Source organism: Enoplosus armatus, chromosome 9 (genome assembly GCF_043641665.1).
Source record: "Enoplosus armatus isolate fEnoArm2 chromosome 9, fEnoArm2.hap1, whole genome shotgun sequence".
NCBI lineage: Eukaryota > Metazoa > Chordata > Actinopteri > Centrarchiformes > Enoplosidae > Enoplosus > Enoplosus armatus.
Window position 1 is genome coordinate 2,594,875 of NC_092188.1, and position 136,508 is coordinate 2,731,382.

Below are 136,508 nucleotides of genomic sequence, written 5' to 3' on the forward strand. Positions count from 1 at the left end.
CAAAATCCCCCCACTTTTCAAAAATGTCCTCATTGTCAAAAAATATCCATTCTCTTTATATGACTGAAGTTGGTCCAGACACTTTCTGAAATACGCTCAGACTTTTCTTATATATATATATATATATATATATATATATATATATAAATAATATAAAATCTTAGTTGGACTTATTGTAAGTATCTCTGGATTCCAAACCAGGTAAAACATGTATTGTGAACATAAACTGCGATGAATTGAACTTGCTGTTGCAAAGCGTTGGTGCTGGTCTCCACTAAACCACTGAATGAACGCACTGGTGTGTGTGCTCTCCAAATAAATCTCAGGGAACATAGTGAAGGTTTTTTAAAAACATGTCTCCATGTGCATTAAAGGCCTTTTGGTACACTGGTGTTTTTAAACATCACTGCTCCGTTGGGTTTTTGTCACAGCTGCATTGGTTTTCAGCTCCAACACATCCACCAAATGGGAGCAAACATACCTCAAAGACCGTTGCAGAACTATTCCAACGTATTCAAGCATTCAGCTGTTGCAAACGGGTGCAGAAACATTTTCACAGTGAATGCATCCCAGCCTCAAATGCAAAGTCACCCATCCAAAGAGACCTTCCCTCTGGATTTAAGTATGTGTGCCTGTCAGAGCTCCATTCATGAGCAGCAGGAACAGACGAGTACACCTAAAAAAAAAAACAGAGACCGAGGTGAGAGCAGACATCCAAAACCGAGGCTATCTGTGGGGATGGACAGAATTTAAACTAAATTCACTTCATAAAAGACAAGTTGGGCTCAAAACTTTTGGTGTTCCTGAAAGTTGTTCTTATGAGGACAGATTATTTGTCATCCAGCAGAAAAATCCGTTGCACTTAAAATGACCTAACGTATGTTTATGTTTCCTGACGATCGACCTTGTGTGGACGAGTGTGAGAAATGATTGTCCTCTTTTAGCTCCTTCGTCTGTGGTACCCATAAGCCAATCACGTCCTCTTCCTCAAAGACAAGAAGAATGAGGCAGCGAGTAGGAGAAAACACCAACACATACAACGGCAGACATTGTGAAAGTTTAAACAAAGACACGTCACAGACGGCTTTTCCTGCTTTCATCAACCTCAGAAGCATCAGAAGCATCCTTCCTGTTTGTTCCCCGTAGATTTGTCCACAGTGCAACTCCCACATGGACAAAGGCAAGAATGACCACGGTGCGTCCTTGAAGAAGGAGGTCGGACTGGTGTCAGTTAATTAACACAGTTAACACAGTTAATTATATAACTGCACATGCAGAAGTTATTGGTCTCACCTGAGGAGGTCAGCTGGTCCATCCATCTGATCTGTGGTTCAAAGCACTGCATTTTCACAGCTACTGGCCAGGTTGCATATTCATGGTCTCCAGATGATGATTCATAATGTTTCTGTTTTGTGTTCGCTGGTTTGTTGACTTTTTTTTTAGCTGTGATGCTACATAGATTTTTCACAAGAAATATCCAAATCTAATTGGCTGACAGGAAAGTAACTGCTCCCAAGAGGATGAACCTCTCTGTGGCCTGTCCTGTAGCACCACCCTCTGGACGACCACTGACCCAAACATTTTAGAATAAAATCTGGGGTGTTTCTTTCACTTTCGCAGCAGATTCTTACCTTAACAACAACTGCAGCAAAGAGTTTTAAAGTATCCACTCTAGTTGTTGAAAAGGTATATGCAATCAGGGCTTTTCCTCGCAACGCTGAGATTGTTTTCTCCGACCATAAGCAGATTTTCAGGATGCTTTGAGTTCTGCATTTTGTCTCCCAGCAGGCGATGCTGGATTGGGGCTCAACCTCACGCTCGATTTTAATTAATCCTCATCCATTTGCCTGTGGTTCTCTGATTAGAGCAGCCTTGCGCTTCCTCTTTTCCCTGAAGCAGAACATGGAGCATCTGCCAGGCAGGAAGCTTCTCTTAACGGACAAGAGGAGGAAGGCTGCTGTTGATGATGCAGAAAGGTGCAAAAGGTTATAAAGTTTTAGTGTCAGCACACAGAAATGTTAAATTAACTCTTGTTGGAATATATTTGCTACCTTCTTTATACAAGCAACTGTCTATAAAGATTTAACAATACAAACAGCATTCCACAATTTAATGAATCTGATGCATGCTTAGACATGCGGCCTGCATTTTGAAAGTTTCTCAGATGCAGTAAGACCTGGAGAAAACAGGGTGCAGACAGCTCATCAATAGCTGTACATGGAAAGGACGGTGTAGCCCGAAGGTAAACTGGCAATCTACATATGAAGCTCATCAGTCAGTGTTTTCGGAGGAGAGTGGTACTCTCAGCAAATTCCGGAGGGGTTTAATTAGATCTGATCCCCGGGAGGGGTCGGCATAGCCTTAAATAAAGAATGGGACAGTGGAGCCAATTAGGGAGGAGGACTCATGAAGCCTGACCTTTGGCCCCCAGGAGGAGCTCCTGTTGAGACAGATCACTTGAAAGACAAGTGATTGGACAATAGTGAGCTAATTACTCTATATATTCACATCGCAGCCATATGATTTAGAAAACATTATTATAAACAACGGTTGTAAAATCGTATATAGTTCCTCAGCATTAAAATGTACCTATGATCCTAATTTGTCTCTATCCTTGATCCTTTAAATTACTGTAATTTGTAGAGAGCAGTTTCTGCGTGATTAGACAGAAATGTGACCAGATTCTCAACAGCATGCGGCCGCTTTGCTAGACAAAAATACACAGCTGACATCCATCGTGTCCATATGCATGTGAGGAGAATAATTTGCGGGTCGGTTACCTCCGAGTGCCCTCTTCGGTTCTGCTTGTGAGTTTTTCTGAGTATGTTTGGAAAACAGAAGACCTTCAATTTCATTTCAACTTGATTTGATGGCACAAACTACAGAATGATGAGTAAAGAATATTTTGAATTGAGTTTTTTTAGCCTCCTTTAGCTAATTGTTTTGGGGTTTCAGATCACTGCTCTCATCAACTTGTTTCCAGCAGCAGCAGCAGGCGGCTATTTGCAGCATAAAGAAACCAAACAGCAGACAAAAGTAGCAGCCAGCTGGTGAAGAAAGTCACTACAAAGCCAGACATGTCTTCATGAATTAGTGGACACAAAACCTTGATTGCTAAATAGACAACTGATGGTGAGAATCTGTCAATGCTGAGGAGGCTCTAAAATCAACAGTGCAACCACATAACGAGGAGGTTGGGCCGGTGGAGGGAGCTGGTGATAATGTCCGCACCCTACACCTGCAAAAATATGATTGGACGTTACAAACCGCACAGCGCTCTGCCCGAACTAACGCTATGCTTTATTTGAGTAACATCTTTAAGAACCCAATCAGGAATGTTATTGACTATGTAAATCATAGCTATATTCACAGAAAGCAATGAATGCAAACCATTTTAGAGAGATAGCAGATAGCTTGTGTGTTGGGGAGCCCCTTTTTTTACATCTACGTTTAAGGATTGTGGCTTTAAATTGGACCACAGTAATGTTTCTGGGTTTTCTTCTGAAATGTCGTCATGTCAGGATAGAAAAACAGGATAGAAAAACTTAAAAAGTTAATTCAGAACACCATGGGACACTAAAACTCTCCACTGAAACTATAACATCCAACTTCTTTAAGGTGGGTCGACACACTGTGTGGGAAAACTCTGCCACGATGCTGACTGGCTCATATGATATTTAATTTAATGTCTGAATCAGCAAAGCAACATTGGTTTCTGTCCAGCATGCACCTCAGCACAGTGAGCCAACAGGAAGTGCTTCAGGGGGGGAGGAGGTGGGGGGAAGGAGGGCTTCTCAAGTGCTCATCCTTTTGTAATGGCTGCCAGTGACATCTGGTCATCCTGCTGCCATCCACAGGCCGGGCCTGTTCTTATAGCCATGAATATTATGCGGGGATTATTTCTTCATCCGGCCCATCCTTTACTGTTTTTTGTAATGAGAGAGAGAAAACAAACATCGTCCAGCCCCTTCCCTCAGTCCAAGATGGTAATAAGAAAGAAACGTAAGTGCAGTGATTTCATAATGGCGGCACTTTTGTTACAAGCAGGAAATTTAACTGAGGAAAACACTGAATAATACTTGTTCCTTAACACTGCCTTATATGATAATCAAAACCTACAACAACTAATAAATTGTGAGCAGGAATGTATTGCGCTTAAAGAGGTCGCAGTCATTTTTTTAATCCCCCTTTTATTGTTTTTCTATTAAGCATTTTCCGACGCGGCTCTTCTCCGAAGCCTTGAAGCTTCTGACAATTAAACCTCCATAAACCCGCTGATGTAAATCTCTGTCTTTATGAATGGAAGCTGTGATGGACCATCAACTGGTTTCAAAGGTTGCGCTAATGCTACTCCACCGACCAAAGCGTACAAGCACAAATAGACCTTTTAGATTTTAAATCCATGTTGAGGTCTCAGCTGTTGCCTCCTCTAATGAGAGTCCAGCTAATGCGGAGCGCTCAAGTATTCTGTAGGGTTAAAATATTGGCACCGCTATAAAGAGAGTCTCACTTAAGCTACAAGCCTTGAGCTCGTTTAATTTTCAAGCGTCAGCAATTTCTCCGTAACACTCATCTAAAAATACGAATTAAAGGACAGAAGTGTAAGGCACCGCCGCACTTTAAAATCTCATGTCGAGTATTAATCCCTGGAGAGCGATCTTGGAGACGGATCAGCACGTGACAGATCAGCCATCGGAAAAATTATGAATGTGTGCCGACAGCTTGTGTTTGTGAATTGAGCTTTCGTTTCGGCGTGCGTGATATGGGGGTTAGAATAAACACTAATCCCTCAAACATCACAGCACATGTGTGCATCAATGGAAGGCGCAGAAGCACAGCAGCCACGTAAAGAGATTAGATGCCAGGAATCATGAATGACTTTGTTTCGCTGCCGGTTTCCGACGTGATTCGTTGATGATTTTCTGATCGGCACGTGACAAAGATACAAAACGGGAAGGTCCAGAGTGAGATGGTCCAGGGTCCACACACACACACACACACACACACACACACACACACTGTGCAGATGTCAGAGTTGGATTCAGCGCTCTTGTCACGTTTCATTTCTGAGCACACATGATTATGTTTTTGTTTACTACAGTTTACTGTTGTGGAATAACACATCTGCGATGACTGGTCACACCTACCTGACAGGTGACATTTCCCAGGTTTTACCTGCTGGGTGCCTGTAATTTGGGTGCTAACATCACAGGGTTCCCTTTCACAACAAACATATATTATAGAAATATAAACCTATACTGTGAGTTGGTCAGTAAATACTCCATCCTAGTGCGGGGAATGCTGTCCAGGAAGTGCAGGTATTGAGCGGAAGTAAAGCCATTTATGCTTCATTATCCTCGGAGGCAGAACATGTCAGTCTGCAGGACAACGGTGGGGCATTCCAAAGAGGGAATTTAATATGTTATTTATTTACATATTTATTAGCATACTCACTTATAAACAGATGGACTCTGCTTATTAAGAGTCAATTACATAAAGAAAAATGCAGCATATCCAAATATTGACATATGGTCTGAAAAGAGTAAAAGCGGTAATGGGAAAGTGTAGAATTCATTAAAAACAATATGAAACCGACTCTGAAAAGATGATCTTGTAAGTGAATGTTATTTGTGGATGTTATTATTATTATTATTATTATTATTATTAGATGAAAGAGCTCTGGACGTACTCAGATGTCAGATACAAACTGATTTCCACTTACCCTCCTGCCTTAAAAGAAAAGTCTGATGTCAGTGAGGAGTTCAAATGAGCCACAACACGGAGCCACGTTAAACTGGTTATAAACCAGTGGTGGATTGTAGAATTTAAAATAAAAAACAAAGTCCAGAAGCATCACTCGAAAAAGAATTGGAACCTTTAAGGATCCACCAGCAAGATTTATCTTAAAACACCACCCACACTGACAGACTGGGGGTAAAGAAATATTAAAGACAGACTTTTTAAAAATTCCGATGGGAATAAAAATAACTCCCACCCATTTATCTGGAAACTTTCAACTAAATGTCAATATTCCGTGTGCACGAAACGCTTTTTTATGCTCGATGACCATGAAAAAGGTCAGACAGCTTACAGTGATGTGGCGCTTGTGCAGATTATTTTACGCGTGTGAAAGTTGTAAATAACGCCACAACCAGCAGGTCGATAGTCACCACCCTTTTAAAGAGAAACCACTCGGAGAGTGTTTTTCCTTTTGGCACGAAGCAAACCCAGAAAGGAAGGAGACGCTGATTAATGGCGGAGATCAATGGAAACATATTGTGTGTACAGCTCTGATACATTGACCCCCTGAGGCACGAATGCTAAAGAAGACTACAGTATTCTAATCAATGTGCACACACTGAACACCACCCACATGTTGTTCATTATATCCCTGTTCCTTCTGTTTTGTTTTTTGTTGTGTGGAGATTTTCTAGCCGCACTGCACCAAGGTCCTATGGTAATACTGGTCAGCTGGTTTGCCTGCTCCTGGCCATGGAGAAATAGACAATCCTAGCAGGGTACACTGTGTAGTATCACGCTAAATGTAGGTATGTTAGAATGCTTAGGTTAGCATGCAACGCTGGAGGAAAGCTAATGGAATATCCATTCGTCCATTCATCCCATTTCCATACCAAATCTTATGGCAATACGGCCAATAATTGTTGAAATATCTTGCATCCTTCCTGCTGCCTGCTTTCAGAAATATAACTCCAGCCTCCTCCTCCCGTAGTAGCATTTAGTGGTATGTGAATTTTGAATGTTATTAACGTGTGTTCATGTTCAATAAATATTGTGCATCTGAGGCTCTGCCAGGTTCCAGAGCATCATAAGAGCCACACACCGCCAAATGAATGCATATTGCTGCAATAGTAAAAGGCTAAAACCTTGACTTGAGTGTCCTTTCTGAATCCATTAAAAAGAAAAAGCAGACAGACACTGCTGTCCCTCCTTCCGTCACTACTCCCTATAAAATAGACATTCAGGAGTTTACTCTGGTGAGCAGTACATTTTTGACCTTTCAATCGTCATCATTTTGCATCTTGACTGACAGTTAAGATGCATAACGGAAATTGTAATGGTCCAATTTAAATGAATCTGTGAAATGTGATGCATTAAATTGTGGGATTGTTCACAGAAAGTAGTGTACGTGCTACTTTCGTCGTTCTGTTTTGTGTGTGAATGTTAAAGGGAGTGACTGCGGACACAGCCATGACTTATTTTCACCTTTCAACGAGTTAGCAAACCAAAGCAACATGAACATTCATTTGAATTTGAGTCCAGTATTCAAGTCTCCACCGACTCCTGTGAAAAACACCTGGCTCTGTCCGGATGTTCCTCTTCAGTCGCTAACTTTGTTTACTGTCATTTGGCGCTGGGGTTGATGAGAGCAGTGAAACTAAAGCATAGAGTAACCATGTGCCAGACAATGAGCTAAAAGGGGCTAAAAGGCTCCATGATTTTGGCACTATGACTGACCCCTTTTATTAGAATAAATTCATTAGAATAAATTCACCTAACCTCCTCACGATAATCCAAATAAAACCAAACCCCCGTGGAGATACCTGTGATTCAGAGGTTGTGTGTGTTGTGTGTACTAGTATGTTTGTTGCATGCCCTTGTTGTTGTTGTTGCTGTCTGCATTGTGTTTGTTTGTTCTATTCTTTGTTTCACAGTGACTTTATAACCAGGAGGACTCCTGGATCTCCTCGAGGCTGATTCAGCTGCCTCTAATGAACCTTCTGAACACAGTCTGGTTAGTTCATCCTCATTCTCCATTCTGGCGATGTTCTCTTAACCCAGATTATATAAACGCACATGTTTTTATTGTGAACAACAGTGATGCCTCTTCATTTTCAGCTTTCTATTGGTTGCACCTTGATTCACCTGGCGGCAGCCCTGACCTCAGTCTGTCTGAATGTTATTTCAGAGCCACAAAAATCAGGTCGCAGTTTTCCAAATATAGCATTATGGAACGAGTCTCTTTAAGCGTTGTTTTCACGAACAGGAACAAAGTACTACAGCATTAAAAAGTAACTTGTTTTCTGCCAGAATAGATATTAAATGATCTTTTTCGGTACACAGTCTCAGCTTGGAATCAAAAGGTTTAAATTTGATCTAATCTGTTTGGATGAATACAAGAATTTAAAAAGGCTTTCTGATGTCTGGTGCTCTCGTAGTCACGGGACAGAACAAACTGTTCTGTTCAGAAATAATCAGATTTGTGTATTGAAGACATAGTTCAAGTGCTTAGATGCTGCTGTTGAAGAGTATCTGAGGTCAAAAGCATGTTTTTTTGTTAATCAATCCGGCCATCTCCACCCCATCTGGAGCTGCTGAGTCTGCTGGTGGAGTCTCCGTCACTGGAGCATCATCCGACCTCCTCCAATACACACAATGAGCACTTTCTAGTCACTGCTCAGAGCTGACTTTTTGTTTGGCTGCTTATTTTCTGTTCTGAAATGCAACCAACATCGGATCCCATCTGAACTCTGAGTGACCAAAGGAACAATAACATTGAAGAAATGTAGAATAAAGTTAAAAGTAGAAAAGGAGGGGAGCGGCTTGTGATCCTCAGAGGATGAATCAATCTAAGGGTGCTAATGATGCATCCATTCGTCATCATTGTCTCCTCATCCTCATCAGAAGAACCCTGACTCCCTGATCGTGATGACATTAGAGGCCTCATTTCCACAGAAATAGTGGGGGCGCTCGGTCGCCTCATGGCCACGGCTCATACCACATAACAAGTTTCAATTCCAGCCAGGGGACTTTTGCTGCATGTCTTAGCCCTCTCTTTCCCTGTGTTTCCTGTCTCTCTTTACACTGTGACTCTCAAATAAAGGCAAAAAGTCAATAATGATAATAAATAATCTGTAACTTTGCGTACAGTTTTTTGTACCAACCAGAGGGACATAAATGAGTGGTATCGATATTCTCATCTAAATCTCAGCAAGAGAGCAAATGAACATTTTCCCCAAAATGTTGAACAATTTCTTTTAAATTGACTTCAGTTTGTCTGATTTCAGTGTTGAATAAAAAATTGTGAGAATTGGCAGAAATACACGCATACACGTTAGCCTGCTTTTATTTAGGACTTTATTTAACATGAAGAGAGAAGCTTTGATGAGCGATCAATACATCTAAAGCAGCCGTTTAGGCTTCCTTCCCTCCAGGAGTGGGCAGAATTGATTCATTAGATCCATAAACACAAAAGACAAGAATGATAAACTGCCTGCAAGAATTTTCAAATACCAAAGAGACATAATGTATTATGTATCTCACCTGCAGACTCTTTTTTTTTATCTATATTATCTGTTAATGTGCATTAAAACATTCACACACATTCAGAAAGAGGAGAAAAGTGTCCCTCCAACAACAACAACAACAACTTTTTTTGACCTCAGCGAATGCACTCCCTGTTTTTCCCTCGACAAACAATCTGAGCTTGGAATGAAAAAAGACAACACAGTCTAATCTGTTGGAATCAAAACAAGCCTTTAAAACCTCTTTGGTGTCTGCTGCACTAATCTCTGAACTGGTCAGTGAAAAGTGCACACAGTTCAGATCGGGATTTAAACCCTCTCGGGCTCTCTCAGTAGATTGGCGGGGGGGGGCGGAGAATCTCAGTGATGTTTTCGAGTGCTTAAACACAATTCATTTCAACAGGGAACAGCATTAGAGTTACGTAATCTGTCCCCGAGGGAGTCATATGGATCAGGGATGCATATAGAAAATGGGATGTCATTCGGTTTTCTCTGCAGTGCCCCAGTGCTGTGATGTAAGATTACTTCTTGCCGTTACAGAGCCAACTCGCTTCTGTAACGGCAAGAAGCGGACATCCCGTGATGGCCTGAGTCAGCGCATTGATCACATGACGGGAGCATTTTGGGAGCTCAGCGGTTTTGCACTTTCGTGTTGGCTTTGGACAGCATGTGTAAAAATGGGAAACAGATGTGGCCTCTTAGAGGGAGGGGGAGGAAGGAAAACAGGAATTTACCGTCAAACTGGGCCTCAGACTACTTTCCAGTACACACAATGAACAGGAAGTCAATCGCAACATTAAGATAATGGCTGCCGCTCACATCAGAGCATTTGGATTATAGAAATACATTCTCAGCCTGTGTAGAGATATTAATAGATTTTCTAACACTGCAGATAAAAATAGTGCCATGGACTGCTTGGTAACCACCTTAGTAAGGAATATTGGATTATAAATCTATCACTGTAGCCATTCCCCCTTTCATCAAGCCCACACACACACACATGCATTTACACACAGGTCATGACCTGCTGCCTGTTCGGTGGTGCTGAGAGGGGGGTTGGGTGCTGGATGATGGATCAATAGAGGCACTATCGTCCGTGAGTCTAATTATCTAAAGTGGCTGTGGAGGAACCTGGAGGAAGAGTCTTAAAGGAGCTTAAAATGCACTCGGCTGCCTGGTGAAATCCAGCGAGCAGACTCTCCAGAAAGACAAAAAAAAAAAAAAAAGAAGCATCCATCGATCAGATAGATAGTGAGCTGTCAGTGATGAGAGGCCGGGCCTGCACCCGCTCGCCTGTGCTGCACTTAACACACCACAGATCGTAACACGGCGGAGATCTTAGCACAGCACTGGAGATTGCTCGTGACCTTGAGGGGCGCTGAAGCTGCTAACTGAAGAGACAGATGAGCTGCGTTTCTATGAAATTCTCATCAGTTCATGTTGTTAGGAGCTCTGACTGTATCATTAAACCCTCACCTACAACAAAGTGTTGTATTACACACATTTGGGGGAAATAGATTGAAACATTAGACTAAAAGGTAAAAAAAAAAAAAAAAAAGGTTAAAATCATGCCCCCTAGAGGCGACAACGTTCATTACACCCATGTAGTGGGGGATTATGCCCTTACTCCCCACATTATGAAAGTGTTGGAACAAACATCATGTTGACTTTGTTATTTTTGAGTCTTATACGGTAAAACTTTGTTGTGAGAGTGGCACTAGAGGAAAACTTATTGGCTAATTCATAGATTAGAAGGGTTTATCCTTTTGGGAGCATTCAAGCGAGGCTCTGTAACTTTTGAAAGTTTGCTGTTACAAATCAAAAGTTATAAGCTGCTCAATTTAATACACTGAGGGGTTTCACCACTGCAGCCTTACTTGGTCTGGTGTGACCTGTAGGTTATGGTGGCTAATGTTAGCAAACTTTAGCTGCATATCACGGAGTAATTCATCTTGTACTGCTGTTACACTGTGTTGTACCATTTACCATTGCTATTCAGTAAAAGTGACTTTCTCTTTAATGTGCTCAGTGTATTTTATGGCAATCTGCTTTTATAAGGTGCAGTGCTTTGTCCCTCCCTCACTACCACCACTGAGAGGCCCTTGAGCAAGGCCCTTAACCCCCAACTGCTCCAGTGGACCCAGCTCAGTGGCCAGCAGATCAGACTGGTTTACTGGACAGCTTCCAGATGTGAATGTGATCAGGGTGTTCCTGAAAAAGAGATCATTGCTCCCAGTGAAACTCCCCCCTAAAGGTGAAAACACATATATTTAACATGCTGTATATGAACTAGCTCGTGTAGCTTGTGAGGGTGGGCAACTCACGAAGCTCATGGAGTTTCTAAAATGAAAAGGTTCAGCCTCTGAAGTGGCTCAGTGGATATTCTCCGTCAATCCGTCCATTAGATGCTGATATTTCTTGTGTAAAAGGGGATGTTTCAGCCAGATGTTGGTGTTACAGGAGTGAGTGATGGGGGACAAAATCCACTGTCCTTCTTCCTTCTGTGTAAAAATGCATTCTAACGTTCAGCTGAAGCTAACATGAGGCTTCAGCAGCCTGTGTTGAACAAATCAAGTCTGTACTTTACTAATTTATAGTCTTTTTGGAGCTTTTTGCTTTCCCGACAGTGTGTCCCCTGCGGAGGTGCAGAAGAGTGACAGTAACACAAATAGGACTTTTTGTTATTCGATTATAAGCGGTGTTGTAGTAGCTCTGGTAAGAAGTATAAACGCTGCTAAAACTAGCTATAGTACCACTGAATCCTATTGTTCATTCAGACCTCATTACATGTATGAGTAACCTGCTGCAACACGGATCACTGGACATATGAGGTACACGGGACGTTCTTATATTTAGACAAGTGACCACATGTGCTAGACTGCTGTATGACTATAGGAGTCACACGACATGTTCACATATACACACAGACATGACACATTAGACTGTTGACTGACCGCAGGAGGAAGTACGTATCCGCCAAAAAACAGACGACATAACAGAGAAAATAAATAAGGTAAAGATCTATTTTGGCTCTGGCGTGGGAAATTTATTTGAACGAGTTGATGCTCGTGATCAAGTCTGATATGTCGCGTTCATGTACTTTTAATGTTAAAAGCTCTTTTCTGCTCTTCTTCTGAAATATGCAACATGTTTGACTGTCGACCTTCAATTACTAATGATGTGTTAATAATTGTTAATAACGTTTAGGGCCAAATCCTCAGTTGGTATAAACGTGTCCTTTTTGATGTTCATCAGCCTTTCCACTCCAACTGTCACAGTCCGCGATGTGTTAAAATGTCCATTACAGTGTTCATTTACTGTGGTTTCAGGTACACTTCACCATCATCATCCTCGTGATTCTTCTCCACTTGGTTCTCAGTTCATGCTGCAATAAAGTTGGTGTTTTACATAAGCCTAAAAATATGTGTGGAAACATTTTTGTCACATCCTTAATGATAACGTCGTTCTCTTATGACTTGGGACAGTTGCCATATTAGTATATTCATGCACCTAGAAATGACGTCAGTACGTCTACAACCCGATCATGTTTTCTATCAACATAATGATGAAAAGTTGTGAATTAACGTGTCGCAAAATGTAAAATGTTCACTGACATTTTTCACTTGTTTTCCTGTTTATCACACAAAAGTGTGATAAAAGTTTTTTGTGTTGGAACTCACAGGTTAAGTTATGGAAAGATTGTGGTCTTGCTTTAATATCGGAATGGGGTGTGTTTACTTTTACCAAAATCTTTCCATAAACATAACCAAAGTGCTTTTGTTGCCAATACCTAACCAATAAACTGGACTCACTCAGGATGCGATCTCCGGTCTCTGCACATGACTTGCATCTACATTAAATACAGACATATTCTTCAAAATGAGACTTGAGTTTAAACGTTTAAAGTCATAGACTTTTCCTCTTTCGTATCATGTTTTTCTTGTATATTATAACCAAGAACTAAGCACATGTTCATATTTTACAATGGTCTGATAAATAATACAACTCAAAGACGCCATTCTTATTAAAAATCCCAGAGCCTTCTTCATTTTTAAAGGCGTGTCCCAGAATGCAGCACAGCGCTGAGTTCACTGCCAGCCTCTGTGAAGTTTTCAGAGGTGCCTGTGTAATCTGACACCTGACATCATCTGGTTTAGGGATCTTTGCTATTTGAGTGAAACCAGATGTAAGTTCCCAGCCTGGAAAAAAAGAAACTCCTCCCCTGAACCTGGAGCTCCCATTGTACTTCCTCAAAATTCAGCCGATATAAACTCACACACTGACCTACTTTGACAGTAGAGGAAGACGGTGTCAGACTCAGAGGACTTCACCCAACTCTGCCACTTTTGGTCTTAAGGTAAAGTTTATTGTTTACTGATTTCCTGGTTCAGAGTTTTACTTTCAGTTTTCCTTCTCTTGAACAGCAGTGGTTTTACAGTTAGTAAGAATCTATTTAAAAGGGATTTAAACGGACTAAAGTAATGTTTTGTACTAAAGGTAAATGAAACCGAATTCGCTTCATTACAGGCATTGATTTCCCAGGAAAGACTGAGTTTGACTCTTAAGATTTCTTCCCTGAATTTAGGCCCAGATGAATTCATACAAATTTTTGCCAGCTAAGAAAGTAATTAGTCTTAATAGGATTAGGATTAGAGAATGATTTTGACCCACTTGCACCCTAATGGAAAGAGTTTTGGTAGTCAGAGCTGCAGCTTTAACTGGGAGCTGTTTTGCCCAATGAGTTAATGCATACTCATTGAAAATCACAACAGGAGACAAATGAAAACATATAATTCACAATATTGATGCTTTATTTAAAACACAAAGTCATTTCTAAAACAAAGAAACCACAAGGAGAATTCCTATGACTCATACAGCGGCACAGCACCGCGCACATATTTTTTGTATTAACTGTAAATTGTTTGCATAGATCATGAAACCCTGCTATTCAAATCATGGCTTTTCCATCAAGTCATACCAGATGTAACTAATGTGTGTAGGAAGCAGACAATGTAAAGCAGAACAGTTCACACAGATTCAAAGTTGAAACAAACAGTTTCTGCTTTAAGTTCAGTTAAACTTAAAACAGGTCGATGGAAACAGTGGACACAACTGCAGTTTAGACGCAGGACGTAATAAAAACAAGAGAGAAACAGGATGAAGTTGATGAATGACAGATGGCAGGAAAGCAGAGAGAGAGAGAAGCAAAGATGGAAGAAAAGTTCAGACTGCGGTGAATGTTTAAAGCCTGGACTTGAAGAAGCATTGAGAAAGTGTCTGAACCCCTGATGAGAAACAAAAAGTTTGATTCTTTAACTGGAGTCTAGTGCTCATATCTTTGGAATGAAGCTGCTGACAGACGATATCCATTACAAACAAGAGTTCAGTATTTTTCCCCAGACTTAAATTCCTCTGGAAACTGCTCTCAGAACAGCAGTTGTCTGTTTCTTGCAGGTTTTCCCTCCAAAGTCAGCTGTTGGACGGTTTCCTTGGAAATATAAACTAGCATACTCCCTGTCCTCGATTGAAACCATCATGAGACAGTAAACCAGTCTACAGAAACTCATTCAGAGGGATGTTTCATTGTCTAGCCTGATTTAGTGCATATAAAACGTGAGGTTTTCTGTGTTGTTCTTCTTCCAGGATGTTGCACTGTGTCTGCGTGTTGCTGCTGGCGGCCTCAGCTCTGGGCCACCTGGATGAAGCCCTTCTGGACGGGCAGTGGGAACAGTGGAAGGTCACACACACGAAAGAGTACAACGGCCTGGTCAGTGTCTGCTAGTGTGTACCGTGTATGAGAGTTTATAGCGCTTGATTAGCATAAAGTCCTCTACAATGTTAAATACGATTACGGCAAGGTGAAAGGACAAAAGTGGTTATAAAGATAAGTTGAACTACAATGAGTTTGGTTGAGTAAACACACTGATTTTTTGACACACTGAATATGAAAAATGTATTTTAGTATCCTAGGAAAGGCTATTTGCTGCACATCACAACTATACTATCTACTACTTTCTAAAACCAGTCTCTTAAAGCTTGCTTTGAGATGTTTGTCTCAACTGGAGAAAACAAGATTGCACAACTTCATGCTTGACAGTGAAAAGGAAAGGTCAGGAAAAAAAGAACATACTGGTGTATGTACTAAAGGCACGTATGTATGAGCTGCATGCCAAATGAATCTGTGCACTTTTGTGGTGAAGCCTCATATTTTATTAACAGTCCACATCTGAACCCTAGATGGTATTTGTACAAACCAAAGTGTCCTTTAAAGAAAGTTTATAAATCCTGACACACAATTCTGACTCTGTATACAAATTATTCAGAACTGCAGAGTTGTAAATTGAAAAAAAGCTTCTTTTTTTTTTTTTCAATCAAGTCAGGACTAAGAAGTGACAGATTTAGAGTGAAGGATCAGCGTGGCAGTAATAGGAAAGGATGTCCAGTTTTCATCATAGCTGGAGTCTCAGTGGCTTTTAGAGAAAACTTGAGCTGACTGAAAAAATTTCCTTTTTCAAAGCCGACTTTCAAATTCTTCATCAGAACATTTACCTTATCTGTGTCTGTATGAATATATAGATGTGCATTTATCTAGCTCTTCTTCTTCTTCTTCTTTAGTATTTTTGTCTTTGTGCTTCAGTAAATGGCTCAACATGTGGACATCTTTGCATTTGACTCATTGTCTGTCTACAGCTGACTCAGTTTAACAGCCAGTCAGTTCAGTGTTAGTCTCCTCTCTCTCAGCTGGCCGGTTTCTGCTGTCGCCAGTCTGGTGGATATTTATTTGGGAGGATGCAGGTCTGTTGAGAGAACATTAAACAGAGCCTCATTGAGTTTTAAGTAACTTGACGCCAATATCAAAGCTCCATTTGGCTGGCTTTATCGTTCTGTCGTTTGTTTGGGGTCTTATGTAGTCATTGTTTAAATCATTTCATCATCATTCAAAGATGAAAGTGGAGGTTTTTGTTTTTAGAATATTACAATTACCGATGGGATTCATTGATTGTTGTTACTTCAGAAAATCAGTTTGTACCCAAGAAGAACTGCAATGGGGGTTTATCCATTTCATTATTCAGCCTGCTGAAGTTGCACTGCCCCAAAGTATTTTAAAAGATTTGATGCTGCCAGTCCACCAAAATGTTTAGATTGTTGACATGGATATACTTTTATTTATAATATTAGATCATCAGCATATAGACAGATTTTGTCATCATTAGCACCAACTGGTACATCTGAAATGTTTGTGTTTGTTTGCAATACGCAGAGGCAAGGGGTTAAAATCTAACAACTCTTCTAGTGCGAGTAACATCTGCTGGAGAACGGTAGAGGGACAGTTTTCCACAAAGTGCCCAAACAAATAGTTGAATTACAGTTGATGAATCCTGTCTCCAATAAATTCAATTTGATAGAATTTCTGCCAGTAATATTTTCCCTGGTGATGTTTTTTGTGTAGGAAGCGTTTCAGTGAGGTGATGGGAGGCAATCAAAGTGCAGGACTTTGACGCCAGAGACCAGAGTTTGCATCCAGAGTCCAGTGTGTGATTTAGGGGTTTAGACAACAAAAGCACTTTGGGGAAGGTTGGGGAAAGATCGTGGTTTCAGGTAGATGTTAATAAAGTAAACATGTCATGTCACTTCAGATTTGTCCAGTATTTATCCAAGACCATTGTCTTTCTTGAATCTTAACCAAGTACTGTGGGCAAGTTTAGTGATGTAGTTGCTGTGATGAGTGAGTTATGTATTGTGAGAGTGGATGTTGTAGGAAAACAATGAGCTTCTTGCAAATATGTTCAGTATCCATATTTTGCAATGTAATCCAGGCGGCATTACTTTTCTTTCAAAAGGTATTTGCTGTTGCAAATTAGTAGAATATAAACGTAATATCTAGCAGGGTTGAGTAGAAAGGTACTGTGACAGCCAACAGCAGCATGGTCAGTTATGATAATAGCATGTTTATTTGTTTCTTTTAAGGCATATGTGCTGGTCATGTGTGAGAAGAGCAGTGAGCAAAGTCATTGTGAAAGAGCTGGTTCTAAATCTGTCATGTTCCAATAGGAGGTTGGTTCCCTTATTGTTATGTTCTGCTGTAGTTGAGGTCTGTCACAGTGTTTAAATCCCCAACAACACAATCAGAAAAGGAAAATGAATGAAGAGTCGAAACAAAATACATTTAAAAAGAAGAGAGTAGTCATAACTTGGCACAGATACAGTGTCGATCTTCAGATGTCCTGTACATCTCAAACCATTTAGAGTAAGAGTATTCTTTCTGTTTGAGTGACGAGTGGTTGGTGATGAAGAAAAGATGCCCTCACAGGCCACATCACAACTTCTGACAACACAAGAGAATCATGCTCTCTGCTGACAGTGTTATCTAACATCATTAACTGTAAATCTTTAACACATCTGTTAAAAGATATCGCCATCTTTTCTTTTACCAGACATACAATATGTTCTGTACTGCAAACACTGCGGGGAACAATGTCGACTGGGGAAGCAAGGCATGTGAGGCCCGCACTGGTTGCTCTACTTCCTTGTTTTGGCCCGGAGAAACAAGACAGATGGAGTTAGAGAACAGAGAATCAAAAGTAAAGCAGGACATGCACAATGAGAATTTACAGTGACTTCATCTTTCTCATCCTTTGCCAGTAATTCAGAAAAGTTAATTTCCAAAAGGCTGAACACCCACTTTTGCCAAACTGACTTTGATTTACTTTGATTCAGGAGGTCTTGTTAGGGCTTAACCAGGTGAAATCACAGGGACAAAACCTCTCATCCTGTTTTTAATTGAGGTTAACTCAAGCCTTTAGTTTTGATATTGTACTGCAGCAGTCAGCAGGTGTCAAAAATGTCCAACAGTGGAAACTCCTCTCGTCTTTATAGTTTACCCTCCGTTTTTTTCAGTTTCCCTGTCGCGAAAATACCCAGTCTTCTTTTTTTTTTTTTTTTTTTGTTCAAGTCGGTGTTAAACCAGAGCCAACCACGAATTTACTTCCTGAGCGCTCGGTGAGCATCTGTTATCCCTCCAGCTAGAGGTCACCACTCCACAGCTGTGAGTGTGTGTGCATGTGTGTGTGTGTGTGCGTGTGTGTGTGTGTGTGTGTGTGTGTGTGTGTGTGCATGTACAGTTTGTGAGCGCGTGTGTTTTATGTTGCTTTTATCTGTATGTATGTATTTATTTGAGTGTTTGTGTTCATATGATCATTAGCGATGTATTATTTACATTGATGTGTAGTCAGCAGGAAAGACCCTCTCTCCTTCTCTTTGTCTCTCTGTCTCTCTGTCTCTCTCTCCTTCTCTTTGTCTCTTTGTCTCTTTGTCTCTCTGTCTCTCTCTCATGGTGACTTTAATCAGTATTCCTCCAACAGTTCCTCTAATTCAACCCTCCTTGAACTGACATCACTGTAATAGAATCAAAGTCTCCTCGCATCATTTGCATTTCCCATTACTGGAATGGATATCAAGATAGAAATAATGATTATAGTTATGCTAATGGTTGTTAAGACCACGAATACTAAGTGGAGCCTGAATGCTTTTTAGGTAACCAACAAGCACTTGGTTGTATCTAATTCCCATGTTGTAACGGGCGTGCATATCAATGAAAGTCAGTCTCTCTTATCTCATAATAGACACATAGCGGTGATGGGATGTAAATCTCCTAAAAGTTAAGGATGAAGCAATATTTTAACACGACACACAACAAATGCGTTGGATAGTTGCTGTATGAGCTGTACGAGGGAACATTGTTGTGTGAACGTGCACTGTTTAATTGGCCTAATTAATGAAACGGGGCTGTAACACAGACAAGCTTCCTTTCCAATTAAAATGGAAAATTGGCCTATTTGCCCAGATTCATTTCTTTGAGCTGTCAGGTGTTAACACAGGAAGGAAGGAAGGAAGGGAAGCAAAACTTAAGATTGAAATATGGGCGATAGAAGAATCTGCGTATGTGATGACCTCCTTATGAAGCCCATCAGTGTCAGGTCAAAAGAACCGTTACTGGGACCCTGTTGAGGGACTGGATCTCAGTATCCCACAAACCACCCAGCTGTTTAATGATCCTGTAAACTTGAAAGTCAGAAATTACTGTGATAACACTTCATATTTGCGTTGAGGAAGCCAGACACAGACTGCACATAGGCTGCATTGGAAAGCTAAAAGGCTAATGATGATGACAAAGCTTCTACAAAAAAAAAGGTTGATTCTGTCTTGTGTCCAGTTTTGACTCAGGCGCTTGTTTGTCACAGGATGAAGAGGGGATTCGCAGGGCGGTCTGGGAGAAGAACATGCGTATGATTGAAGCCCACAACCAGGAGGCAGCACTGGGCATGCACTCCTACGAGCTGGGGATGAACCACCTGGGCGACATGGTGAGTCTGATCATATCTCACTCTATGTAATGCCAGACTACATACGAGCCAAATAATATCCCAGTCCAGCGGGTACGGGCTGAACCCGTTTTATCTAATGCAAGACAACCAGCTGTGTCTGTAGGACTCGTTATGATGATGTTCGATGTGTAGTCTGACAGTTTTGAGTGTAGTGATCCTCTTTAAAGAGATAAATGATCCCGAAACATCAGCATGGACTGACGGCAAAATGCACAGATCTGTTTTTGAGATTGTCCAGTTTGTTTCCACCACAGTTCAGCTGCAGTATGTTATAACACAGTTTCGACTTAATCACCAAATACCTATCAAGTTAGTAATTTATCATTTTTTTATCCATGATATCGCTGGCTGAGCGCAGCTGCTGTTGTGCCAACACCAGACAGTTGTCTCAGGTTAATGAAGTAAAGATTTACCAGCTGTCACGCCACTACTGTTCCTTTCACACGCCTCAGGATCGGATCTTGTATCACACATTCACGTTTCCCAGATTAAAAAAGAACATTAGGGCTGCAACTAACTAATTCTCGTCACGATTAATTAATATGCTGATTATATTCTCGATTAATCATCAGAAAATAGTGAGAAATGATTTCCTTCAACCTAAGGTTGTCTTCAAATGTCTTCTTTTGTCTGACCGGTCCTGTATCATGTATGACAAAGAAAAGCTTCCAATCTTCCCTTTTGAAAAGCTGGAACCAGCATATCTTTTACATTTTGGCTTAAAGAATGACTAAAATGATTACTTGATTATGAAAATAGTTGCAAATTAATTTTCTGTCAATTAACTAATTGATTAATCGACTAATCGTTACAGTCTGGGCAGCCTCGCTGTGCATCCAGAGCACAAGCTGAGATACAGCTGCCATTAGCAGCTGCCATTAGCAGCTGTAGCAAGTGATAATTGATCTTTCAGCTCAGAACACTCATTAGTGAAAGTTCTGTTTCACTGTGTTTCACTCTCACATTATGTCCAAGAAACAAAAGTATAAAGTAAAACAGAAAACCAGCTTCTAGTGTCAGAGATTCATATTTTAATCAGCAGTTTTGGCTTTTAGCTGCTGTCATCTCTGTGTTTTGCTCCTCTCATGAATGCTGCAGCCCACCGAGGTGAAACTAAATGGGTTTGGTGTCCTTAAATCACCTGCAGTCAGTGGCTTGTATGTCAGTGCGGGTCATGACTGGTGGTTGTTTTTGCATCAAGATGCCGGCTGTAACAAGCTGTACATCAAAAATGGGTGGAAAGCAAAATGCATAAAATACAGCATGCCAGTGCTCGGGCTCATTTATTAGTGACAGGAACATGTATAACACATTTGGATTCTGGATAAATGGCCAATTTCATGTTTATGTAGGAACAGGTGGCCGTGAAATGAAGGATGTTTTTCAATTTTCATCTTGACTGGAAGCACTTGTGTGAAATCATAGAAATTAACAGATGGTCTGTATTTCTTCCGTTAATGATCTTCCTGCTTGCAGACCGAGCTGTAATGAAAGCACTGGGGAATTCTGAGAATAATGAATGGCAGGATTCTTTTAAAATAATTGCTATAAATAATAGTCATATAACCAGCAGATTCATTGTGACAGCCAGCAAACAGCACAGGAGTCGCTCTTTTGCTCGTCTGCTTCTTCTTTAATGTCTTTGTTTTGTAAATCGTGTAGTTTTATTTGCACTTGTGTGCCCCTTCTGGTGTCTCTTTTTGACATTTGTACAGTACAGAAAAATGACGTTTTACTTTGGAGTAAACTGTGTTAAACCCATCTCTTCATGAAACGCTTCTCATCCTCCGTCACCCTGCTGAATCAAATCCTCCTTCTCCCACATCTCCTTTTACTTGTTCTTGTCTTAAGTCTAAAAATAAATTCTCTCTACCTCTCTTCTCTTGTCCCGAAACATTTCTATCTCACAAGATTATTCCTGGAACCGAGGAAAGTTTCATACCATCTTTTGTCAGGGTGATACAACCTGTAACCCAAAGCTTCTGCACTCTTTGGTTCTTGTAATGTTTTTGATGAAGAAAGTCAACCTGCTGCCGCTCCCTGTTTTTAAGTATCTGGATGAAAGCATCAGAAACATCCCTAAAACCTGAAACATGATATAAAACGTCAACTGTGTCTCTGTTCACGCAGACGACAGAGGAAGTGGCCGAGAAGATGACCGGCCTGCTGATCCCGATGACCCACGAGCGCAGCTTCACCATGGCTCTGGACGACAACGTGTCCAAGCTTCCCAAATCTGTTGACTACCGCAAGAAGGGCTTGGTGACTCCGGTGAAGAACCAGGTCTGAGATCATCCAGCACACGTCTCACCCCTGTTATATTTAGTCAAAACTGCGCAAATTGTAAATGATAATTCATCTTATTGCATATTAAGTTCATGAGAGATTTGAGATTTGGTCGTTTTCTGGCAGCTTTTGGGTGAAACAATGTAGTTTTGACATGACCAAAATACACCACTCAAAATCCCTTCCGATAAAGCATAAATTGCACCTTTATGTGGCTATAAGGCCTTTTAGTAGCAGGCATTTTTGACTTATCATAGTAGGGAAAGTGTTGGAGGGTGGGATGAGTCTGTTGCTGCTGGTGGATGACAACTGTCACAGTAATGAGCCTGAATGAGGCTGAAGAAGATGGCTCAAAAACTTGCTTCTCACAAGTCAGATATTTTTCTAACAGAGCCTAAAGTTTCCAGGCCAGCTGTCAATTGTAAAAAAAAAAAAAAAAAAAAATGTCTTTGGACATGTTTTTGTTTGAGCTAAACTAGATGAAGAGATGATGTGGTGTTTGATTATTAATGCGATTTATTTTAGAGATAAAGCATTAGTGTTTTATACAGTAAAGTAGAGTAACTGGTTTCACAAGAGCAAAGACTGGATGAAGACGCACATTTGGAGAATGCATATCTGGTTACTGGCAGTAAAGCAGCTTCCATTAGCTTTTGAATGGCACTGTCTCAATAAATAGGAGAAATGGGTCAGCATGGACCTGCTGGTAGACGCTATTTAACCTTCAACACACAGTTAAGAAACTGCAAAGTGTCACTAGAGTTCCTGGAAATATGACAATGAACGGATCAAATCATCAGATCACAAGTCAGGACAGGTCTTGTGCAACAGAAACTGTCAACATGATCAAGATCACATGATGAAAGCATTACACAGCAGAAGCACGGCAACTAGACCAGGCCTGGAGCATGAGAGGTAATAAAGACAAATACAATAATACGAGATAGAAATCTACAGATAGTCGTTCTGTTGGGTTTCGGCATGAAACAGGGTTTGTTTGAGGGTTTCAGGCAAAATGTTGAGAAGGAAACACAAAACCTTTGTTGCAGGAAGAAGTAAAAGTAATGACATCAGCTGAACAAAAAGGAAAAGAAAGTGTTTAAAAGCGAAACACATGTCAGGTGAACTGTGGAAATATTAAACAAATACAGTATGTGTTTCAAGCAGGTTTTTAGTACTCGAACATGACAGAAATCTACAATTATCAGCAGGTCAATTTGGGAAAACATGAAAATACTGGAAATCTCAATTGGATTAGTTCAGGAACACGCCCTGGAGATACGAGGTTTTCACTGTACAGCGAAATGTGCTAATTTAAATCAAAATTTTCAAAAACATCATACAAGTCTGGCCTTGAATGAAAAGGATGAAGGCTTTCAGAGAAATACCTGAAAACAACCTCCACCCCCCCCCCCCCCGTTACGACTTTCATGCTCCAGAAAAGCAAAGGAAACAAACCCAGTTAGAGTACGATCACGTAAGCTGCCGGAGGAAACCGCCTGTTCTCTGAAACCGCTAATGGACTTTGGAAACAAAGGAATGGGTTTGATTATTAGATGTAATTAGTCATTATGAGTGGATCGGACAGCCGGCCGTTATTTATGTAAACAAGGCTTGAGCAGAACAGGAAGTACATAGATTGAAATATGGTGTACATCTGTGCTTTGTGCTAACAGGCAGATTAGCAGCACGGTGATGTAATGTTATCTAATGACCCTCTGAGCTGAAGCACTGGAGGCTCAGCAGGGTCAATACTCAGTTTTCAGTGTTACTCTCTAGTCTTTTCTAAATAGTAGCTAGTTAATTTATTTCAGTTTAGTGTTTCTGGCATTTCTTTATGTTTTTCTACTGATGCAAATACAAACATTCTTCTGCATATTTATTTACTCCAAAATTAGACATAATATCAGTCTGGAAAGTCTTTATTGTTCACAGCTTTTTAGATGGTTTTAGCTGGTCAGGACAAATTTAAGCACGAGGTTTTTTTTATTGAATTAATTTATGCTTTAAAATGCTTTGTTGTAGTATTTCAGTGTAAATAGATGAATAAAATAAAATATAAAAATATTAAATAGATATTAATAACAACAACAATATATAACAATAATAATAATAATAATAGTAAAAATAATTTCCCCAAAAAATGGATGACTTTGACGTGTAGTTTTAGTTTTTGGATAACAAAAACAGATAAAGTTATATTTTTGTGACAGGTATCTTATATGATGCATGCACTAAAATATACATTTTGGCAGATTTATTTACTCCCTAACTGCAAACCTTTGACAAATATTCATTTCAGATGTTGTTGTAGACAGGACATTTTAAAACATGATTTTGATTTTGATTTCTAATAGAATTATTCCTATGTTTAATAATAATAACACTTGTAAATGCAGTTTCAGTTTGTGTGGAGGACGTTGTCGCCCTCTGGTGGATGGATTGATGATGACTTATTGAGCTGCTTCCTGTTGTTCATGCATCACGCAGCAGACTGACGACACTCTCTGCATACTAACATCTCTGTTCCTCCCCGGCTCCTTTTATGACGACTGAATAGTGTTTTGATGTTGTGTTTGTTTGAGGCAGATTTCAGTCTTTCCAGAGCTCTTTTTTTATGAAACTCAAATAGCTGCTCTTAACTAGGGCTTGACTGAAATATTGGTTTGGGCCAGGTTATATTGGCCTTTACCATTAAATACACTACATGGCTCAGTGTATATGGACACCTGAACAGTATTCGTGGTCGAACACTATGACTTAAAGCTGCTCATACTATCAGCTCTAAGTGTCGGTGTGTGTCTGTAGGTTTCATCCTGTACAGATGCAGACGTTTGAAGTTAACTTAAAACACAGTTTCAGTGTCTCTGACATATTATTGTTAATGAGGATGAATACATGTACACACTCCTCCTCCTCCTCCTCCTCCAAACCTGCACCACTCAAATAGCCTTTTCAAAACAGTGTCATTGTTTGATCCCACTGACAGAAATGTCTTTTGAATCAAAGTTGTCAAATCCTGCCCCCAAGTGGACAGAAAGGAGAGGACACACATTCTGTTTTTCACGTCTCATTGATCAGTTTGATTCAGGCTGATGAGGCATTAATGAGGTGTTAGGATGCTCTGTTCATCCTTTGGTCTGTTAAAACACAAGAACGTCACAGTTTCCTAAAGCGCAAATTCTGTGATTTATATAAATGCTTGCCTGGATGATAATACACTTATAATGAACATATTTATTCTTTATATTTATTATACAATCTCAACAATCTTCTAGTCAAAACTCTGAACCCCTCACTCTCATCATCCTCCTGACAGGGCTCCTGTGGCTCCTGTTGGGCCTTCAGCTCGGCCGGGGCCCTTGAGGGCCAGTTGGCCAAGACGACGGGTCAGCTGCTGGACCTCAGTCCCCAGAACCTGGTGGACTGCGTCACAGAGAACGACGGCTGCGGAGGAGGATACATGACCAAGGCCTTCAAGTACGTGCAAGAAAATGGAGGCATCGACTCTGAAGCGGCGTACCCGTACGTCGGAGAGGTAAGACAGCCTCGAAGCCGCTCGTATGAAGTGAACTAAGGGATATCTTTTTAGTCCTGGACTTTCCCTTCAGCGCTCTGTCATCTGAATAAACGATCACGTGTTCTGAGACTGAGGTTCACCACATTTGTGAACGTTTCAGTCTTCTTTCCTGTCACGTGTTAACGTGTTGCTGGTGTGACGTCCTGTTCTGTGGCCACAAATCACAACTAGAGCTCAAGTCTCAATGCCCTGCCAGGGGCAAGTCTGACACTGTGGGTCCCCCTTCAGACTGCCCCCCAATAGCCCCCATCTACTCTAATGGCAGAAAATATTTACATATTGATTGTGCAACATGAAAAAAGTTCATATTAATGGCTTTTGGGAGGGATAATCATGCATGTTTTGTTTAAAAAAATGTTTAAAAAGGACCACAGGCAGGTTTGTCTTTGGACTGCGCTAGGCTAGCTATTTCCCCCCGTTTCCAGTCTTTATGCTAAGCTAAGCATCTGCCAGCTCCAGCATCATATTGAACGTACAAGCACGAGAGTGGTATTGATCTTCTCATTTAATTCTCAGTAAGAAAGCTAATTAGTGTCTTTCCCAAAATGTTGAACTGTTCCTTTAACATGCTGCTTTTAAATGATACTGAATACCCAGAAATCGGCTGCAGACACAGACTGAAACCGAAGTGGTCAGCGGTTCCTCACTTGACTGTCACACCTTTCAACACACAAAGAAAAAAAAAAATCCCACCATTCAATGTTGCCGTGAAGCAGCAGCGAATATGTAGCTGAATGGTGGTGACTTAGCAGAAATGATGAAGTAGAAACTCTTCCATTGTCTTACAAAACAAACATAGTTTCCTCCTTAGTCATCTGTTGGTGTGAGAAGGAAGTACAACTGCTTGTTAATGTTTAATGGCTGCACTCTCCCAGTTGTTTGGATACTAGGAAAGTACTGACAATCACAATTTGCTGGAGACCAATGTGACACGACCAAATGTCTGTATAAAGATGTCACATGTCATTAGGGGATATCTGGGTGTTGAAGTTTATTAAATTAAATTAAATTTCCAGCGCTGCAATTTGAGCTTTTCAATAGAGAATACAGCAGCAAATATTTTCAGCATTGTTCTCCTCCTTTGTCTTGTGTGCAGGATCAGTCGTGCCGCTACAACTCATCAGGCATGGCAGCCCAGTGCAAAGGCTACAAGGAGATCCCGGAGGGCAACGAGCACGCGCTGGCTGTCGCGCTGTATAAAGTGGGTCCAATATCTGTGGGCATCGACGCCATGCAGTCCAGCTTCCAGTTCTACAGGAAAGGTCAGTGAACTGCTCAGACATCTGTTTTCTGTTGATTTTTTTTTTAAAAAAAGGGGAAAGCAACATAGAAATTGAATGAGCTTCACATGTGTGCATGTTGGTGATGCTCCTCCAGCTCAGAGTCTCTGCTCCTCACTCACGCCTCCTCTCCGTCATGTGCCCAGGTGTTTACTCCGACCCCAACTGTGACAAAGAGAACATCAATCACGCCGTGCTGGCCGTGGGCTACGGAGTGACCGCCAAGGGCAAGAAGTACTGGATCGTCAAGAACAGGTGGGTCGCATCGCCTGCCTGAGCGGCATCAGGTGGCTCATGAGGCCGCCAAAATGAAACCACAGGTTCTGTGTTAGCGTAGCGCTGATTTGATGCCGTCTGTCGGCCATGTTGGTGACAAACTGATGAGCTTAAATGCTGTTTGACTCCTGGCGATGCTCAACGACTCTCGTGTCTCTTTGTCTCTGTCGTCCATCTCCTGTCTTTCCCTGACAGCTGGGGCGAGAGCTGGGGCAAAGAGGGCTACATCCTGATGGCACGTAACCGTGGCAACCTCTGCGGCATCGCCAACCTCGCCAGCTACCCCACTATGTGAAGAGACGAGTGCGGAGCTTAGAGGAAGACGAAGGGATGACAAAGGGTCTTAGACTACTACATACACAAATACACTTGGAAATGCACGCAGAGTTCATTCCAACATGTCAGCAACCACTGCAAAAAATAACAGGTTTGACTTTATTCATGCAGACTTTTCAAGCAGCAATCATATTTCTGAATTACCACACAATAAAAACGAATCCATTGTCTTTTGGAATCAACCTCTTCCGGTGATGAAGAGGGCGAAATGTTGTCCAAAACGTCTGATGAGGACGTTTGGTTTATCTTGAGTTATTTGAAGCACTTTAAACCCCTTCAGTCTTTTCAGTTTTATCTCCAAACCAGCAGACTTCCACTGTGGTCTCTCCTCCGTCAGAAAACACACTCACAGTTTTAGTACCTCCAGGGCATGGTGTCGGTAACCCTAACCCCGATCACAGGTTGGTTTGGTGCCACAGTGCCAAGTTAAATCCACGAACCCACCAGGAACAACCAACGTTTCACAATGTTTGACTGGTCTGTGACAGTTTCAGCCCCTAACTTTAATGACAGTTTGTGTGAAAACTAACAGAGTTTAAAATCAGCGAGACAGGAAACATTGCTGGGCAATGGGAGCTCCTCCTTTCCTGTCGATCAGTCAGTTCCTTTAAAATCATAAACAAGTTCTTCTCTTGATCGCGTCGACTTTTGTTGTTGTTGTTCTGTTCAGCACATTTATGATGATCAAACTGTAAACTGGTGTTTTCTATGAAATTGAATAAAGGTTTCATTTTGAAGTTGAATGTGTTATTTGGATTCTTCATACTAATCTAACGCGACATTCATTGGATGTGTACTGTGCAAACACTTTATACCAGCCAGCAAACAAATGGTGCATTTCTAAATGAGCTGCATTCAGTTCAGTGAATACGTGACGGCTAAACTGAATATACTGAAAACAACATATCATCTCTGTACACAGCTGTAATGAGTGCAGAGGTCCATTCGGTTTATTCATTCTAAGAAACTCGTCACAGGATCCAGTTGGTCACAGTAGTCTGATTTTGTCAAACATAAATAAATAATACAGTTAAATAATATAACTTGGCCTTTCTGACCATGACAGACTAGTGTGTCGCAAATGAAGCAGGCTGCTGTTTGTCGAGCATGTAGTATGAACATAATGTTGCACACGCTTTGCATGTCAGGGCTCATAACCACGTAACACAGAGCAATCAAACACTGTGAGTTTATATTCGCTGCAATTTATTCATGAATTTGACATTTTATATGATTCTCATTGATTTAAGTTCATTGAGTAGCAGAGATGGTTCATCCATCCGTCCGTCCAACACTCAAAAACATCTGGCCGACTGCCATGAAACGTGGGGACCTCCCGACCTTTCATCCAGACTCCTGGTCTTCTTTTATACAGGTCTAAACTACCTCTTGACCTACACTCTGGTCCAGAGCCACATATCCCTACAACTGCTGACTGGATCTCCAAGACATCTGCAGTGCACAGTCCGGCTCCACCATCATACCAAACACTTCACGTCTACATTAGAAATAATCTCATAATCTCACTTTATTTGTCTGTTACATCTTTACACTGTGAGGTGTAATTCACACCACGGCCTCTAGAGGCTGCTAGTGCGACTGTAGACTTTTTAAACATCTATACATTTGATTGTTTTAAAGATTTTAGACGCTAATTAACCCAAACATACTCGCAGATTCTCTGGTTCAGTTTTGAGGCATTCAGGCTTTAAAAATAAGACCAATAAATAACTCTTGCTCACTTATTTCTTCCGACACTCTGAAGACACTCCCTCTCTGCTGCTGCTGCTGCTGCTGCAGGTGATTAAAGAGCTCAGATGCAGCTTTCTGTTGCTGAAGAGGAAGAAGGGCGACAGGCAGACCATGTGACAGCTGCCTCATAAATATCAACCAGGAAGAGGGTGTTTCAGCACAGAGGCAGCGATGAGTCCGACTGGTCCAGGCAAGTCAAACACTTTCACCGGTACATGTACAACTTTTATAAAAAAAAAAAAACTTTTCCTATTTATATTCATGTCTGTTAATGTTGTGTTCACTTTTGAAAGAGGAGTCCGTCAGTTCAAAGCTTGAAGGCGTATTTGCTTTTAGTTTCGTTTTGATGTTTTACAGGGAGACTCTTTTGTCCCAGGCTGCAGGTGTTGATATCCAAGTGACTGAAAACAAAAGTGTAATGTGGCTCTAATATTGTTAGACTGAAGGATAGTGTGATGCTTAATGACTGAAGACTACAAAATAATCATGTAATAACTAATTATAATAGAAATATATTTAGTATTTTATGTGATCCTTCTCTGGGGTATTTAAAAACACTACTGTATACCCTTCAAAACATCTTGATGGCCCTGATTTATTTCTTTAGTATATGGATAAAGTCCAGTGTTACTGAACTAAGCTATAAGCTAACTATACTATTAGTCACTGAGAAATCTCCAGAGTTTCAGGTTCTGGTGAAAAGGCACTAATAAATATTTAAGGTGGAGGTTTGGGTTCATCTTGGAGTTAAAAATGTCGACAATTATATAGAGATTCAGTCAGGTACGAACTGACACTTGTAGCCTAGTTTCTGTCACCTGAGAGTGGTGTCATGTTGGACTCAGCAGATAAAAGCTGATTTTATTCTCTTATTTCTGAAGTTTGATCAGTTGCTCGTCGTCCTCCAGTAGATCAGGTGAAACTGGCAGATCTGCATACTGTAACCAACCTGAGCTGCTGTTCATACTTTACTTCCTTTAATAAATGCTGGTTCTCTCTGGCAGCGAACACTAATCGTTTGATTAAGCAACAACTGAACAAATTTCTTGCTTGTTCATTGGTTTCAGTTCTGGTCTTGTGATAGTTACCCCGCTTGGGGATTTATGTACAGTTCAGTAGCTTTAAATTTGTGGAAGTGATACTTACACTGTTGACTGCTGGACAGACTATAATGTGGGCGATCAGAATTAATTCATACTCATTATAATATATATATATGATTATATATTATATATGTAATCTAAATTACCACCAGCACTAACCACCTGCAGCCTTCAGTATCGAATAAAGTTTTAGGTCAGGAGGGAATGAAACCAACTTTTTGGCTTTTGGCCCTTTTTGGGGGTGAAAAATGTATTGATCAATAAAACAATATCTTTGCATTGAATGTATAAATAAACAGTCAACTTCTCGCAGTGCGATTCATCTCGAATTCTCTCTCGCTGCTGAAAAATGAACATTTGGTCATGATATATGAATGTACTTTTCAGATTCAGTTTCTGTAACCTGCTCGTGGTCTCACCTGGCCTAAATTAGTCAGCACCCTAAAATACTTTTGGGTCAGAGGAGGATTAGTTAGAATCAGTACAGATTTACACTTTTATCTTTTAGAAACAACCTTGTACCTGAAAAAAAGAGGAGCCGCAAGATGCTATTCTTTTTTTTTATCATTATTGTATTTATGAGTTTTCTGCCCTATTGGTTGTTTTGCTGGTTGATGTGTTCTCTACAACCTGTGTCGACAGGAAGTTACTGAAGCCATAACAACTTTAACCTTGTGGTTAAAGAAGTTCAACCATGTTGAGGTGTTGCTGCTGATTTCTTACCCAACTGGCGGGCAGTGGCAACACATACCGGCAACCCACTCGAGAAAACGACTTCCTCCTCATAGCAACAGCAGCACTCGATGCTTATTCGGTTGTGTCCTCCTGCAGTTAACTGTCATAGCGTTGTATTACTGTGGTAATATGTCAACGTTTGTTTTCTACAAGCATTTCTCGAGGCAGAGCTGCTATGGACGCAAAAATGAATCCAAGTAGTTAAGTTTTTTTTTTTAGCTTATTCAGAAAGTCGACAGGTGAAATAGTGAAGTTGTGACACGGCAACTTTGAAAATGAATTCTGCTGCTGCCACTTCAAACACGCTGGCTGTAAGCTAGTTCGCTTTTCAACAACTACTCACTAAATAACAGTGACAGGTCTACAGCAACAGAAGGTTTATGCGCTCAAGATAGAACACAAAAAGTACAGGTTTTAATCAAATAAAAATGAATACAATTTTAAAAAATCAATGGCTTACTTAACATTGCTGTTGTTGAGATGTGTATCTTGTTCATTCTTTAATGCAACCTCTGAAACACACTCTGATTCTCTCGGTGTGCTTTTTATGACGTGACCATTCGTATGTTTCTGACTGGAGGCTTGATCTCTGCCAGAGGGTTTGTTTTCTCGGCCAGCAGCCGTCTAATCAAAGGTCAGACGACACCCTGACTTCTCTTGTGGTCCATGTCTCTGGGTGTGTTTACAGGCCTGATGTTGGGGAGCCTGCTGCTCGTCTCCCTGTGTGTCGGGGGGGCAGCCATGTTTGACAGCAGGCTGGACGTCCACTGGGAGCTGTGGAAGAAGACGCACGAGAAGAAGTACCAAAATGAGGTGTGTGATAAAATAAGGGTGGATGTAAATATGTAGGAGTTTTTTTTTTTCTGTTTCTGGGGCAAAATCAATATTTAAGATGAATAATTAACATAAAGCATTTGGCCTTATGCACTCTTTCTGTACGTCTTGAGGTGGAGGATTCGCGCCGCAGGGAACTGTGGGAGCAGAACCTGATGCTCATTACTATGCACAACCTGGAGGCCTCGATGGGGCTCCACACCTACGAACTGAGCATGAACCACATGGGAGACATGGTGAGACACTTGTTCACTCTACCGTTTTATACTGAAGGGGAAAAAAAGAGTTTTATTGATTTATGATCATCACTTTTATTCATTAATGACCTCTGAACTCTGAAGCTCAACATCTTATCGTTATAATGAAGTATAGTTAGACATATTGTTATATACAGTATGCTGGAATACAGAAAACTGGACCCCCCAAGAGGCCCCAAAGGCTCTGTCAGTAGGTTCGTGGTAATTAAACTAGATGCAGATTTGTTGGGAGATATGAAACATTAAGGTTCAGTATTAACTTAAAATATGTGGACTTAAAGCACAAGGCTGGTGATAAATACTCACTAGAGCACCAAGTGTGTTTTAATCCACATCTTGGAATAGTCCCTAAAAATGTACTCTTTCCTTCTGTTGAAGAAATGTTGCTGAAAACTACAGCGTCCAGCTGCTTCATGGAATTACTGAGTCTTTTTTAAACTATACTTGTGTGACCTGTTTTATAAGTCTTCAACTTATCAGTGTTTGCTTGTCAGCTAAAATTCTTTAGCTACTGTTTAGTTAAGAGTTCATACAGCGATGCTAGCTGATTAGCAGAAGAAAGTTAGCTGCAGCCTGGAAGCCAACTGAAAAGGCTCAGTGTGTTCAGCCACTTCAGTTAAGATAGCTAGCCACACAGTCCAGTCACACACACACACACACACACACAGAACCTGAACCAATCACTGCTCATACACGTCCATCTCATTGTCATATGAGAATTAGGAAAAAAACGAAATGTTTTAAAGAAATGGAAAATGTCTCGTGTTTCTGGCCTCAGTGGAGCTGCTAAATGCTCCACTATGTTCTCCAGCTCTGGTCTCTAATTATGTTTGTTCGCCATTTAGTGCTAAGCAGCTAGAGCTAGTACAGTGGGTTTCCAGAGCTGAGAGTGAACCACAACAGTAAAGCTGAAACTCGTTATGAAGCTCCATAAACGCCGAGCGAAGCTGCAGACTTGGGTGATGCTTTTCTCCACCACTATGAGTGCCCCCTTTCACACATTGTTGTCACATTGTTTTCAGATAATCCGGATGTAAATGACAGCAAGTTTGTTATAACATCACGCAGACTGTAAATGAAAAGTTTTGCTGCTGAGAACTGGACTTTACCTTTGTACCTGTTGGCGTTCCTCTGGTCTGAGTTTCTTGGCTCAGGCCTCTGAGACTTCACTGAAGTAATGAGTTGATTTCGGCTCTTAGCTCCACCGCTGATCCACGGCTCCTCTGGGATGCCTTCACCACTCAGTGAACAGATGAAGGATTCAGAGTACAGACTGGAATATAGGAAGGTGTTTATAGGTGTTTGGTTTGCGTCCTTTAACCTTTCTCGCCTCATTCTGTGTCCAAATATTCAAACTGAGTTGTGTGATCAGGGGCATTAAACTGTGCGCTCAGTTATTATAGTTATTACATATGATCATTTCATCAGTTGTTATCTGCTTCCTGATAGACACCAGAGGAGATCCTGCAGTCTTTCGCCTCACTCAGTCCTCCCACTGACATCCAGAGGGCACCATCTCCCTTCGCTGGGACATCAGGCGCTGACGTACCAGACACGGTGGACTGGAGAGAGAAGGGCTGCGTCACCAGCGTCAAGATGCAGGTAAAGAAATATGAGTCTTTGTTTCCATCAAAGACAGCTGGATTAATCCGTGCTGGTGGTGTCTCATAGCGACGCATGTGATCGACACCGTCATCTTACCACCGGTCTCATTTACCACATCCTCCTGTTCCTCATTCGCCCTCAATCGGTTCTCCATCACGCAGGAAGTCGTTACCACAACAGCCACATTTGCACGTTTTTTTTTGCCGCGTCCACGTTGTTTTTGGTGTTGAAGATGTGCGAGATGACTGCCTGACACACGGCAGCACCATCCAGCACCATCCGTATCATTTTGTACTTCATAATGACTGTTTGTCGCACCTTGCAAGGCTGGAATTAGAAAGTTAAGTTGATACGAAGACTTTATCTTCTTAATAGACAAATAGACATTTAGAGCTCAACACACAACTCAGTGAACATACTGTAACACACACACACATAAAAACCTTGTACATGTGTGTCCACAGACAGTATGTTTATATGTACATTTTACTTTCTTTGCAACGAAATATTTATCTCGTCATCTTGCAGAGTTTTGAGGGGAAAAAAGGAGATATTCAACTTATTACAAACTTGTGTTGTACAGATGAGTTGCATTCAACCAGAGACACAAGTATTGATTTTGGAGTTCCTTCTGTTTTGTGCAACATGTTAAACATAATTGACCAACAAGAAAATGTCCCAGTCAGTATGGATCTTTAACCTCTTAAACTCTGCTGGACCCTCCGCTGGCTTCGTCTTTACAAACTCATGTTGTGCTGCCAAGTGTGGAAATGTGGAAACTTGTTTCATTTAACTTATAAGTGTATTTTTTTCATTGTGTGCCACTCGTTTAAACCCAGGGTTCTTGTGGCTCCTGCTGGGCCTTCAGTGCTGCAGGGGCCTTGGAGGGCCAGTTAGCCAAGAAAACAGGGAAGCTGGTGGACCTCAGCCCCCAAAACCTGGTGGACTGTTCATCCAAATATGGCAACCGCGGCTGCAATGGTGGCTTCATGCACCAAGCCTTCCAGTACGTCATCGACAACCAGGGCATCGACTCTGATGCTTCATACCCCTACACAGGACGGGTGAGTAACTGGTTTAATCCTGCTGGTCAAAGATGCGTCAAAGGGATTTGGAAAATCCATTAAACTCGGACTCCAGAGAGTTTGTATAGGACATGTGGGAAACTATGTGGGAAATGAATTTGATCACTTTGAGCTGGTAGGCATTAAAACAGTCATTAAGACAATAACAAAAGGTCATCCATAATATACACATGTATTGTTTTACATGACGGTTCCAAAAAGAGTCTCTCAGCCTCACTCCAAGCAAGACATTATGACACAAAGTCATAACAACATCTAATCATCATCGGACAAAACAAGAATTTGAGAATATTACCTTTGATTCTGGGAACTGATGGACGTTTGACACTATTTGCTGATATTTATAGAACAAACAATTAATCGACTAATCGAGAACATTATCGGTACATTAATCGATAATGAAAACAAACGTCAGTTGCGGGCTTGCGTGAGATGAGGTAATTGTGCTTCAAAGTGTTGTTTGGTTACCTGGTGGAAAAAAGTAAAGGTGACAATTACAAAAACAAGGAAGTGATTTTACTGACTGGAAACATATAGGACATGCAGCCAAACTCAGGTTTACAGTTAAGAAATCCTTGTGTGAGACAACGATGTGGGTGTACAAGAAGTTAGGTCCGACCCTTCAGGCTGTAGACAGCAACCCTCTTCTCACTTCTCTGTGGCTGTTAATGTCTCTTTGGAGCAACAATAAATGAATCTGAGCGGACAACGTGTTTGTCCTGCGGGCTTCATCTGGTTCACTGTTGTTCGTGTTTGTGTGGAGGAGGAGGGCAGTTCAGAGCGGATCCAACAGGCTGCTCCAGCCTCGCGGAGGAGTCGTGGCTCTAATTCACCCGAAAAATAAAGAAAAACTCTTATCTGTGATGTGAAATATGCTCTTAATAAGCACAGTGACTGCTGTCTGTGTCTGAAATTCACTTCCTGGCTCACCTGCCAAGAGCTGGAAAATGTAAAAGACAAAGAAGAATTGGCCAAAAGAATAAGTTAACATTTTTCATACATGGACGTCACCCTGGTTGGTTAGTTCAGCTGTGCCTCGGGCCAACTTCCTGTCATATCAGAACATACAAGAAACATACAAGAAACATTTAAGGAATTACTTTTTTGCATTCCTATGAGGTGCTTTCTTTAATGTCACACAGATCCTGTGTAAATCATTGGTTTTAACCCCAGTCTGTCCTCTTACTTCAGGCACAACAGTGCCACTACAACCCCATGTACCGCGCTGCCAACTGCTCCAACTACAGCTTCCTGCCCGAGGGGAACGAAGGGGGTCTTAAGCAGGCGCTCGCCGCCATCGGACCCATTTCAGTGGCGATTGATGCCACGCGGCCCAGATTTAGTTTCTACAGGAGTGGTACGTTACACATGAGCTGCACAGACTCACATCTTTACTTACATGACTGGAAATAGATGCAGAAAGATTCAGAGATTTTAACCAAAGAGGGCAGAAAAACACTGCATGTCAGCCTGGAATAAGTTACTCCTCAAAGTTTCTCTTGAACAAGACACTGAATCCCTCAATCTGCTATAAAATAATGATTTATATACACACTAATCACGATAATAACACAATTTAATATATAACTTTTCTCAAAACACATGAATCAAAATTAGCATATAAGAAAACAAATTTGTATAAGATTGGTAAAAATATACAATACATTCCTGCTTAAATGGAAAAAGCATGAATATAATGATTTATTATTTTCTTATTTATATCAGGAGTGTACGATGACCCGTCCTGCACCCTGAAGGTGAATCATGGCGTGTTAGCCGTGGGCTACGGCACACTGAACGGACAAGACTACTGGCTGGTAAAGAACAGGTGAGACTTTTCCCCATTCAGTCCATTGATACATGATACATGCTTCCACATACTGAGCTCATGTGCAGCTCCTGTGTGTTCCCGTCTGGCCCCCTGTGCTGTGCATACTGGCTGCACTGGAGGTCACAGGGAAGTGAAACAGGGAAGTCAGAGCTATGCAGGAAAGTACACTTTGTCAACAAGCAAAGACCGACTGTTATGTCGTGCTCAGGACTTGGGTGTTCTGCTGACATGAGTGTAGAGGTTTAATAGACTTAACATAACTCTCCAGGCTGGTCTGAGTCACGAAATCATTTCTGGGTAATAGAGAAGAAGAAGTTTCGTTTCTCATCACTGATTGCATGAAAAACATCACAACTTTCCACTCTTCTACTGCCGACCTCATCGGGCCTGTTTCAGCCTGTTACAGTCATCTTTCTTTGTGTCTCACCACACAGTGTCTTTCTTAATAATGTAAGTATGTTTAGTGTTTGATACAAACACAGAGATTGGTGCTTTAATTTAGAGGTTAAGTGATGACAACATAAAACACCCGAAACATCCTCATGTTCCCAGTATATCATTGACTCTGTAGCTCCATATTTCATACAATATAAATCATTTTTAAAAGGAGTACATTGATTTTAACAGATTTTCACAGAGGTTATATCTTATTTCCTGCCAGGTGACTCTATTCAGCAGTATTTCCTTTTTAGATCATTACTAAATAACTTTCTATAATTATGGTATTTCTAAACCTGGGCCCTATCTCTACAAATGTTTGTGTCTAAATGAGCAAAAGTTACCAGAGGTTTTGGAATTGATCCAGTAGTGCAGTGGCTGCAAAGTAATCCTTGCGGGCAATTGCGCCTGTGAAAAGTACACCCAGTAAAAGTGCTTGTTTTTGCCAGTGACGGTCTCAGGTTGTCGTCTAAGCGTGTGACACATTATGGAGAGGATCCCCACAGAGCTAGACCTCATTGTTAAAGAGTAAGATCCTTTTTGTTTAACCAGGAACAGAAATCTGAGAGAGATGAGTTGTTGCAGGAAGACAACAGTGTTTCTGCTTTCTTAACTGAAAATAGTGTATGTCAAAGTGTTAGCATGAGGCGCTAGTGATTGATTGACCTCAGGGCTCGTGGATGACTCCTCTGTTCACATTCTCTAACACAAATGTTTACTGATGAATCAATATCCCTAAAACCGTGGTTGTATCCCTTGAATCATATTCTCCTGTTTTTCTGCTCTGTTCGTCCAGCTGGGGAAGTAAGTTTGGAGACAAGGGCTACATCCGGATGGCACGCAACAAGAACAACCAGTGCGGCATCGCTCTGTACGGCTGCTACCCCATCATGTAGCTGCAGAGGGAACTGGATTTAATCTGGTGCAAAAAGAAGTTCCTTCTCTCTTTTATGTATACAGTATTTTTACATGTTTCTATCTGCTTTGTTTTTTAAATTCCTTTTAATGCACCTTTTACTATGAAAGCCATAAATGGCAAGTCTCTAAATACTACAATTTAATATCATCGACCGTGTCTTGTAAGATTCTGTGCTTGTTTATTTCTGACTGTGTGTGTGTGTGTGTGTGTGTGTGTGTGTGAATATGTAATAAAGAGACAGATGTACTCCTGACCGGCTCACTCACGGTCAGACATGCCAGGTCTGGATCGATGCATCAGTTTATCGATCGGTCCAATGTCGGCCTGTTAGTAAATATCAGATCTGTGTTCTGTGCCGTACACGAGGTGCAGGTGAAGATCTGATTTGTTAAATCTGCCATGAAAACTGTCTGAAAGGATTCAATTGACTCTTTGGGAAATTGGCTTGTTGGTCAATTCGGCTTTTACATGTTACGACAGAAGTAACGACAAAATCAATACCTGTGTCTCTGGTAAATCTCTGACCTGTGCACATGCTGATCCTGAACCAGCTGCCTGCAGTCAAGTAACATTGTCTTGAGAAGGAAGAAAAGCCTTTTGGTTTGTTTTGTCTTGTCGAACATTGGTACAGTGGAGTCCTTTAAAGGAACACTTAGACATAACACTCACATCTGTTAAACATGGAGCTACAGCCAGCAGCTAGTTAGCTAAGATTAGCATTAAGACTGGAAGCAGGGGGCTCTGTCTGAAACAACAACCTCTAAAGCTCACTAATTAACATGTCGTGTTTTTAATCCGTACAAAAAACTGAATTATGTACAGACAGATTGTGTAAGCCTGCCAGACTAGTGAGTTTTAGAGGTGCTGGTTGGCAGATTTATTTTACAAATAAAAGCCAGCTTAGCTTTTTCCCCATCTACAGTCTTCATGATAAGCTAAGATAACTGGCTGCTGGCTGTAACTTCATATTTAGCATACAGACTTTCTTGGCAATAAAACAAATAAGCGTATTTCCCAAAATGTCTGTAAAAACTATGTCTGTAAACGCTGCCAATAAATGAATGTCAGTAACATGGGTATATATTTAAAGGGTTCTTCCACCTGGAAAGAGCAAAACATTGGAGTCTTAAGAATTTGTATAAAACTTATTTGACACGTTTAACTTGGGTTTAGGTTAGACTCATATGTCTAGGGTTTGATATTTTCATAAAGCATTGTATATTGTAAGGGAGCAGATACTAAATATGTAGTGTTTGTCATGCAAAAAAGTAGCTAGGGTCAACTTTACAAGGAATAATAAATAAGTCGATACCCTTTGAATTTTTGCTTGATGAATATAATCCAGTTTAAGACTGCAATGTACTGGATAACAGCATTTTCAAAAAAATAGTGGTGTCAGTTTTAGCCTTTAAAACCCCAGAGAGCTTCCCCGCTAACACTTCCAACAAGGTCAGAATAAAGTCAACAGAGGACGGTGTTGGGTTACAAATGAGTCATTTTTATTTTTTTAGTGCAACATCACAACAAACAATTTTCACATGAGGTATTCAAAGGGATTTTCTTTAGTTGTTGATACAAAATGTCCCACCATGATTGACGTTTAAAGTGTTGTGTATCTTTTTTTAAAGCCTTTGGTTGGTTAGCCACATTCATTAGTAAGTCTAACACATGGACAAGAATGGCACGATAAAGCATGGTGGGTCGAGTCCAAGCTGAGGAAACTCAGACTCAGTCAAATATAATATTTCCCTCAGCTCTTCCCCGTTTAAAGCTTTTTGTATGGATTTCATTAATTCCTACTTACAACAGTGGGATCGAACAGTATTTCAACTACACTAAACATTTTGGAAAAAACGGGTGGGAGGGGTGGCTTACAAATGTGGAAAAATAGCTTCTGTCTCCTCCGACCATTTTTATTTTTGGATGAGCGCTTGATTCTTGGGCTTTTCTGTTACAGCAAGTCACATGATTCTAGATTTCGGAAAACAAGGAATAGGCAACGTTGATTACAGCAAGATCCTCCTTGCTTGGATTGTCACCTCCTTCTTTTTTGGTCTTGAGAATGATTTTATTTATATACAGAACATGGATCGATGGGACACTCTAGCATACTGGACTTAAGCTTTGGCTGGACGGGGGCCTCGTTCGGCTCCTGTTGCGGATTGATTCCAGCACATTTGGTTTGGAGTAAAAGGCATGAAGAAGAGACGGATGGACAGACAAGATAGATAGATAGATAGATAGATAGATGGATAGATAGATAGATAGATAGACAGACACCCTGACAGGATGGATTCTTTGGTTAAGGAATATCTTTGCCACACAACATCTCACACAGTTGAGGTAGATGGGTAAAGTCTTCATGTAGACACAGGGGAGAGGGCAAGGAGAGACAGGGGGACACTGGGGTTTACAGAGTCAAAAGACTTCCATCTGAAGACACTGCCTCATGTCAGTTTCTCAGTTCCAGATCAACATAATACTGTTCTATGCAACATAAATAATCAGCACGCGGAACCCCACTGGTGCTTTTTTGAATCCTCTGAGTGCTACGGTAGCTCTGATAGGGAACTGCTAAAACTACCCATCATACATAATGATTCAGCAGTTACCCATCAATCTTTGGTTGTTTTTTGGTTTAAACATTATCAAAAAAATGCAATTTTTTGTTGTCTTTTTTTTTTTTTCTTTTTTATTCTGAAAGTACATATTAGCTTTCAGTTCTGCTATTTCATTATTTCCGCTTCCCTCAGAATTACTCTGCAACGGCTTTCGCTGCCAGACTCCTGTCAGGGTCAAGTTTCTTGAAAAGCCACTAGGGGGTGCCGTAGGCTCAGATGGCAATGTGGATCACCTACAGCAGCCAACTGGAATTACTCCTCCCTCCCTCCCTCCCGCCTCCCCTCTGTACAGAAAGGGAAGAGCTCTTCCCTGCTTGACAGGAGCAGAAGGTGGCTCAATACAAAAAGCTCTGTCTCCATTTTAGGCTCCCAGTCGGGGAGACAAAGAGAAACGTGAAAGGTGTCACCTCAGCTTTGATACAATGACAGTAGCGCGCAGAGGTCGGCAGAAGAGCCTCCAAGCTCTTTTATTTTTAATTTTTTTCCCCCCTGTACAGACTCAACTGCTCACCCCCACCACCGCCCCCCTTCGCTCTCAGCATGCTTACAATTGTTGCTCATGAAAGTTTAATTCAGCTCCATGCCCCACTACTCCAACACCTCCTATTCCTCAAACAACCCCCCCTTCCCACCTTTCCTACACACACACACACTACTACCACCATCCTCATTCTGGATGATTCAGCCTTCTCTCTGATCTCCCCCCGCCCCCATTGAATGCCCCCTAAAGCCCACAGGTCTGGCCAAGAGCGGACCCCAGACCAGATACCCAGAGAGGAGACGGGATGAAAAAAGCCTCCCCTTTGAAGTCCGCAAAAAAGTCGATGGCCTCTTTCATGACCGCCCGTCTTTCAAGTGCACGCTGTGAAGGGGGCCCCGGCAATCCGCCCCTTCCAACGTTAAAGACAGAGAAAGAGAGAGAAAAAGAGCCAGAGAGAGAGAGAGAGGGTGGAAAACGGACAAGCTAGCCTCGCCGCTCTTTGGCAGCATTTACACAGATAATCAAATCTTGATTTAGGCGTCCACAATTCAAAACGCTGGCAAATCAAATCACTTGTGCCTGTAGAAATTGCTGGGGAACCACGAAGAATCCTAGACTACCTGGAACAAACTCCAAAAACCCCTGATGATCAAGAATGAACCCTAACGCTCTTAGAGGGCCAGTGACAAATCCTACCAGCCCCAGAAGCCTCACAGCAAAACCAAAGATCCCTACAAGATGAGGAACAAACTCTTAGACCCTTAGATGTCAAGGGACAAACCTACAAATCTAAAAGGCCTTGCAGCCACGTCAGAGATCCCCAGAAGACGAGGAACAAACCGGAAGAACCCCAGAGAGCCAAGGACAAACCCCAAGACCCTAAAAGGCCAGGAACAATCCCCAAGACCTTCAGAACCCCGGGCACATAAACCAAAGATCCCCAGAAGATGAGGAACACACCTTAACAACCCCAGAAGACCAGGAACGAACACAAAGACCTTCAGAACTCAGGGAACAAAAACCCAAGATCCCCAGAAGATAAGGAGCACACCTTAAAACCCCAAAGGTCCAGGAGCGAACCCTAAGAACCCACTTGGAACTGAGACAACTGGCAGAAGTGTTTGGCATGTGGAGGACGGTGAGAGGACATAAACAGGAGTGTCTGCACTGCACTGGGGAGGGGGGCAGGTGAGGGAGATGGGGGGGGGGGGGGGGGATCACAACCATGCATTTCCCCAGGCAGACACACAGTACGCATGTTTGCATGTGACCCTGAAGGACTCACACTCAATGGGGCCTTCAGACGACGCTTTAAGTGGGTCCCAAGACACTTTACACACTCTGCCAGATGGCATTGGCCTGAACAACAACTTCACAAGCAACCTGTGAACCTATGGGATGCCACATCATAATCGTCATTATTATTATCATTATTGTTATTATTCATAATATTATTAATTATAAATATTATCACAACATTCAAACAAGCTTTGGCCTTGGCGTTAAGAGCTGACCGCAGAGACATTTGCAAGAGTAAAGAAATCCCCATTATTCTACAAAAAAAACAAAAACAAAGGCCAGGCCTTAAAGATAGAGAGAGATACGTAACATCACTGGTGGGTCGGGTTGGGATCGGGTACTGGGTTTAGGGATTCAGGCCGTACATTCAGGGAGGCAATGTTAATCTTTGGTATTACGATGGGATTCTACAGCTAAAAGTGCCCATCAGAAAAAGTCTTCAGTTTCACACAGACATACAGAGCATTGTTAAATAAATACTTACAGTATATAGATAGCATAAATAAATAACCAAATAAATAGAGAGGAAAGAAAAAGGGAAAACAATAAATACACAAACGCAGTAATAAATACATTGATCAGATCAGCAATTGCATTTGAAACGTTCTTGGTTTGATTTAACTATTGGCTATAAGGAGGCATGTTAAAGCCTTTCCTTTGTGGACCAAAAAAATGACCTTGTACGTCAGCAGGGCTGAAACAAACTGCCCCGCACTTCCAACGTGTTTCTATAAATAGAGCGATGTGCTTGAAATCTGTACAAAAAGGGCTGAAAGAATCACATTCCTCCATTTTCTAGACATCTGTAAAAAAAAGATTTCGTAATGGAGCAGAGGTGTGTACAGTTGTTTGGAAATGAGTGGAAAAAAAATACTACAATGTCACTATACATTGTGTCAGGTGTATCTCTTCCCCATGGAGCCTTTGTTCAAAGGTTGTTTTTCATTTTTTTTCTTTTTTTTTTTTGGCTTGATTTTGAGTCAAAAATGGCTGTGGAGCTTTCATTTGGAAGCTCAGCGAGAGTCTTAAAGCTAGACAGTTGCACCAACAAGTCTGTTTCTGCGTCCTACTTGTGTTTATTGATTCTGTCCTGGCGTACGGCGAGATGCACTGCGGTTCCCCCTTGAAAACTCTGATTCATTCAAGGCGGGACCATCTTCACAAAATACAGGAAAGCCTCCCGTTGATGGTAAATGATTGACAGCTGGAAGTCACGGACGCTACAGAACCCTCCTGATAATTCCAGGCTCCGAACTTGGAACAACGCCATACAGTCCTGGGAACCATCACCATGGAAACACATGCTAAGAAAGGGAAAAAAGGTTCTTCAGAAAAAAATGGGACGTTAAAAAAAATGCCTTTTCTTCCTCTTTCACCTTGATTCTTGAGGAAAAACAGGACCATAAGAACATTGGGGGAGGTTTAACGTCTTTGGATGATGGTGAACACTTTTGATTAAGAAGTTACACAATGGAGCTCTCCAGATGTGAGCAAACGGCACCTCTTGATTTTTCACGTTTGGAGAGATGACTATAGATTTGAAGGTACACCAAAATATGCTTTCTCCTGATTTGTAATACCCTCATTATCTCTAATCTAAATAATCAAAATAATGCAATGAGATGGTGTCTATGTAAGGGTGTGACTCTTCTTTGAGTCAAATCATCTTTACACCCTTGACTATACAAGCAGGACCTCACATCCTGTGATCATATCACTCTGGGTATCGCCCCCTTCTATTTCAAGGGGGCGATCGACTTTGGTTTGGGAAAATGCTTCATCTTCATAAAATCATCTATAATAGCTGGCTCCGTCGCTCCTTCTGATAACGAGGAGGACATTTATTACGGCTGATCTCTGCCTAGACCAGTCTATGTGCCCCCTTGCTCCCTCAGTGCCCTCCCCACCGCACCTCCTCGGCGGGCCGTCATCATGCCGTGCTGCAGGACACTGCGGAGGAGGAAACGCTGGAGCCCGAGGAACCCGTGGAGGAGGGACGGCCCTCGTCTGCCCACTTGTTGACGTTGCGTCGGCGGGCGTTCATGAAGAAGTTACTGACAGTGGAGAGCTCCAGGCCCAGCTGCTGGGAGATGGTGATCTGCAGCTCTTTGGTTGGGCGGTGGTTCTCCCTGAAGATGGCCAGGAGCGTGCGCCGCTGCAGGTCCGTGAACACCAGCCTGGTGCGCTTCGGGCCCTGGTTGCGCTCCAGCTTGCTCTGCTCCTGTTCCTTCCGCTTGCAGGCTGCAGGCAGACGGATAAAAGACACATTAAAAAAGGAAAGGGGAAACAGGTTGGCTAACAGACCGGCTGGCTAACTAGGACAAATGGATTAAGCTGAGGGAAAGTGGATTTGTTGAAAGAAAACAGATTAGCTAAGCAACTTTGATTAGTTAAAAGAGATGAATCAGCAACTTGTTTCATTGTGCAGTAAAGGAATCCAGATGTTCAACCCATCACTTCTTATTGCCAGTGAGCTGCTGTAGGCTGCCGGGTTTTCATTATGCTCATTCCCTTTCAGGAAAACAGTGTATATATTGACATGTAACTGTCCTCAAGACAAAGTGCAAAATCTGGTGTCATCCACTGACAACGGCTATGATATTCAAACATAAACAGATGCACAGTAAATTTCTCATTTTGCAAAAGGACTGATCAGCCCAACAGTAATAATAATCATTTTCTGCCTAAATCTTTCACCTTCTTTTGCTGCAATGTAATTTCTGCAACTTATTTGTCATAAGAGGTGAAAGTCAGTACTTATGGATACTGGCTTTTACTCGTACATTTTAAACTGCAATCTACATTCAGAGAAGAGAAAATAACACTAAGGCCAAATAAACTCCAGAAACATTCACCGACAGACACATTAACTACTCAAAACCATGAATTAGATCTTTTAACATGCATTAACAAAAAAAAAAGATTGGCAACATTTTAGTCAAACTCTGACTTTAGTCAGACAGATTTCAGTATCTGTTTTCCACAGAGGATAAAACAGTCAGTATTTCTTGCCAAATTAGCTCAGTGTCAAAGTTGGGCATATTCAAACTTTTTAAGCGGTGATAGAGGTGATGAAGTCTTCTGGTATTTTGTTTTTAATGTCAGTCTTGCTTACACCAACCACAAAATGAAAAACTCAGGGTCTGGGTCAAACACCACGGTAGCAGCGGCAGCCCGCCCAATTATATAATCAATATTCACTCGCGAATAGTCTGAAATTAAAAAATTAAAATAAAAATAAAAAATACCCTGCAAAAAAAGGACCAGTTTGGTTCAAAGAGGAAGAAGGATGATGTGTGTGGGTTGAGCTTAGATCCATTTTGAGAATCAGACGAGCATTTTGAATTCAGGCTGCATGTTCCTCTGCATATCCATCGCTGAACCTTTCACCTCTAACACGCTGTAATTCTGTATTTACAGGAAACACAACACCAACCTCTGCCTTTGTGTATTGAGCCAACTTCCCAGACCACCCCCCCCCCACCACCACCTCTCTGTCCATCTCCTTCCACTTCCTCTCTTCCCTTTCCCTTAGTGGACACTTCAACATCATTAGTTTCTCATAAAAGTCATTTACATGTGGCGGCAGTGAGTGAGTAATAATCACTTTAGGGGGAACTAATTTATTTTCTATTAAAGGCGGGTTACGTCAGGGGTGAGTGAAACAAGCAGAGTCGGCATTGCCCAGGGTGTTTAGAAGCCTTAAGTGGACTAAAACATATTTGGGGGAGTCGTGCAATTACCTAAATGCACACTTTTAAGAGGTTTCAATCAGCACTGTGCGGTTGAGCGACTGTTTTGCTGATGGTATCAAATGCGTTTCTAAGTGTAAGCATTGGTGTATGTGCACACAACACAACAGAGCATGCACACCAACACACACACACACACACACACACACACACACACACACTAGGGGAGGGCCAGTGGATTGGTGCCGATGCTGGACTTTTATTGAATACTGGCCTGGGGGTCTGGAATCTGTAAAAAAAATAAATAAAGTGTATATTCTTTTTTCGCTAATTAACATGATCGTGCTATAACGTTTTTAATATTTAAACTATTCATTTATTTAGTGTAGCGTTAAATTGGGACTTATAATGTCCTGATGACACATGACATGCTGTTTCAGAAGCTTTCACACCCTCAGAGGAATAAAAATGTGGGTGTAACACTGAATCCCTGGACATTTTGAGCAAAGTCATTTTTGTGTAGAAATGGAGTCTCAAAATGTCTTATTTTCTCACAATTTGTGAAGAAAAGTAGTAACGCAGTAACATTTTTCCCAACCTGTTTACTACTCAAATGAAGGTTTTTGAAGAACTTTACAGAAATTAATGTCAGTATTTTGAAATAAGGCAGGAAATACAACTACAACCAAGGAAAATAACACTTTCCAGTGGAAAGTAGTTGAAATTATTAGAGATTTCTTCACTTGCTTTAAGAAAACAAGGTTTATGGAACTCTGTTATTGACAAAAATGACTTGATTAGATGGAGATATCAGCTCACAATAACCTTGAAATCCCATATTTCAAACCCTAACTCACACGGTGACACAATCACACTCACACATGCTACATACATTATATAAACCATAGATGCTGCCTTTGGCTCTCAAAACAGGCACTGATGCTTTCAATTGATTGGCTTACATCTTCCCATTGAGAAACATCTCACACAGCGATGGCTGCTGCTGATGTTTACTGTATGACCGGCTCTTCACTCCTAAAACTCACAGCGGCAAATTTCTCTCATTAGCAGAGTGCTTGAGAAATAAGTGTGACCCTACTGCCATCTTTTCCACACGAGTGCCATCACAACAACAGCATCAGAGCAAGGTCGGGGGCCGTGTGTGTGTGTGTGTGTGTGTGTGTGTGTGTGTCTGACTTTGATTGCTCTGACATCCAGCTGAGTTTCTGAAACTTAAGTACTCAACTGGACATGAATAAATCTCGCCGTGATTTCCCCGCGTACATTCTCCTCTAAAATCATTATCAGAAGGAAATGTTTTGACTCGGGGATGCACCCTTGTCAACTTGAGATTACAGGTGCCTGTTAGCTTTTAGGCATCCACAGCTCGTTTGCATTTCTGAGAGTTATTGAACCACGTCTCATTAAAATCTGAACAGGCCAAGATGTCAGCGGCATGTCAATATCACTACAAGTGAAATTATTTTTTTCCCCCCCAAATGCTACATTTTTCATGGGCGTTACACCATCCATCCCCACCATCAATATTTCTGGGCTGGGGGTTGGGAGGTGGGCTGCAGCTATAGAGGGTATATACAGTGGTGCACTCTCAGCTCATGTAGTAATGAAAGGAATGACATGATAGTGCTGGCTAGCTTGCTTGTAGCGTGGATTTATGGCTTGTTGGAGGAGTCAGGGTGTCCTGCCGCTCTCCTCCTCCTCCTCGCCTCCATCCCATCCTCGGCTCTCTCCCTTACTGACGATCATAACGCCGACCATTAAGTAAATGCTTCCTTATGCTGTAATCATGTGTAAAAGGCTCACAATTACCATGCTATAAATTCCCGGCGCTGGGGCTACTCCTGGAGACATAAATATTCCCCTATAGGCTTCTTATGATCGTGGGAACAGCCCCTAATCATGATGTATGCCCCTGTCTCGTGTTGCTGAAACGTGATCGAAAGCCCTTTCCCTACCCCCCGGCGTCTCAACCTACACCCCCCCTCCCAGCCAGAACACACCCCCACCCGTCCCACCCCCCCAGCCCCCCAGCCCACCCCCTGCTGATTTCTTGGGCCAGGGGCTGATAGAAATTATTGATTAAATCTGTGCAGCTCAGACTCCTCGACCCACAGAGGCTGGTTAACCCCTTCAGCGCCGGAGTGGGGGGAGCTGCAAGAGCCAGATAAAACAACAAAACAAAAAACAACAACCCTGTTTGCTAGGTGTTGCGCAGCTCAGGCCACGTTTACAATTCCTGATATGCAAATGGAGTCGGCTGTGACCTTTGAGCCTCGCTGGTAGAATGTGAACTGTACGCAGCGAGAGGTGGACGAGGCTTTGTGGCTTTCATTACTGTGGGGGTGGTGCAGGCACTGGAGCCGACACGTAAACCGCATTGACCTTTCTTATTCATTTAGACCTTTAGTCAAGGGCTTCGGCCATCATCTTTAAAGTTATAGTCTCTGATCCCCCCCCCCCTCCTCGACTTTAAGTGTCGGAGCACGGCTGTGTGGTCTTTATCCTGCCTTCTTCTCCGACTAAATCCTGATTGCCTCCTCCACAGCCTGAGGTTGGGCTAGAGATGCATCTCATATACAGTGCAGTAATCCATAGAGTATACACACACACACACACACACACACACACACAAAAAAAAAAAAGACAACACAAGATACTGCGGATAAATCCGAGGGATCACCTCCTCCGTGTTTCGCAAAATGTCTCTGCAGAAAGACAATTATTTGAAAAGACAAAATGGCAGCAACTACGTTCCATAATTACTGTGCATCCAGACTCGCAGAGAGCTCTGCAGCCCTCCACGTATATAACAGACATAGGTATGGAAATAACACAGTGCTGCTGGCTGACACTGAAGGGCCTTCTATGTATTTAAGCGAGTGTTGCATTAAGGAGGATCATCTTCAAACTTGAGGCGTGAAGCAGAGAGCACTTGAGCTATCTTCAGACTGGGGAGCACAGGGCACCGCGCATTCTAATTCCAGTCTCGATTCGCCGATGCGGCCGAGGTGTGTGTGGGCAAGGCGTGCTGCTCTTTCCCATGGAAATCAATAGAGGCTTGTAATTAAACAAAAGGGGGTTGGCCAGGGGGGGAAAAAAAAAAACAACAACCCCCTTCGGAAAGTAGGTTATGTAGAAAAGTGCCGAGCTGTCCAAATTGTGGCTTTGCCAAGAACTAAATATGCAATTTCAGAGTGTGTGGGAGCAGAGAGAGAGAGAGAGGAGCATTGTCAGACATTAGCACACTTCTCTGTGTGGGGACTTAAATTTTTTATGAGTCTGATTGATCGGCTGCTCGGACATGGAGCTCTGACTCGTTAAAATAATGTTTGTGTTTGTAAAGATGAAGAAACGAGGATGCTGGAAATAAAGAAAGAATGATTGATCATTAAGGAATCTGCTCAAAACGAACAAAGGGCCGTTTTATCACGAGGGAGATTGTGACGGGAAGACGCGTTTTGCATACAAAGCATTCACACGTCGCACGATTGGATTCATCAAACAACATTTCTGTCAAATTACACAACAAACTCAGAGATAACTCATCTTTAGATAAGGGGTTTGGGTGTGATTGCTGTAACGTTTTGCTGAATGGAGGATGTACACATGTGCTCTCAGAGCCGAACAATCAAAGATCAATAATTGTGAAGGGATTGCAAGAGTGCACAATCATTACCTATGAACCCTATTGTGTTGTTGGGCTTAATCAGTCGAGCTGCTGACAGAGAGCGTAAAGCAGTGATCAACTGTGCAGGCTCACACACACATACTGCTCACAGACCCCCGCAGTGAGCAGACCACTTGCAGACACACACACACACACTCGTCTGTGCTCGTATCATATTACTGTGTTCACTTGGATCTCTTTCTGTGCTCCGTGTATCAGATGGGCCCTCGGTCCCTGTGGAGGGGCAACACTGTAACACGGCACTGTACAGCGTGCTGTCGTGTCTTCAATCCACATCCCCAAAGAATATTAAATGTCAAGCAGCAGATTACAATGTGCCTTTCAAAAAAAAAATAAAAAATCTTTACCCTGTGAAATCCGTATAAATACTACTGGGCCTGCAACAACTGATTTTTTGATCGATTCATTTCTTGAATTCATTTCTATTTTTCCAAATAATAGTATAAGTTTATAAAATGTCACAAAAATAGCGAAAAATTCAAAAATCACAAGTTCTCTGAGCCCAAAGTGACGTCTTCAAATTGCTTGTTTTGTCTGACCAGCAGTTCAAAACCCCCAAAAATGTATTGAATTCAAAATGATGGCAGCAAATTCTCACATTTTAAGAAGCTGGAACCAGCTAATGTTTAGCATTTTTGGACAAGTGGATTTAATCAATTGATTATCAAAATAGATAATAATTAATTTTCTGTAAACTAATTGATTCTGCACACCTCCAGTTAAGCAACAGCCTCCTGTTTTCCAGATAGGAAGAATCTCTCAAACCTGCAAGGTGCTGCCTCAGAGCAGAACAACATTTGTATTTAGCCTCGCAGTAATTGCCTCAGTGACGACGTTGATAAAAGACGTCTGGCAAAAGCTCAAGTCTAATTTGCATCAGCTACCTTGCCAACTCAACTTCAACCGCGCGCTGAGCAGATATAAATCACTGCTCGAATTAATCAATCGCTCCAGAATGGCATATCTGCACAAATTATTTTGTGGGCTTAAAAGCGATTAAATTGCCAACTGCTGCTCACGCTGATCTTCATGGTTCATTTAAGAAGAGGGCAAATGTCTGTGGCTTTTTTATTGTAGCTACTGTACAAATCAATAGGAGCTGTTTCGGAGCAAAGTAAACAAAGGAACGGCACATATGGCCCTTTCGTGCTCAAACTGTCCTCAATGTGCTGCTAAGTTCTTATCATCCGGGCTGTTGAGACAATAGCCAAAGCAGTGGTACATTCAGAGTGGTGTGAAGAAGGGAAACATCAGTATGATGCTTTTGCTTTTCCTCATGTCTCAACCTGAGCTGCATACTGATTGCTGGAGAGGAGATTTTTTTTTTTTGGAAGACATGGAGAAGGAAGGTGTTTGGGGAAAACAAGGAGGGAGTGTGTCTGTTTGTTGTTGTGGTTTCTGTATGAGCGTGCGTGTGTGTGTGTGTGTGTGTGTGTGTGTGAGGCAGATAGAGAGCAAAGCCAGATCTTACCCTCCAGCCGGAGCGAGGCCATTCTTTGAAACTCGGGCTCCTGGAGCCAGCGGGACATCCTCTTAAAGGTCTCGCGGCCGGACTTGAGCTTGCCCCAGGGCTTGGGGTTCCTCAGGAGGTCAGACAGCGTGCCCTGTGACCTACACAGAACCCTCTCGGCGAAGATGGCCTGGGGGATGCTGTACCTCTTCAGCTCGGTGATGATCCTCTGGGCCACATCCCTGGTGTTGATCTCCTCCCCGGCGCCGCCCCCGCCGCCCGGCAGCATGCCCTCGCCGGGCGAGGACGAGGCGGATGATGAGGAATGCAGGTGCTCGCCCATCTTGGAGGCCTGCTGGCTCGGGTGATGGTGGGGCTGGTAGTGCTGGCTGTAGATGTGAGGGTGGTGGCTGGGGGCGTGCTGGTGAGCCTCCATTTTGTTCAGCTGATGCCCCACTGACACATCGCCTCCTCCCAGGCCTGGTGGCGACATCTCACGGCCAAAATCCGATGTCCGGCAGAAGAGGCTCCCCCCGTGGACATCGTAGCCACCGTGGAGCATCTGGCCACCGTTGCCATTGGGGCTGTTGCCCAAGCTGCCGTAGCCGTGCATGGAGGAGCCCAGGCCTGAACCCGTGGAGGGGGGCGACAGGCTTTGGGACATGGCCAGGTCCTTGCCGTAGGGGTTGTAGAAGTTGGTGCTGAGGTGTGCTCTGTCCTCGCGCATGAGGGTGAAGCTGCCGATGACATTGCTGACTGGGAGGCAGGGGTGGTGATGGTGGTGATGATGGTGGAACTTGTCGTCAAAGGGCTGCAGGGGGGTCAGGGTGGTGTAGGTGCTGCCGGAGCTGGACGGGGAGTCGCCGCTGTAGCCCAGCGCAGACATGGAGTGGTCGAAGCCCGGCGGACGGGGCTCGGGCTCCAGAGACATGGAGGGTCCCCCGAGGGAAGGCCTGGGGAAAGCAGCTGAAAGGTCCCGCGAGTGCAGCATGGCCCTGCCGTCCTGGCTGTGAGCCAGATCAGAGTGGCTGTGGAGGGACATCTCCCCTAGACTCCCATCCATCTTCAGTTTCAACAAATAAATGTGTGTTGTTGCTCTTCTCTTGTTATTGTTGTTCAACAGCCGGGCAAACAGTCTGGAAGGTCTCTTGTTACACCAGACTATGGATTTATTGATTTGTGAATTAATTGATTTCCGGGCTTATGGGGTGTCTAATTAATTATCTGATAACGTTAAGTACTGTCTTCAAACTCCCTCAAACTCCCAGAAATGGAGTTCGCAACGGCATCAGGAGCTTTAACTGTGGTTTTATTCTCACTTGTGCATCAGCACTCTGCTCTCTTGTCTCTTTGGTGCTCAGCTGTGTTCCTCGGCGGAAGCCTCGCTTTTGTGCCTGCGTGAGACAAGACAGGCGCTGTTACTCCGCTGCATTTAAACTTTCATCGGTGCAGAGAAGCAAAACAGCCAAATAACGTTTGTCTCGTCGGTCCTAAACACAGATTTACACCCTCACATCGCAAACAACAACAATAATAGAAGCGTTTGAGTAATTGGACCTCACTCACCCCGCGGAACACACCGACATCACTGTTTTAATCACTTCAACCGAAGCTCATTTTGGAATATGACATTTTTCCTTCTCATGCAGAAGTTATGAATGCAGAAGTAGCGCGCATGCGACGCGCTGAACATTACCGGTGCGTTTGCATATTTACATCACATGTAACGAACGTGAACGATGCGTTAACGACCAAACGTGACGGCGATTCACAGACAAAAACGTCGACGTGTGTCGGTTTATTAGAGCTCCTACCTTTATTCTCCACTTCTCAGAGCGCGTCCGCGGCTGTTGTCCGTCCTGTGCATGTCTCCGATTGTGTCGCCGAGCAGCCCTGCAGATTCACACAATTGGTCCGCTGCGCCCCGGGGTGCTACATTCACCACAACCAGAGTGCACAAACCATCTGCGGTTACAAACCAATCTCTCTCGCTCTCTTCGTTCCCGTTTCTGACTCTTTGTTTTCCACTCCAAAAAATCTCCGGGTCTAGCCTGGTTTTTTTTTGCTCTACACTAGCAGCTCTCCGCTTTTTCTTTCATTATCTCGTGAGATTTTCCTCCTCCCTCTGCCTGCCACTTCATCGATCTCACCACCAACTCTTTCTCCTTCTCCTCCTCCTCCTCCTCCCCTTTGCTCACATTGACTCTCTGCTTTCAGTGCGTCACGGCCTTAAAAATCTGACAGATGTGCGATGAAATTCCTACTCCAATTAACCCTTTCTCTCCGGGGGGAGGAGGGAGGGGTGACGAGGCGGGGGAGGTGTGGAGGTGGAGATGCTCCCTTTCTCATAACCCCACAGGTTAAGCCTTCTTCAGCTGATTGCATGCACAACTTATGAATTATGTGCGCGCATCCTGGTCATTCTGCTGCGCCTGGCTGTTTATTGTATCTGATCAATGGATTTTCACAAGCTGCAGCTAATGTCGTCTAGTTCTCTTTTATGTAACAAGTGTTGCTGTTGCTGCTGTTGTCACTGTGAGAAATGATCTGTAAGATGGAGATGGAGCGGAGCATAGCTGCATAATACACGCACATTTCTTCTTTTATTATGATCTTTATTATTAGAGTTTGTAAAATAAATATATCATTTGATAATAACCTTTACTTTTATTTCTATTTTCTAACATCAGTACAGGACTCGATTAGAGGGGCCCTGAGATGGTTTTAAAAAACGAATTAAGAGTAAATATGCAATTATGTAAATGTCCTCACTAACGTATTGACTCCAGGAAAAGAATCTATCCATTTCCACCCCGCTGTGCGCCATCTTCACACCAGGCCGCATCCTGGATTTAGCCTTTTTAGTTCCAAACCTTCCGGAAGGATTTTGTATTTCTTTCATTCTTATGACTCCTCTTGTTCCACCTTTCAGGAATAAACGCTGTCAAGTGACGCCTGTGTTTAGCTCAGCTCTTAATCAGCACTCAACACTTCAGTCTGAAAAGTCCCTCTACAACATCAATTCGACCCTTTTTTCCAGAAGCCCCTCGACCTTCTGCTGCAGCACCGAGCGGTCACACTGCAGGCCCGGCCTGCTGGGAGCGCGTGCGTGTGTGTGCGCGCGCGCGCACGTGCAAGAGTGACCACTGAATGTCATTTTGTGTAACATGTATGTTTAACTGTGTCTACTTTGTGAGTGTGTGAGTGTGTGTGAGTGTGTGTGTGTGTGTGTGTGTGACTTAATAATAATTTGGTGTATGACCGAGCGCGTGTGCGCGTGCGTGCAGGCCTGTTCTTGTGCGCACTTTTGTTTGAGTGCGTGCAAGCTTGTATATGCGCGCGTCCACGTGAGATTGGTGACCATTTATGTGCACTGGCGCCTGAACGTGCATATAACGAGCACGCATATTAAACATAGCCGGCGTGGGCAGGCCTGTGCGTGCGTGTTTGCGCGCGCTTGCAGGCCTCCGAGAGAAGCACGCGGACAGACAGAAGCAGGGAGGCAGAGCGCATACTAATCATATCTGTCTGTCAGTTTAATTTTCAGAGATGAGCAGTTCTGGCGTTTGGAAACAGCGGAGCGGTGCGCGGTGTGGGACCGCCGGCTTCCCGGAGCAGATGCTGCCCTATCGATCCGCCCCGCGCGCAGCCAGCACGGAGGGATGCGTGTATGGATGGCGAGTAGCTGGAGGTAAAATGGTCAACGGCTACACAGCGAAAATAAAAAGGTCTTTTTTGGAGGTCGGGGTGAAAGTTCACCTTCTGTGGCTGGAAAATCCGAGAAGGAAGACTGACACCCGAGCTGCAAGGCCCCCCAACTTTTTACTCTGAAACTGACACCCGGTCAGCACTGAGCTTTACATTCAGTCACATAGAGCCACTTATAATCTAAAGAAGCCTCTATTCCTGCGTGATGAGGAGCGATGATGAGAAGTATATTTACATTCCATCCGTTTAAATAAGCTCCGACTCTCAGACCACCAGACCTAAAGCCATTTCCGCTTCAAGCATTGAGCTGATGCTCTCATCCAGAGTCACCGTGAGAGCAGCAGCAGGCTCAGCAACATTACGGCCAAAACATTTACATTTCAGCCATTTAGCTGATGCTCTCAGAGGGACTTACAGCGAGAGCAGCTTCAAACCTCCATTACCAACACAGGCCATAAACATACCGAGGAATACTCACGTTTTAGCCATTTAGCAGCAGCTCTCATCCAAAGTGACTTTCAGCATGGTGGCTGCAGAATAAGCTTTTAATCTAAAGCCAATATTGAGCGTGTTTAGATTTTAACCATTTAGCTGATGCTTTCATCCTGAGGGACGTGTACGGCCGCATCAAATCCTGCATCACCAATATTACAAGCAGCCAATAGCGAGGAGGTCAAGGGTCAGGGGACATTGCGGTGACCTTAAAATGACCATTCATGCGCTGGAAAATAAATAGATTGAGTCAAAGTAGAGGCGGAAGAGGGTTTATCTCCTGGTGTTGCAGTGAAAAATAAGGAGAGAGACAAATGGCTCCTCCTCTCCAGCCTGCAAAGGAAGAGTAACTCGTCAAGATTCAGAAATTCATATTTTATTAGAAGAAAATAAAAAAAAGAAGAAGCAGAAGCGTGGTGTTTTCTGCAGCCACGGACGTGCTGTGCATGCTGGTCCCAAGGCCCGCCAACATCCCCGAGCTGCAGCAGCAGCAACAGGGTGGAGGAGGAAAATACAGCACAACATTATTCATCCTGTACTTTACACCACTTTACGCCCCCCAAATCTGCTGTTTAATCACCGAGTACAAGTGATCACTTATTGGTAAATGATAATAGATGGAGCGCACGCACGCGTCTGCAGTTTTGAATGAGGTATTGACTCCCTGTTTGCAGCAGCGAAACAAAAAGACTCGAAACGTCGGGGTTTTATATGCAGCGTCCATCAGAGAGGAAGGGTCTAATCTGAAGGATTGTGTGTGTGTGTGTGTGTGTTTCCACCTAAAGAGGAAGTCCAGCTGAAAGGACCGACATCAACAGTTATTACAATCTGAATCGTCATGTTGTGATGACAGACTGATGATGAGGATGATGCTTTGATTCTGACTCTAAATGGGTCGTTTTGTTTTCATCTAATCTGGATATCCCATGTGTTATTTAATCACACACACACACACACACACACACACACACACTGTAATGAGTGTGTGTGTGTGTGTGTGTGTGTGTGTGTGTGTGTGTGTGTGTGTAGGCGCCACACACACACTTAGAAAACACAAAACACAAGTTACTTTCCCACGTTATTTATTGTCATACACAATAATACATTCAGTGTATTTCATCTTGTCGAGCTTCACAAACACACAGTGAAAACAAACTGAAGCTGTCAGTCTGTTCTTTCTCACCTTCACTTAGTTTAACTTCTTACTGATGTGCTGAACAGCACCTGTTGTTGCGTTACAGAGTCCTGTAACTCTGCAGCGTGCGGGATCTGACGCACGATCCGCCTTTACAGCCACTCTGAATGTCACCGGAACTAAATCCATTGGACTCAAACTTCCTCGATTAGAAATACGAGGTCAGTTTTCTTCGTGATGCAAAACATTACAGGTGACAGTGAAACACAACCAGACATGTCTCCTTAACGTCCCGCACATCTGTCTTGTCCAGCTGTTCATTGTGACTTCTCTGAAGTGAATCGTTCTTTTATTTTATTTTATTTTGAATCTAAGTTGACTCCATAGCTCGCGCTGGTGTTCAGTGTGTCATATCTTATTTTTTGTTTTTTTAAAATAAAGGTTTTACAGCAGAAAATGAAAACTTTAAAGTGAAGATTTAAAGATGAAATTAAAGCGTATTTGTGCAGCTGCAGGTGTGAAGTTCAACTCTGAAGCTTTCAACATGTTCTTTAACTCTTACACTGTTATTTCACGTACAATACCTGTAACCTGTAACAACAAGAATTATATCATCATTATGTCATTTGTATTTTCAGCTTTCTTTGGGACACCGTGTTGAAAGTGGCTCAGCATTTAAATCCATATTTTATCGCTCTAAGATTGTATATTTATTATTAAAAACAGGCAGCAGTGTTTGTAAATAATATTTCTTTGAACACGTTCAGTCTGCTGTATGTATGTTTTACTGCAGTGACGATACAAATAAAAACACCTGAACAAAATGAAACTAAAATATATTTTTCGATTTAAACAAAATACTATTAATTAATGCTTTTATTATGAATCGAATTGATATTTAAACATTAATGTAATTTTAAATGAATACTTTTTTACAATAGAATATAATTACACTGTGTGACTCTGACACTGTTCTGTTTTTCTCTTCCTTTTTCTTGTTGTCAACTCCCTTTTAATTTCGCTCCCACCCCTACCCAATCGATCAAATCAATTATTACCACGAGACCTGGCGTTACACAGATCACAATGTGAATAATCAATACCTGAATTAATTTGACCGGATTAGATCTGAAAGAAAAAAAAATGAACCAAATATACTAATGTTAATAATAATGGTAGAAATGAGCATTGATGAAAAAACCACCATATTGACTCCAACACGTGAAATATCAGAGTGACGCACATTAACCTGCAGGACTGACTGTGTGCAACATACATATTGATCATTAGGAGGTTAAAAGGGGTCGTTCATCAGCCTGGGCTGATCTGTTATGCAACATAAAAATTATAATGATTAACATGATTCAAAGGGACCTTTCCTGGGCTCCTTTTCATGCACCTTGACTTTTTAAAGGGTTTGATATAAACACATATAACCTGCAGGCAAATGTGTCCACGCAGGCCTGCAGTTCATCTGCATTAACAGCGTGTGGCCTGCTGCACAAACACACACATTTCCACCTGAATATATCTCCCACTGAACACATCGCCGACGAATAACAGCTTCTTCTTCTTCTTCTTCTTCTTCTGGGTATCTTTTTTTTTTTTTTTTTTTTTTTACTTTACACGTTAAATTATAGCAAATTAAATCATTTTACATCAAGATATCTGAATAATTCCACAAATGGCTGACACTCGATTATTATTCTCACATATTCATAAGATGTATTATTAGATAACAATTCAAAACAGATGCTCTGCTTAAAAAAAATAACAATAATAAATAGATGAAATAAAAGAACATACACTCAGAATCCATCTGCCTCCGTCAGGTCGAAGATGTAAAACACTGTAGCTGCTGCTGGAAACTCTGAGCTAGTGAATGAATGATAATCACATTATTTTCCTCTATTATTTGCAGGTTTAGTTGCAGTAATGATCGTGTACGCCATGATGTGGAACTTGACTTCGCAGCGTGAATAATGTTATTATCGATCATATCTGGATTAATGCAAATTCACTCGTTTAATTCACTGGATTCGCCTCCTGTGCAGATGAGCCAATAATGCGTTACAGCAGCAAGTACTGGAGGGGAAAAACTACTGAACACTAGTTTCACCTGCAAGAATCAAACATTGCATGAGGGGAAATGTTTTTAAATATTTAGATGATGACTGTTTTTTTTTTGGCTACATTACTTTGGTTTGATAGTTTTCTTTGGAATAAATTAAATTTGTCTAAAATATTGCTGCAGGGATATTCTGCTTTTATGAAAATACAAGCTTTTACTTTATTAAATTCTTCATTTAGAAATACTGTGTGTGTGTGTGTGTGTGTGTGTGTGTGTGTGTGTGTGTGTGTGTGTGTGTGTGTGTGTGTGTGTGTGTGAGCGCGCTTCCGGCATGAGCACGCGCCATCCAGTATCGATCCTTGCATTTGAAGAGCCTCCTATTTGCCCTACAACTATTTTTCATATAAAATGTAAATGTCTCCCTCTGTAATTGGCCCCGCATTCTTTATGCAAATGAAATTATGTGGTGGCCCGAGCAGCGCGAGAAGGAAAAAGTGTTTAATTTATGCAAAATGGAGCTCAAGGGGGTGCAAAGTTCGATAAGTTACAACTTGTCTGAGTTTATTTCCTTTCTTTCCTCCCGTCTCTCTCTCTCGCTCTCTCTTTTAGCTCTAAGCCAGCGCTCATTAAAAGTTTATAAAAGTTAAACAATTAGTGGTCTCCATCGTTAGTCATACAGCAGGAGAAGCAAAGTCCTGCACTTACGTGTTCTGCTACAGGTGGATAAGTTCTTAAAGAGGATTTAATTGTGAAAATCCAGATGTCACTTCCTCAGTGAAGCATTTGCTGCAAGTTCAGTCTGTTGAAGCAGCAGGAATTCTGCTTTTATTTTCCTCGGCTCATATTGGGGATGTTTTGTTAATTTATTAATTATTATATATCTTATTTTGCATTTGATTTTATCTATAAAATTGGTTTTTAACACTCCAATAATTTATTAACTCCAATGATTGAAAGTATGATGATTCTTTATAAATTATCTATCATATTCTTCCGGGGATTGGGTGTTAAATGCTGCCACATGATGAGCATGAATATAATTTACATAATTGTTTGTCTCTGTTTTATTTCTAATACAGAAAATTGGTCTGTGTAAACTCACATTTCCTGGTCATTCATTTCAAATAAAAAGAAATGTAAGTTAGTAAGCAAATAAATAGGAAAGTGAGACGCTAGAACATCTTTTGTCTCTATAAATCAGGGACTTACAATCTCAAAAGTGTGACAAGTTGTTTTGCTCCTGTTTTTTAATTTAAGACTGTAAAACACGAGCAGAGTGAGACATCTCTCTTGAGCTGATTCTAAAGACAGTTCACGTTAAAAACACACATCATACTTGCAAGAAAAGCAGAAATGTGAACGAGACAAGGCCTGCACAGCACACATGCACGCAGAGGCCTGCAGCGTTATCACTCACACTCCTTCATAACCACATTAAACACAGCAGCAGTTACCACAACTGCAACCAAATTACACAGCAAACTGTACTTTCTCACATAAGACATCACACATATGTCAGCTTCTGGTCTGATTCTGCAGCCTAGTGAAATCCTCCTCCTCCTCGTCCATGCAAAAACACTGACAGACATGCAGACGCACCCACTCAAAACGCTTCGACACATACAAATAAACAAGTCTGCATCTTCCTGCATCCTCTGCTACATCCCCCCCCCTCCCCCCCTCCCTCCCTCCATCTTGCCCTCCACACCTTCCGGTCCCTCTCGGAATAAAAAACGCCTTTCTCGGAAAACCTTGGCGTGCATCTTAAGAAATCCCTCACCGCACGCTGCTTAACATGGTCACTTGCTGATAAAAATACAGTTTAAAAAGCCTCCATATTGATCACACACACACACACACACACACTGAGCTATTTTCTGCTACGATAATGCATGCTTTTGCGTTGGCCTGTTAGCCTCACGGCGTGTGAGTGTGTTTAAGTGAGGGTGCAGGTGTGTGTGTGTGTGTGTGTGTGTGTGTGTGGGTGTAAATGTGTGTGTCTCACAGCCGAAAAGTGTGTGTCAGTCTCTCCAGCCAGTCAGCCAGTGTAACTCGGTGGGGGATCAAAGACAGCAGGGTTTCTCTCTTTTTCCTTCCTTGGTTTTCCAGTCAGGTCGGCCCCCCCTTTGCATCCACCCCCCCACCCTCCACCCCCCCCCACCCCCATCCTCCTCCTCCTCTTCCTCATCCTCCTCCTCCTCTTCTCTTGCACCTCGCTTCCCTCTCTCCTCCTCTTCCCAATTATTCCCTGATTTTCCTTCCCCGCTCGGCTGTTAAATCCACTCTGCATCCTTTTCTTATTCTTGGCCGCGGCTGCTGCTTCCTCTCCATCCGTCCGAGTGTGTGTGCAGCCTCGTCCGCCTCTCTTTCACTCCCTCTCCCTCTCTCTCTCTCTCTCCCTTCTCTCTTTAATCAGCATGTTAATAAGAAAGGTAACTAATCAATACATTCAATGGCCTGGCTTGGCGATTGATACCATCTCCATCCACCTCCCCCTCGCTCTCCGCTGCCTAAACACACACAGTCAGAGTGACACACACACAAACACACAGCCGTGAGGACTGTCTTGGGTGCGGGGCCCCTCAGTGGTAATTTAGTCGAGTCACTTTATTTAGAAAGCACATTATAAAACAGCAGAAGTTCACCAGTGTGACGTAAAAACACTTTTCAAGGCAGGGTTAAAAATCTGCTGTGTGAGAACAAGCTGTAGTAAACACAGTGTGGCGTACAATAGTGACGCAGGTCCAAATGCTGAGGAATAAAAATGGCCTTTGAGGTAGGACTTAAAGGTTTCAGCTGTGGGGGAAATCCTAATACTGAGAGGGAGGCTGTTCCGCAGTCTTGGAGGCAGCAAAGGCTCGATTCCCTTCGTGTTTCCCTTTGCAGCGAGACTGTCCTCGACAGAAAAACAACAGCATTGATCATTTGTTCAAATGCCTGAAAGGACCTTGTTTTCCATACAAGGACATCTTGTGGCCATGCAAATTATGGCAGAAGGAAAGGTGGAAGTCGAGTATGGTGCCGCAAAACCTTGCAGGACTGGGTGGATCAAAAAAAGGCTTTCACATTGGAGACAGCTGTTTAGAGTTTCTCTTAACCTTGATCGTGGTCTTTCCATAACCGTAACCAACGTCGTGTTTGTGCCAGCAGATCAGACAGATCAGTCTAAATTATTTCCAGTATTTTGCCAGTATGTGGGACAAACTACTGACTCTGACTTTTTGGTTTCTTGAACGTGGATCATCCAACAGCTGTAGGTCAGGAAACCAGACCGAAAGAAGATTTGACTGTTGAAAAGATCAGGTATCTCTGACGGTCTAAAAAAACCAACAGCAGGATTTTAAAATCAATTCTGTGCCGCAGTGGAAGCACACGAAGAGAGGGCAGTGCAGCGGTAATGTGGTCTTTCCTTTTGGTGATAGAAGTCAAGTAGTAGCATTTTGAACAAGTCCCAGCTGGGACAAGTAAGACTGACTATACCAACATATAAGGAACACAGTAAACTACATTATACTGCAATACCACATGCAGTAGTCTTGGACATGAGAACCAAAGGCGTGGATAACTTTCTCCAGATCGTGGGGCGAGAGGAAAGACTTGATTTTGGAAATTGTCCACGGCTGAAAGAAACTGGATTGAACTGTCAAACTGATTTGCTTCTCAGAGATGAGATCAGAATCAAAAATGACACCAAGAGTTTTGGCAGAAGATTTAACATACTCAGCCAACTTGTCAACGTTTTTAGTTACTGCGATTGTCGAGTCTTGGGGGGGCCAAAGATAACGATCTTTTTGTAATAAATTTCCATTTCCAAAATGTTTGGGACACAATTGGGTTTGTACTTGTGCTCTTTTCCCCTTTTCTCCTCTTCCACTCTTTCTCCAGCTGTCCAGGCCCTAAATCCTCCCATTTGAACATTTTGGTTGCCAGTTGCTGTTAAAGGTATGTGGATATTTGGCCAGGGAGGTCCATGTAGCCCTTTAGGGCAAGAGATAGTTTGGAGTCACAAGGGAAGGGAATATTTAAGAGCTGAATACTCGCACAGCTCAGGGCTGCAAACAGAGAAACATCTCGCCTTGTACCAAAGCAAACATCCACTTCTATCTCCCTGTCTCTCTCTCTCCCCAATATTATTAATAGATAGGAGGGAGGAAAATACACAAGCACACACAGAGACACATAAGTCCTTCCTCCTCGGGATATGGAACTCCAACAGACATGAAAACGCTCAGGCTCCTTCTGAGGAGGACATGAGAGGCATGGCACAGGATGAAGGGAAATCCTTCATACAGGAAGAACACAGGCAACAGCCAGAATGCAAGGTGGCCTTTCAGGGCCGACTGGATGGGTTTCTCCCCGTGACCCTCAACCCGACACACACACACAAAACCTCCCACCCCCTTCTGTGCTGCTTTTTTGCCTTCTGGTAACTTCTCTCTCAGTGCAGAGCTTACAGTATGATGTAGATCCTTTTACATTTGTCTCCCAGTTTATATCCACCCTCCCTCCCTTCTTCTTCTTTTCCTCCTCCTCCTCCTCCTCCTCCTCCTCCTGCTTCTTCTTCTTCTTCTCTTTTGCCCTCCGTATCATTTTTCACTCGCACAGTGGAACAATCGATATGTAGAAAAGCGCTACGGTATCATGTATCATTGTGGAATATGTGATATAGATTATGGCCAGTTCATGTTTACAGTATTTTTCTTTTGTGTTGTTCAGATCACGGCTGGTGTGTGAGAAGTCTGCATTCACTGAGCACTTATTCTGCTCTTAGATTGAAGGGTTTCACCGGCTGATCGTTTAAAACAGAAGATTGCATAAGCAAATATATATTGTTTTTACGAGGAGAGGTCTTGTCATGAGTCATACTTTAATAAATGTTCTGCTTGCATGCCTGTTATCAGTTTGTAAGCCATGGTTTCATTTTTATAAATGTGTGGATATCTCATTAATGGGAATAAAGCACTTTATTTCATACACTGCATTTAATTTTACAATGAGAATGCATAAATGAACTACTTGAACTTCCACTATGACGATAAATTTCTCGACCTCTTTTGCAATTTAGTGAATTGTACATTTGAGTAAATTGCTTTGGTCCTGTGATGAGAACATCGGTGTGTTTTTACTGTCATTGTGAAAAGACGATATCCTTCATCTTCAAATTTAGGCAATATGTTCTGGCCAATGACTATTTGAATAGCCCTTTGTTTGTCAAATCAATATTTTCATATATGGTCAACGACCCCTTTGCAATCACACGGGTGTCATAAATATCTTTCAAGTAATCTATTTTTTGTGGAAAACTCCACCACATGAAACCTGAAACCTCAAATGATCTCACTAAAACTGATCTAGCAGCTGCTCTTCAATTTTATTTTGCCGTAATGTATGTCATAAACATACATACAGCCACTGCGCCATCCGCAGACGCTGCATCGATCACAGCCGAGTAGAACAAAGATGGTGGACGACACTCTACGCTCTGATATTGTCTTTCTATATTCCTGCTTTGCCGGTCTCTCCCTGCGAGCTGAGGTCCAGTTTCATTGCATTATCTGCATGTCCGGAGCGTCCCAGAGGGGCTGCAGAATGACCAGTGGCCCCGCTGACCCTCAGAGCTGCTGTCACCCTTCATCACCCCACTCTCCATCTTGGATGGTGTGGTCACCTAGCAACCGGGGCCAGGGTTCGCCGCTCATGGACCAGAGGCTATTGGGAAATCAATCGATACGCCTCGGCCCAACCTAGCGAGCTGCCTGCCTGGCTGGCTGGCTGACTCCCCCCCTCCTCCTCCTCCCCGTCCCTACCCTCCTTACACTCCTCCTCCCCCTCTCCCTTGTTATGGCCAAATGAAGACGATGCAGTTCTCACTTTTCCACACCTCACTGTATGTGGATATCCTGTTACAGGATAAGAAATGCCTCTGCTTGCCAGGGGCTTGCAGCTCTCCAGGCTGATGTATCTGTCCTGTCAACTTGCCTCTATTTCCACCAATGTTTGGATTGAGAGGCGGAGAGACTGCAATTAATCAAATTTCAGAAGAGGATTTCTTTCCTATCACGGTATCGGCCATGAAGAAGTGCTGACCAAAGATTACACCGGTGCACGATTGCAGCCCACCCCATCCCTCCACCACATTTATGAATTTCTTTCAGCACATTGGAGCACTCCGGTGTTTCTGAGAGCAATAACTCCACCACTCCAATCCTCCCTTGACTCATCCTTTGGATCATTTCCACATGGGTCTATGTGAATCTAATTAGGAACCTATCAGACATGAACGCAAAGATCACTTTCATTAGCAGAACAATGATAAATGTTAAAGGGATTACAGAATCCCCAAAAATAAAGAGAGAGATTTTTTAAGCTCATAGAAACATCTAGAAGGTCAGGTCTGTTTAGCAGGACCTCTATCTATTATGGAGGTTCCCCTCCACAACCTTTACAATCAGGCTGGGGTCAGCAACCCTTGATCCCCTCCGACCACATTGGGAGGATGGGCAAAATTCGATCACCTTAAACAGTTTAAGACAGAAGGCTCGGGGAGAAGGGGAGGATGATGAAAGGATGGGGGAGGATAGAGGGTGGAGGAGGAAGAAAGAAGGGGAGGAGGAAAGGGAGGAGGGGTGAGGTTAGCACTGACAACAAACCAGTGCTAATCTGTTCCCCGATCAGTGCCATCAAACAGAACAGCTCAGCTAAAAGAGAATGTGGTGGTCCATCTGGGCTGCTGAGTGACCCCCTGTGCTCTCCGGCACTTTAGAGGAGAAATTCTATTCAAAAACACCTTTTAACCTTTCAGGGATTCCATTTCAGTCGTACAGTCCAACGGATATTTAAACTATAGTCATCTAATTAACTCATTTTCAGTATGTCGGCCCATCAGATGTAGTGCGGCAGCAATTACTCGATTACACAGTTCGTCACATTTCTGTGGGATTGACAGAAAATCAACAATTTACCAAACAAAAATAACAGTAATTGTTAATCAAATATCGTTGGGGTCGGACAAAACAAGCAATATGAAGACGTCACATTGAGCTCGGGGAATTTACGATGGCTACTTTTCACTATTTTCTGACATTTTATAAACTAAACGATTCATAAAAGTGACACTGAAAATAATCATCAGTTACAGCCCAAACTAAATGTACAGCGAGGGAGAGACTGCGTTTATCTGCAGTGAATCAACAAGATCAGAGAACTTGTGAGGTGCAAACAGTGCACTGCATTGCATTAAACAGCAGATGCGCAGCACCATACTCTCCAGATTAGGCTGACAGACTTTTGTTGTTGTCATCCCTGCAACTAAGAAGATGGTGCTACCTCTGTTGTGGGGTTTGCCAGATCCCCAGATGGTCATCCAGCACGTGGCTGGAGGTGGGCTGTGAAATGACCCCCCAGCTGGACACTGTGGCCAGGTCACTGATCTCTGAGCCTCCCCTGACGCCCCTCCTCCTCCCCCTTTTTTTAGGGCCAGCTGCCATCGCAGCAGTCCTATCCTAATGGTGTTGGATCACCCCCCCTCTACGACCCCCACATCAGCGGCTAGCCAGGCTACGGGGAGTGTCCAGCTGCCCTCTACCCCTCCCCTCCGTGAATCCACTGGCCTTTCACTGGACACAGGAGAGCCTGGGGGGCTGGGGGGCAGAGTGTAAAAGGATGGGCTTGTCTGATTCACCCCCCCCCACCCCAGTAAAAGATAGGAAGAGGGGCAGATGAGAGCAATAGCCACAAGGATGAGCCATGGCCACAGAGGCATGACATTGACACGGACGAAAGAAAAGAACCTTTTAACCATAAAAGTGGAATAGTCGCCTCTGGAAATCAGAGGCGACAGTAAATGTGTTTGTGAGTGCCGGGGTGTCTCACTCATTGTCCCCATTACATGTCCCATAGAGTGCAGGAGAGAAGAGGGGGGACAGGCGGAGAGTAGATGGGCAGAGGGAGGGGGTGATGCTTAAAAGCATTCTCAGTGACATACAGACATGCATCCACAGGAAAATACTGTTGTGTGCAGCCAGTCTGCTGCTGCTTCCAGAGAGCCTGGTACACTTGGATGACTTGGCATGGACCCACCCGGCGCAGGGGGAGGTATGCCTCTGCTGGGCTGGAGCCTGGCTGCCTACTGAGAGAGGGGGCTTCTGGGTTCGCTTGCCTGGAGTAATGTCGATAAATCAATAGGACACACGTCACTGCAGGCCCAGAGAAGCCACATGAAACTGTCATTGATCGGCATAAGGTGGAGAGTGTGTAGGGGGAAGGGGGGTGAGGGAAGGGGAGGTAGGGGGTGGATGGAGGTGTTTGGATGGGAGGGGTGAGGCTGTGGGGGAGGGAGAATCCAAACGCAAGGAACCCAAGGGTCATCTACCCCCCCCCCCCCTCCTCCCTCTTCCTCCTGCTCCTCTTTCTTCCTCCTTCTCCCCCTAACAATGAAGGCCGGTGCATGGATGAGGTGTCAAAGGTCAGTGCAGTGGCCAGTAGCCCCTGAACAACACTGCAGAGCCACGTGCCCATCAATAGCTCGCTGTCACAGCTCACAAAACACAGAGTGCCTCTGGTGCTAAAGGACAACCGCTGCGTTGTCCACAGTGGTGCAGCTTGCCACTCGCCGACAAGCTGCGTTCATGCTCACAGAGGCAAATGCGTTGTGGTTTGTGATTCGTCATTGCTGCATCAATGTGAATAGACCAGAATACACCAGCACAGAGAGGGAACCCTCAAAGAAATGCATGTAAGCTGGCGGCGCTCGTGGTGTACAACACTCTCTGCGACCGCCATTTCCTCCTCTGCAGCAATGTCGGCAACCACAGCAGCCTGATACAGGGCCACTAACCGTAGCGAGAAGCCACAGCTGATTGCCTCCCCTCCCACTCTCTCTCTCTCACTCTCTCCCTCTCAATCCTGCGTTTTCAGCAGTAGTTTCGATTGGCGATCAATACGGCACATGATCAACACAGGCCCCAGATCATGATATCCATCCCCTTCACTTAGGGCCGACCCAGCTCAGCGCCGTGGCTCTGGAGCCAACGAGCCCACGGTTCAAAGGGGGTTGGAAGTTCAATGCCCACCACGGTCAGACAGACGGAGATTCAGTGATTGTCTGGGTGTCAAGTTCTCCTGACGTTCTGTCTGGCTCGGCCTGCTGGGTTTTGATCTGAAGAAACCTCGGCCGACAGCGCCGCTCCCTCCCTCCTGCCTGCCTTCGTTCCTCATTCCTTTTCTGTGTCTACCCTGCTGTATTTTTCTGCTCTTGTGCCTACAGTTGCTCATGGTGAGCTAATGGCCAGCACATTGATCATGCTTGCTCGACCTCCAAATTGGGGTCAACCACAAAAGAGGCCCCTTCTCCACTGTCCTGAAACAACTGCCGATTTCAAACTGTCATCTGTGCATGTTTTTCTGAAAATAACCCAGAACCCAGACACCCGGATTTGCACCCGACTTGCCGCAACCTAGTTTGCCTTCCAGCGTCCTTCAACCCACATCAGGGAGAGGAGGAGGTCACTGAAATCCCCCTAGAACCCCCGCCCTCGCTCCCATTTTTCACCTCTCTTTTCCAGCAAGCTATTAACCTTTATGTAATTTCTTTAATTGTGGAAGTTGACTCTGGGCTGGAGCCCCACGTCACCTTTGCATTCATTTCCCTGACACTTTCATTATCACAATAGGTATATGAAATAGACAGGTGCAAAATGCATGGCAGCCCTCTGTCCTTGCTCGGCCGGTTGCCATGGAAACGGCTGATAGAGTAGGTTATCGATCGCTGTGTCCAGTCCCCCTCCGTTCCCCCACCCCCTGAACTGACTTTTTTTCTGCAGTGATGGGCGTGGATCAATAGCCTGTATATTGTATGCTTTTCTCACCATTCGTCCTCCATAATAGCAAAAAGGAGAGAGAGAGAGAGAAAAGAACTGTAAAAATGTAAGCGATAGTATTTAACGTGAAAGAAGATTTGAAAGAAATGAGAGGATAAAATAAAAGAAATAAAACGCCTGGAGTCTGATGACATGTAAATACAGTAAAGGTGTTTTTATATTTTGAGCACTGGGATTCCCTTCTATTTTATAGATGAGGGTGGAAAGAAAGAAAGAAAAAGAAAATTAAAGAAAGAAAGAAAGAAAGAAAAGGAAAAGGGGGGGTGCAGGGGCCCTCAGCATTCCTTCTGTCCATCTGTCCAAAATCAGCCCTTTTCTTCTCTCTGGCACACTGTTTATAAATACATGTCACGGCACATTTACTCACATATGTACGTTTTTTATATCAATTTATCCAAAACTTCTCTTTTTAATTCAAATACATTTTACAATCAACCATCAGAGAGGGTCAATTCATGTCTTTAAAAACGGGACGTGAATAGAGGAGCCGCTGCAGACCTGGGGGAGCTCGTTTAAATCTCGCCTGAGGGATCCCTCCAGCGAGGGGTCATGGTTGAAGTCATGGAGCAGCGGATTTAAAGGTGGGCACTCCTCAAGGTGTCTCTGTCGCCCCGAGGCACGGTCATCACAATTCCAAGAGAGGTGGAAATAAAAGTGCACTGAGGACACAAAGGCTTTTGGACACTTCTGGAGAAATTAGCCTGCCAGCTCACTGATGGTCAACAACCTTGGCTCAACTACAAACAGCCCCCACCCCCCTGGTCTACCCTTCTAAACGACTTGATCCCATACATCACAATTCATCTCAACATTTCTCTGTACAGTATTGATATTACACTGACAAATGAATGTGAAATAGACAGTTTAGCTGTAATGATTCCAGGGGAGCGATCTAGAGAGCAAAAGAGAAAAGGATGTTGCATACTTTTTTACTCCAACCTGCCAAGCTCTCCATACATGCATCATCTCAGCGTTCACATTCTCAGATTGTACGGCCATATTTACAGAAAACTAACACAACTCGTGTGGACTTGAGAGGTCCGGTCTATACGGAGAGTCACATTGTCCATTCTTCTCCTTCAGCACCAGGCTGATATTATATACAGTCTCTCCCCCTACACACATATGTCAATATGTTTGGTCTTCACTGGGAGGAATGTGCCCTGAGGCTCCCATATAAAATTAGCAGACCATTCCCATGTTGGCTCCCTTTCATGCCCCCACTTGCAAAGCGGCCGACGCCACTGTATCAATAATTCAGCCACAATTTAGTTGTAGTTGGGCCACATGTTACGGGTCAGTTGTAACGGGCGCTATTGCCACAGGACGCCTGATCCGTCTGATGGGCTTGTTGGAGGTTTGTGGTCAAATGGCCTGATGTCCTGCCATTGTGGTTTGGCTAATGTAGGCCTACATGTAAGCCTATTGAGCTCTGTCAAGATCTTGTCAAAACATATATGATGTTTACAGGTTTTGGTCTGTATTTAAAGTAGAACTGCGCATCATTCTCGGAGAAATGGCTATAACTCAAAAGCGACTTAGTGAGCGCTAAGTAAGCAAATATTCAAATATTTTGAACCGACCTATATCAGTGTCTATACAAGCATACAGTTTTGGTTTTATTTACTGAAGTTTTGAGATATCCCCTTTGAAGATTTTCAGCAACACACACACCAGTGCATGTAAAATAAATGTTGTTTGTGGTGCTTAAAGAAAGTGCTACTGAAGAAATATTCCCTATTAAAACTGTTGACAGCATGTTCTGTGGATCCAGAGTAACAGGGACACAGACTCTGGATAAGGATGATGCTGAGTAATTTTTTAAAATGTAATTTCAGTGCTGGACCACCGCAAATTAAATTGGATCCACCTACATTGCAGGCAGAAAACTAGATACCACTATATAAGCAGTACAAGAAACATTTGGTGGAGGAAGTGATGTGTTGTCTGTCCCAGTTCATTCAGAATGATTAGAGGAAGTAGAAGGTATCATCAGCAGTGATAGCCTCCGCCGTTTACAGAAATATAACCCCTGTGGAAAAATACATTTCCTAGAAAACCTATAGCACCAAATGCCAAATAATAGGATTTTTGAGTTGCCACATCTTTCCTTACAATAACAATACATAGCAGGTAGTGTAGTAACTATGACGCAAGCCTAGAAATAAAAGGAGCAAAAGCTAGCTGTGGGTTCAAGAGGTTAAACTTTATCAAACCAAAATGATGTCACTGGCCAAATAAATATGTCTTTTTCCCTGCAGTGCAGAGCTAGCTATAGATGAGGCCATCAAGTTGACAACAAATTGACACAACACAGCTCATCCTAAACAACCACGTGTGCGTTTTGAGGATTCATCCATAGAATCCACAGCGGCCTTAAACAAGTCTTCGGGGATCTTCTCCCCCGCATGCATCCCACCAACACTGCTGGATGTCTGCCCTCGTGTCTTAAGCCAGCCTTGGGGTGGTGGAGCTGCTAATCTCGTGCTATAGCTAAAATGGAAATCCGCATGTGTATGTGCATGCTGGATGGGAGGAAGGGGCTGGGAGAGGAGAGAAGTGGCTGCCCTTGCACCTTGGTGAGATGAAAAGCCCGCAAAGCCTGGAGAGGAGGAAAACACTGGCAGGGCAGAAGTCAAACTCCCAAGGCTGTCAGAGAGAGAGGAAAACCTACCAAACTTCTTCTCCCCTCCGGCAGATTGTGTATGTGGTCAAACCAAAGACCTGGTCTGGAAACTCTGTGTTACTGTATATGAAATGTACATTCAATGCTGTTGCAAACTTCTAGGCAAGTGAAAGGCTGCCAGACTGCAGTGACCTGGTTTTAGAATTTCACTGTATGTTGATTCTGACAGATGCTCTTTTTCAGAGTTTCAGTCCTGTTTTATTTACTTGGCTAAGGTATTGCATCATGTAGTGCTTTTTTATTTCATTTTGGTGGGTGATGCATCTGTTGTGTCTACATGTTTGTAGCTTGTGTGCACACAAAAACAAATCTGCAGTAATTATTAGGGCTCACACAATATGAAAAGATTTTGCCCATGATAAATATAGTTGTTCCATACATGTGATTCTGTCATTTGTGATATATTGCAAGACAACCATCACACAATAATCATAATTATTACCGCCTGATAATAAGCTTTCATTTTCACCATTAATATAGACTAAGTGTGTACTAAGAGGCAGTGACTTGATTGTTATTAAGACGCATAAATTAAGGGCCCTTAAAATGTATTTTCTATATCTGTTTCTTACTATAAAAGATGGGCTTCATCATGACCTTCTAAAGTAAGAACCATATTGGTTATTTGACACAAGATCCCTGTTTTATTTTTTCTGTGCTTGTCACTGGTTTGAAGTGAAAGGAGCTCTGATTTGGTGTTTACACGCTCCATGATATCTATCAGGTTCCTTATGCTGCGGAGGAGACCACACAGTATGTCAAATCTGTCAAATCAGTGCTGATGAAACACATTTCTGAGTGTCAAACTATTATTAATTTATACCTGACAAAGTTGTTCTCGAACTTATTTAATGTTACAGCGACGTAAAATCCTCCTCCACTCAAAAATGTGTTTTGCTAATTGTTTCTTCACTTTGATGTTGCAGAGTTACGCATGTGCAGAGTTTGAGACTAGAAGGCTGACTTTACGTTCATCTGCTGAACGGGGAAGTTTCTCTAAATCTGTACCAGCAGGACTTTGTGGTATCACAACACATGTGATGTAAAAACCTGACAAAACCTGGATTTTTCAATGAGGAAGATCTAATTATAAGAAATTTTAACTAAAAGAAATCATGTCAGACACATATTAGTATTTGGAGCAGAGAATTTTAGATGTCTTAAATCATGTCTGGAGAGTATCTGTAAGATTTGAAGCCAGGTTTTCAGGAGCTTCAGTCTAAAACAAGCAAGTTTCTAAAGGTTGAACTCCAAAAAGTTTAAGGTTCAATTGTCTGGAGTAAAAGAGGGAAAGACCACCGCCTTTGTATCACAAGAGAACCTTTAGCAACACCCATGCCAGAGTATCAATACCATATCACAGGAGAGAGAGGCATTATTGATTACTTACAAGACACAGAAGTGAAAACTGAACAGTTGCCTATCTCGATGCTCTTTCCTGATATTCCTTTCAATTTCATTCTAATTCTTCCGAGCTCTTACAGCTGAAATCTGAAGAATCAGGACGACATAAATTTGACTTCTGTTTGAAGTATCGCTTGTTGTTAAGACAGTGGTCGGGGGCGCGTTATTCTATTTAAAATGCTTATTTATTGATTTGAAGTTCCCACCAATCTAATAAATTGCATCTCAATCCAGTATCGGACTAACCTTCCTAATCTTTACAGCTCCTCAGATGCAGTGGAAACAAGAGTGCACAGAGGGACTTTTACAGTCCCTGAGATTAGTTCCAAAAGGGCCATTATGTTATCACTCCAGCTCAAAAAGAAACTACTAAAATAAAGGGAAACTGATAAGATAACTTCATTGTTAATAGAGCCCTCAGTGTACTATAACAGAGAACTGGAGCACAAGAAAAATATCCCCACATTTTAGCGCTTATTCTCTGCCCCTCTCACAAATTATTTCATGAATACTTAACCACTAATTCACTTGCTTTAGTGTTAAAAACCTAAAATTTAAAATTCATGCCTCCAGCTCTGGCAATGTTGACCATAATAATTTCTTTGTCCGTTTTCTGTGTTTTCCAGAAACTACAGTAAATTCACCCATTTGCAACGATCAATACAGAGTCAGAGAAAAAAAAAAATCCACTGCAGATGCCTGAACAGCTGATGCTGGAAGGTTAAGTGTTCCTGAGTACACATAGAGGTATGTGTGCTAAAAAAAAAACCTCCGAAAAGAAGTGATCTATGTCCTTAAGCACCTCAGTGTGCTTTGCTGGCACTCTTGATGAGTTGTTGCTGTGATTGGGTGGAAAAACAAGTCTAAGTGATGTGGCCCTCCAGTCACCTGACCATCAGCACGGCACGTCTGCCTTTGCCAGCCCCCAGCCTGCCCCGGTCTGCGTGGCACGGCGACGTATTGCACAGGTATACGGCAGTCAGTAGTTATTCATCATCCATAATGTTAACGATTACAGCATGTCGATAACAAACCCAGGAGTTAAATGAGTTTGTGCACTCAGCTACGCCTGCGCCTCGGTGGTTCAAGGTCACTCCCTCCCGTCCCTGACAGGAGGGATGATTCCCGGGCCAGGCTGCAAGCACACACATCTTGACTCAAGGTCAAGTGTGCCACTATTTAGAACAAATAGATACATAAAACACTCAATCTTGTGGGTGGGTTAAGTATGGGCCAGGACCTTGGGCTGGGATAAAGTTGGCCGGCAGCTCGTATATATTTCGTCCTGTACTTGTATTTCAGCTTGACACTTTGTCACCCCACACCTCATCCCCCCTCTGCACGCTTTCCCCGTTTTGAAGTCCCTCTTATGTGACTGAACGCAAAAAGTTAGCATTGATTTTTGTCATGTAAGAGCTCACCAGAGTGCAATGTGGACGGACCGCGAGCGTCTCTGGATGACAAACTGTTTATCATTCAGCCCGGTGGCCAGCTGAATTTGGACTCTGCAGCCTCCTTTAAGCTGCTCTGTCAAACATACCATGACCAAAGCTGCTATTCACCTATGGATGGCTGAAAAAACAAAAACACAGAGGCCCTTTGTGTTTGAGCAAGAGCAGGACAAGGCTAGGGCGCGTGGCGAGAGGATACACTTGATTTGGAGTCAGTTAGCAGCTCATGCCTATCGTAATGGACAATGGGGCAAGGGCAAGTGTCTCCCTCCCCTTAGCTTTTCTCTCTCCCTCTCCCTGTCTCTTGGCGTGCTTCCCCCAGGAGACACGAGCCGGGGGCTGGGCGCTCTGATGGCCAAGCGTGACATTTAAACCCCTGCCCTCCGGTAGCTTTAGGGGGACTTTGTGGAGGAGATGGGGGGGGGCGCAGAGAGGTCCATCTGAGCACAGAGAAAGAAAAAAGGGGGTACGGACAGAGGCTCACCCTATAAACCCCCTATCCCTCGATGCACACGCACCCCACCCTCCCCTGCTTCCCCCTGCAGAAGCCCTCAGTGTGTCAGTGCGGTGGGGGCCCCATTGTGCGTGGGCCTGCCGCTGAAGAAAAGGGCCCTTTGGTGGTAAACAATTCAGCTGTCCACTCTGATCACAATGGGGGCACATCCCATTGCTTTGAGCATCTGTTTCGAGTAGGTATTGGTCCCCTCGCCGCTCGGCAGCGCTGACCATACATACCCGGTGAGCGACTAAATCCCTGAATCTGCTGGCCCACTACCACCTGCTCTCGGCCTCCCTCCCTTTTATCATTCCTTATTCGGATCAATACTGTTGACTCCGCTGCAGTGTCTCTCAAAAGACAAGTTGAATAGCCTCGTGTTGGCTGTTTAGTAGGATCTCATGCTTTTTAAATTGTGTACAGTATGGAGGCCGACTGTACGAGCTGATTAAGGCGTGCGTGAGAGAGAAGATGCTTTTCTGTCATGACACAAGGCAGCAGGAGTTCTCTACGAGGGCCTCATTCTTCCAGCTCATTCCATGGCTACTTATCGCCACCTTGTGGTTGTTCAGGATATTTCACTACTGCTTCTAAATTCACCCACTGCTGTTACACTACGGTTCTTACTCTCAGTGTACAAATACTCCACGACAAGTAAAAGTCCTGCGGTCAAAATGTACTTAACTACAGAAGTATTTGGAGGCCTACAACTGTCAGTTCTTTTGATTCTAGCCTTTTATCAAATTCAATTTGAAACCATTCATTCATATTTTGCATTGCACTGTAACTGCACTGTATTTTTATTCTTCCGTCTCATTTGTTTTATCAAATTTTTTGCTCATTTTTATCTATTATATTTGACTCCTTTTTACAACATAGTGTATCATACATGTCTTTTGATTTCAGCGTGTGTTTCTTTTATAGCTTGTTTTAATGCCTTTTTATGTCTTATGTACAGCACTTTGAATTTAAAGGTGGTATACAAAAAAACTTTATCCTTTGCAGATAAAGCCTTACTTTATCTGCAAAATGTGCATCAGTACTCATCAGGCAGAATGGACGGTTTCAGAATGTTATATTATTAAATGTTATATTATTGGACAAATATTAGTGATGGTTGAGATGGATACACATTTTACCTATTTGGGTAGTTTCATGTGTTTTAATGTCTATTTTATAGTTTTATAGTGTATTCAACAATATGAGAACGTTCAATCATTTCAGGTGTGTATTAAAAGATCTGGATTCACTAAATGCTTGTTTTAATCTCATTGTATTTGTTTCCACAAAATATTTGAATGACATATTTTCTGGATTTCCTCCAACACCTCCGCCCGCTATCTGATTCCAAAGGGTTAACAGTAAGCGGGGTACTCTGCTGGGGAAGCGCTAATCAGCTCGGAAACATTTGCTGCCCTTCTGGCAAGGTCAAAGGGGTCACGGTCCCTGGGCTGGATGTCCACTCCATCCCTCGCTCCTCCCCCTCCTGCTGTAAAGCCCAGCCCCCCCTTGGGGTCTTTTGGCCCTGCAGGCACAATCACCGCACCGCGACTATAGGCTCACAGAAGCTGGCTTTAATCTATATGGAGCCCTGGGATGGACTGCGGCTGTCTGTCCATCAGTCTGTCAGTGTGTCTTACCTTGACCGTACCCAGGCGGCCCTGGACCTAAGCTATCGACTCAGACAGGCCGAACCCAGATTTCTGATTGGTCTACAGAGGCGTCCGGCGGGCCCCTCCTGCTGTTTGGCCAGCTGATTGATCTGTTAACACTGGCCGCTGGACGTGTGTCCCTGAATTTAATTTCAGAATTCATTTCTGGGAGACGTGTGTGTACAGAAATGATGTAGAGTCCCAGGATCTGAGTGAAGGATTGAGGGTGGACGCGAAATAAAATTGCAATTTAGATTCCTTCCCCCCCCTCCATTATTAGATATTTGGAACGTGCTTTGACAAGAACACTGGTCTACCCTTAAAACATGTTCTTGTGTTGTTTTTTCATTTTCAACTAAGATGTGATTGAAATCGGTCCATATTCAAGTCTGATCTCAAAGGGTGACACTCCTCTGGGTGCGAGACGAGACAACTTCTCAATATGTTTATTTTCAAGTGTACATTTCTACTTATCGTCCATGCCACTGGACACATTTTGCCTTTTGGGCGCTATTCCACGGTTCATTTTTGTGAGTGCTGTTATAATGTCTATAGCAGAGATCCTGGTTATCTACAATACATGAATAGACCTGCAGAGCTGCATTTCATCACTTATCAATACTCACAGAACCCCCTGCTGTCAAAATAATAAAAAGTGTTGAAAAATGCCACCGGAGTCGGGCTGTGAGGTTGGGCAACCCTGATTCATTTCACAGCTCATAAAGCGCGTCAATGTGCTGGTGTGTGGGTATTGTCCACCATGGATTTCCCAGTCCATTCTGCTTTACGCTTCTCTGTTATCAGAAATACCCATAAAAAACACAGAGACAATGAAATAAATGCGGTGGCCAAGACAATGCCCGAGTTAGGAAGTGAGGGCTGATTTGATGGAGTCTCTCTTTCTCTCCCCCCTCTGGCCTGCTGCAGACACAGCGAGGTGGGGGCTGCTTGGATATGCATCACAAAGGCTTCCTGCAGTATTGATCCGCAGTGGGTTAAGGCAGTCTATCAGCAAATGTCCCTCTCTCTGGGAAAAACAATAGGAGATTAAAAACACACAGCTTGCCAGGCGGGAGGCTGCTGATGGGCCCTTATCTGGGCCCAAAGGTCACTGTGTACAGATATAATCCACTTTCACTTAACAGCTTCATTAAAAGCACCTCACATGCAAATGGTGGCATTTCTGGGTCTATTCAAAGATGGAGGTTTGTTTTTCCAAGAGACAGGCGAAGTTGAATTTTCTATCCCAGCAGCAGAGCAGGAGGTTTTTACTGGCAGGAAGCTGAAACTGTTAAATCTTTCGACTGTAGAAGACGACTGTATCTCCTTTTTACAAACCAAGAAGCAAGCACAGGTGCCTGACAGCGTCTAAATGCTGATGGAAGCAGCTGCTGAGCATTATGACTGTGTGGCTTATCAATTATCACTTTATTTGAGAGCACAGGGCCATATTAAACAAAAAGACAGCACACAAATATATATATACATGTAACATACATATCACAATAAAATGATAATGAAGGGAAAGATAAAAAAAAGAAAGGAGATAGTCTTTACCTTCTCACTCTGCCTGACATGCCTTGTGTTGCTCCTCAGAGTACTTTGATAATACACACTATAAATCACGACTTGACTTGAGTCATAAACTGCGACACCAGACGACACTGGATGCATTTATGTATTTTATTCAAGTATGAAACCCTCAGAATGGTAACAGTAAAACAAACACAACCATTCAAAGTCGACTTAAATGTGTTCCTGAATACATTTGTTCATCAGTATTCTAACTGAAAATATATAAATTGTCCACATTTTACATTTGAACATTAAAATAAATAGTGGAGCTCCCTTTAAAAAAAACAGCTACGTAGCTTGTGTTCAAAATTGAAACTTAAAAAAACGTCACTGTAAATCAATCCAGCAGAGCTGCTGTGTTGGCAGCGGGGTGTGAGCTCAGAAGCGCTCTTTGGGCTCGCTGAATTTGCGTTTCTTGTTAGGCGCCGAGGTGGACGGAGTTTCCTGGCTGTGGGGGATGTCATACTGACAAACCTGAGAGCAGCAGAAGAAACACGCAGTTGACAAAGAAGTCAACCACAGAATCGTATGTGTCTACTGACAGACAACATCCCACTCTGAGCAGTGTTGACTCATCTGTGAAAGAAACAGGGTTCCTACGCATTTTCCATTTCAAAATGTATCCTGAACCTTCTGTAGAACTGCTTTTTATGTAAAAGTACAGCTAAAAAAGTCTTTTTCCCAACATATACAAATGCTGCATGTTGAATGAAGTGATCCGGGGCCGCAGGCACATATTGTAGCTCTTACATAACTTTATTATTTTCTAGCTGCATTTACAGCTTTATATTTATATTTATAGAGTTTATAAACATTGTAAGGACGAGTTTCTCACCACTTTGTCCTTTACAGTCGTCGGCTTCTTGTTGTTCACAGTCAGGTTTGTCTCCTGTCCACACACACACACACACACACACACACACACACACACACGCACACGCACACACACACACACCAAAGCAGTCGAAAGAGAGAATATCTGCTGTGTTAATGAGCTTCTCTTTTTTTGTTATTTGATGATTTATTATCATTTTATCCACATTTTTCATATTCAATAAATCATTTATTTCTTAAACTTTGACAAATGGACAGTTTTCTACAACAAACGGCACATTCCTACAATAAGTGGAGCAGTGTTTTTGAAGTAGCATACTCACTTTTTGCATCTGCTCTAACTTCGACCACAGTGGCTACGTTTACATACAAAATACTCAAATCGCCCAGTTGCATAGGTCAATGCGTATAAACACCCTAAACGGTTTATAATAACCTGAGTGAGCTCATACTTAATTATGGAGAGCCTACTTAAGATGTCTGGCTTACCCCATCTATAAAATAATCACTGCCTCAAAGAAACAACCTCTTACTTTTAGGTCAAAACACAGCAAACTCAAAAGAGCATTATGGGTCCTAATTGGCTAACCTATGCTCAGTCATTGAGAGATCAAACCTGCTGATTGGTTACTTAACAAAGAGACTTAACCCCAGAGAACAAACATGCTTTTCAGATTGAAGGGGTCTCAGGTCACCTAGCTGTAACAGTGTAAAGAGAGAATAGGTGGCTTTTGAGCTCTGAGTGGCTGACTGACCGTAGTGGACTTGATGATCCGTCCACTCCTGGTCCTCCTCAGGCCCACCTCCATGTCGGAGGTCTTCTTCACCAGAGTGTCCATCTGAGAGGGGACAGATGCTCCGTAACGCCACAGACCATTAAGTGCACTCTAAGTGGCCCTTTGCTTCATGTTTACACAGAGCCTGCAGTCATTCTGACTGCTAAGAAACCCTTAATATCTTTTTTTAAATGATCAATCAAAATAACTGTTGAAAGACATTTACATCAATCGTTGAACCAGCTATGAAAATATTTTCTTCGCATTTCAAGTGTCTCTGCACCAACCAAAAAAAGAAACTCTGAATGCAATTAATTTGTTGTTGAATACTTTCTTCAAAATGCTCTTGAACAGAAGGGATGGATCCCCAGTTTGCCCAGACGCACAGTGACAGACAACAACTGGCCTTCCACTTCTTAACAAAAGCATTATTCCCCTTTTCACATCTTCCACTTTTTTTTTTTGCACGAGGCACATTGCTCCTTCTTTTACGTTTTGATTCCTCGCGATCAATTTCCACTTGACAGGGAAGAACGATGAATCAAGTGCGCATTTTAATGTATACATTTTGCCTTCTGAAAGTATTTAGTGTAACATGCTCTCAATGCGTTGAGGTCAGTGCAGTTCATGTCACACCTACCTCTGCGGCTTCCTCACAACTCTTGATCTTCTCATGACAGCTCATCTGGATCTCTTGAGTTCATGAAAACAAAAACAGCGATGTTTACATAGTCTTGTCCAATAATCTGAATTATTCTTTCTGGATAATGAGGACAGCAAACAGTAAACTTGAAGGTTTACGTATGAGAGTTTTAACCATCAAAACATCACGAAAATCACAACTCAGGGTAAAATGATGTCAAATCAACAACAAAGACCTGGGTTTTATTTTTAAAGATATTCAACCCCAAGTGAGGCCTTCAGTTACCACGCTTTATGACACTGTCATACTTTTTAAGGATCTGCTGATGATACCCTATTACATCCCTTTTATACAGTTCACCACATCTACCAGCCTACAAGAAGAAGAAGAAGAAAAAGAACTACTTTATTAATCTGCTTGGGGAAATTCAATTTTTTCACTCACACAGTGATTTATAGAATGAAAAACTTTCAAATGTTTTCATCTCCTGAACACCTGCAGTTATTTCCTGCATGCATTCTGGAGACATTATAGAACACAAACCAGACTGACCAAACTGAGCCCTGGAAAAGTTATTATGTACACAGTCGAAATGAAATGGGAGGAGGATTTACCAGTTTTGTCCAAGTCTGTGTTCTTGTTGTCAGACTTCTCCCCGTCTTCAATCACATGACTCTAAAGATTAAAACATGTTATCTGACCACCATGATCACACAATTTCAACACACTGACCACAACAGCCAACTGCTTTTGATAACACACACACTGACTCACACGTCTGACCTGTAGCCTCACTTGCATTTGCAACATTTAGCCATTTCCCAATTCATGTGTCAATACCGAAGCTCTTCTACACATTGCACACAGTCTTTGACACCTTTTACATAAAAATGTGACACGGATCTTAAAGGTGTTACATTATAGAGTACATTTCCTAAAAGCAAAAATAACCTGGTGGAAAAATGGTGATGAATTTGATGTAAAAAAATAAAACTAAACACACAATAATATCATCTTATTTGAGAGTTAAGAAGCATTACATCTTAAATTCCCAAACTTATTTGGGTCACCATTTATTGGTGTTTTTAAGCTCTTTCATGATTATTTGATTACAGTCATCACTTTGTCCCGCTGAGTGTAAACAAGCTTCATGTCTGAGTCTGTGTGCTGACCTGCGACAGGACACCCTCCTCCTCCACCTTCAGAACCCACTTCTCCGTCACATGAACACTCTCCTCCACCTGCAGACATTTAGAAACATGCATAGCTGTCAATCAAAAATCAACTCCTGAAAGTGCTGACTGCAGTGAACCTTTCTGAGTAGGAGACAAGGGCCAAAGAGGAATAAGGAGTTAAGAAGTTCCAACATATTCATTAGAGCACATATGAAAGGTTTTACAATGCCTCACTGCCTACTTCAAGTGATGTTTAACATTTTAATTCTGTCCCTCTGTCTCAAGCTTCCTGTCATTCACCTGCTCCAGTCTCTGTCTCTCTGTGGCCATGTCCAACTTCAGAGAGTGGAAGGGAGTGACCACCTCGCCCATGGTGAGTTTGACCGGCTCCTTCTCAAACTCCATAGTGTCGCCGTCAGCCTCCTTGAAGCCCGGCGGCTGGTAGTCCTGAGGTGTGACTGGAAAACAGACAAACAGATAAACAAACAGTGAGACACATACAAACAAAACCTAAACAAGAAAGAGACAGCATGGCTGCTCATGTATCAGTTCTACAGGCTGATAAATCCAAACCCTGTTTACACACACTTTCTCATTCTAGCTCATTTCTTCACACTCTGATCAGTGCTGTGCCTGATGTTACAAACAAAGAATTTAAAAGAGGCAAGTATGTATTGTGGTGTGGCCTGCTGAGCGTAAGCTTTAATGTTTCCTGTACTGAACATGCAGAATTACTTGACTCTACAGCCTGACATTTTAAATCAAAGACCGATAACTATGCAGCCACATGGAGGTCAGCCTTGTGAATCTCATCAAAATATTTTGTGGATCTTTGTGATAAACAAACAACAGGAGAAGTCTCAAAATTATCAAAATAAAAATGGGCAGTGTATGTAAAATCTGAAAATGTGAAGAAAATTTGCAAATAGGTTATAAACTGCAGCTTTGACAAGTTTTGGAGAAAATCTAAATCACCTACATGTAGCACCACACTGTGAGTCATTGGAATAATGTGTAAAAAACATGCATAAAGCTTTAACATATTTTGCTTAATTTAATTTATGCTGGAATTGTGTGGGTATCTTAATTATGGTGGGCTTGTCTGTGTTACCATTGTCATAGTAAGCCAGCTTCATGTTGAGGCAGACGTTGTCTGGCAGAGGACCCAGGTTCTGCATCAGAGTGTAGAGCTTCCTCACCAGCAAGATGCTGGCCTTCTTGGTGTTGCCGCATGACATCGACAACTTGTTGTTGTTGTTGTTGTTGTTGTTGTTGTTGCTGATGGAGAAAGGAGGCAGGATGAGAAGTAAACACAAACCATCAGGCCAGTACTGCTTAAATGTGACTCTTTCAGTCACAGGTAACAATTATGGTAACTGGTCAAATATATTAAGGAGTTTGGTGTATTCTGAGGTGAACCAGCCTCTGTGGATGTTGGATTACAGAGTGCCGCCACATTTTACAGGTGCTCAGGTGGCAGGGGCCTGTTTATGACCGGAGAGAATGAAACTACCTGACTTTTAACACTCCGCCTGTTAAATGCTGCTGAAGCACAGTGTTGCTGCAACTACAAGTCGCTGAATTAAATATTTTACCTTTAAGTTTATTTTAACCTATAGCTTTAGTAGATGCTTCCAAGTTTCCAAACATACTATATCAAACATGGCATGCTGGCACCTGTTGAAATGTGTATTAAATGATGCAAAGAATTTTTTATTTTAAATGGGTTAATTAATTCACTATTAGACAGAATTTAGAGATGATTCCTACTTGCATTTTCCTTTTGTTTGTTTCCTGCATTGATATGAGCTTTATTCAGTGTCTCATAAGTGTCAGGTTAAAAAAATCCCACCTTTCAAAGTCCATCTGTGCTCCTTTTACAGTGTACTGGATCCTAAACTGGTAAAACTCAGTCACTTTCTGAAAGACAAGACAAGACAGGTGCTGTTAATGAGATACCTGTATCATACAAATAGCTAGTTATCTGTTATCAACATTAACAAGGGCAAGAGCACAACCTGCACATTACCTGGGGGTTCTCTGGGTCAGTGTAGATCTAAACAAGGGAAAAATGGACAAAACATCAGCACCATGATGTTTCTGGATTTTTCTTTCTTTCAGACCTTAAAGAAAAGACTAAATGCTACACATCAGCTCAAAAAGAACTCTCAAAAAGTGAGTATAGTCTAAGTTCTTAGTATTTGCCTGCTTATCTCTTTGCTGCTGTGACTTTCCCAAGCAGGCTACTCACCCCGATGTGTTTATCGCAATTAAATATTCAGAAAGACCACACATAAGAAGATTAACAAAATACTTACAGACATAATAACTGTCCGCAGCTGGTGGGGGAAAAATAACAATAACTTTGACCACATTTGTTATGAAAAGACAACAGAAAAAAATGTGAATGAGGACATACTCTGCTGGCTATGTTAATCTAATCCATCATTTCATTAAATCTATTTCATAATGACATAACAAATGTTCTGACAAACAGAAAACATTGAATATGACTTACATACTTCTTCTGGATGGCCTCAAAGCATCCCTGCATCCTGGAAGAAGTTACAAAACACGCATCTAATTATCAGGGTCACATATCCTCCAACATGTTCCCACATACAATACATTGTTTAACAAGATCAGAGTGAGCCCTAAGTCATCGTCGTAACGTTAACTGTTACTGTTCACCCTCCTTAAAGATGGTCACATTTAATTCTGTCAATATCCCCCAGCCTATTCCATGTTATGACTCATCCAAACATCAACAGGAATTATGTCCATGTACAAAAAATGGCGAAAAAACATCAAAATGCTGGTTTCCAGCAAGTGTCAAGTTTTTGTTATTTACCATTGGACAATCTGACTAGCACCTGGACAGCTGCGCTCCTCTCTAAGGATCATCACTTTCTGATCTGAGGGAAGAAAAAAGGGATGGTAAAAATAAATATTTCCAAACAGTAAATTGACCTTGATAGCTACTGTGAGGTGCAGACAAATAAGTTTCCATGTGTAATCTAACCTTCTACATATTTGCTCCCATAGGCTTTCTCGGGAAAAAGGCCCCGGAGGTATGTGATGCCAGACACTGCGATGGCCAGAAGCTTCTTTATAACAACCAAGGACTGCTGCTCTGAGAGAACCTGATTAGGCAACAGCTGAGTGTCCTGCATGAGCAAATATTAATCACATACTGAGTACTGCTTACTCATCACACATAACACAAACACTACAAATCAGCCAACAGCTGCATTTGAATGAGTGGGCCTACAACATATTTCATAACATAGTCATTTCAGTGAAAACCTGCCAATTTGTACAAATTGTGATGTAATATTGTCTCTCTGAAGTCTAACGTAAATAAAACATGTGAGAAATTAATTATATGGTCCTGGTGGTGGATAGACCTTTTACAAAAGAGGTATGCAGTAGCATAAAATTGAATGGCAAGTAGCGACCTCAAAATTGTAGTTACATGAGTAAATGTGGTTACAATAACAAATACTTGACACAGAATAGTTAAAATAACACTGTATAATTTTGACCCTAGCTAACCAGCTAACTGTGTTTGCAGCATCACAAAACAGTGGATCTACATTAGCTAACGCTAGTCAGTCTAGAGTAATTTTACCTGTGAAGCTCTCAGTTGTTGTACACATGCCATTGCATTAGTGAGAGACCACAAACTAAAAGCTGTAAAGAACAGAGAGAAAGTATGTGAGTAGGGCCAACATGTCCTACAAGATTGCTTTAGCTAGTTTAGTACCATGTTTAACGTTAGCTAGCTAATTATCCTGTTACATTTTGATAGCCGCCTGCTAAAACAGTTCCTGCCACACTAAGATTGCTGTCTCTTTGTATTGTTAGTAATCTAGCCTGTTGACAACGAGTTTGTACTTACATGGCAACAATAAAAGATTATTTTACCAAAACAACACTACAGCACAATCAGACGTTCCCGCTAATTGTTTGACTGACGCTCAGGAGTAGCCAATCACAGAGCAGGGAGCTTGTCCTGGTGTACTGCAAAGGAAAAATATAATAATAATGACAAAGATGGCAGCCGATCCTCTCGTTAAACTTTTGGTTTTGTTGTATCCATTCACCAATATAACACAGACTGTATTAAATTACAAACCATCATGTTGCATGATAATATATCTTTTGTGCTGTCAGGTGCTTTGTGTTGATGCAGTGCGGCCCCCGCATCGCCCCCAGTCTCCATTTTATAAAATCATTGGCCGGCGGGCTGTCAATCACAGAGAACGGCGCCGTTAGTGGCATCCCATTGGCTCAATGTGGACCATTACTGCTCGTCCATTGGTTACTGTATATGTCAACCACAAGTAGGAAACCCCTCTGGTGGTGATGTCACATCTCGTTACGCCATTTTTGTTGGGGAGCAGTCGTGTCCAGAAAAGGAGGATTAGATTCAGTACAGGTACATCAAACGGTACCTCGTATATTCATCTCTTTGAATTGTCTGGCAAACGTGACACTTGCTTGTCTATCACACTCACACAATGTCGACAGAAAACCTGGACTCGGACACTCAGGTGGACTACGAGGACGAAAAACAGGTGGGTTTCTGACTGCTGTCTTGATGTTGTTGGCTAACCACCGAGCATGCTAGCTAGAAGTGGCTAACATCAGCTAGCACAAGTGAAGTGAGTGTGCTCAGCGCTGCACCAAGGCAGGGGAGGACTCCTGGAAGACATGTAGAGCTGTGATAAGCTTCTCGGCGTGCTGAAAGTGGTTTTATCGTAGCAGTCCCACCTTTCATAGCACCTTGCCAGTGTGTCACTTTGTTTTGTCCCTTGCCTTGTGTCATTGGCTGGCGAGTCCACAGCAGCTCGGGCCTCATTGGTCTGTCCTGGAGGGTCTCAAAATGTGCCATGTAGGGCCGACAGTCTCCAAATAAAGACATAACTTGGTGATTTCACTCAGCACGCATGCATTGGAGAAGCTAACCAGAACTCTTCGTCCTGACTGCCACATGGTTTGAGATTCCTGATGGTCTTCTCCTAACAGTGACAACAACTGCAGTGTGACAGTGCTTCCGCATTTCCATACAGTGCCACAACAACGGTGCAGTGATGTGCAATTACTTCAACACTTAATCAATGCTTTATCAAACATCCGTAGACATCAGTATGGGTCAGAATATGCATTTGTTGTGATTTGTTTTTCTCAGCTGCCAAAGCCTGCAGATTGTTGATGTGTAATATTGTAGAAATCACAATATTATATATATAACATACAAAAACGTGTCATGATGTTTGGTTGCCATCTTACTGGAATGCACAGTGATTCAAAGCAAACTAGAGGTATTGTTATAATATATAATATATAATGATGGTTGATGAATGATAAATATTGAAATAAAGCCCAGCCATAACATGCACCTGCACAGCAGGTTAGAAGTTTCAAATTCAGACTTCTGCTTGGATGTGTGCTGACACCTTAAGACGTTTAGTTGCAGTGAATGGTAATTGTGTTAAGTGTTTTGACAAACACAACATTACTAATGTAGTTACTGTCGAATTTAAATCACTAAATCACTCACTGCTTAAACGCACTTTATTTATATTTTGAAATATTGTTAATACGTTTGTGAATATACCAAATGTATCATGAAGATTTGTGTACAAAATTATGCATTAGATAGCTAAAATTTTTCAATTTGCTTACCAGTCCTGTTGAATAATCTTTCACCCATTGAAGTGTGACACCGCTTCAATGAGGCACCAGAACAAGGATATGGTCAAATCATATGGTTGAATAGTGTGGAAGAAATGTCGGGTCAAAGAAGCTAGCTTGAAGCTAGCTTCAAGGGTTTTTCCACAGTTCTGCCCCAAATACTTTAAAACCGATCTAGAGGGTACACAAAGAATGGGTTGTTGGATTCTGCAGTTTCCCTGCATTGGCGCCGAATATAGTAGCTCATAAATTTCTCGTCATGGACCCAAGTGAATCAGCACACTCGGTGCCACACGTCCCCCCTCCTTCTAAGGGGAGTCTGTTCATCGGCGTCTGTGTCCTGAGACACGTTTTATCCCTGCCCCAACAAGCTTTGCAGGCTGAGTGCCCTGTCCTGACTACATAGTGGAAGTAGGTCTATGCTGCGTGTTACACGCTCCAGGTATATGTGCAGGGAGTGCATAAATGGCCTATGGTGTTTGTCCGCTGTAGTCCTGTGTGTACTTTACACCTACTCTTACCTGAGATAGTGCAGTCAAAACACTTGCTTCACACTATGTGCACAAACAGGGTGTGCCTTGGTGGCCCAAATTACTGGCCCCAATATTTGCCTGACAAAGACTTGAATGTCAAGTATCTGACCAGTTCGGCCAGTGTTAGTCAGTGGCAACAGCCCAAATACTTGCATTGTCTACTCAAATTGTCACCTCAGGCTGCTGTAACCCTGTCCTGGTGTCGTAAGAACCGGAAAGTGTTGTCAAGTTATTGTTTCTTGACCTCAGTTCCCAGAATTTTTCTAAAAAACACGTAGCCTGTTATCTAGTTGATGACCAATGAAGTCACAGAATTAACAGAAAACAGGGAATCATGATTTTTACTGTGAATGTTATTTATGGCAGTGACCCCACATGAAGCAAAAGAAACAAGTTTGTTATGTCCACATTAACTGAAAATAACAGCATGTAAGAACTTGTGATTTAGCAATAAACAACACTCTGCTTGCGTATCATGCTTAAAGGGAAGTTTCATAATGGAATTGCTTAAAGTTCTCTAATGTGGAATACTTTATTTCTTTACAGTGATAGTTTAACAAAAGGAGATTTGCTGAAGAGGACTTGTATGGACTTGTGAGGGTCAGAGTTCATTCTTCATCGACTAGCTTAAGCTTTAACAGATGCATACGTGATGCTCCTGTAGGATCATGATTCCTAAAGAGGGCTTACGTTGTTTCTTATCAATGTAAGCTTCTAAAAATCATTTAGACCTATTTTTTTAGATTTCTGTTTGTACCAAGCTTTGTCCTCCTTTTGAGTTATTTCCTCTCAGGCATGATGATGATATGAGAGACTGTAATAGAAGAACGTTCATGCTGTGACTCATGCTATCATAAAGTATCTCTCAGTTCCCACTAGTCATTGTGATAGATTTTAGCCCTATTCACAGCAGAGGATTTCAGTATTTCGGAAGACTGAAGTGGCCCTGTTTATCACAGTAGACTTGACTGCAGTGTTTTAGTATCAGCAGCAGCATTTTTGGAATTGCAGGGTGATCGTAAATTAGTGCCTGTCACATAAGCAGCTGTTCCAGTTGTGCTTAAATTTTCTTAAAGATGTATCAGCTGACACTTTTGGGGGCCCTGTTTTCTGCAAAGAAAGCGTGTTTATGTCTGTTTGTTCTTGTCTCCACAGGACTCCCAGGAGAAGAATGCAAACCCTGTGAAGGCAGAGGAGGCCAAGCTGAAGGCCAAGTACCCCGGCCTGGGCCAGAAGCCCGGAGGCTCAGACTTCCTGATGAAGAGACTACAGAAAGGGGTAGGTGACTGTGACCACGACATGGTCGGAGATGAGAACAGTGAGGACACAGGATTGTGTCTCATTAAAAACTTAAAAACAGATTTGATTCCCACAGCAGGCATGTTTCTGTCAGTAAACCATGAATCCCTACCTGCTCATGCATAACATGCTGCATTTGGTGTGAATTCTAAACCAAACTGAAGAAGTATTTCAGCTATCTGGTCAAGCAGATTTCTGTACTCTGATCAGTCAAGCTCCAACACATCGCTGTCACTGAAAAATCACCTTGAAGAATGTAAAAGCAGATAACTCACCTCATATAGACATCTTATTAAGATGTTTCTAGTAGGTTTGTTCACAACCAAAGAGCAAGGGCCTCTATCTAGAGCTTCGTAGTCCATTCAACAATCCTACAGGGCTAAATCCACTGAAGCCGAGAGAATAATAATTTCTCTACCGACTGAACCTCAGTAGACCAGAGTGCAGTGCAGCCACATTGGTGGCATGTGAAATACGACAGCCTGTTCAACTGATTATTTTTATTTGTAATTTGAACAGCAGGACAAAGCACACAAAGGCATTGCTCTCTCTCTCTCTCTCCTCTCTCACTTTTCCTCATCTGGAAAAACTGTTGCTCTCTCCACCTACACGTACTGTATATGTTACAGAGAGCTTCCACCTCTGGAGATTGTTGAAAGTCATTCTGGGAAATCACTGACTAGGAGTAGGAGTTGTTGAGGCAGGCTGAGGGGAAAGCCAAAAAGTAAATTGCGGTACTTAATCAAAAGATGAACATCATCAGAGACTGATGATATCAAAAAGAGGAGTTTTTCTTTTTTTTGGGTGATTGAATCTGCTCAGTGCAAGAACCTTTTTATCTTTTGGTGTTAAAAGAGTAGGTTACAAATGTTTTCAAGTCTATCTTAATACAATTCTCTCGCTGTAATAATTTATTCCAGCCCATACTGATTGTGGAAAAAATAAAATAAAATGTATGGACAGGAGGAGTAATTGCAGGGACTTTTAACTTTCAATGTACATATGGGCATGTGAGTATCGTTTTAAGACAGACATTCATACGTCAAATCCATGTTGTCTTTGATGAAACCTACAGCTTGTTTTCTTTGCTTAACTGAAATCAGTAAGAGGTGTGTTTCTGAAGCTATGAGAACCTCTTATCTCTTTTATCACGCAGCAAAAGTACTTCGACTCGGGCGACTACAACATGGCCAAAGCCAAGATGAAGAACAAGCAGCTTCCCGTGGCGGGGCCCGACAAGAACCTGGTAACTGGCGACCACATTCCCACGCCGCAGGATCTGCCGCAGAGGAAGTCCTCCTTGGTGACCAGCAAGCTAGCCGGCTAGCCTCCACCATTCTAGAAGCACCCTCACCCCCCTGGGGCTCCCAGCAAACGTCCCTCTTCCTCACCCATGCCCCCAATATGCCCACCCTCTCCCCTCTCTTCCCTTTTCATCCCCAGGCACCACTGGCTTTAACATGTCGGGCAGAGTTGTATAAGTTAAAACTCCATTTGCTTGTATGTGGGTGGGGCGGGGTGGGAGGGATGCAGGTTTAGACGGCCCATGAGGTCACAGCCTTCTCTGCCTTCCCACCACGCACAGCTCTGCCCCCTCTGCGCACTCTGCTCTACCGCCTCCCTTATATCTTGGTTTTCGGCGTTCCAAGATGCATCACAGTAGGTGTGTGTGTCATCGGGCAGGGGTTGGATGGGGTGAGTTAATGCACTTTGTAGTCTGTATAGTATGCTTTGTTCTTTTTTTGCATCCTAAATGACACCAAAATAATGTGTGTAAGGGAGTTAGGAACCATGATCGCAGCGCGTTCTTTGAACTCTATGTTCTCTATCTATCCCGGTGGCTGGCTTCGGCGGGAGGGGTTGGAAGATGTATGTGAATAATTGCTTGCATACCAAATCAGTTAGGGGCAGCTGCTTAGCTTGAGAGTTCTTTAGCATTCACTGACACCATATTGGGAAATGGGGGAAGTGAATGGAGGCTTCCTTTCATCTCATCCTTCGGTCACTTTTCGTTGAACAAAACTGGAGGTCATCTGCTGCAGCTCAGCCAAACAGGGATTTGAAACGCAGCTTTTTTTATTTCTCCCTCTCTCTGCTCATGTTGCTTTAATTCTTGACTCCCTTTGCTCCTGTTCTCTCTAAATATGCTGCATGATTGTAACATGTAACAAAAAAAGAAATTTAACATTTGTTTAACGGGAGTGGGGCATCTGCTTAGTGATAGGAAGTATCAAAACAAACACACGAAGCCCTCAAACGTCCACAGTCACACTTCCTTCCTTCCTTTCCTGTTTGCTGTACTGACAATCCATGTACACACGCTCCAGTTAGGGGCCCGGGGTGAGAGCCAGCTGAGTATATCCTTGTATTATTTGTAATGGCTGGGAACCCTGCCAGTCTCTGAGTTTGGTCTTAGTTTGGTTGCTGTTGAGTTGCATCAAGACGTGTGTTTACTATGAGCCTAAAAGATTTGTGGGGGGATTGAAGCACCATGCATAGAGTATATTCTTCTGTAAATAATACTCAAATGAGCACGCAATTTGTGATAAGCTTGGCGCTTTGAGGACCTGACCAGCGAACATGCTCACTTTGGATTATATCCTGGGATTTCTGGCTTGGAAATTCTATGCTTTACCAACTGAGCTAAATTTCACACTGCAGCTAGCGGGCTTCTCTTTCCAATGTGACAGTTAGATGTCACCATCTAATCATCTGGCTCTCATTGTGATGTGATGAGGCAGACTGCAGCCCAAGCTGGTCTGGCTCACATCGTGTTTGGATGTCATGGAGGTATGAAAAGTGATGCGTCCACCATCCAGACAAGTTGCTTTCAAACACAGAGCTAAACACTGCTAAAAGTTAGCATTTCAGTGTCACACATGAACACATACATTTTGACACGACTGATATATCGATCACAAAAGTCCCATTAAAAAGACAAAGCAACTACAGTCTTAGCCTTCATAGATGTGTCCTACAATCGCACATGTGCAGTGAAAATTGTTTTCAGACATTTGGGACAGACCAAAAGAATTATTCTTATTCTAGCTGCTTGCTAAAGCTTGTGGGAGATTGTTTTCTCAGTGTTTTAACACTTTCACAATATATATCACAGTCAGACATAGTGGTTCCCTTGACATCTTGCCCTGTTTGGCAGGTGAAACACTACTTTTAATAAAAGAATACTACTAGTTTACTTCCCAAAAACCTTAGCTGGAGTATAGACCTACTTCTACTACCAGCGCCCCTTAGGACGTTGTTTTTTCTTCCCAAACTGACACACTACATAGACTGATCTTTGATCTCAGGGGTGTCAGAGGGTAAACAGCAGGCAACCTGATAACCACAGGTGTCAGCCCAGCTCCCAAGACCGTCATCACAGGCTTAAAGTGAGACACTGCGTGCCTACAGGATACGCTCACTCCAACACTTGGCAAAGCAGAGAGAGATTTTTTAACACATGGTGAGGGGGCAAAGTGTGAGCCCATGCTCTGCTCTCTAGTCCAACCTGTTAATGTGGTTCGACCTCAGAAAGAGGTGAATGGTGTGATCAACAACTCTGCAGACTTTGAACGCGTGCCGTCCACACATTCAACAATCGGAATTGGATGCCGGCGCTCACTGAGAATCAGCCTCCTTGTATAATACTGCTTCAGGGAACCTTCACAAACGCACACTCCACCATGTAGGCTAGGTGATAGGGTGCATGCACCATCACATTCTCAACCTCACTTGTTTTTCATTGAGACTTTAAAATGTGTCAAATTTGCAGTGTGCGAAAGAGAACTGACCTGTACGTATGTGCTTGTTATGGTGTTGAATGAATGCACTGCTTTTCTCTGTTCCAGCCATTGTAAATAGACTTCAACAGGAAGGGATTTTTGTGTTGTTTCCCACCTGCTTTTCACTCTTTCATAGCCTGAGCTATTTTCTGATTCAATGGTTCCTCTCTCCTTTCAGTTTAACACTACTTCTGCTCTATCTTAGTGAATTGCAGAGACTATGTGAATCTGTATCATATGAAAATATGTGTAAATGCTGCTGTATCAGTCAAAGACAAATCTAAGAGATGATACCCTGTAAAGAACACCTGTCCTCTTGATTCTACCAGTCCAACTCTCTTCTCCCCGAGTATCTCTGTTTCAGAGTCCTATAGCTCCTGTGGAAAGTCCATTCAGTTGAGACTGTGGTAAACCTCAATGTAAGTTCTATCACTAAATTTTAATGGTGCATTGCTGAATTTGATCCAACTTTTGGTCCGGTCAGAGCCTAAAAGAAAAGTCTGGAACACTTTATGTCACTTTGATTGAGATGAACAGACCATTTAGCATCACATTGTGTTTGAAAGCCTACAGTTTCCTGCTTTAATAAGAAAAGAAATGGGTGAATAAGCTACAACATGTTCTATGAAACCACAGTGGACAGGAGTTCTTGAATGCTACTTGATGTTTGGCTTTGCACAGAGCAGTTCAACGAGAGGAAATAGCAGGGTATGTTTCAAACCCAGCACACAGGGTGTCTCTCGTTCAGCTATGATAAACACGTGCCAGAATGTAAAAAGAAATGACAGGCTGTGTGCTCTGAAGTACTTTTGTGCTGCTTTTACCTTATGCGTTTTCTTGTTGTTTTGCAAGTAAATGTTTTTTTGTTTTGTTTTTTTCTTGTGTTCTCTTATTGCATAATTAGTATATTTCATCCTGGCCCAAGATAACTGCAGGGAAATCAGAGGCACCCTTGCTTCCAAGAAAAAAAAAATAAGGGTTTACATGATAAAGAGGATGACTAGAGAACACAGGAATGATTTTAAGACTTCAGAAAGTACAGGGGTACTTGGAACGTTTCAGTTGTATGGGAGTAGATGAGAGGATTTTTGTCAGTATTTGAAATAAACTTTTACATTAATAAGATTTCCTTGTTTTTCGTCAAAGTCAGGTCTCTGCTCTAGTTATGTGTACCATTGATGTATTTGTTGGTGACTGCATGCTAATGAAAAAGTGTGAAAGGCTGAATCTTGTGGGTAAACATAATGGAGGTGCTGAAAGGGAGTACAACCCCTGACCACTAGGGGGAAGCACAATCATTTATTTCTAACTTGCAACACTCTGTTGAGGACCGGAAATTCTGGATATTTCCAGCTAAGAATGGAAATTTTTACTTGTGTAGCAAAGAACCACAAGTAAAAATATCTCAGACAGGGAAGTCAAGAACTCTACTGTTCTTGCCAATATACCTCATGTAATAACATAAAGGTTATGTGTGCAGGACAGAGTGGCTATATACAGTATGTCATTGATATGTCCCCTTTTTGTAATTTACTGCAGTATATAAATTACATGTCCCTGCAATCTCCAGGCAGGTCTAGAATCAGTGTCAATGTGAAAGTTTGAAGGCATTTATCAAAACATAAACAGACAGGACTTTTACTCATGCCACCATAACTGCTGCATAACACAACTGCACTTACACCACGATATTGTATTTTTTATATATACATATATATATATATATATAAAGGAATGCTGTATTAGTTTAAACTAGTAATCTGATTAAAAAAAAAAAATATATATATATATATATAGATTAAACAACTTCAGAAGCTGCAATATTATTGTTGTCTTTGATATTGACGTTATTATCTTTAATAATGTTCTTGTAGATGTTATTATGACTGATGTTGGGACTATTCCAATAATGCCTCCTCGGTCATTAATTTTCATGGAAAAATACAAAAATAACCCACAAATCAGTCACAATCACAAATGGACCCTCCTGTTTTATATATATCAGCGTCAGAGTCACCACCACTCTGAGTCCTCCACTTTTTTTCGTTTAGAAACGAGCCTCAACAAACAACAAACAACTATTTGAAAGACGTTTGGGGTCTGGGAACGTCCGTGACGTAGATTTAACGACGCACTACGTACTACGCACAGTGTATAAAAGTGGGAAGCTGTGCCAGTCTTCATTTCCGTTTCTGCGGGACCGCGCAATGGAGAGTGAGTGAATGTTGGGGATAGGGCTAGCTTTTTTTGTTTCACACAGGCTAGCGTTAATCCTTAATTACCACACTTGTATCCAAACAAGTCAACGTAATTTAAAAACTAGCTAATAATTAAAATGAATATTGTACCGCCGAAGAAACGGACCGCGTCGATCAACGTTAACGTTACCGCCGGAATCATGGGCCTTATTCTTCCTCAAAATGGAGTCGTGGAGGGACCGATGCACTACGGCTCAGGAGATTCGTCCCCGCAGATTGCCATAGGCTCGTCATTTGAGTCTCGGAATGTTGGGTCCAATGATACCCCAAAACGGCCGAAGATCCTGGAAGTGAAGTCAACAAAAGGCTTTGTAACAAAAAGCCTTCGGGAGAACAGCGACGACATGGAGGACGGGTCGTTGCCGTGTACGCCGGAGTTTCAGTCGGACAGTGAAATCGACGCCTCCAGTTGCCCAGCAGGGGACGAAGTCTTGGACATTGACACGAGACAACTCGTGAGCCGTTTCCTGAGGGTCCATACTGGACTTTCTACATCTCAATGGAATGAAAGTAAAGCACTGTCAACAATGAAAAGAGTGGTGGAGAACGTGTTGGAAAAGCACAGATACGCATACAATGGTAGGTAGTGAGCATTAAGCTAGCTGTTGTACGTGTATATGTGTGTGTGTGTGGGGGGGGGGGGGGGGGGGTTATAAGTTACAAAGACGGCTGCTCGTAGCATTTGCCTGCTTCAGCTACAGGCTTTATTTAACTCCATTAATTCTTCACAACGGACACCATGTTTGGAACTGCTGTTTTGACCAGTTCATCATTAAGTCAGCAGTCATCCACTTATAACTAATTTCAACGTTGTAAATTGAGTTAATGACCTCACAGAAACGTCACCTTAAATGTACAAACAAGATAGATTTCTGATCCAGACCTTTTTTCTTTCTTTTTTTTTTTTAAGGTATGATCAACAAACTGTCATTGGATGACAGAGGGGACAATGCAAGCTATATCGGCGCAGTAGCCAAGAGCCTCTTTGCAGACGGAACCACCAACTGGGGTCGAATCGCCAGCCTGGTGGCCTTCGGGGCAGTGGTGTCTCAGTACCTGAAGGAACAAGGCAGGGAGAACGGTGTGGAGCTGGTGGGACAGGAGATCTCAAAGTACCTGCTGTCAGACCAGAGGGACTGGCTGGTCAAAAACAACTCCTGGGTAAGTCATGACTAATGGCTGAATGACAGGATGTAGAAAAGATAGCTGGTTGCATAACTGCCCTCATTGTGCAATAAATCCTGCATGTTGGTGAACTTGTATGTTTGCCCCTGTGCTTCATCAGATTTATATCAATTTCTTTTTCTTTTTTTTTTTACCCTTTCCAGGATGGCTTCGTGGAGTTCTTTCGTGTAGCAGACCCGGAGTCCACAGTGAGGAACACACTCATGGCCTTTGCTGGATTTGCTGGGGTCGGGGCAACACTGGCCCTGTTGATCAGGTGAATTTGTTGGACACGCAGAGACTTCATTTTTTAACAGCCTCTCAAATTTGGACTAAATACGAAGGACTTTGACGCTTAACTGCAGAAATGATGATCATCCGTTTCTAGGGCTCCCTTCTACTCCCAACTGCAAAATAAGCAACATTTTTGCTTTGGATATAAAGGGACAGGCCTTACAGACAGCAGTCGACCTTCAAGCAATTAGGTTTTATTTAATTTACAAAGAAATTTATTTTTCTAATAAATATAAAATGTTTCTATGCAAATTAAAGTGGTATGGGCAGTCAGTTGACCTGATCTTTGCTTGGTTATGGGTTTGTGCATAATTATATCACGATTCCCTGGCGGTAATGCTGTTTTGTAAGGAAGCCCCAGGCCAAACCAGGAAGGGAAAGCTACATTTTTCCATGTCATGCAGTTATGAAGCCTGTTTCATAGATCCCATTCATAACCTCTGGATCCTTTTTGTATGGACACTTAACCGTGAGGGGAGGGTTGATGTGGATTTGCATGTAGCTCTGCTTCTTTGTAATGAAAATGTTGGACCTGCTCTAGAGACGAGAGCAACCACATGCCGGATTTTTGGCTGTACAGCAGCCTGGAAAGTTTGACTCTGTTGGAAAAAATGAACAAGAACTGAGTTGGGTGTTGATCGACTGCACCAGAGCTGACTGAAGTTTGGGAAGGATATTGGTTGGCAGAAAGGGAGAAGACAATAATGAATAGAACAGATCCAGTTGTAAGCTTTGAAATAAAAAAATATGATTCACATGGTTTGACCTTTCTGATAATGTTTTTCTGTTAAGGGAATTTTTCAACAGCAAAAGACAGGGGTTACATCTACTTTCATACTTTCTGCTGTGCTGAAATGGGTCGCCTCGCACTAAACTAAGTTTAACGCCTCCGCACTTGTCAACCTTTTGATGTCTATTCACACCACAACCCAAGACAGACCAATGGCTGCTGTTTCCTAGAAATTTGATAAGGCTGTGGCAGCGCCTCCATCACTCTGCGCACTCAGCTGCATCCGCAGTTTTGCGAGTTGCAGTGTTAGCATGTTGAAGAGCTGGTGCACAGCAGCTGAATGCACCCACACTAGCGAGATTGTGAAACTGGGGTAAAAAACAGTTCACAACATCCTCAAAATTGCATAACACTGTCTACTTCCTGGGTTGGAAGGTCTTGTAGCTTCTCTAATCAAAATATAATTTGTTTGTCATATAATCTTAATCAAATATATCATACTTAAACAAATGGTATATTTGAATGTTTATAATGTGTCTGTTCTGCTCTACTGTTGCTTGTAACAATCTAGGAATACAAGAAAATATTTGCACTTATTGTCATCTAAAACATTAAATCTTAATGTAGACCATATTGAGCCTCAAGTAGGGAAATCCTTGGTGATGATGTGAGGCTGCGCCCTTGTTTGTTCAGATCCTCCCGTTGTCTCGGGTTACAGGACAAACACAACACTCGTCGAGGTCTTAGGAGGAAATGGAGTAGAGCCTCTCCATGGTGATGATCCACAGCAGACCTCCCCATGTCCTCTCCTGTGGCGAATGATGTTAGCCACCACCCTGGTTACCCCCTGCACAGTTCATTGTGAAGGCTGCTGCACAATGGGGAATTGAGGCTGAGGCAATTTTATAGAGCAGTTTGCACCATACACAAGTGGATTGGGAGGGTGCAGAAAACAGACGGCACTGCAGCGTCTTGGAGCTGAATATGTAAAGAGCACTGAGTCTTTGAACAACCTTGATGTTGGTAACTAGCTTATTAGAGCAATATATTAAGTGTGTGTATACATTATTTTCTGTTCTACCTAGAGTATTAAAGCCTAATGTTTTTGTTTAATATAGTGTTATCCATCTGTATGGAGAAGTGTGTTACGCTAGCTTGTTTATCAATGACAGGTTGGGCGTGCCAGGGTCCAGTTTGGCTAGATATGCAAGCAGTAGATGCGTGTGCACATACTGAAACCATAGCTGTGTCAAGGTGAACTAATGAAATTCAGGTAACCAAACATGATGACTTAGTAGGGCTGCACAGGAAACTCATCACTAGGCTAAATATTGGTATGTTTTTTTTTTTTTTTCCCCTTTTCTTTAAATTGCCATGAATTTGCACACAAGATCTTAAGTCTTAGGCCTAAATAATCTACATCCAACTGAAAATGAAACTATTGTGGTTGGCTATGTCAACAGGGATATTGACACATTTTTTTGGACGTTCTCATCGTGGTTATGCTCAGTGGTGAGACGGTTGGTTATCTTTCACAGCAAAAGAAACAACTTGAGGAAGCTTGTTCTTTCAAGAAAACAGAGCTCACCAGAATTGTCAAATATAATAGTGCAGCACAGCGTTAAACTGGAGAACCCTTCAGCAGGTGAACACATTCCTATTGTGGGATAGTTTTAAGGAGTGGTTTCAAACTATTGTCTGCACACATACTTGACATTCAGATAACGTGTGCACTATTGATTATATTCGGCTAGATCACTTCCCAAGAACTGCCCAACCCAGAGGAAACCAAGTATTATTCAGGACTTAGACCTATGCTGTGCTTTGCTCAGCTTTCTGTGCATTAAGCATTCATAAACTTCAATTCCTTTTGGATTTTAAAGGAAATAAGAATCAGAATCAGAAATACTTTATTGATCCCTGGGGGGAAATTGTACAGTACCGGTGCTCCCATTCAAGAGTAAAGTAGCATAATTTAGAACTAAAAGTATGTACAAATATAAAAATAAGAAATAGAAAATAAAAAAAAATTCACATTTACAGTATTTATTTTTTAAGTGGTTCTCTGTAAACAACTTGGGGTTGTTGGCTGCTTTCTGGTGGCTCCAACAAGGAAGTCTGTCTTGACACACATTTGAATGACAGAAATGCTAAAGAAAACTTCACAAAACATTTGAGATTAGTTTCAGAATGAGATAAACCCCGTTTCGCCATGTTTCATTGCTCAAAGTTTTCTTCATACAGAAGCTTCCCACATTAGCCAGCCTGCTGCAGTTTTATTTGCAGTTTGGTAACTGGAGCTTTGAGCAACGGCCTTTTCAGACCGTCAGAGCATTGGCTGTAAGCCTCTCCACTTCCCCGTAGCAACAGCCCGCCCCTTGATTTTAAAAAAAGCAACAGTTTCTGGGAAGTCAGCTGACGCACAAGTTTATCTTTAACAGGAGTACTCAGCTGCAGAGTTACGCGTTTGAAGCTGCGAATACTCCGAATTCTGACCCTGAGGTGCAAAGATAGGCCAAGTCTTCGCAGTTTGAAGTAACACTGTGTGAAAGAGAAACCCAATTTGTTAAATGAAAAAGTTAAGTGCTTTCACGTCTTACCAGCAGAACAAAAACAGACACAGAACAAGTACTGAAACATCACAAAAGCTTCTAGAGCTGCTTCACTGGCAAAGAATTAGAGACTTGCAGTCCTTTGAGCTTCAGAAAGAGTCTTTAATTACACCTTGGCCTACAATCTTTGCTCTGCTATTTGAATATACGGAAGTTGTTTATGTACACATGCAGAGCAGCCCGAGGGTGTCTCTTCAAGCCCTTCCTGTATCAGCATAATGGCTTTGAGCAAAACATGTCTAAATGTGTCTCGAGACATTTTTGTTTGTAGTGCCAAATTGTCTCCCTGTTTGGTCCTTACTGTGGTGCTTCTGCACTACACTTCCCAGAGATCACTTGTCTCAGTGTAGTTCGTACTGGTGTTTGTTTATTCTTCACTTGACTTTTGTTTTTAAATTCAAGGAGGCTGCACACTTCAATTGTCTGCACATACATGGCTACTAAATCCAACTCCTCAATTCTTAATTTAATTTACCTAAAACCACCACATCCTGTGTGCCAGAAGCCTTTTCTCTAAAACTTCATGCAAAGAGTGGACATTTGCATGCAGTCTCTTTGGTAAAAACCCTGTAAGCACTTTGTTCCTTGTTACTTTGAAATATGCACCAGCCTTCCACTCATTCCTACAGTTATCTATAAATGGACGTCAACACATTCTCCTGTTTAATCTAGTTTGGATGTAAAGCAGACGCACTCTGTCACTGGTCCTGGTACTGTCCATTAGTCCTAAACCAAAGCAGCTTTTGAATTGGTAAACTCAGTATGTGCTGACTGATGACAAATTGGGAGGTTGAATTAATTATCTGCACATTAGGCTACTTTACTCTTTAGATGCATGTAATCCTATTTGGTTGCTCTGAAATAAAAAAGCTGATTATTACAGATCTGTAAATATTACTATATGCAATTCTGAGACTATATTGAGACCAGTGATGTTCTGTAAAAGATTAAGACTCCAAATAGCACTAAAACTAACTGATAATTGATTGTATTCTACAGAAAATTCATCTATGTCACTTAAAGAAGTGACTTATCTAAGAAGTTATGGGGAAGAAAATCACTAGTCGCTAGTTTTAAGTTATATATTAACTTACAGAACTATAAATGATTTGATTTGCTTGCTTGGCTGTTGGTCAAAGTAATCAAGCAAATGGTTTTTCTGAGATTTCATCGAGCTTTGGTAATCTATTTTATAAACCAATGAGTAACTAATAATGAGTTAATCAAAAACAATATGCGATACAAGTAGAAAAATAGCTTTAAACAGAAGTATTGAAATAGTCATGGGTCAAAGGGCTCTCATTCATCAGCGCCTCAGTCTGAACTCTGAACATTAAGCTGGATACTTATCACAGATCAAATTGAATCCTCTGGGTGATGTGTCATGTTCCCCTCTGAGCCGAGTCATCCCGTCTTTTGAAACTTTATTCTTTGACTGATGACCACAGTGCAGTATTAATAGACAGCTTATCCACGTTGGAAGTTGTGCCCTGCAGTTCCTGACCTCATAAAATCTTCATCTTTGTTCAGTGTAATCGGAGTAATACTAATCTAAAACAAAATAAATGTGGTACCTCATTTATATATATATATATATATTATAGTATATTTTTACTCTTCTAGAACTTGTATTCTTTGGCACAATGTTTCACTAACACTTTTTTCAGATGCTCCAACTTAGATGGAGAGCTTCACAAAAGTCTGAGCTGATGTCATAAATAGGTTGGCTCCATCAAACTTTACTGCACAACTGTGCAGGTTTAGGATTCAATCCAGACCTGGGGTCTGTCTCCCACTCAAGAATTTTGTGTATGGATTATTATTTATGTATATTTATTTTTATAAACCCTTGTACCTGTACCACAGGCGATGCTTCTGCAGCTGCCGGGGTGTGTGTGGAAAGATTGTGGAGCAGCTCAACTAATTTGTGATTTGTTCAAAAAAAAAATCATTGTATTTGTGTTTAGGAGAAAAATATCCATCAAAATAGGATTACAGATTGGTGTCATCATGATCTTTGGTAGATCCAGTGTCATAATAGCGCTAAGCTACCAAGGCTGACTACTCCATACAATACACACTCCCCACCAACCTGGGTCAGCTGTATACCTTAAAGCCTGGAGTGCATGGAAACTAGTTAGAAAGCGAGAAAGAGGAGTTGTAATAGTTTGCTAAAAGTAACTGATCAATTATTGAAATGGTTAGTTTAAAGTCATTTTGAAATAAGTAGCTATAAGAAATGGCTGCCACTTCAAGTGATGGTACCAAAGCAAACTTGACCAAACTGACCTAAACACTTACAACTGAATTGTAAAATATCCACTTTAATGTAGTGTTCCTTACCATCCCCCTTATAAACAACTGAAATGAACACATTTGGAAAATGACGGCTGGGGTCACTGAGCTCATCTGATGGATTTCTGGATCGGCATTTCTTGTAATAGAACGAGGTGTTCTCGCTGAAACAACAGACTGATGTTTATTCTTGCATTAGCTGTGAGACTGAAGGTAATGAAATAGTAGTAGATTTAAGAATCTGGTACATTTTTTGTTCATAATCTGGCTTTTTTCTTCCTCTGTTGTGAGTTTTCAGGAATATGTTGCAGTATTCTCTCCCATCAAATCACTGTGGCTGCTGTGAGACGGCAGCTACGTGTCGTTTTGTAACCGCCTGCTCTTTCTCAGTACAACGTGTACTCCAGAGCAGGTTGTTGACCCTGCATTAGGTCATTGGAGGCTTTCCATGTTTTGTTTTACAGAGGAAAGAACAGTTCAGTAACAAGGCCAGCATTCTGTCTGCAAGGGGAGTGATGTTCCCAGCAAAATTCCCAGCTTGTTATGAACAGGAAGGAAGCAGCAGGACATTTGGTCTAAGAATAAATGTTGCGCCCCAGCAGTGTATTCATGGGCCTCCTCGACTGGCACACGTTCAGTTAAGATCAAGACTTAACATGCCAGTGTTTTTCTTCTTCATTCTTCCTTTCTATTCTTCCTTTTCCCAGTTAGCAGATGAGAGAATCAAAATGAAAGAGAAATAACTTACAGCACATAAGGCTGTTATTTACTCATGTGCATAGACTCAGAAGTGCACAGGGAAAACGGTTTCAAATGATCCGTCGGAAGAGACAGAATGTTCCACAGAGTGTTAGATGTGAATGTGACGGATATACAGTATGTTTTATTTCTGCATTTTTAATCTGGATTCTGGTGCAGGAATCTACCAGAAGGTTTCAGGCTTTCATCCACTTCAAATGGGATTAATCAGCAGACTGTAAAATGCGAATGAATGCTCCAGAAGAAAATGGGGCGATGAGCTTGTGTTCAGTTTGTGATATAGTTTTGCAACTCAATGTGTTAACACTCATTTAAGTAACTGGCTTACTGTTGGGTTTCTGTAGTAACCTGATTTCTTGTCCATGTTTACTTTTAAAATAGTTTCTAACTGTGACAGCAGTGTGATGGGGTGCAAGAAAACATCATAATCACCAGCATCCAAAACAATCACGTCCAATGTTAGACTCAAGCTGAAACCAAAACTTAAGTCTACATAAGGTGAACAGCAGACTATTTGAATATAATACACATTTGCACTATGAAGAAGACCCAAATGATAAAAAAGATTCACACTTTTCAAGCTGAAGCCCCTTTAAACATGTGGTTTAGGTAAAGTCTGATTCCTGACCAGCTGCATGTAACTACACGTAAAAGACAAATCTGAAACCGGCAGACAACCAAAGTGAGGATGCAAATTCCAACCTTTTCGGACCATTGTGGCCTTTAGTTAATGACACGGTTGTTGGGGAAATATGAAACTAGGTGTCAAACATCTGAAAAGTAGGTCACCTGTTTCCTTTTCAGTCAGTGAACTCATATGAACTGTGACAGAAGATGCATTGACTCTGGAGCCTCTGCGTTGTGTTTGCAGAAGCATCATGACCTAGCTGTAAAGCATCTCTTTCCATTGACTTCTGGTATTTCGGGGTCAAATTGCGACAGGTCCGGGCTTGTTTGACCCGAGTGCTCCAAGGTGTGATGTTGTTGTTATGTCTGGATAAACCATCAGATGGGTGGAGGGTCAGATGGTCAGTGTCAGTTACAGCTTGTCCCCCACCCCGCTCGCCTTCACCTTTTGTTTGGAAACCGCATATTTGCCGAGCATTGATGGTGGTTTGTTGACGTCCAGCATTTCACACACTGGAGCCCAGGGGTTCAAAAGCCACAGAACACAGCTGAATGGGGGCATTGTGTTTAAAAAAACAAAACAACAACAGTGCTGCTGACAGTCATCTGCGTAATTCATATGACCAATTATCACTATCATGTCATGCATCTTTGGATCACATGCTTTTTGAATGGATGAGTATGTTGAAATCCCTGTTTTAGCTTGTGGGTGACTCGAGGAGAAGTTCAAGAGATTACCTCATCATCAGCAGGATAATTACACACCCCCTCGTCTTCCCCCATCTGAAGCTGGGATCAGCACTTGGTCAGCAAAAAAACTGAACACAGACCCTTGGGTAACGAATCATCTCCCAGTGCTTGAGATCTAAAGTTACTATTCAAGCAAAACCGCAAATTTTTAGCTGGTCAGGCAGAAGTGCTGCAGGGAGGACAGACATGATGACTCGTACCCTAATAATGTCTATGATTTGGACAACATGACTAGACCAAGTCGGACTGAGTCGGCTCTAGACTGAGCAGTTACTGTTAAACGTTGGGAAATAAAGGCCACGTTCAGACCGACAGTAGCCCCCTCGTTTGTTTGAAGAGGACCAGTCCAGCTGTGCAGAGAGCTCCAAAAACAAATGCAGGGTTGCCCACCAAAAAAATGTTGATGCATTTTTGCCAAAACTCAATGTCATCTAGCAAGGTGCTGCGGTAGCCAATCATGTACATGCCAGAGCACACTCTTGCTTGTACTTTCTACTTTGATTACTCTCTATTGTTTACCTAACTGTAACTTTTCAGAGTTGTAAAATCCTGTCTCTGAAGACTTACAGTGCCTTTTTTAATCTGACTGCAATCTGAGACAACACCCTGTTTCTCCAGTCATGCATCTTTGGATACCCTGGAGGTATTTTTTGCTCCATTTATTACCCATTTCCCACAGGTTGCAGTGCAAATAAATTGTTTACCATCTGTTTATTATTTTGGTACAGTTACATATGAGCATTTCTGTGCCCAAAGGAATGGGGACGTTTCATAGCACCACCAATGGGAAACCAAACAAAAGAAAACAGAAAACAAGAAAGTACCTTTAAATCAAAAAATGTGCCTAAACTCTGTGTATTTAAGTGTATTTAATAGGACTGTAATCAAATTTTACATTTAGCTATAAGGCTGATGTAGCAAATGTACGCTAATATTACATTTGTCAGCAGTGCCTGGGATGGTTTAAAATACAAACCAGACAGTTTCAAAAGTGACTGCACAGCAGCAATGTTTCCAGACTTTAACCGAGAGGGAAAAACCCAACAAATCTTAAAACGCACCTCAACTGCCTACATGTGCAATAGAAACAATATTTAGGTCAAGTCTCAAACCAGAATTAGTTTTTAATTTAACTTGTAAACTAATTTTCTCTCTCCTTGCTGATGTCTGGTCATTAAAATGTTCAGCTGCTTCACTCAACACATGTAAGTGGGACAAACTGTGTTAAAAGATTAACTTGAACTTGTTAACCTGACCTAATCACAGTCACATGAAGAAGAAGTTAGGGAATCACTTGTTTGTAGCGCAAATTGTGCGATCTCTCCTCTGCAAACATAGAAAAGGTTGATATTTCCAGTGCTATAGTTCCAGTTGTCAATAAGCATTAGAGACAGCCAACATAGAAGATTACATTCTTTCAACATGTGGTGTGATCACACCTACGGTTTGTTTACTTTGATCTGAACCAGAGTTGAAAAGTTGACTTTTTTTGTTTCCATTTGTGTTTTTTTGGGTTCATACCTACTAACCGCAAGGAAATGCGTCTTTGTAAACAGAGGGCTTAATAATCGGTTATAAAGGTTTTTTTTCTTGTTTTTTTCATAGGATCACATAACCACCCATATTTGCTTACTGACAAAACACAGCCTGAAAAATCTGCCTGCGTGTTTTGTGCTCCTCATCTCTTTACATTGCTTGCATTGTGCATATGCATGTGGTTGGATTGTGTTCATAAAACGCAATGACGCATGAATTCAATATCTAGTTCTGAAAATCTGACAGCAATGAAAACAAAATCACATTTTTACATGTATGCTTACATCTCCACCAAGAAGGGGTTTCTTTTATTTTAATGTGGAATAAAATGACTCTCCACAATGCGAAACAGTTTTCAGTACTGCCAATCCCACTCAGAATCAACATTCCGTGCTGCAGCTTTATGCAGATTTCAGGTAATTTACCATTTTTCTGTTCCTTCTGTTTGATTGCGTTTGGCACCAATATCAAACCAAGGTCACAGGCTCTCAGCTTATGAGCCACACAAGAGTGTATCCTACCTTCCCACTGTGAAATGGCAAGAGAGTGGTGAGAGAGGAAAAATATCTTTTTTTCTCAGGAGTTGGTGAACCAAACGAGGTATAAGACATGTTGAGAAAGAGGAGTACAATGGGGTATTCATGTGCTCTGTCTTTGCTGGGTTTGCAACATTAGATGGAGATTGGAGATTTGGGTGTGTTATGCTTGTAGTGGCTAATGTACTGTATTTTACCTGTACGATGTCAGTACCCTTCTTCTTGTAACAGCGTAGTTTCTTATAGTTGGTGGGAATTACATTTACAAGCTACAGTTCACAGTGAGACATTTTATGGCATCTTGGATCAGAAGGTTTTAAATCCACCAAACTAAAGGAAAGGAGTAAACATGACTCAAAATAAACTGCTTCTGAACATGAAACAGCTTTTAGGTACTTTCTAAAAATCTGTTTTAGCCAGGATAGCTTTGCCGAACGTGAGCAGTCATTTTTAGCAGCATCCTGCTTCACACTCATACCGTCATACACGGTCACATCTGTAAGTTCCCCAGGTGAAACACGGTCTGTTGGGGGGTCAGATGGGGTTAATTGTCTAACTCAGGGGCACCTTGGCAGTAAGTAGTGAGTAAGTAAAGCACTACTCGGTCACGTCTGTGCTCAGATTTTATCCTGCTGCTTCAGATCCCAACCCAGTACACTTCACTAAACTGATGCTAGCTCAGCACACACTGTTCAGCTGTGTAGGTGTAATCTGCAGACCATGAAAATGACCTGCTGTCAGAATGTATGGTGTTGTCCTGGCTCTGATAAATGTTTTACCAAGCAGATGAAATTACTATTTTCAGTGCATGGTTCCCCTGTTGCATGCCACAGAGCGTATCTACACACCTATAAAAACGATAATTAGGGGCTTTTCTATAAGCTTTGCTTTTGTTTTGTCTCTCAAGGCCTTTCTGTGAATTTGGGTCATGGCTGAAGTCTTTCATCCTCCCCCATGGATGACGTTGGGGAGGATTACAGCACAGACAAAATAAGTGCTCAGCTGATAACCAAAGACACAAAGAGGGCTGCCAGCTCCAGCCTGTCGCCTTCATATTACCAGAAAGAAGTCTGTTTGGTAACGTGTTGATCCCTGTGTTGTTAGTCTGTCATTTCACAGAGACAAAGAAAGGGCTGCTCAGTGTGTTCCAGAAAACACTATTTGAAAATATAATCCCCTCAAATTCAGCCGTGAATGCTGATCAGATGGATTTTAGAATTATCATAAATATTTGTGATATTTTGTACTGTTGGCCGATGGCTTAATCCAGTGTTTTGGTATCTAAATCCTACTGTACTAGAATTCAATCAATGTTCCTTTAAACCGGCAAAGAGGTTTAGCAGTTTAGCAAAAGGTCAAATAAACAGTTAGCGTCCTGTTTGAAGTTCCTTTGAGCAACATCTTAAAGGATAAGGCTGTGGATACTCTTAATTATTCTTATTGTCACCAAATCTCATGAATAGAACAAAACCAACAATGACTGGATCCGGCTAACAAGTATCACCTTCCCTCATCAGCATGAACACACACACTGTAGTTCATTTTGACTCCTAATACACCGTCCTGCTCAGAGGTGGACTGAGATAGTAACTGAGGCCAGGAATCGAACAGCCTAGCCTTGGCTACTTTCCACACATTAACAACAGACCACGTATACTGTAACCGTTTTGTTGTTTGAAATATTTTTACTGTTTATGTCAGTAACATATCTTTTAGTTTTATTACTACACACAAGAACTGCCTCAAAATCACAGCCAAGTGTCTTCAGTTTTAAGAGTTAACAAATTGCACGTCTATAAGGTTATAGGAATAAATAGTCATATATATAATTTGTGCGCTTTTTGTAGCCTGGCAGTTCTGCATACACATCTCCTTCCTACTTCGCATGATTGAGTGTTGATGCCATTTATTCATTTTTTTTTTTACTAACACTAAACATAGAATCAACTTGGGAAGGGCAGTTGTGAAATTATAAGGTAGCATTTTTTTGTTTTGGTCAAATACTAACCATGTCTCTTGTCTCATGTCTCTTTCCTCGCTTTTCAATGTACTCCCTCTCAGCTCCACCTTTTCTCTTTCCCTCACTCTCTTTCATCTGCGCTGCCAATTGGTTTCTCCACACTGTTTGGCCACGCACACACAACATGCAGGCTGAAAGCAGGCAGGGGAGCTGGTGGTCTACAGTTCTGAGTGCTCAGTGGCTGCCCCGTGTCGCTAAGATTTACCCATTTCATTTTGAAGTTTTAACTCTGGTCTGACACTCGAGAGCAATTCTCCCGATGCCCTCGATGGCCAGTCCGGGCCTGGCCCTGCTACCAGAAACACTCACTAGAGCACGAAATGTGTATTAATCCACCACCGAAAGTAGTTCCGAACAAATGCACTATTTACTCGTGTTTGAGTAGCATTTGCTAAAAATGACAGTGCCCAGCTGTTTAAACTATACATTTATGACCCATTTTTAAAGATTTACACCTTCAGTAGGAACAAATAGGCTTTGGGCTGGGACAGGGTAGGGAAGTCAGAAAAAGATGTAACTATAATTAACTTAAAAGAAAAGAAAGAGAGTTAATGATTCATAATGCTGTTATAATGCGTACTTGTAAAAGGTGTTAATGGGACAGATCAATAGATTCGACACAAACTACAATGTATGGACATTAGGAGAAACTTTCCAGAATTCCCTTAATTTCATGACGAAGGATCTTTTATTTTCTGTTAACTGAAAAAACTGTTGAAACGTACAAAATGGCCTCCGGTGCGTTTACATTTGCATTACCATATATTAGGTGTGAAATTGCGCCTTGCCCCGGGGCCAAACATGCGTTATTAACAGGAAACCATTACCTTAAATCTGATATGGGAATATTTTTGTAAATGAAGCGGATGTTTATCGAGGCTGTAAATCAGATCAAGAGAGCAAGTGTGGGATCAATGAGAAATGACTGTGTGGGTGGTGGGATTATCATGTTGAGGGTATGTAAAGCAATTATGATGGATCAGTACCAGTTAACTAATTTGATCATTGACATGCTTCTTAGACTAGTGTTTTGCCTGGGTTATTATATGCTTGGCTTTCCAAAAACAATCTTTTTTTCTAATGGAAGCCTCTGTTGATGGCAAAAACAATCTGAAATGAATATTAATTGAATGTTTTTATTGAAAAGTGGTGCTGCGTGATGTGTTTCCTGTCTACAGAACAGCAGTACACCATAACAGTGCAACAGTAAAGTTGTTGTTGCGTAGCTGTTGTTTATTGTTTATTAGGCAAGAAAAAGGTTCATGCAGATTTTGCAGTGGATTTTCATGTCACAGAAACACAATAGCACCTGTGTTTCTGTGTTTTCAAAAGCACCAGAAGCACCTGACCACTTTTTTTCACTTGTGTAATTAATGAACAATAATGAAAGTCCTTGCAAAAACACTGAGCTGCCAGGTGCTACCTGATCTCCAGCAGCATGAAATGTGCATATGTGCATGCAGCGTGTTTGCCATAGGCCACACAGTATGTCATCTGATCTGAGTCTGTTTGTGCAGGAGCTGTTGTTTGCATTTCTGTGTTTGCTGCCTTTGACAGTGAGCTGATGTGCGTTTACACTAATGTAGCAAAAGGTTTTCCATATCATCTTCAGAGACACGTCGAGTGTTTTCTTCTGCCGACAAGATGATTGCTATTTTCTAATTCACTTCTGAATACATTCTGTTCTGTACATTGAGTGGATTTAGCGTCGTCGCTAATACGCTTACTTAATGTTCCCAGAGCTCACGTCTCCTTGTCTGAGGAACTAGGAAGTCAAGAAAATAAAATAAAACCCAGTTACTCAGGTTGGAATGGAATGAGTTTCCACATGACACCACCATGACGAACAGATGGCCAGTTTTTCTTATACCAATCACGAGTTGCAGCAGTGAAACGGGAAACAGAAGAAATCATTCTAAATGCACTCTCAGACGACATGAGGATTTAAATGCCTTCATGTCACATGACCTGCCACGAGTTTTTCTTTTGAAGTTTTCACACAAGCACTGGTTTAAAGGAGTAGTTAGACCTTTTATGGGAAATATGCTCATTTGTCTTCTTGTTGAGAGTTAGATGAGAAGGTGGATGATGAGACTACTCTCATGTCTGCGTGATAAATATGAAGCCGGACCCAGGAGATGCTTAGCTTAGCTTAGCATAAAGACTGGGAAACAGAGGGACACAGCTAGGCTGGCTCTGTCCACAGTACTGAACACGTTACATTTTGTTGTAAAAACAACAAGCTGTATTTTTATGAAGGGTTATATGTCATCTTGGCCGGGTGCAGTGACTTCCTGGAGTCTTCTTGTCACCATGAGGTTGACAGGCAGCCAGTGTTTCTATACTTTACACTGAGATAAGCTAACAGGCTGCTGGCTCTAGCAACATATTTACTGTACAGATGTGAGAGTGGTATCAGTCTTCTCATCTAGAAACCTCGAGTTTGCAACAGTGATTACATGAGATTACATGTCTGGAGCTACAGCATCACCGCCAACATATTAACCAGAACAGAGGCGCCTTCAAAGGGTAGTTGATATGCTGTACAAATTCTACCTGCTGATTATGTCCCTTTTTATATTTGATAACACAAATGAACAGTGAAACACGAGCCGCTAGGGTTTCCTGGGGGGCTACAAACTAATACGGTCACAAAATATTTTATCGTTTATCTGGGAATGTTGCTGCTAATGTTCCTACTAGAACCATAGCAGACGATTTTTGAAAATCTTACTAAGTCTGACAAATGGTTGGAACGGGTGACATAGAAAATAAACTCCTACATGACACCGACACAGGAAATTGTCAGAGTATTTACTGGTTAAAGTACATGTTGGAAATAGGATATAAACAGCAGCCTCCTACACGCAACCGCACGTGAGTAAACTGTCCTGTTCACCTCATCCTATACTCCCCCCAAACACACACACACACACACACACACACACACACACACACACACACACACACACAGAAAGACTGACAGACGCTTACGTTCAAGGACACAGGAAGAGAATATCACACTTCACTGGGGGGTGATGTCATTCCTCTATTCAGCTCAGCTATTTTAAAATTTTATGACCAGAAACAAGTGTTCAAACCCCACCGCCGGAACTGTTTAGCAACTTGATACCCAACTATGGGATTGTAGGAAATGATATACATACAAACCCTGTTTTAACTTTTCACGATTATTTGATTTATGTCATGTTATGTTACTAAGCTGTATTTAGTTATAATGGAGTTACAAATCACCTGCTGCTGCAGTAATTCTGATCCAACGTGCATATTTCATATTATAATAATTCTTAAGCGTTCATAATGCAATTTGTCCTGTGACCTCAGTTGCTGCTGACTGAAAGCAGATTCCTCTGATTAATCTGTGATAGGTTATCTGACCTCTGCAAGAACAAACTGCTGTTCGGAGTGTGTTTGAACTTGAATGTGCTGCATGCTGCATTTTATGTTTCTCTGAAACAACACCTCACATTCTATGAGCCCATCTAAATCCCCACCGCAAAAGCATTGCTGATACTTATCACTGCTTTTCTTCCTGCTTTCATTTTGATGATCAGTTAGAATTAGAGTCGATTACAGCGGAAACGCATCCTGTGGGAGCTAATGGGAAACTGAAAACTCCAGTAAGAAGTCCTGTTTGTTATATCTTGGTGGTGGTTGTTGTTATTTGGGATTTCTGTTAGACTGGATAAGAAACTAATGTTCGGACGATCAGACAGGTTGTAAGCAAGCTGAAAATGTGAGCACTTGAAATTTAGCTAATAATCCCTCACTGCACAGACAACCTGTGTACAAACAATTACAGTAAGGTACATTTGGTCAAAGTTGAACCAGGGAGTCTGTCTAACAATCTTTTTTTGGCATGAGCAACTGAGCAACTTAGAGTAAACGGGGCGCCATCTTGGAACACAGGATACATTTCAAGGTTCAGCATTATTGTCATTACACAGTACAGGACTGCACAATGAAATGCAGTTGTAGCCCCATCCGCGCTACACACACAGAAAATGTATATAAGAGTAGCAGTAAAGGAAGAAATAAAAAGGAAGATAGGAATATCCATATCCATATGTACAATATGTGAAATATCCGCTCATGGTGAACTGTGAGGGATGTGTTGGGTAATCATTTTACAGCTTGTCTTTGTTTTCTCTTCCAATGAGTCTGTAAAGTTGTTGTTATGCTTCTGGTTCGGAGCTGTAAAGCAGTCCTTCTCCTTTGTGTCATGTCTGTTGTGTTCTTTATCACTCCTTTAGTCAGTTGGGTAGTTTGCCGAAATCCGCCATGCACAACTCGTTAAGTTACTTGACAATTTCTCCACCCTTGTGATGTTGTTTTCTAGGCTTATCTCACACATTTTTCTAATCTTCTGTGTGATCCTCTTCTGTATTTGAGGTTGGAATCCAGAAGGTCAACAAGCCCCCTGAGCCTCCAACCAAAACATCCAGGTTGGACTGCATGACTTGAGGAAATAGGTGTCGACTGAAACTGTATCGGGTTCTGAAACGTGATAGGCGTGAGACAGACGTGAAGGAGCGTTCCTGAGAGAACAGTCCCACGGTGACGGCACGGTGTAACATGCACTGATTAATAATAGAGATAAGTGTCCGTTCTCAGGCCAATGACGGCACGTGATCAAGGACACCCACTCAAGGTCGAGGAGAAGCACTGAAAATACACTTTGCGTTAAAAAGATCCAAGTGTTTTTCTTGTTTCCTATTTCCTCCCCTTGTTTGTTTATTATATACAGAACAGCTTAAATGACTGGCTGAGTTTGTGTAGGCAGATACTCTATTTGTTGAACTGCAGAGAGCTATCATTTGGGCTTCATCATCCTTACTTTGCATTGTAGAAAAGCATTTAAACCATCACTGAACTCTCTAAACTAATTGTTTTAAGAGTAGAAGCTTTTCAAAGCTTGCGGCAGGGAAACCAAATACACGTGTATTTCTGTGACTGGAATAAAGTGGAAGAGATTAGAATTCATTTACAAAAATGTATTTGAATAATCAAATTAATACAAAAACGTGCAGCAAGTTTTAAATGTAGGCTGACTGTTCCTTCATCACGTTGGAGTATAATTGGGTGAAATGCTGCTGCTGTCCTGATATGTCACAGTAGAAAAAACATAAAAGCAACTAACTTTTGTTTTCATCATCAGCTAATCAATCTATCAGCTATTGTTGACTATTTACTTGTCTGACCAAAATTGAAAACCCAAAGAGTTTCACTTTGCTATGATATAAAACAGAGAAAAGGAGCAAATCTTCATATTTAACATGCTGGAACCAGCAAAGGTTTGGCCTTTTTAGCCCTAGTGGTGTGTCCCGGGATGGCAATGTCAGTCGGTTGGTAGATCCACCACGTTGGACCAGACTGAAATATTAGATGGATTGACATGAAATCTATTTTGAGCAGACATTCAGGATCCCCAGAGGATGAATCCTACTGACTTTGGTGATCCCCTGAGTTTTCATGTAGCATCGCAGCAGGCCAACATTTTCACTTATTCAAGTAAAATATTGCCAGAAAATGTATTACAGATATTCATGGTTCCCAGATGATGTATCTTAATATCATTGGTGATCCCCTGACTCGTCCTCTAGTGTCACCTTGAGGTTCACATTTTTGGTTTTGAGTGAAATGTCTCGACAACTATTGGATGTATTGCCATCGAATTTGATTGACACACATTCATGCTCCCCATAGGGTGAATTATAATCACTTTGGTGATTCGTTAACATTTCATTTAGCGCCGTCATCATGTCGGAATTTCAGTGTGTCCAATACTTTAGTCTCTGACCAAAAGCCAGCAAAATGCATGACATTTCCATCAGCCTCCGTCTTTACTTTGTGTTTAGTACTAATTAGCATTGTTTTGCATGCTAGTATGCTAAACTAAGAAGGAGAACATGGTAAATATTAGACCTGCTAAACATCAACATGTCAGCATTGTTATTGTGAGCACAGCATAGCATGCTGACATTACAATTTAGCTCAAAGCATCACTGTGCCTGAACACAGCCTCACAGAGCCGCGAGCATGGCTGCATTTGTCTTGCTGCTTGATAGATTAAAGCACTAATTAATTTAAATTAATTAAATTTTTTCACCTTTACTCCTTAATTTGAGTTGGAATCAAAGTTTGTTGCATTATTATAAGTCTCTGCAGATGTTTTCTTCCTCTGCTGAAAGCCTGAAATCCAATCAGAGAGAGGACAACGGAGCAGTTTGCTGACCCTGCAGGTGTGATGACAAACCTCAGGTGTCTGTGTCCTGGACTGTGTACCTGACAAGCTCAGGTGGTCACATGCATGAGGCCTGAAGTGCACATGAACCGCGTTGCATGAGCTCAGCGATCCGAGGTGTTTTCAGGCTTCACTAAGGCCCAGCCGAGCCCCTGTGAGTCCAGAAAAACAAGAGCTTAGCGCGAAGGAATGCAGAGAGCCCTTCACTGGACCCTGAAGGGGCTCCGCAGCTCACATAAAGAGAGCAGAAACAGTGTTGTGTTTCCCTGGATGAGTTTCAGTAACTTAACTGTTTTGTACCAGGGCATCTGGTACCAAATGTATTAAAAGCAATCATTTTCTTGCACATGACCCAAGGTAGGAATGTAAATTTGTCCTGTTTGCTGTCTGAAAGAACATTTTCTCCCTCTGGTATTTTAAAGATCATTTTTGTGGCTTGGTGGATAACGCCCATCAAATGTCAGAGGCTGCATCCAAACCACGTCTCAAGCGTAAGGCATGCGCCTCGGGCTGCTAACATGTAACCCATTTAAGATGATTTGTTTACTGAACATATTTTGCTTCTCTACGGTGTCACATTTTCTTCAGTTTCAGCCATTTTCTCGTCATGGCCTCGTGTCATATCCAGAAAAACATGTTTTTTTTCTGACAGCCTTCCAGTAAGACTGTGTGCTTTATCAGCCCCCACAGACACAGTTCCCTGCTTTACCTTCAAAAAACCTCACACCTTCAGTGTTTTGAGTCAGATTCTGGCCAACTTTTGCCTCCCACACACACACACATCAGATTTAATGAAAGGCCCCGATACTGGAGTCTGAGGACAGGGGAAATACATTCTTTCACTTTACTCGCCCACGCTCTTAAAGAAACAGTGCTCAAGTTTCATATAGCAGCTTCATAGATCGACACTCCTACACAAGTTTCAGTTTTTGCCTTTGTTGATAAGAGCGGCTGTGTTCCAGTCATATTCCACCCAAAATAAATCTTTTTAATACGATACACTCGGCCCCTCCAGACTTTAGACTTAAAAATGGCTGTTAAAGTTTAGTTTTAGTTCCTTCATGTAGAACAGAGGATTCTGCTTCTTTCGTTTTGCTTGTATTCCCACAGCAGCAACAACAGTTCAATAACAAGACGTCAGAATAAAAGTTTCATCTCATTTTCAACCACAGTTGTTAATTTCTGGAGCATCTTGCTGCCACTGTTTCTCTTCTCAGTTTTGGACTTTCGGAAATGTGAAGACATCTGTATCTTATGCTTACATTTTCTTTGATTGATTATGCATAAATCGCATCTAAATAGTCCTGTTGATCTGTACTTTATCCTCACTCTGTTGTTTAGTAAATGGCAGGAAAACAAAACTACAGGCACAAGTGAACCATACACAGTTAAGATTGTGTAAATGGAAAATAAATTGACTTTTGTCTGTATTATTATACATTCCTTTTGAGCAGAAGGTGTCAAAATACACAGATGAAAGAGTACTTGCAATTGTTGGATGCAAAAGTTATAGAACTGTCATATTTTGATCAAAATAAGGATAAATTCTGATCTAGAGATCTGCTTTTGTCTCGACCCAAATGCATGACCCTTCCAAGGCTGCTAGCAGGCACGTGCATCACCTCCGGCTCCTTCACCTCCGGCTCACTGATTGGTCTAAATTTCTATTGTAAACAGTCTTCTCTGTAAGCAAAACATTAGACTCAGAGGCTATTGAGGCGTTACCACCTGATCACATTTTCATTCACAAGGTTCAGTTTATAGGGAATAGGGAATAAATGCCCACAAAATACATAAAACACACAAACAAAAAGGAAAACATTTAAGTTCAGCGCGTTGAAGAGAAGCAAAAGCAGCCAATGAGGACAGAGCAGATCTGACCAATAGTGCAGAGAGAGGCTTGAAACGTTTTGGACTTTTATTCCACAGTGAAAACCTTTGAAATGAATTGTTATTGTGAATGAATGAATTTCAATTTCAACACAGTCTTCGTCCTCCACAAAGAAGCCAACTACAAACATTTTGAAAGCCATCTTTCAAGCCCACAGGGACTGAACTGTGTTTTTGGTAAAGTACAACTTTAAAGGCAAGCTCATGATTCAGCTTGGTTTAGGGCGAGTCAGGAGGTGTCCATGTGAAATCAAACCCACTTACAGTAATTTAAATTCCTCAATCTTTAGTCACGTTATCCAGCTGGAAAGTTCAATGACACCCATTGAACTTTGTCCAGACTTTCCACCCCCTCCGCTCAGTACATCAGATAAGCCAACCGAGAATCCGTTTGAATCACGCACCGGACACCCAGTTTAAACAGGAAATGGAGTTTATGCATTCTCATAGTGCAATCTGTCTTTTCTGGTGTTTGAGGTCTTCATGTTCCATCTGTCTAAGCAAAGCTAACCTGGTTCATTCTGACTCATCTCATCGGTTTCATTTCTCTTCCTTGTTCCTGCTGTGATGTCATTTGGACGCTAGGAACAAAAATGAATGAATTTAACGGCCCATTATTGTTTCTCTTCCCGTTTTCTGAACCTTTACTCCCTATTGTCATGGTCATCTGCTTCTCCGAGCCCATGACAGCACAAACCTTGGGCCACAGTCAGATGACGGCTTGTTAAACCTGGATGTCGTTTACAGCAGTCAGCCGCTTAGTCAGGGACTGTTTGCTCTCTCTGTGTCTTTTTTTTCCCCCCAGCTCCTCTATCAGCTGACTGTGTTTGCTTCCTCCTAAAGCAAATTTACTCTGTGATGCATTTGAAAGCCAACTCACAAGAGCTGGCTTGTCTTTGGTAAAGTCATATACCTGTAAACGCGCGTCAGCCCACAGCTCCCCCTTTCATTGCCTCTGTTTCAGCAGCTTTTTTTTGCCCTTTTCTCGCTGTATTTTTGCATTTTTGTACAGTAGTTCCCTAATCGAGCTGCTAAACTTTGACATAGAGAACAGGGAGGGGAGCAGTTTGTGGCTGAGGAATGAGAGGAATGATGATTTGAATACAGGCAGGCGACGGCACAGAGAGCCAGGGAAAGGAAGAAGTCCAGGGAACATTGCGTACTAATATAACTCCTATATATGATTGAGGGTGTGTACGACTGCTGTTGGATTTCCAGGTTATGATGTAAAAGGGGGATTGTGTGTTTGTTTGGAGGCTATATGAGACCTGCATGGTTAAACAGGAACGGCAAGAGCTTTTACTTCAGCTGCGATTCATTAAAGCTTTTCAGCCTTGGCCTTTGTCTCTGCTTTGAATAGCAAGGTAGACTTTGAAACGCTGCCCTGAGAAAGACAATTGAAAGCCAACCAACCAGCAGCTGGCAATGCAACTGCCGTTAGCGTCTCTCAAGTCAAGATCCAACCTGCTCTCCTCATTAGAGTCACCCAGAGTTTGGTTTTTCCAGTTTTTGTTTTGGGTACAGGAAGATGTGTGTGTGTGTGTGTGTGTGGGTAGTAACTGGTGTGTAAAGTGAGGCAACAGCTGGTTTACTGCGGAGCTCCAGTCAGGCATATTCCCACGAATTTCTCTGGAAAACAAACCTCATAAGCAAGTCAGCATTGCTGAGATAAACAAAGTCTGCTGGCTGTGAAGGCAAACTGCAGTTCAAAGAGAGAACACATTACACACACCAGCCAGCACATAGGAGGTGTTGACTTCCAGGATTAACTTCACCTTCAGATGTTTACTAAAGAAGTCAGGGTTGTTGATTGCATTGATGCAAATATGCAGTGGTGGACTGTAACTAACAACATATAGTCATTTAGTTTGTGACCCTTTGGAGGGGCCCAGCCCATAGGTTGGGAACCACTGGACTAAACTATCAAACTGTATTGTACAGTAAAGTAGTTCAAACTATATATCAGTCACAGAGAACATTTTACTGCAGCACCAAAAGTACTGCCATGCAAGGTGTTGGTCTCCATTGGGAGCTCTCAAGGACACTTCGACACGATCGGGATCGAACCCCCGAACCGCTCTAACCAGCTTTACCTCCCGTGCGACAGTGCTAACCACTGCGCCACCATGCCGTGTGTGTGTGAGATTGGTAACAACAGTAGTGGGAACTTAGCCAAGAGGAATTCTCACTTTGTAGAACCCACATTTCCCACAGTCTCAGTCCATGCTGGAGTCTTAGTGCTCAAATTTAAGGAAGTGGCTCGTCTTTCAACGTTGGTTCTCGGCTCTATCAGTTCATTCTGACATTCATGCAGTCAACCGTCAGAAAACAAGCGATATAAAAGTTGTACAAAGGGAATATGCAAATAGATTGGGCCCGATGGCATAAATATTCAATAAAATAAATAATAAAATAGATATGATGTATAATATCATATTAATATTAATGACTAATGACCTATACTTTACTTACTTTGTGTATTTCATTTAGGAAACTGCAGACTTTCCATTTTCAATCTTACATTTAAACAACGTTGAAAACTTGGTTTGGAATCATCAAGCAGTTCTTTAAAGAAAGAAGAAGAAATATTATTATACTATTATTGATATTCATTGCTGAGTAAGCAACATTCACTGTTAAAGTTTGGAACAAAGTTATCATTTTATTGAATACAAACTTCTGCTACTTCAATCTGCTTCATCTGGACTGTGTGGATGTGGTTTGATCAGACTTGCCTGACAATGGCAACAATGGGAAACAACCGCCATCACATATTCATTAAAATGTTGTTACACTCTGATTGGTGGACGCCAACGCTGAACCAGCATAAAAAGCATGAAAGGACACATAAACAGAGAAATCTCTTGTGAAATAACAAACTGTTTCCACTTAGAAGATTGTGTTCATGTAGCTCAGAGTAACCAGCTGATGGAAACATTGGTTTTCAAAGCCTTTCAGTACTTTGTTTGGTATTTTAAACTTTCACAGCCTTGGTTTTATACATATTTTAAAATTATTCCATTTTATCGAGGGGTACAACGCAAACTGAGTCAAGAAAGTTTCGCCTTTAAAGTTAACTCATTAACCACAACAGTTCGGAACAACACTTGCCTCACTGCTGACGTGGCCTTGGGAAACAGTGCATCATGGTGACTTCAGGCTACACTTGTGGGTGCAACTTCACAGTCTAACCGATGAAGCCATCACAAATGTTTCAACAATCTTCTTTCTTTCTGTCTGTGAGAGAGAGAAACCAAACTCTGTCTCCATAACCAATAACCCATTGGTTTTTCTCGCAGTATTGATCCCTAACTGTTTCATGTCCCACCCCAACATCCTGTTTCAACAGGAGATAAATCATATTTAGGAAGCTGATACAGCGGAGCGGCTATTGACTATTCTGAAATGTTGGTACATTTTGCGCTGTGAGGAATCTTTTGCAAGACCCCAAGATTTCTGAACTCCTTAAATTGGGGCAGCAGCCAGACTTGGACGTGTTGATTCCACTGATACAACTCCAATGTATGTATTTCAATGAAGCTAAGAGAGCTACATCATCAGCAAAAAGCAGACTCCAGGAATATTGTTTGAATTATGCCTGTTTTAAAGATGTATACATTTATCAAGGCAGACGTCAAGTATGTGTTAAGTTTGTTTTAAATACAAATACAAACTTGGCTCAAACACATGACAGTTAATTAATGATACATGCACATACTTGATGTCTGCCTTTATAAATGTATACATCTTTAAAACAGGCATAATTCAAATAATATATCAGTTTAAAGATGAAACAGGGCAGCACTACACTGTATTTGAGTCTGTTGGGCTGAGAAAGATGTTTCGGTTTAAGCGCTACAGAAAGCGTCGGGGCGGAGGGCCTGGCTGGTTAGTGGCCCATATCAGCTGGTGTTTTGTCGGCGTGAGTGGAAAGTACCTAAATGTTGCCGTCAGTTAAAAAAAACTGTGCACAGAAAAGTGCAACCAAGATGAAATCGGTGCCCTATCCTGACCTCGGTTTACTGATAAATTTGACTGAATGCAACTGAGAATGCTGCAGCTGTGGACTGAATAACTTGGCTGTGTCAGGGCTTGTTATTATCAGAGGTGTGTCTCTTCCTGTAAGTCAAAATCAATTGAATAAAAGAAAAATAAAGGAAGGGAGGGATAAAGGAGCTACGCTATGCTATCATTATGAAATCATCAGATGAAATCGAAACGTTGTAGCAGGAAAAATATTAAAACTTACCACAACTTATCACACACTTCCTGTTTGTCAGGAGATTTCCCCAAGATTGGGCCACCATCATCATTAAGCATCACCGCAATCCCAAAATCTCCAGCACAGTCCCTGGCCTGGGTCATCGCTGAAATAAGTTACATTTAAGGATTCGTGGGACATTTGAAATGTAAATTAGGACCAGTTCCTCTCCAAAAATTGGCCTGACCTGAAGAGTTAAAGATGCAAAGACACAAAGTGTGCAAAGCAATACGTATTCAAGGCAAAAACGCGTTTCGTGAGATCACAGTGACCTTGACCTTTGACCTCCAAATTCGAATCAGTTCATCATTGCGTCCAAGTGGATGTTTGTGCCAAATTTGAAGAAATTCCCTCAAGGCGTTCCGGAAAGAATAGGACGGCTGGACGGACAACCCGAAAACACGGCTATCGATATTAAAAATGAACCACTCTGAGTACATCATCATTTCTAAATGTTTCTAATTTGTGTATAAAATCATATTAGGACCTTTTTGAGTCTTTCCAAAGAAAATAATCACGATTCCTCTGGTCCATACTCACTATGATGAATATGGTTTGTAAGAAGGAGGTTCTTTTCTCCCCTCAACTCCCCTGTTGTGTCACTGCAGCTGTCTCTGCAGCAGAGCCCAACAGCTGAGAGGATCAAGGCTCTGGAAAGCTGGGTGACAACATGCACTCTAAATAAAAGGCTCGCATCATGAGTAATTGGGATTGCACAACAAGTTAAAGACCACTTGTGTGAATTATTGGCTGTCATGTCATATCCCTTTAACTTATATTTAGACGGGGAAGGCTCTTGCAGTTCTTCTGCTTCTGCCTGACATTTTTTTGACTCACTTTTAGCCCACAGGAGCAGATACAGTCTATTGTTGGTCACAAAGCGGCTCAGCAGTGAGTGAGCAGCACCTGGTCAGAGGCTGTTGCACATAAGAGACTGGCAGATCAACCTGATAGCTTGATATGAACCACACAGGGCAAAGCTGCAGTGCAGTCTATTTTGGGGAAAACAGCAACAAGACTAAGCAAAGAGTCTGCAGCCACACTAACAGCTCTGCGAGCTAAATGCTAACATTAGCATACTAACATGCTCACAATGACAATTGTAACAAAATGGTGTTTAGCAGGTATTATGTTTAGCATTTTCACCATCCAGTATTTGGTCATGAAAGTATTGGACGAATAGAAATGTTGATGATATGTGATCACCAGTTATTATAATTCATCCTGAGGGAGTTGTGAATGTCTGAATCAAATATAATGGCAATCTATCCAATCATGTTAAAACAGTTCACTCAAAACCACAAGAAAAGTCAGGGGTCACCATAGTGATCTGCACCAAATTTCATGGCAATCCATCTAATATTTGTTGAGATATTTCAGTCCAGACCAAAGTGGAGGAAAGACCGACATTTACCGTCATTGCGGTCTGCAGTCATGTCAAAGGCATTGTTGATGATTGTCTCATTGGTCCACTCGCTAACACTTTGTTCTCCTGCCAAAACACGCTGGCAATCAGGAAAACAACACACACGCTGTACAACGGCAACACACAGCCACTGTCAGTGTGCGGAGGGCCTAGTTTCTTCTTCGCCAGCGTTGTAGATTTGTCCACAGCGCCCTCTACAGTGTCGGAGGGCAATGGCAACTCCTGCATTGTTGCAGACAGTGCTCACACAGCCGCAGAGCAGACGACACATGGGTTCACGCCCTTTATGTATCTCCAGAATGAATGTTGTCATGTTGTCTTATCTGGTGAGGGATTCGAACATGCATGGTATTGTACCCTCAGGTAGGCACACTGAGCATAAAAGTTATTGAACTGGACGCAGGTAATTTCACTGAATTTCACATGCATTTTGTTCCACGAAGTGCATTACATGCATGAGGAATGAGACTCACCTGTCAAGGTGTGTAAGCTGCATTGATTGAAGTAAAATCAAGTGTGTGCTTCATACTGCATGTGAACTTGTATGCGCATTCATGCTTGGAAATGTCAACTCCTGGTGTTTTTTAGGAAATGCAATGTTTGTTTGTCTGTGTTTGTTTTCATTGCTCGTCGTTCAGTTTTTCTAAGCATATTGTTTCGATCAGTTCTTCATACCAACCAGATTGCTGCACACACACCTTTCTGCACACACCCTTAGTGCAATCGTTGGAAGAACATCTCAAACACGACCACGCCAAGTGCAATTTGGCTGTGGTGCAATCTATCCGCAAAGCCGTAAAGACAAGAACAGATTAAACAGTGAAGCAGTGATCACTGTTGATTTACAGTCATGTGTGTGCAGCACACCCACTGCATTCTGAGAAGCTGACAAAACAAAAGTGTATTTTACATACTGCGAGAAGTGTCGACTGTCAGGGTTGGTGCTTCAGACCCGGATGTTTACAGGCCTGATCAGCTTGATATCTGATTGGCAGCAGAGGGAGTTTTTTTTTTTAGCATGGTTGCACCAAATAGGAGCCAATATTTTAAATGAAAACACAGTAAACATCTTATCAATGTGGTCACAGTGGTTGGTCAAACATTTATTTTTTACTGTTTTAAAAACAAATCAGATAATAAAGATTAGTGAGGCCTAAAATGCACGATCAGGTTCTTACTAAAACAGCTCACTAGACAGATAAAATAATAAGGCACACTTGAAGTTTCACACAATTTGCCAACCAGTCAATAGGCAACTTGCATTTGCATCGTGCATTTAAGCAATGAAACCAGAGTTCTGGTGTTCTGCTTGATGGATGCTGACTGTTGGGTTTACAGTATTAGGAAGGACGTAATAATGTTTACTGTTTAATAGCTGTTTTCTGACTTTTGCAGTTGCTGTGATGTCATGTGAGAACCAATGACCTTCGACACTCTCCACTTGCAAGAAGTCTTTACCTGGAAGGAAGTTCATCAGCCTAAAAAACTCAATACACAAATACACAATACACATCCTGTTCTACAGCGCCATCATCTACTGCGTCTTCCATCACCATCTGATTGAACACTGTGATTTGGAACGAAGCCCTTCCCTCAAGTACCTTATCCCATTTATTTTTGTTACCTTGCACTTTAGGATCACTTTTTAACTTTTTAATTATTCAGTTACCTACATTCTCCCCAACTGTGCACTGAGCACCTCTGTTGTGATCATATGTGGTTGAAGGTTCAGTTCACACAAATTATAAAAAAGACATTTTCTCACCTTTACTGGTATCAAACTATGCAAAATGTTTTGGTTTTATTTCTTAGGTTTGAGATTTCTGTCTCTGAGATTTCTGCCTCCAACCCCGTTCTAACCCCAAAACAATGGAAAATGTATTGAAAAATGACATTTAAAAGCATTGAACAGCATCTTGTTTTTACAGAAATTTGACAAAATCATGAAATTTGACAATAATCCTCAATAACCCAGTTGATGTTTGTAGAGTTGATCATTTTTGGACGCTTTGAACTGCAAAAATGAAACTCCACTAACTTCTGTCTGGTGGCAGTAGAAGTTTTAGAGACAGATTTCTCAAAACCTTCGCACTTAAAACGGAAACTCGGTGCGTGGCTCGGTCCGACCAGTCTAAGTAGGAAGGAGAGAAGAATAGTGCTCACTCACTTTCCTCACAAGACTTTCCATGGTGAATTTTGTTAATCTCTAGGTCTCACCGATGTTTTACTCCCAATTTTATTTTAATGATTTTAATTGATAATCTGAGATTTTGATATCAGAATTCCTGACTTGAATTATTTACTTTTCTTCAGACTTACTTCATAGAAATTTTTACTTTTTCCCCTAAAAATTCAGAATTAATGTACCATAAGAATATTTTTAAATTCATCCTGCTTTCCTTTTTAATTTTAGTTTATATTTTTTTTCTTGGAATAAATTAACTATGTTATTGACTGAAGTCAGAGTTCTTAATTTATTCTCAATTTATTCCTCAGTTTTTTCATCAGAATTGGGAAAGTAATCTTTTTTTTTTTATTATTTGGCTTTAATGATCCTCCTTACTTTGTTCCTTTGTGTATAGAATTGTATTGCACTATTTTTGTAATGTGAGATTTGCTTCTTCTGAATGCAAATCTCACATTATTCTCTAAATGAGTGTGTCCTACTGAACACATGGACAAACCCTCTATAAGACCATATGTTCTTTATATATAATATATACTGACAATGTAAATTCAAGGGAAAATCATGATCCCAACTTCCCTGTGTTGTTTACTGATTACAAAGACAAAAAAATAAGCTTTTACACAGCTGTATCTCTGGAAATGTTTTGCTGTTTGCACTTTACAAAGTATTTTATGATTGTATTATTATCCTGAACCTAATGTGAAAAGTTAAGGGTTTCATTCCAGAATGTTTTTCCTTCTGAAACATTTCTGTAGTTCACTGCTCGAAATTTAGAAGACTGATAAGTATTTACTTTACTTGAATAAACAGAAAAATCAATCAAAAAGTTAAATGATACTTAAATTATATGAAAAAGATTTCACCACATTTGGTTCGCAGATTTGTGCCTTTAATTTCACATCCGTGTGGGTGGATGTCTCATTTTGGAAGGAAACTCTTCAGCTCTTTGTTCTCATGGATGTATCTATAGAAATGCAAATAGGGTTTAATGCCGACACCATCCACCAGCATGTTGTTTTGCACTTGTTACAAACGTTCACCTCTTTTAAATCCCTCCCTACATCCTCAAGCTATGATTTTGGAACCAGACATGTTGTCCAAAAGCTTTTTCTGTTGCCTCAAATGCTTTCAATAGAACCAAAAGCCTGTGGGCGGGCATGTTTTTTTTTCCTCGCTACAGTTGTTGGATGTCTCTGGGGAGTCTGCTGGATTATGGAGGGGATTTCTGTGTTGGATTTCAGTGAAATAAAGACTGTTTTCCCCCCCCCCAACCACTGAAGAGCTCTCCTGTTGCATCAACCAATCACAAAGCCTGCAGACCTGACGTACCCTTAAGTGGTGCTTATATGCGTTTTAACAGTAGACATTTCAGACTGTAAGCTGTGTATAATAGAGCATTGCATCATTTAAGTGAAAAGAGAATGTCTGTGATGGTGTAAGCCTTTTAAAACAGCGTTGGCCTACTTTGTTATCTACATGAACAGTGTTAGACACCCTACGGGGCTCTATTGTCTGTGATGAGGTGTCCTGCAGGAGGCCGATGGTGCCACCAGCTGATGAAGATACGACAAGGTGAACTTTGTGATACTTCCTGCCACTGCATGTAGGGCAAAGTGATAAAATGACATCTGTTAAAAGCATTGTAGAAAAAAAGGCAGCAGAGGAAGTAAAAAAACACTTCAGCAAGTGTAAGAAGAAGAAGAAGAAGAAGCAACAAAAGGTTCCAAAAACTAAACAAGACTAAGAGGCTACAGTCATGCTAGCAGGTCTGTGAGGCTATCGAGTGCTTTAAGCTAACATCACCATGTTAGTTGACGTTAAGGCGGCGTAATTCATTACCATGATGACCGTCTGAGTTTAACATGTCAGCATGGTAGCATTTGCTAATTAGCACTAAACATAAAGTACAGCTGAGGCTGATGTCATTCGTTTTTCAGGTATTTTGGTCATAAACAAAAGTATTGTTTAAATTTTGACCTGATGATGGCGCTAGATGAACCAAAGTTGTTATAATTGAGGGGGAACATGAATGTGTGTACCACATTTCATGGCAATCCATCCAATATTTGTTGAGACATATGACCACAAAAGTCAACCTCATGGTGGTGTTAGAGGAAAAGTCAAGAATCACCAAATGCATTAGGATTCATCCTCTGGCGACCATGAATATCTGAACCAAAGTTTTTGGTTATCAGATCGACCAACGGACAGACATTGCCATCCCTGGAGCCATGCTGCTAACATGGCCACAAATGTAGTTATAATAACTATTTCCTTGCATTATTTAAAAAAATCTGTGCAGAAGCTCCAGGAAATTCCATTATTCAGGAACAATTTTAAGGTAAAACTGCTGCATTTGGCCTGTCTTACTTTAACTTTACAGTATAACCTCCTGTGTGTAAGTCATGGGAAGAGACGTGCAGAACTGCAGGTTGTTTTGATGCTGCCTGACATTCCACATTAATGCTGCATCAGTAGTTGGGAACATCTTGTTCTGAACTGCAGCAGCGAGGAAGATTCCTGCACTGGGCTGAAATAACTGGTTAAAAGTGCATGTCCAGACTTGCTGTGCCTTACATAAGAGGGGTATGTAATCTCCTGAGACGTGACTGAGCCTTACAATAACATGGGAGGTTCATGAGAGTGAAGGAGGTCAGAAGCTGGCCCGACTCCAAGCTGTACTGATGACACACCACAGCAAGAGCATGGCAAGAAGATCTGAAGAAGTGCTGCTGGGTATTTTCACATGACACACTGCCTCAGCCAATCAGCATCATTACAGATATATAGGCCCCCTGTATGTCTTATAGGTTTTAAACGCACCTCAGCAAAGTCACATTCAGTCAGGGTGTGTTATATTCAACACGAACCCATGGTTTCCTATTTATATTATGCAAATTCTAAATCTGTGGGTAGTGCCTTTATTTACCACAACCGCAGAGAGAACTAGGCCTTTATTTGTCATTTTCCTTCTTTTTATATTTTATAGTTCATGTACAAGATATCATTATAATCATATTTTAGACTTTTAGTGCCCCTGTTTTCTCATCTGCTCCCGTTCGACTCAACATGTCCTCCATGTTTAACTGTTTGTTGTCTTGATAAATTCAGTATAATGTACATTTCCACAGATTTATTTCCATCAGTACAACAACAGAGTCATGTCACACTCACCTCTCTGCTGCCCTGCTGTTTTCACTCACCAGGTCTGGAAAGTCATTAAACACTTTTACTCAAGTACTGTAATTAAGTACAATTTTGAGGTACTTGTACTTTACTCCATTTACATTATATGCATTTTTATACTTCTACTTCGCTGCATTTCAGAGATAACAGCTAACATTAGCTGTTGTCAAACCGTAGCATTTTCTGTCAGTTGACAAACTGGCTGATCCCCTCGGCACTAAAACTGTAGTATAAGTTCTGTTTTCAAGAGCACTAACAGGAAACAAGGGATTTTAAATCTGATGTATTTCAAGACAGTTTTAAACAATTAAAACAATTAAAGCTCAAACATCAGTACATCAGTCTCAGACATCCTCTGTTGGTGTATCAGGCGAGAGGTTGAGGACATCTAGAGAAGCACTGAGATGTTTGGTGACACTGTTTTTCAGGAATGCAGTGGACATTCATGGGACACGTCAAGACTGGGTGAGGACATTGTGCCTCATCAGTGTGTAATTCATGTGAACATTTTGTCCCAGACAGGAGGATGTGTGTCTGAGTCTGTTTGATTAGATGACAAAAACACAACACCCCCGAAGAAATGTATATTCTATTTGCGGAGGAAGACATCATGCTTTTTATTCTGGATTATTCTGGTTGCCAGGTGTGACTAAAACGTGACTCTCCTTCGGCTTTAGTCACCTGTATGTTAATTGTATGTTTGTTTTAGTTGTTTTTTTCATGAAGTGATATCATCATGTTTCTACCACTCAAGTTCTTTGCTCGGCAGCCTCTGTAATGTCTGTTTTGACGGCTTTAATCTATCTACATGCCTTATCTTCTTTACCCTTCTTTCTTTCTTTCATCTTTCCTTATTTCTTTAGAAAACTCTCATTTGTTTGCAGGAATCATAACAAGATGTGTTTGACTTCTGCTTTGGTACATCCCCCGCAGGGCTCTCCTAAGCATTTACTGACATTTGCATGATTTGAATTTGGATCAAGACCCAGTCCCCTCCTTTCGCTTTCATCTTTCCTGTCTCTTCCTGTTCTGAATCAATCTGCTTTGTTTGATCTGGCATGTACCATGCGTTATCCACTGGAAAAAGTCCCCTTTTCTTCAGTTACTGTAACCCTTTTATAACAATCAGTTTGTCTTGTCTTGGTGGTATTTTCCATTTCTGTTTGCAGGTAATTCTGTTTTGAAAAATGTTGAAATAATATACATAGAAATCACACAAGACGAATACTGCCAACTACCATGGTGTGACTGTTGGGAAAAAACAAAACATTCAGCTGTTAAGTTGCTCTGTAAGTGGGAAAACATTCTTAGCGATCCAGGATTTTATGTACAGGAGGCAGTTACTGAGGTAATAATGTGGCTGAATGGGAGTGTATAACAGGAGAAAAGAACGGGACCAAGTACAAAATCTGGAAGAGCAAGACAGTGGATAAAGACAGTCTGTTGGATAAATAAGAAGACCAACCTGTTTAAAGCAGGACTGGAGACCCCTAACCAGTGCATCTACCTATTCGTCAAAATGCAGAAGTCTATTGAGAAAAGATAAAGGGGGTAAAACCCAACCCTTTTGTGTGTTGACATGACAGTATTGCAATTGTTTTTGAGATGTAGTTTTGTAACATTAGCTCTATCGGTAGGTTTGAATAATGATGATCTGATCTGCAAGATAATCATGTTGCTGTCTGCAGGCTTGAAATTAAATAATCCACTGATTTTCGTCATGTTACTTGTAAAGACACTCTTCCATTTAAGGAATAAGATAGAAGATGAGAAGATGGATAGTACTATCATGTCTGTCTGGTGAGTACGGATTTGGAACCAGAAGATGATTAGCCTAGTTTAGCATTGCCTGAATTAGCTAGCCTGGTTCTGCCCAAAGTTCAAAAATACGCTTTCCAACAACGAACATGTTGTATTGTTTGTTTGATCTCTAGTTCTTCTCATCTAACGCTCAGCAAGAAAGCAATGTGTATTTCCCAAACTAGCTTAGCAAATTAGCCAAGTATAGCCTCCAAGTTCAAAGTACCGAGTGCTAAAGCTAGCACAGAGGCTAGCATAGAAGTATGACCAGGCTCACTTGTGTGTTTAATCCATTTTTTAATACGAAAAAGATAAAATAAATAAATAAATAAATAATATCCAAGTCTATGCTTTGCCACACACTTTCCTTTAAACTCTGCTCTGTGTTCCCTGTTTCTCAGACAGTGTTTGATTTGTTGTAATCGTTTGCACCTGATCCTCCCCACCTGTCTGAAAGTGGTTGAACTCTGACAATCATTGAGCTTATACACAGCAGGTCGCACATTCCATCATTATGATTGGTCCTCTTCCTGACGTTTAACTCGAAATCCTTCTTTCGAGAATGAGTCTGCCTCTGAGAAACTTTGTGAAGTTCAAATTTACATTCAGTTAAACGTCATATTTTTGCAACCGCTTCATTACATTTCATCACTTTTGTGACCTTATCACCTCATATCATCCGTTAAACCACGTCCGTATTACGTCAAACGACTCGCAGGTTGCCAGAGAGTCTGTTTTCTCAGTCCTCGGTCCTCCACTGTCCTCCCTCCCCGCCCCCTCGCTCCGTCTCAGGCTGTGTGTGTGGCATGCGGCTTGGATTCCTGCCCAAGGACCATTCACGGTGGGAGAACAAGGCCCCCCAGTGTGCTCTGTTTTCCACATTCCTCGGCCCTGACATCAGCCCGGCTGCAGGAAGGACGCTGCCTTAATAGCGAAACAAACGGCTGTGTGCGGGAAGAGGCCCCCCTGACCTGGCAGTCTGGCTGGCGGACCCCAACAGGCGGGGGGGGGGGGGCCCACCATCTCTGACAGCACAAGCCCCCACAACAATGCAATCAAAGGGATGCTTTACATACCACATGTTGTTTTGAGGCATAAATTAGATGGAGATGGCCAGCGATCGTTAAGATGGATTATCCCCCCCATAGACGGGCCATATGGAAATTTAGGTCACATGCTGAATGTAAATATTATGCTTTGCAAAATTGCAGCGTGAAGGCGACTGAAGACTGATGGCTTGTTTAGTTTTGGTTTCAAGCCTAGACTTTGGAGCATCATGTAGCATATTAATATGTGGTGAGGGGTTAGCAGAATGCGTGTCAGTACCACCAGTTTGACTAGTTTATATCCAATACGTAGGATTCAGTCTTTTAAGGGTGGTATTATGACACCAAAAACTCTTTACTGTGCACAATGTTTACCTTTCTCAACTAATGGATATCTGGAATTGATGGATATATCCGAGACAATATTCCCAACATGTTCACAAGAGTCGACAGCCATGCTAGTGACTCTTGGTCACAGCAGTGTATTGAGCTGAATGCTAATGTCATCATGCTAACATGCTCACAATAACAATGTCCACATGTAGTACAGTTTGATTAACCTGATGATGGTGCCGGGGGGAAAAACTTAACGGATCAAAGGTATTACAGTTCATATTGAGGGGAACAAGGCAATCCATCCAATAGTTGTTGAGACATATGACTAACAACCACGTCAATGACCTAAATCCCTAGGATTCATCCTCTGGGAACCATGAGTCTTTGTACAAAATTTCATGGACCAACATTGATCCATAGATCCACGCTGTTAGCTGGGCTTATATCAGGACACCTACCACACACACGGTTTCCTCCTACCACTTTAAAGGTAGGAGGAAACCGTATTCTCTGGGTTTCAGTTGTGCACGTTGTCGTGCATTGTATCTGGATTATTTTTACTGCAGGGTGTTTTTGAAAATGGCTGAAAAGATAAAATGTTTTTTTCTATTGATACATATATTACATGTTCGTATTCAAGTAACTGTTCATAGTACTGGGACCCCTGTTTAGTCCTAAACAGTGGGAGGTAAAAAGTAAAAAAAAGACAGGGACTCTTTGCCTATTTTATTTAGTCAAGGCACTTTCCATGAACTCGCACAATGGCCTCGATGTTTTACACATACTGAGTGTGTACAATGGTTGTGAAAGAGCCGAGGTAAGCATCACCACTAACGAAGCGGCAACTGATAAGTATTTCATTTGTTTCTACAAATAATGTACATTGATTAAATCCTAAAATGAGTAATTCTCCTTGTATGTGCCGTGGATTCATCCTCTGAACCTCTTTTCCCTTATATGGCAATCTGTGTTCTAGTTTGAAATGAGGGTCATTCAAGGAATGACCTTCAGTTCAGCACTACCAAAATTGGAGAAGGACTGGTTGGGAATTCAAGATTGTTTATTATCATTTCTGAGTATACTGAGAACGAAATATTATTAACTCCTACATCAAAGTGCATTCAACAATAAGTCATGGTCAAAATGCAACGTGGGCCCTTTTATTCTATTGTACTTGCATCGTTTTCAACACAAGTAATGTCGCTTGTACTTAATTTATCATTAATTTACAGTACTTGTACTTCAGTAGTATGTGTTCAGTACTCTTTCTGCTCCTTAAAAATATATGTTCTTTTTTGAACATAAAGCTGATGTCATCTTCAGTATTGGTTTAGCCAATTTTATCCTGAACGTTTTCCACATGCAGTCATTCGACGAGGTATTCAGGCTCATGGCCGTGCATTCACCTCCAAATGCAGCCTTGTGTCGGGTTTCCCGTAAGCAGAAGGCAAGACCAAGTGCTTGTGTGTGTGTGTGTATGTGTGTGTGACTGTGTAGGAGGGCAAGTGGGTTTGAATGGGGGGAGGAGGGGGAATAGGGGCTCAAGAGAGGAGGCGTGGAAGCGTGGGAGGAGGAGACATCAAAGACGAGGGGAAATCGGATCCCTTCGTTCAGACAAAGCAGGCCGTGGGGTTCAGAGACAAAGGAAACGCGATCCACCACGTGACCGTGAACGCCACGCATGCCTCCCCTGTCTGGCTCCATTCAGCTTTTCACTCATTCAACTTTATCAAGTCCCAGTGCCACAACAAGCACTTAGACCAAACTGAAATGTCCTCTGACTGCACCAAGTCCCATCTGCAAACTATAAACTATAAAACTAACCATAAGAATGGCTGCATGCAGACAGAGATAATGTTGTCTATTCTTATAACTCTGATGAGCGTTGTGATCTAGCTGATGTTTCCATCTGAACATGCTCCATTTAAAATGTCTGTTTCATTACATTAGAAGTATAATTTGCACTTGGAACGTTGTTCTAATGTAATGAGATAAACATTTTAAATGGAGCGTTCAACAATCTGTGAGAGGCAGAAATCACAATTACAGTTTTTTTTGGACTCAGCACTTGGATAAGAAAGATGTGTTTGTGTTTTGAACATTGTCTCTTTTACAAAAAGACACTTTTCTGCATGTTCTCATGTGAGTCTGGAGGAAATATTTTGAACCGCTATCCTAGGTTCACCATATTTATACACATATTTCTGAAACCCACAGCTCTTGTTGTTGAGGACTACAGCTGTAGTGGATTGAGTAGTTTTCAGTAAACGTCTCTGTTAAAGCTGAAATGATAATCACAACTTTGTTTGGCATAAAACATCGAAAACCAGCTGGGTTGGTTAACACGCTTCATGCTGGTTATCCATTAAAGCCATGTCACATGATTTCCATTAATTTGAAACAGTTTCCACTTAGACTTAGACTTTATTCATTATACTTGCGTCCAGCTGGTTGGACAGCAGTAACGCTCCGTTCACACCAACATTTAAAACAGTGAAATTTTGCAGTGAAATAAGTTCATTTGAATGGAATCAGCGACCAGTGGATTTGCTCTTGGGGGTGGGGTAAATCCACGTGACTCTTTCGCATTGAGGCTGACTTTGTTTAACTTTGACACACAAATTTGCGGAGTGGAGAGCCCGAGAGTCCAATGGAGGAAGCTAATGTACTAGCTGAGTAGAAACATGCTCCACAAAAGATGCATGGATTGTAGACTGTAGACTAGATTGTAGTAGAAAGAAGTTGATTGTATAAATATGTCTTTTGAACGAACCGTGTGAATGTATTGTCCCATTAGCGACCAAGCTAATGACAGTTAGTAAGCTAGCTAACCTCATTAACTCTTTATTGAATGAAAATAGTGTAAAATCCTGAGAACAAAATGTCAATGAAACTCTGCGAGCTATTATGACTGACTAGCACTAGCATGTCCTGGCTGGCTAAGTTAGCTAGCACACAATCCTGTTAGCACACTTTTCTGTGTTTTCTGGCGTGAACTTGCTTTTTTGTGTCCTCAGTCAATAACATTGTCCCAGTGCATCCTTTGTAGGTTTATACCATTTGATGCTAAAAGTGAGAACTATTTTTTTTTCTCATCGGAGACCTGAAAGAAAATTGAGCAACGTTTTTGTTTTAATATTGTGACGTTTTAAGTTTTCTTTATGGTGGATTTCTCATCTTGGTATGAACTTTGCATGTCATACTTAATATGGCTGAATTGTTTCGGCACTCTACAGCAAGTCAGCAGCTGTAAGTTAAAACACCTGATTCATACATAAAACAAACTTTATTTGTTTCACCATGGTGACATCATGCTCCACACATCACACAGGCTCCTCAGTAATGCGGTAATGCGGTAAAACACGGGGTAATGGGGACAAAGTGAGACATCATCAAGAACTTAATTTGCCTCAACATGTCTGAGATGTCCTTCTCATCCAGCTGAGTGTGTTCTTCCATGATACTTTTCAGGCTCACACCCTTACCAGAGGGACTAATGTGTTCACAGCTGCTTGAGTAATACAAGAACTACGTTATGTCTGGAAGATCCTGTTCAGAGGCAAAATACTGGGATAGCAATCTTAACAGCAATAATAAATAATTTTTGTTTTCTTACACTCCAGCTTGGCTTCACCCACTGAAATGTAAAAGGGATGCTCCACCAAAAATATATCAAAGGTGGCTGTAAAAAGTTAGTCGTGTCGACCTTCATCACAGTTTCTCTACGAAAAGGAAAGTATCAGAAACAAAACCTCTCAAACCAGCCCAGCAGCATCATTTCTACAGTATCTGCATGATCAGTATGTGTTATTCTGATGGTGCTTTCATGGTAACGCTATCAGAATGGGAGACAAGGCCGTCAAGCTTTCCATGGTTGTGAACCTTTTACTGTTAAAGATGACTGAAACACTGTGGCCTTCAAAGACAGCAGATCTCAACCCAAATAAACATCAACGGGAGATTTTGAAGTGATGCGTCAGACAGCGCTCTCCACCTCCATCATCAAAACACCAAACTTTGGGTAATAACTTTGGAAGAATGGTGTTTTATATCTTCAGTTCAGAGACATGTAGGACGGGAGCACCGAAGCTGTTCTGGAGGCTCGTATACAAACACCTTACTGCAACACGTAATGCAGTTTTTCATTTAATTAGCCGTCATAAAGGACGTCCTGATTGCATCAGCTGAAACCTATTGGTCAAGACTGCCACGCCTCAAAGTGACGACGCTGTTCGTGTCATCACAGGTGCAACAGATTGTACACGTGTGACCACACCTCACGGTGACACTGTGACTGTGGTTAGAACAGACTGTACACTTAAAACCAATACAGGCCCTCTGCAACAATGCTGTTCTATTAGTAGCTGAACCAGTAAGGGAAAGAAACTACATTCATCCAAGCATTGCAGCAATGCTACTTTATACTTGTGGTATATGTAGTATATTTTACTGCAGTACATTTACCTACCAGCTATAGTTAGCAGTTACTTTGCAGGCAAAGATTTTACATTGGACTAGTGTATATCATATGATGCATTGAACTACCCAACAGTCTATGAAGTTATTAGACTTTTTCGAGGATCAACAAAGCAGATGTGACCAGAAGAATGATGTCAGTTTGATGAAATAACAGAAGTCAATACACAAGAAGTATGAAAACAGATATAGCAGTACATTTATTGTAAGTTGTCGACTGTAAAATCAAAACAATGAGCTAAAAGACGCTAAAACGCTCCGTAGAGCTGAGAGGAACCGCAAAGCTGAGCGATAATCCTCTTTCACATTACATATAGTCAGATCTGTTGTTGATATGAAAGTGTTTATTACAGCAGCTTTAAGTAAAAGACCCTCTTCCACCGCTGCAACTAATAGTTGTGTCTCTCTGATCTTGCACTGTGATCAGCGTACACGTACAAGAGCAGGTTATTCTGTTTTATGAAGACCTTTGACCTTTCATGTGCTGTATCTGCTGCAGCCGCACCTAGCCATATCTTGTCATCTGCTAACCTAAGCTATAGTCAGGTTTAACCTTTGCCACATTTAAGTTTAACTGGTTTATAACCCGATAATGAGTAGATGACTTCCCAGCACCGCTACTCTCTGTACAAACCAGCCTTATATTTAAATCCCCACATTTATACGGCATTTAATTGCGGGGGAGTTGGCAGAGCACTTCCTCACACAGATGACTGTGCAACAACGCGGCCTGATTACTGTACTGTACATTGTGACTTTGTGTTTCGTGTTCATTCGGCTGACAGAAGGAGGGCCACCACCTTGTGAGACATAGCGCTCCGACAGACAGGTTTAGGCCAGCTTTGTGGTTGAATTAGTCTTAGTACAGTCTGACACAGTGGAATGTTTCTCATGTGGTTTGTTTGATATTATTTCAGTGTTTGGTGCCAAGCAGGAACAAAACTTCTTCACTGGGAACATCACAAACACAAAGTGAAGTCAGTGAAGGACAAGGGCTTGTGTTTGCTGTCAACAGGCGAATGTACCCTGCTGTGATCACGCTGCGCACGTAGAACACACACACACACACACACACACACACACACACACACACACAAAGGAGAAGCAGGAGAACGGGCTGCATTCTTCACGAGACAAAGGCCTTTTGTCTGGTGTCAAAACATCTCATTTACCCCCTCTAGTGGTGGAAAATCCACATGCTGAATTTTACAGGAATTCCATTTAAGTATTTCCCCATTTCAGTGAATGAGGAAGCAGGTACATTTGACATCCGGTTTCCAGTCTGAGGGTGTCTGTGAGAGGAGACAACTGTGGAGGTTTGTGATAGTCGGGGAAGAGAGAAGAAACAGAATCTTTGTTGTCGATTTTGTATCACCCCCAGAGACTCTTGCATTTGAATATGAGGGGAGAGCCCCGCGGACTTCCTGTTAAACTGGGAGAACCCCGCCTCACGTCGGTCCTCGCTCAAATCAATTTGCCTTATTGGCATGACCATAAAACATGTAAAACCGTAAAACATTTCCAAAGCAGGCTTTAAGAGGTGACA

General features: G+C 41.9%; 6 protein-coding genes across 7 annotated transcripts; 4 read left to right on the plus strand and 2 right to left on the minus strand.

Moving 5' to 3' along the window:
• Window positions 1-13,495: 13,495 nt before the first annotated feature.
• ctsk (cathepsin K) lies at window positions 13,496-28,143 on the plus strand. Its single transcript, XM_070912511.1, has 8 exons — window positions 13,496-13,620; window positions 14,907-15,030; window positions 19,505-19,627; window positions 21,779-21,931; window positions 25,254-25,472; window positions 26,611-26,776; window positions 26,941-27,049; window positions 27,266-28,143. Exons 2-8 carry the CDS (start codon window positions 14,908-14,910, stop codon window positions 27,363-27,365), a joined length of 993 nt encoding a protein of 330 aa, XP_070768612.1. The 5' UTR covers window positions 13,496-13,620; window position 14,907; the 3' UTR covers window positions 27,366-28,143.
• A 1,106-nt stretch (window positions 28,144-29,249) lies between these two features.
• LOC139290497 (cathepsin S-like) lies at window positions 29,250-39,457 on the plus strand. Of its 2 annotated transcripts, XM_070912291.1 has the most exons (8): window positions 29,250-29,348; window positions 31,685-31,809; window positions 31,944-32,066; window positions 33,537-33,689; window positions 34,532-34,756; window positions 35,969-36,134; window positions 36,503-36,605; window positions 37,843-39,457. In XM_070912291.1, the coding sequence occupies exons 1-8, from the start codon at window positions 29,330-29,332 to the stop codon at window positions 37,940-37,942; spliced, it is 1,014 nt and encodes a 337-aa protein (XP_070768392.1). In that variant the 5' UTR covers window positions 29,250-29,329; the 3' UTR covers window positions 37,943-39,457. The 2 variants fall into 2 exon arrangements, with proteins under 2 accessions (XP_070768392.1, XP_070768391.1); XM_070912290.1 differs by lacking the exon at window positions 29,250-29,348 and having other exon boundaries at window positions 31,663-31,809.
• Window positions 39,458-44,296: 4,839 nt separating this feature from the next.
• On the minus strand, window positions 44,297-52,280 carry onecutl (one cut domain, family member, like). The gene is made up of 2 exons (XM_070912635.1): window positions 51,239-52,280; window positions 44,297-44,607 (listed from the first exon to the last, which is right to left on the minus strand). Exons 1-2 carry the CDS (start codon window positions 52,278-52,280, stop codon window positions 44,297-44,299), a joined length of 1,353 nt encoding a protein of 450 aa, XP_070768736.1.
• A 25,863-nt stretch (window positions 52,281-78,143) lies between these two features.
• On the minus strand, window positions 78,144-86,120 carry hormad1 (HORMA domain containing 1). Its single transcript, XM_070911942.1, has 16 exons — window positions 86,015-86,120; window positions 84,825-84,886; window positions 84,216-84,360; window positions 84,045-84,108; window positions 83,712-83,748; window positions 83,512-83,532; window positions 83,223-83,249; window positions 83,046-83,113; window positions 82,305-82,471; window positions 81,494-81,651; window positions 81,191-81,259; window positions 80,633-80,693; window positions 80,016-80,068; window positions 79,355-79,438; window positions 78,601-78,654; window positions 78,144-78,239 (listed from the first exon to the last, which is right to left on the minus strand). The coding sequence occupies exons 1-16, from the start codon at window positions 86,118-86,120 to the stop codon at window positions 78,144-78,146; spliced, it is 1,272 nt and encodes a 423-aa protein (XP_070768043.1).
• On the plus strand, window positions 85,593-93,632 carry ensab (endosulfine alpha b). The gene is made up of 3 exons (XM_070911943.1): window positions 85,593-85,773; window positions 88,582-88,704; window positions 89,882-93,632. Exons 1-3 carry the CDS (start codon window positions 85,717-85,719, stop codon window positions 90,050-90,052), a joined length of 351 nt encoding a protein of 116 aa, XP_070768044.1. The 5' UTR covers window positions 85,593-85,716; the 3' UTR covers window positions 90,053-93,632.
• Window positions 93,633-94,683: 1,051 nt separating this feature from the next.
• Window positions 94,684-96,978, plus strand: mcl1b (MCL1 apoptosis regulator, BCL2 family member b). The gene is made up of 3 exons (XM_070911330.1): window positions 94,684-95,344; window positions 95,676-95,926; window positions 96,094-96,978. The coding sequence occupies exons 1-3, from the start codon at window positions 94,843-94,845 to the stop codon at window positions 96,208-96,210; spliced, it is 870 nt and encodes a 289-aa protein (XP_070767431.1). The 5' UTR covers window positions 94,684-94,842; the 3' UTR covers window positions 96,211-96,978.
• The last annotated feature ends 39,530 nt before the right edge of the window (window positions 96,979-136,508 follow it).

Bases quoted from the DNA above. Each gene is read 5' to 3' on its own strand.
- ctsk (XM_070912511.1), top strand. From the start codon at position 14,908: ATGTTGCACTGTGTCTGCGTGTTGCTGCTGGCGGCCTCAGCTCTGGGC. The intron at 25,473-26,610 runs GTAAGACAGCCT...TCTTGTGTGCAG, and splicing joins CGTACCCGTACGTCGGAGAG to GATCAGTCGTGCCGCTACAA. The intron at 26,777-26,940 runs GTCAGTGAACTG...TCATGTGCCCAG, and splicing joins CTTCCAGTTCTACAGGAAAG to GTGTTTACTCCGACCCCAAC.
- LOC139290497 (XM_070912290.1), top strand. From the start codon at position 31,663: ATGTCTCTGGGTGTGTTTACAGGCCTGATGTTGGGGAGCCTGCTGCTC. The intron at 32,067-33,536 runs GTGAGACACTTG...GCTTCCTGATAG, and splicing joins TGAACCACATGGGAGACATG to ACACCAGAGGAGATCCTGCA. The intron at 36,135-36,502 runs GTACGTTACACA...TATTTATATCAG, and splicing joins ATTTAGTTTCTACAGGAGTG to GAGTGTACGATGACCCGTCC.
- onecutl (XM_070912635.1), bottom strand. From the start codon at position 52,280: ATGGATGGGAGTCTAGGGGAGATGTCCCTCCACAGCCACTCTGATCTG. The intron at 44,608-51,238 runs GTAAGATCTGGC...GTCTGCCTGCAG, and splicing joins GGCCTCGCTCCGGCTGGAGG to CCTGCAAGCGGAAGGAACAG.
- ensab (XM_070911943.1), top strand. From the start codon at position 85,717: ATGTCGACAGAAAACCTGGACTCGGACACTCAGGTGGACTACGAGGAC. The intron at 85,774-88,581 runs GTGGGTTTCTGA...TTGTCTCCACAG, and splicing joins ACTACGAGGACGAAAAACAG to GACTCCCAGGAGAAGAATGC. The intron at 88,705-89,881 runs GTAGGTGACTGT...TTTATCACGCAG, and splicing joins TGAAGAGACTACAGAAAGGG to CAAAAGTACTTCGACTCGGG.
- hormad1 (XM_070911942.1), bottom strand. From the start codon at position 86,120: ATGTCTTTATTTGGAGACTGTCGGCCCTACATGGCACATTTTGAGACC. The intron at 83,114-83,222 runs GTAATGTGCAGG...CTTGTCTTTCAG, and splicing joins CTGACCCAGAGAACCCCCAG to AAAGTGACTGAGTTTTACCA. The intron at 82,472-83,045 runs GTGGGATTTTTT...TTTCTCCATCAG, and splicing joins GCACAGATGGACTTTGAAAG to CAACAACAACAACAACAACA.
- mcl1b (XM_070911330.1), top strand. From the start codon at position 94,843: ATGAATATTGTACCGCCGAAGAAACGGACCGCGTCGATCAACGTTAAC. The intron at 95,345-95,675 runs GTAGGTAGTGAG...TTTTTTTTTAAG, and splicing joins GCACAGATACGCATACAATG to GTATGATCAACAAACTGTCA. The intron at 95,927-96,093 runs GTAAGTCATGAC...TACCCTTTCCAG, and splicing joins TGGTCAAAAACAACTCCTGG to GATGGCTTCGTGGAGTTCTT.